General features: G+C 36.4%; 1 protein-coding gene across 1 annotated transcript; it reads right to left on the bottom strand.

The window, feature by feature from the left end:
- Positions 1–53,312: 53,312 nt before the first annotated feature.
- SLC7A11 (solute carrier family 7 member 11) lies at positions 53,313–117,814 on the bottom strand. Its single transcript, XM_077140018.1, has 12 exons — positions 117,056–117,814; positions 112,871–112,997; positions 109,177–109,292; positions 103,886–104,011; positions 99,822–99,921; positions 94,410–94,454; positions 71,971–72,094; positions 70,032–70,135; positions 69,153–69,249; positions 67,504–67,653; positions 66,083–66,260; positions 53,313–59,916 (listed from the first exon to the last, which is right to left on the bottom strand). Exons 1-12 carry the CDS (start codon positions 117,330–117,332, stop codon positions 59,849–59,851), a joined length of 1,512 nt encoding a protein of 503 aa, XP_076996133.1. The 5' UTR covers positions 117,333–117,814; the 3' UTR covers positions 53,313–59,848.
- Positions 117,815–144,179: the final 26,365 nt, after the last annotated feature.

Genomic DNA, 144,179 nt, shown 5'->3' with positions numbered 1-144,179 from the left:
GAAAGGACCTTCTTTTACTTGTACTTGTAAATATAGTCCATCATCTACAATAAGGTTCTCTGTACAGTCCTATGTTTTATCTGTAAATTTTTATTCTGATATATATATATATATATATATATATATATATATATATATACAACCTAAAGTTTCCCCTTTTAACCACATTCACCTGTATATTTCAGTGCTGTTAATCACACTTACAATAATGTACTGCCACCACCACCATCCATTTTCAAACCTTTACCATTAGCCTAAGTACAAATGCTGTACTAGTAATCCAAGAGTTCCCCATTCTGTAACCCAAATCTATCACCTAGTAACGTATAGTCTAGATTCTAACTCTTTGAGTTTGCTTATTATAATTAGCTCATAACAGTAGGATAATACAATATTTGTCCTTTTTTGTTTCTAACTTATTTCACATAACGTCCTCAAGGTTATTCCATGTTGTCATATCCATCAAGACAATATTCCATTTTTATGGTAGAATAATATTCATTGTAAGAATATACCACATTTTGTTAATTAGTTGATAGATGTGTGGGTTGCTTCCATTTTTGGCAATTGTGAATAATGGCACTATGAACATTGGTGTGCAAATATCTGTTCAAGTCTCTGCGTTCAGTTATTCTGTGTATATACCTGGTGGTGAGATTTTCAGATCATACGGCCATTCTATACTTAGTTTCCTTAAGAAGAGCCAGTCTTCCACAGCAGCTGCAAAGTTTACATTCCCACCAGCAGTGAGTGTTCCTATCTCTCCACAGCCTCGCCAATATTTGTAGTGTTCCAGTTTTTTTTAGTACTAGCCATTCTCATAGGTGTGAAATGATATCTCATTGTGGTTTTGATTTTCATTTCCCTAATAGCTATGTTTCCAGCATATTTTCATTTATATTTTAGCCATTTGTATTTCTTGTTTGAAGAAATGTCTATTGAAGTCTTTTGCCCATTTTTTAAATTGGGTTGTTTGTCTTTTTTTATTGCTGAGTTGTAAGATTTCTTTTTATATTCTGGATATTTAACCCTTATCAGATATGTGGTTTCCAAATATTTTCTCCCATTGAATGTGTTGTCTTGTTATTTTCATGACAAAGTCCTGTGATGTACAAAAGTTTTTAATTTTTAGGATGTCCCATTTATCTATGCTTTCATTTGTTATTTGTGCTTTGGGAATAGAGTCTAAGAACACATGGCCTACCACAAGATCTTGATGATGCTTCCCTACATTTTCTTCTAAGAGTTTTATGATCCTGGTACTTATATTTACGTCCTTGATCCATTTCTGAGTCATTTTTTGTGTATGGTGTGCAATAGGGGTCCTCTTCACATATGAATATCCCATTTGCTGAAGATACTGTTCTTTCCCAATTGAGTGAACTTGGCAGCTTTGTCAAAAATCAATTGGCCATAGGAGTGAGGGTCTAGCTCTGAACTCTCAATTCAATTCCATTGATCAATATACCTCTCCTTCTGCCAGTACCATGCTGTTTTGACTACTGTAGCTTTGTTATGGGCTTACAGGTGGGAGGTGTGAATCCTCCAAATATGTTCTTCTTTTTCAAGGGTTTTGTGAGTGTTAAGGGGCTCTGAATAGGCCCCTTCCAAATATATTTGATAATGGTATATTCTATTTCTGCAAAGAAGGCTATTGGAATCTGGATTTGGATTTCATTGAATCTGTAAATCATTTTGGGAGGAATTGCCATCCTAATGAAATTCTGTCTTTGATTTCTTTTAGCAGTGTTTTGCAGTTTTCTGTGTAGAAGTCCTTTTCATCCTATTCATTCCTAGATATTAGACTTTTTTAGTTGCTATTGTAAATGGTTTTTTCCACTTGATTTCCTCCTCAGATTGCTCATTACTAGGCATAGAAACACTACTAATTTTTGTGTTTAATCTTGTATCTCACTACTTTGTTGAATCTGTTTATAGACTCTAGAAGCTTTGTTGTAGATTCTTCAGGACATTCTATATATAGGATCATGTCATCTGCAAATAGTGAAAGGTTTACTTATTCTTTTGCAATTCAAATGCCTTTTCTTTCCTTTTCTTCCCTAACTGTTCTAGCTATAACTTCCAGCACAAAGCTGAATAGCGGTGAGGACAGTGGGCAGACTTGTCTTTCAGCATGGACTACAATATTAGCTGTGGGGTTTTCATATATGCCCTTTATCATATTGATGACGTTTCCTTCTATTCCTATCTTTTGACGTGTTTTTATAAAAAGAAAAGATGCTAGATTTGGTCAAATGCTTTTTCTGTGTCAATGGTAAAACTCTTAGCTAGAATGACAAAGTATTTTGCTGAGGATTTTTGCACCTATATTCATTAAAGGAATTTGTCTGTAATTTTCTTTTCTTGTAGTGTCTTGATCTGGATTTGTTATTAGCATGATACTGGCTTTATAAACTGAGTTAGAAAGTTCTTTCCTCTTCAATTTTTTGAGAAGTTTGGGCACGATTGCTGTTAATTATTCTTGGAATGATTGGTACAATTTACCTGTAAAGCCATCTGGTCATGGGCTTTTCTTGTGAGGTTTTTTAATAGCAGATAAAATCTTTTTAATTGTAATTGGTCTGTTGAGGTCTTCTATTTCTTCTGCAGTCAGTGTAGATTGTGTTTTTAGAAATTTGCCTGGTTCATCCAGGTTGTCTAATTTGTTGGCAAACAGTTGTTCATAGTATGTTTTCATGATCATTTCTATTTTTCTGAGGTGAGTGGTAATGCCCCCCCCAATTCTGATTTTATTTATTTGCATCTTCTCCCTTTTTTCTTTGTCATTCTAGCTAAGGGTTTGCCATTTTTATTGATCTTCTCAAAGAATCAACTTTTGGTTTATTAATTCTATTGTTTTTTTATTCTCAATTTAATTTATTTCTGCTCTAATCCTTGTTATTTCTTTTCTTTTGCTTGCTTTGGGGTTATTTTGTTCCTCTTCTAGTCATACCAGGTATTCAGTTTGTTTTTTATTTTAGCACTTTCTCTTTTAATGAAAGCTTTTAGGGCAATAAATTTCCCTCTCAGCACTGTCTTCACTCCATCCTACAAGTTTTGATATGTTATGTTTTCTTTTCCATTCATCTCAAGATATTTAAAGATTACCCTTGCAATTTCTTCCTTGACCACTGATTATTTGAGAGTATGTTGTTTTATTTCCATATATTTGTGAATTTTCCAGTTCTCTGCCTGTTGTTGATTTCAAACTTCATTTCCTTATGGTCAGAGAAAATGTTTCGTCTAGTTTCAATCTGTTTAAATTTATTGAGTTTTGTTTCCTTTGGTTTTTATATGTCCCATCTTTTTTTTTTTGGGGGGGGGGGGGTTGTTGTCTATCTTTTTACCCATTTAGTTACCCTTACTGATAATCTTCCTTTCTTCACACTACTCCTAGCCACACCCTCCTGCCTTATCCTTTCTGCCTGCAGAACTCCCTGTAGTATTTCTTGTAGGGCACATCTCTTGTTGATGAACTCTCCCAGATTCTATTCATCTGTGAATATTTTAAATTTTCCTTATTTTCTAAGGACAATTTTGCTAAACAAGGAATTTTTAGCTGGTAGTTTTTTCTCTTTCAGTATTTTAAATATACCATAGCACTGCCTTTTCACTTTCATGGTTTCTGATGCAGGGCCCTTCTTATGTGATGTTTTACTTTTCTCTTGCTGTTTTCAGAATTCTCGTTTTATCTTTGGCATTTGATGTTCTGATCAGTATGTGGCTCAGAGTTGGGCTATTACGATTTATCTGCGTTGAGTGCATTTTGCTTTTAGTTGTGCATATTTATGTCCTTCATAAGATTTGTGAATTCTTTCATAAGACTTGGGAAAATATTCCTCAAATATTTTTTGGCCTCTTTTCCTGTTCTTTCCCATTCTGGGACACCCATCCCATGATGCATATATATATATATTTGTACTTCATGCTTGTCATTCAAATCCCTGAGAACCTGCTCAATTTTTTCCATTCTTTTCTCTATCTGTTCTTCTGTATGTAAGATTTTGATCATCTTATCATCTTAGTTTCATGATTGTTTCTTCTGCCTCTTTACATCTGCTGTTTTATGCCTCTAGCGTATTTTAATCTCTTCTATTTTGTTTCTCTTCCCCATAATTTCTTTTGCTCCTTTTTATACTTTCAAATCCTTTATGTTCACAAATTGTTTTCCTAGTATCCTTTATCTCTTTAGCCATATTTTCCTTAATCTCTGTGAATTGAATCAAGGGATTAGTTTCAATATCTTTGATTAGTTATTTCAAATTCTGTATGAAGTTTTAATTTCTTCCCTTGTCTGGGCCATATCTTCCTATTCCATAGTATGGCTTGTAATTTTTACTGATGTCTGGGCATCTGATTACCTTCATGGTTTCATGGGTTTACTTTGATGCTTAGTTCAACTTATTCTAGACCTTTAGAACAACCCATGTTTAACTGATTAGTTTTTTTAGCTCTTCTTCATCTGCTTTTTACCCTAGTATGTGGTACAATTTTTAAGACTGCACATTTGTGCAATTGTTTCACCTCCACAAGAAAGCTTCCTCTCCTCTGTTTCTTCTCCAGGAATCATGATCTCTTCTGTTTGTTTTTCTTTTGCCTTAAGAAGGTTTTTTACATTCCTTGTGTTGCCTCTAGCAACAAGGCCAGGGACTCATGAAGCTGCTTTTGCCTGGAGGGTAAATCCTGGAAGGCAGGTGCTTTAGTTTGCTAAAGCTGTCAGAATGCAATATACCAGAAATGGAATGGCTTTTTAAAAAGGAATTTATTAAGTTGCAAGTTTACAGCTCTAAGCCCATAGAAATGTCCAAACTAAGGCATCCAGACAAAGACACCTTAATTTCAAAGAAAGGGCCAATGAAGTTCTCTCTCAGCTGGGAAGGCACAGGGCAAACTCTGTTAGCTTTCTGTCCTCATTTCATAAAACTTCCCTAGGGACATTTTCCTTCTGCATCTCTAAATGTCTCTGGTTGTGTGGACTCTGTTGGCTCTGAAGCTTTTTCCAAAATGACCCCCTCTTAAAGGGCTCCAGTAAGCAACTCCACCTAGAATGGGTTGAGTCACATCTCCACGTAACCCTATAATCAAAAGTTACCACCCACAATTAGGTGGGTCACATCTCCATGGAGACAATCAAAGAGATCCCATCCTGCAATATTGAATAAGGATTAATGAACATGACTTTTCTGGAGTACACAACAGTTTCAAACTGGCATAGAGGGTAACCCCAGAGATGACTTTCCCGAGTTAGTATTTCCCAGCCATAACAAGGCCAGGGACTCATGAAGGGTTGTAGCCTGCCTCCAAGGTGCCTTGGGGATGGGATCAGGAAGGACACCAAGACCTCTTTGATGGCTTCCCACAGCTGTGATTTCCTGGACTGCCCAGCCAATGCAGCCCTTCAGCTAACTGTTCCCAGCATCCCTGAGGGAAGTACTTTCTCTTTAAATCTCCACTGCTTCTTACCCTGCAGGTATAGGGTTGAAGCAATGGCTGCCACTGGCTTTGTCTGAGGTGGGTTGAAACAGTAGCTCAGAGCCTGGACCAACTCTCCATTTTCACTAATCTGCACTTTTTAAATGGAGAAGTGATCAGAAACTAATAGAATATTGTTGTAAAGAGACGAGGTAGGGTAAAATTAATTTTTCCACAGGACATACGGTAGTATTAAAAGAAGTAAGAATTCAGGGCAGTGCAATGGTGCCTCAGCAGGCAGAGTTCTTGCCTGCCATGCTGGAGACCCAGGTTCGATTCCCGGTGCCTGCCCATGCAAAAATAAAAAAGAAGAAGTGAGAATTCTGGTCAGACAATGAAGAAAATACACCAACAAGTTAATACCATTTTCAAAAAGAACAAGATCATGACTGGTCTGTGTATGACTGTTGATTATAATCATCTCTTTGAGGAATATTACATAAACTGTGGGCCATTGGCATGATTAGAAATTTGGTAAATCATCAAGGATATCCAGACATTCACAGAAGTTAGATAAGAGATCAGATTCAGGTGTGGGCTACTTTTTTTTTCATGAAGGAACACAGTTCATTGAGGCCAGTGAATAGTCTATCATGTAATAATATTTAGCATGACAAAAGCTGGATATAGTGACTCTGTGGTATAATTTCTAAGAACTCACAATTTTGGAGATTGAGAATGTTGTATAAGAGACTCATATTAGATTTAAGGAGATACACACAGAACTTCAGATACCAGCCTTTTTTCTGAGACTTTATAAACACATCTGTTTTCAAACACATCTGTTGCAAATAGTTTAATGCTGTCTTTCTTATAAGCCCATCCATCCTGATCAGTCCTATGATCATTCCCTAAACTATTTCTAAACTATGATATAGTTTAGAAAATAATGCATATGCTTAGTAAATGACTGAGTAGTAAACCAATGCCTTTAATCCAGATTTAGACACCCTGATTGCGCCTATGTTTAACTATTCAACTTTAGGGAAGCCTGCCATTTTTTTCCTTGAAAGATGTGAAATGCTTGCTTTTAGAGACTAAAACAATCCAGACATTTACTCTGTTATTTTCCCATGACCATTTGCTAATGTTTGAGAATGACTAGGAAGTCATAGTCATTAGTACTGATAACAAGTATTTCCTTTGATATGGATTTTAAAAGTCTTTATTGCTATATTTCAGATTTTTTTTCTAATGAAATGGTACAAGAGAAATGGACAACACAGGGCTAGTAAGCAGGAGGAAAACTAAGTTCTCAGATAAAAACAACATGGCATATGATCATCAAGGAACAAAAATTTTTAGGCATTGAAACTACCTATCATTCAAACGGGTGTTTTTTTTCAAAGTAACCTCCACGAGAGGCTATTATACCAATGAGAATTGTGTCCCAAATGTTTTGAAAGTACTGCTTTCGAAATTGCCTTTTTTACCCTCATTTTTCAGCCATATGAGATCAGGCACTCTGTAGTCCTATCTGTAGCTGGAAATTCTGCTGTCTACCCCAATGTATCAAAATTAGTATTCTTTTTGCTCACAATATTTGCTATCTCCTTATTTTATTGACAGGTATTTGATTAAATTGCAGAAATAAAAAAGGAGAAATTCATAATTAGTACTATTAATTTAAATCCAGATTAATGGTCCTTGAAATTTTGCAGCATGTATTAAATAAACTTTTTAGTGGTCATGAATTGACCCACTAATCCACTCCTATTTTGACTATTGATTGGGTTATAGGAGGATACACTGTATCATCAGGTAAACATTTAGGAACAAAAGTCGCTTATATGGGGCAGTGCGACCATGGCTCAGTGGCAGAATTCTCACCTGCCATGTCGGAGACCTGGTCTTGATTCCCAGCGCCTGCCCATGCAAAAAAAAAATTGCTTACACAGCTCATCGGAAATGCCACAAGCTCGTTAATATATTTTAGTCCTCAATTGCCACTTTAAACGAGTTCTATACTAGTTTCAAATTCTGCAGCCAGCTTTGAGATGATTGCCCCTAGTCTGGTTCTTTGCACTCCAAATGGTCCTGTTCCTCCTTGTGGAAGGCAAAACCTTGAGTATCAAATTCCTTAAATGATAATCTCTAAACTAAACAAAGTCTCCTATTTCCTATCATAACAAATAAAGTTGTTGCTGTATTAATATGTTTCAAATATTGGCTAGTGGACTACAGCAGTATGGCAGAAGTTTTTAAAGGGCAAATAGCAAGTACACACAATATGCAATGAACTGAAGAACACAATTACCGTCTTGTAAACACTTACAAAATAAAATGACAATGTTTAGGACACTAACCTTCCTCTAAAGGCATCATTGCATTATTATCATTATTGTTTTCAAGGAAACCTTTTACTTTATGACTAAAACCATATTTTACTTTATGACTAAAAATATGACTAAAACCAACTCAATAAATTCATTTTATATTATATTTCTTCAGTGTGTTTTCTAATAAAATTTTTTAAAACATCTATTTTTCATTGATAGAGAATTTATTGTGACTAGACACTGTGTTTAAGATATTATAGAATCTTCATTGCAGACCTGTGAAGCCCATTTTAGACATAAGTAGATTAAAGTTCAAAGAGATTGAATTGCTTGTGGTTTCAGCTCTGAGAAGTCATGGAACCAAAATTTAAACCCACCTGTAACTCCAAATTTTACATTTTTATCAACTACTTCTGAGTATTTTTATTTGAATCATTCCAACTGTTTAGGTTTTGATAGGGAAAATCTCAATCTTTATGAGACAAAAATGCCTAAACTGTTGTATACGACAGTATCTGCCAGTTAAACAGAATTTAAACAATGTTTAAACCTGAGATTAAAACCTATGTCCTGCTATTTCTCATTTTGAAAAAAATGGTTAAATAAATTTCTTTCTGTATTACCACCAGAATGGCATGGAACATGCTCCGAATCTATCGTCCAGCCCCAAAAGACCAAGAAGACAAAAGCTACTTTCATGTCATTTCTAAGCAGAAGCTGAAAGGCTGCAAATTGCTGGAGAAATGTGCTCTTGTGAGATTTTTTCGGTTCAATTTTATTTCTCCTTGAGTTTCAAACAAAGTCCAGATAATCATCTTGAACTTGGTATTGAACCAAACTCAGATTCAGACTATGGCTTCTCAGAGGGTCAGCCCTTCCGTTTAGAACAAGGCACAGCTTAAAGTGACGAGCCAAATGGGGTCAAATGTCCAATACTTGGCAAAAGCCTCAGCTGTCGTATTGAAACAATGTTGACAAGGTGGCAGACTTGAAAATAAATCCCGGGTGGAGACTATTGATATCATTCTGTCCCTGTCTGCTCTTCAGTCCTGCTGTACCCTGGAGGACACGCCCATCAGGCACAGTCCTTACAAGGAACTGCACAGACTGCACACCATGCAGCTATTTCTTCCAGCCAGTCCTGCCTGTAAGGCGACTTCCTTCTCTCCCCAGCACCAATCAGTGACGTGGTAACACATCAGCCCAAGCAGAGAGAAAACAACCCAACCCACCACCGCAGACCACACTTACTAGCAGTTAACTCTTCCCAGTCAATTTTATTGAATGGAGTACAATGCACCGGGAATTCTTCCCTAAAACAATTCCTTTTGACAAATTGTCTGAGAATGTCGAATAATTTCAGTTAGGTAACATAGTATGTGTTTTTCCTAAATGAGAAGTCAGCCCACCAAGGTGAATTAAACGTCTTATATAGGTTACAAATATGGGTCAATTAACTATGAGCATGGGTCTTTCCCATGTACTAACTTGGACTTCTTCAACTACACCTACAAGGTTAGCCGAACTCATGACTTCCCTTAAGCTTTGGATTTCATGACTTTTTAAAGTGCACATGACTCAATCAATTTTATCATTTCATAGGTTATTTGATAGAGAGCTATTTACGCTGTGAGGAAAATTAACTTTTTAATACATAACTCTTCCTAAAGGAATAATAAATATAAATTAATAATCCTGTAGATATAAAATATGTATCTATAGCGGAATAATATAATGCCAATAAATATAATTTGATAGTAAAGGGAGATTGTTTTTAACAGCTTCCATCCTCTTTGCCATTGGATCTTCATAATATTAATGGCAAGTTCATATATCTTTTGAGTATGAGGTTTTGAGGTTGGCTTATAGGTATCTCAAAAATGTCATATGGGTTGGCATAGGTCACCAAGAAACCCCGGTGAATGGTTTTATTGCAATAAAAAATTGCAGCACCACTGCAATGATCAAGAAGGAAACACTGAGAATGTTTTCTTATAATAACCCTATCCTTAAGCTGATCTCTTTTTCATTTTTCTCAGAATATTAAATCTATGAACAATTAACAGAACTTGAAGGGGCCTTAAAGATGATCTTATCTGGTCATTTCTAAATGGTTTACAAGGGGCCCATTCAGAGGCTGGCTTAAAGTGGTAGGAAAGACAACAGGTGGCTGCCTATGCCTGCTTTAGCCAGAGTAGCTCCGATTTCGACTTATGGGTCTTTTAAGTAGAGGTTTTTTCCTTGAGGAAAAATATTGCGCTGCTGAAAAAAAAAAATTAATACATCATGATCTTGTGCAAACCCCTCATTTTAAGGTAAGCACACTGAAATGAAACGACCAGGTCAATGTCACCCAGCTACTTAGCTGCAGCTGGCTTTCCTACACCCTGTCACTGGAACACATCACTATTGTTATATTTGTATTGATCTTTGTGTCTAGAGCACCCAGTTCCCTTCTTTTCCCTGAATAAAATGTCCTACTCATTTTCTCAGCATAAATCCCAGAATTCTTTTGTGAATCCCAGCCTATTTCATCCATTTAACCACTCAGACAAGCACTTCAGGAAAGCCTAAAGGAAAATATGGAGAGAGGAATGGGCTGAAGCTTGAGTCAAAACCCAGAGCAAGGTAGAAATATTGACTTAATTGCGGAATCATCATCATTATCGTCATTAGTTTTGTTATTATTATTACTAATGACACTGTGACTATGTCATCATCATTGCCATCAAAACCATTGCTTATATTTATATTGCACTCAATAGTTTAACATAGTTCCACATAGGTTGCCTCATTTGATATCAGTCACCAAGAACTGTAAAGTATCTTAAAGAAGCTAAGTGCTGTTAGAATTAAGAATTTGTTTGCACCACCTTGCACTTCAGATATGCTGCTTTGTAGCCGTCCACAAGTTGCATGACATATGCAATTTCTCTCACAAAATAGATTTTAAAACGGTTGTGGTTATGCCTATGTCTCCTACTACTTTTCGTTACTTAAGTGTCTACCAAGGAGACCTGTTTAAAAGCAAACAATCTGCAAATTACTGGTTACCAATACTAGAAATAAACCAGCACCCTTAACCACAATTTCCAGGGGCAGAACTGTTAAGAGCTGAAAATGGAAATCAACCGCCTATGAACTGCAGGAGTGCGGCAGCCTTGCGTGACCTCCCTGCAGCTTTTGATGCTAATTCTCATGGCCTCCTTTTTGAAAACTTCTATTGCCTTTGTTTTATACGCCCCTGCTCTCTTTTTAACTCCTGGAAGCTTCCTTCTAAGTGCCGTTCTTGTGGCCTTACTGACCCCCAGATATTTGCTCATGGCATTCCTTTCTTTCTTCCTCCCTGTCTGAACTTCTCATCTTCCAAGACTCACCTGAAATATAACTTCCTTTCTAAAGGCTTTCTTGACCAACCATGTTGGAATTACTTGTTCTCTCCTCTTTGTCTTTTTGAAAATATATTCAGTTTTGTCAAAAAGGTAATGCATTCAATGTGGTTCAAAATCCAAAAAACACAAACCAGCCGACAGGGAAATGGTTCCTGTGCACCGTTGTTTTCTGTCCCCAGTTTTCCTTTTCATAGTTGTTTCTTGCATTTCCAAAATATGTGTGCATAATTAAGCCAAGACAAGCATATTTTTCTCCTTTTACACAAGTAATAGCATACTATTCAGTATGTTATGTGCACTGTATTTTTTTTTCACTTGTGTGTCTTCATAGGATGCATAGAGTGGGGCCTCATTCTCTAATAGCCGCACAGTGTTTTACTGCAAAGTTGTATCATAATGTATTTAATCAATCTCATATTAATGGAAATTTAAGTTGTTTCAACTATTCCTGTTATGACCAATGATGTAATTAATAACCTGGCACATGTCATTTTGCAAATATGTACTAGTATACCTACAGAATAAATTAAAATTTTTCTATCAGAGGGTGTAACATTTTCTTAGATATTTTAATTATGTTCCATAGATGATGTATCAATTCACATTTTCTCAAGCAATATGTGACGTGCTTATTTCCTTCACAGTCTTGATAACACAGTGCCATCGAACTTTGTCAATCTAAATAGGCAGAAATATTATTTCAGTGTGATATTAAGTTGAATTTCTTTTATTATGATGAAAACAATGAACAGTTACATATTTCAAGGATTATATGTATCTTTTTTTCAGTTATCTGTTTATATAAGTATCCCACATTTTAATTGGACAATTAACCTCATTCATTTATTGAAGCTCTTCACATGTTAGGGAAATTAGGTCTTTTTTGATTATATGAGTTGGAAACATCTTTCTAGTATGTACAATTTACCTTTTGTCCTGTTTATGATAGCCCTCCTCATTTTTTAGCTGCCTGTTAACTATCTGTTTATTATGACTCTCATTATTTGTGCCATAACTGTTTCTGTATTTGTATCAAATTTTGAGGACCTCAAGAGCAGATATCATTTCTTAATCAACTTTTTAAATGCCTCTTGTATATAGAACATTCCAGGCACTTAAGCATCAGCAATATATTTCCTTCGAATGAATCATTAGTGTTTGATTGCTTTTTTTCTTATTTTGAGGTTAAACTCACATTAACTTGGAATGGTGGAATTAAAGTTAGCTGTATTCAACAGTATTTACAGTACTGTTTTGTGTGGACCTACTTTTCCTTTTCTTATCCCACTGATAGCTAACTCAACAACAACAAATAGAAATCCTTAAGCTGAATGGTGTTTATTTGGGGTGCAATCCAAAACATGGAATTCATAACCAAGAAAAAACTGTGCAGTGAGTGTGCATATATGAATGTGTGTGTGTGTGTGTGTGTGTGTGTGTGTGTGTGTGTGTGTGTATGAACAAGGATGCATGCTATGGGGTAGGGCAGGGGGGGTAAACTCACATAACCACCTAAAGGCCAAGTTTCTTTTTTAATCTATAAAAAAAAGAAGTGCCAGAGTAAAACCTCCTAGCTTATACTGAAGGTTTTGTGCCAAGATTTCCAGTCTCAGAAAGCTATTTAGAAATGATAGCTTTGAAGCAAATCAATAGAAAAATGAAAGGAAATAAAAGACCTACCATTCAATGAACCAACATCAATCAACACTATTGTTGTGTGTCCTTTAATTTCCTTCTTATATATCCTAGATATGAATTCTAACAGATCATCCCATAAGAAAAAAGGAAGTAAATAAAGTGAAATTTTGATTTTCTAGCACATCAGCCACTTATTCTCGCGCGATCGCTCTGCGAGTATTTCTGTAGCTGAATGAAAACACAATGACTCCTCTACTTGTCTTTAAAGCAAATGGTGTTACAGCTGGTCAGCAAGAATAGAAAGGGGGGTGAAATTCCACACACACGCTCGTCTGTAATTTTCTGTTTGTCTCAGACCTTGAGGATGAGCAAGGATAGCCGCTGATTTGTTCGGTTTTGAGGTCTCCGTCCTGGTATGCAATTGCATAACAGCAATTGACCCTGATCCACTCCCCTGCTTACTTTCTTTTTTTTTTGCCACTGATGATTACACAGAAAATAAACAGTTTTCCTATAGTGCTCAAAAGCACTCAAATGTGCCAAGGCAAAGACCCCTTTTCTAGAAAATGAAATAAAACATATGGAAGGAAACTAAGAACTCTTGTCAAAATGATTCCACTGTGAAATTAGTTACATTCCACAAGAAAATATAATCACGCCAAGGATTTCTTTCTTCAGTGACTCTCACATAAACTGCAATAGAAAAAAAAAATCTGATGCTCAGCTTTATAAGCTGTCAGTGCCATTGGCTACCTAAAGCCATTCATATTTGATTATTTTCAGTCCACTGCAATTTCTATACAGCCCTGGTGGATATTTCTTTGGTTCACTGAATAAAACATTCACATCAATCTATGATTGTGTTTCCACTGTCCCTGCTATAATTAACACAGGAACAGATTAAAAAATACTACTTAAAATAACTGGTGTAGAAGTCACTTCCAAACAGAATACACATAAAAAAGATTATCCAACAGAGAGCTGCCAAATGTACTGTAAACTGGAAGGATTTCAACATCCCTTAAACACTCAACTAGGAGCTAACTGAACCACATCTCTGCTCTCAGCAGAGCATGAAACTCTGAGATTTGTTTCAGTTTCCATCAGGTCTTTGCCAGTTAAAACTAAAGACTTCCACACAGTAAGTACATATTTCCATTTTTACTGGCATTGTGTACTTCCTCTATTATAAGCCATACATACCCTTCTAAGGGATACTTGAACTCTTTATGATCGTGACATTGTAAAAGGTCCAACACATTTTCCCAATCTCCATCATAATCCTCATCCCAAAAAAGCCACTCTCATGTGGACACAATTGTGAATTGTATGATGCAAAGAATCTAGCAGACTTCATGCTTTTACCTTCAAAAACTCATCAAAATGCTTTTCCCTATAGTTAAATATATACTCACACCCAAACATGGTACCTAGAGAAAGAGAGATGAATGAAAACATGAAACCCTGCTCAAAATCTCTCATTGCAATCTCATTTCTTACAAAAATCACATGCAATTGTCTTATCCTATCATTTAAAGACTTCTACAATATGAGCCTGGTCTACCTTTCCAGTCTAAATCCTATCTCCACTCTCTTTTTCCTAGAAAACCAGATTACTCCCAGCTCCCTTGTCATATGGTGCTTCCCTATTGTTTGATCCTGTCTCCTAGATTTGCAAGGAAGCAGGGCCCTAGAGTCAATCAGTCTGGAGTTTGGGGTGTTAGACACATGGCTCAAGAGGGGAAGGGAGAGAGAGGTGTCCTTTGTGATCTTATTATCACGCAACTGGTGTGGAACTAAGGGAGTAATCCGAGGCTCAGCATCTCTGAGTTCCTGATGAGGAAAGTCATATAGACCATTCCACATAAGTTGGCAATTTGAATTGACCTAAACGAGAATTTTGTAATGAAGCCAGGAAAGCAGAGGAAGGTCAGGAGATATTTTTCAAAGTGGAGGGTGTGTGATGCAATCTAAAGCTGTATGAGTGAGAGAGGAAATGACATCTCCTATAGCGGCTGCTTCTCCAAGGTGGCTGGGAACAGAGAGGTAAGGAAGTCAATAGAATGGGACACCCACCTCTGTGCTTTTAGCATTCTGTCTGCATGGTAAACTCACTGTCATTGATTCAAATCGTGCCCATTCTTCTAGAGCCATTCCAAATACCACCTCTTCCATGAACTTTTTTCCTGTCCCTTCAAAAGAGAATACCCTTTTCTCTTCTGTACTCCATCAGACTTTGCTGGTCCTTCTTTCATGGCCCCTTTCCTTACTAGATTGTACATTGTCATCTTCAGTTTATTTGAAACTGTTTATTCAAATAAACTTCAGTTTATTTGAAATTCAGTTATTTCATATCCTTTACTAAATGATGTGAACCTTAAGACATGGATTTACTCTTCTTTTAATACCAATCATAACAACTGCAAATCACTGATATATAATTGTTGCTCAATAAATAACTAGCATTTGGCTGGAGAGTAAACATTTGTATAATCAATTGAACAAGAAAAAAGTTATCAAGGTTCAAATATATCCCTGAAAGCTCTCCCAGATGACCTGATTCATTGGCATTTCTTCAAGCTATTTCATAAAAATAACTAGTTATGTTCAGTGTGTATTAAATATTTACTTGCAATTCTTCATGGGCCTACTCAAATAATCTGGGAGTTTGTCAGAATAAAATCACTCACTAATATTTCAAGGTATATGGTAGATAAACCTTGGAAATACACCTTGGAAATATTGATGAATAAATATATCCAAAGAAATATTAAAACGTTGGTTTTAATATCCTCTTCAGTTGTTCTTGGCAGGAGACTATCTAATCACATCTGCAAGTCTTGATAACAAGACTAATTTAGGTTATGTTTTGATTAAAGTTTAGTCCGCATTCTTACTTAATTTAAAAATTATATTGCTGTTTGTTCCTTTGTTATGTGTATATCATTTTAGAAATATATATTTGAAATATACATTTCATTTGAACTCAGGGTAGGATGCAGAGGATAAATTTGACAGTATGGGGAATAAAATACTCTGTGAATGTTCTCTGTGCAAGCTGCTAAAAATAGTGAGATTAAATTTTCAACTGAGCTATAGCAACGTCTGTTGGACATGATAAAATGTGTTTTATGATCAAATATTACCTCTTAGGTTTATCTTATTTCTCCTACTTTATTTTTCTTTTCTCCAATTTTCTCATTTTTAAAAGCTTGGTATCTTATAAGAGTCTCTAAAGATTTTTTATTTTAACAATGGCATCAAAATAGTGGAAACATAAAATAAAAGTGACCCACTCATTTGCACTTTAATATCCTCAAGTCAAACACGTTGTGTAGAAACATAATATTGTTGGATGAAAAAGAAATGACCACTTTTGGTACATTGTTTTAAAAGTAGAATGATTTAGAAACTAGCTGGAGGGTTCAGGAAGAATATACTCAATCCCTTAATTTGCCCCTCATGTAGAGGCAAACAATTTACACCTTTTTATTTCTCACTTTTTCCTATAAAGGATAAAGAGGATAAAACTCCCACCTACCCACCACTTCACTCTTGTCATTCTATCATAAAGCGTAATGGTGAGGTACTTCGGCTTTCACAAGCTCTTCTCATATTTGCAGTACTGGAAGAAGATAAGAAATGCAGAGCGGCCATAGTCATTAAGTGCTTTCAAGGTTACAAGAATGCATCAAGAAAATAAGCCTGGAATATGATACATTGTTGACTATGCAGCACTTAAAATTCCCTCCTTGAGGACTGTATTTTAAAAATGTATATTTCTTCCACTAAAATAAAAAAAAATGTTAACATAGCTTTTGTAGCTGATGAACAGCAAAACCATTGCAAGTGTAATGAAATTTTTGTCCTAACTTTTTTTTCTATTGCTTTCATATTGTTAGCAATGTTATGACATTTGTATTTGCTGCTTTTAGCAGTATATTTTCATTTCCAATAAAACATTCCAAAATTTAATGTATTCAACTAAAAGCAGACCTTGAAAGGCCATTGCCAATTGCGAAAATGCACAAACACAATGTCCACCCTCTTTTTAATATTTGTGAACAAACTCCATACGAGGCTCCTTATGAACTGGCTATTTAACTCTGTGGAAGAGAGCAAATGTTGTATTACTGCTGACTCAAAAGAAGGCATTTGCTGTGTGGGCAGAGAATGTCTAAGCTATTTGTGAAGGGAAGAGCATGTCACCCAAATTAATGTGATAGAATCGCCTCATAAGTCATCTCTACCACTCCGCTCTACCACACTGCTGGAAAGAGGAGAGGTCAATATTCTACTCATTTAGAACATACCGGGTCTATTTATCTCCTATGAGGCTCATATCCTTTCCAGTAGTCAAGATACAGTAAGACTCAGATAACAAATTTCTTAAAGAAACCAACTATCCAAAGCAAAGAATTAGCCATAGACTTGAACAAATATTTCAAAATCCTGCGTACTTTCCTCTGTTCCTAAGTGTCTTGATAAGCGTACTTCTACTCAACTACTGGTCACCGACAAATTCAGATTTAAACGCTTTTGACTAAGCTCCTTAACCCAGTACAATAAATTATTTTCTTCAGCATCTGTTCTTCAAAGCCCTAGTTTCCTTATTTTTTTCAAAATCTTAAAAAAAAAAAAAAAAGGTGACATTTCTTTGCATAATTAGAACTACGAATGAAACTTCTTTATGCCAAGTAAGTGCTGTAGTAATGAGCATGGTGACCGCACTTCACCAAAAGAAACAGACAGAGGGTAGCAGATGGAGAGTATCAGAGAGAGAAAGAAATACTGAAAGTGTCGAAAACAAACTTTAGGTGGTTGACATTTTGTTCTTGGTTGGCTTTTTGCTGTGATAGTGACATATAAAATGTACGCAGGATAAGGATCAAAGGGCTATTTTTTAATATCTAGATTAGTTATTGCTATTTATAGGAAAGAATTGTGACTGGTCATAAAAATAAACAACTATTGAACAAATGGGCCCCTCCTGGCTCTGTGAGCCAATTTCCAACAGTAAACATGTTCTTGTTATGATTCTGTTCTCGGAGATGCACAGAGGGCTGCTGTTTCAGTTTACCTGTCCAGGGAATCAAGTAATTCAGGGCCCTAAATTCTTTTGAAAAGTCAATGAATCACGTGTGGTGAATGACAGTGGACCACTTCAATATCCTCATTTTCATGTTCATTATTTGGGGCTTTAAAACTCTGGTTTGAGTTAACTTTGATTGTTAAATATTAAGTATCTGTTGCTTGCTGAAATTGTAGAGAAAAAGCTGAGAAGACAGTAGAAAAAAAAGCAAGAAGCCAGGGTAAGACGCATGGTTGATGAGGTGGGATGTGATGAGCTGGGTTGTTCATTTCCTAATGGCTCCAGAGAGGTCTGTATGCATTCAACCTTTTCTGCTGAATCTTTTGTTTCAAGATTAAACCACTCACTTCTCTAACAACCCTCTTTCCAATGATACTTAAAAAAAAAATAGTCATTGGCCACTGATTATGCACAAAGCACTGTGCAAGATTTTTTATTGTACAAGTACAAAAATAATATGATTTTGTTTTCTAGGATCCTGTCCTTTGAAAGTCACCATGGAAGCAATAAACCTGAATAAAAGCTACTATAGTAGAGTGATACCTGGTAGTCAATTAAAGTGCAACAAAATAGATGAATGTGTCTGTGAAGGTATGGGACTGAGGGGGAGAAACAAGAAGGATGTTGGTGAAAGAGGTGGCATTGGAGAAGAGTCTTAAAAATGCTGATTGCAAAATATAATGTGAATTTACATGTGCAGAAATATCGGCTCTGGGGCACATCAAAATGTTTCCCCTCTCCCCTGTGAGGGATGGTTGAAATGAAATTGTCTCAAGAAAATCTATGAGGTAAATAAACAGGGAGAAGACCTTACAAACTAAGCCTACTCAAGTGACCTGGAGACTCAGTCCAGTTCCTTCAGCAAGTTTAAGGAACGCTATCATAGAAGAAAGACTGGAGAACTCTGGTCACTGGGTCACTCTCTCATTTTTCATCCAGTGGGGCTGTCATGGTATGTAACACCTGAAACCCTCGCCACCACCTCAAGTCTGGTCTCAAGCACAGCCATATATTCTACTACCATGTCAAAGTCCTCCCTGGAGATAAAATAGAGGGGGCTAACCTAAGTGCCACAAGTAGATAAGAAAGAAAGTGGAAACAAAGTGAGGAAGAAGTGGAGCTGCCACAGAGACAAGAACAGGTGGGCAGCATGGACAGTTTTCAACAAGAAGAAGTAGAGGAAATCAGAGGAGCAAAACTGTGGTAAGCTGGAGCAGAAATGCCTCTGAGTCTTCAGTATGCATTCCTCATCCTCTAACTCTCAGCTCACTTGTTCTGCAATAACTGTACCCTAGGAATTGATGCTGTATCACTTCCATTAGTTATGTGTTCATTTGCCCAAAGGTACTTGTGCTCTCAACCCTCTCTTGGCATAAGAAACAGGATGTTAGAATACCCACTGTCCTCCCCTTGAATTGGATTCATCTTCAAAAAGCTAATTGGAAGGCTGAAAATAATCATTCCTATCAACCATTTCCAGAAAGTCAGAGAAGGAACAGCTCACCTCCCTGAAGGAAAAGAGAAAGGTAATTTTCTCTCTGATTTTCAATGTATGAAAAGAAAAATATCTATTGCAGCATTGGCTGTAAACTGTACAAACAGTAAATTGTTTCAAAGATTGATTGATTGAGCTCCTGAATGTCACTATTAAGCAATTGCATCAACCACTTACTATTTACATGTCATAAATGGTGCAATAGTGAAAGATAACCAATAAACACAATTAAATCTGGTTGTAATTTACTCAGGTAATCTTAGAAATCTTATGAAAATAGAAGACAAAGTAGGTATTCAATGGTAATAACACGCCAGCCATTTTTTGAACCAGCAGAGTTGATTTTGAATCGTAACATTGTAGGGTAAACTTTGGTCATAGGGTGTTCCAGTTCTCAAAGAATTAGGATTTTCTTATGCAAAAACATAGCCTGCAATTACTGAAAGTTTTTTTTCTATATTTATGCATGTTTTAAAATAAACTGTATTTCACCCCTTTCTACCCCCTTTATTTTTCTGCTCACTGGAATAGTTTGATCTACACACTTTAGAAAGCTCTTTCAATCACTAAAAGCTGTCTTTGTGAAAGTGCTGAATATGATGCAAGAAAACATAATGGATCATTAGAATTACCTGAAACATATGCGATCCTAAGGTAAAGGGGTCATCTCTGATAATTCTTTTGCACATCTTTATATTTCCTAATACAAATATACAGCATTTAACAGGTCATCAGGATTTCTGGGTGAAATTAAATAAAGATGAATATTCTTATGTTGTAAGGAGGTAAATAATATTTGTCCCCTACTTCTTTCAATACAATATCTAGAGAAGCAAGATGCCAGTCTGCCTCCCAAGTCTGAGCCTTAGAAAGTAGATTCGTAAGGTGAGTGTCAATAAAGTCAGTAACAGGCTCAGGATTTTTTAACATCTGAGACCTGATCAGCAGTTTAAGTAAAATGTCTCTTCAAGGAGGGACGAACACCGAGCAGGGAATTGCCTAATTGTGTCACATTGAACAAGTCACTTAAACATAATAGGTCTTAATTTCCATCTTTAAAATGAGGCAGGTTGGAACAAAAATCTTCTATACGTGTCAGGGTGAAAGTTTTTTACCAACGCATTGCTTTTCAGTCAGCAAACCACCAAATAAGAGAAATGTCATAATGGAAGTCTTTAAAAATAAATCTGAGCATAATTTAAAAATAATAACTGAAATAAAAACAAGATGAAAATGGGGCATCTTATTTGACTCCTCGTCTGGGTATTGGCTTGCTCAGTCTTCTTGTCTCTCCTCTTTCATGTGCTGTTAGACCTGTGTATGTATGCATGCACAGAAGTGCTCATGCATTCACGCATAATTCTCTCTCCTTTTCTTTCTCTTTACGCCTTCAATGGTTCCTAACTGTGAAGAACTTTGTAATGTCAACCTGGCTAAGTTGACAACTAGACTTCCCAGAATCCCCTTCTCTTCATGGTCTTAGGTTAGAGCTATCAAAGGAATAACTTGCAGGAAATTCGACAGGCAGAAGTGAAGCAGAAGCAATTACTCTTCAAAGAGCATCATGGTTAGACCAGGTAATGGACAGAAGCAGATGTACTAGGTTAGGTCCTGGCTTATTCTCTCTCACCAGTGCACTCACCCAGTTTGTCTTCCAGACTTCTGGCCTTTCTGATCAACGGTTCCTCACACACACCTACCAGCACTTGACTACAGACTCACAGAAGTAGCCACTACGCAGAGACAACCACTTGCCCACAGTGATAGTTTCCATCGGCTTTTCCATGGTAGCCTCTGTTCTGGGTCCTACTTCTGCTACCAGGCGGAAGTGGATTGGCTTCTTGGATTTCCCTGTATGATCCAATTTGCCTGCTTGCACCAGTGGTTAGGAGACTTCTTAGTGACTATTTATCTTATCCACCAAAATCCACCATCCAGACTTTACTTCCACAGCAACCCCTCACATCTGGCTATAGCAAACTTTCTTTCACACATTCTAATACATCCCTTATTTCTCTGCATCTTACATTGGCTCTCTTCTCCTGACTGAAACCCAATGGAAACAGTGGCAGTGTGCATCAATGGCAGTATGGGACCACCAGTCACAGTCTCTGACTTTTTTGAATCATGCTTAACATCCATCCTTCAATCACCTCTATGTTCTCGTGTTATTTGAACTTCGCTAAGATCCTGAAGAAAGGCAGAGTTGCTGCCTGCATCCATACCTATTCTTTACCTAGCGGAATACAGGATCTTGAAGAGCTGCATCTTGCTAAAAGAAGGTTCTCATAAATTCTTTGAGCAAGAGAAATGGAATTAAAGGTGAAAGGGGAATATTCCTGGCAGCTCTCATTCTCGGACTACTTCTAAAACTGTCCCTGAGGGGAAGAAGGAAGAAAACATGGTTGTTATGTGGAACTCCAGTAATTGTCCTTGAGTTCTCCATGCATTGTTAAATCCATTCTTTTTCTGCCATGTAAAGTTAGGGTGAGATATAGAAAATAACTGGATCCTGAAAAACAGATATGAAGGAAACACATTGCTAATGAAAATCAGTATAAATAAATGTAAAACATTTAAAACTAAAACTTTATTTTGAGTGAAAAACAGATTTTGAATTGTTAAATGACCCCAGAAACATAATCAAAGTAGAAGTAAGGGAAGGTATGACTATTAAGTACTTTGAAAGGCATTCCGACTCTTTTGTCCTATTGTTTTTCTTGTCCATTTCTAAACAGCAATGCCCTATCAAATGTTCAAATGCAAGAACCTGAGTTCAAATACTTGTCAACACTCATCTGGGCTCTTTTTTATTCCATCTTACATTTCTAAATCACATTTATTTTATAACGTTGAACTCAAGCCAGATGAAATCCCTTGACAAAAGAATCAAACAAGTCCAAATTGATCTCTTAAGTGGATCGATAGAAACTTAACTGAAATGGATTGGGGATTTTATCAAACTTGATGTAGTAGAACACTAATAAGATCACTTCCAAATCACACACATAGAACTAAATTTTCAGCACAAATTGATCTGATTACCAAGGATGAATGGTCACCTTTAATAATGGATTAAGGCAGTATTCTTTTTTTCATATCAAAATGCTATTTCTTTTCCTTTTAAATTCTTGGTGTTCCAGCTTCAATTTTTCTTTCTTTTTTTTTATTATACTGAATTTCACTCACTTCTTTCATGGTCATGTTTGACTTTAGAGTTGTTTAATTTTCATAATTTGAATTTACTTCTACTTTATTATAAAATTATCTTCTGAAATTGCTTTCAAAATGGAATTTTATAGTAGCCAAAGAAGCTGAGATTATACAAATGTATTGCTCCAGTAAACCATAACACCTTAAAATTTGTTTGTAAAATAACACAATAATAGTTAGTAAAGATATTAATGTGCCAGATTATTATCTGTTTGAAGTGATAACTTTGTCCATGTTGTAGCTATTAATTAGATAACTCATGTACCTGTTTCCTAGAACATCTGTTGCATGTTAGAACTTATTATTATTACTTATAAAATTGATGCATGAAAAACTTGCTGATGAAACTTCCACCTGATTGATGGGAAGACTTAATGTAGTGTTGGAAAAGGGTCTCAGATGGTATCTCTAAGAAACAAAAATCCAAATCTATCCTCTAATCCATTTGAAATATTAGGAAACATGTCCATCCTGTCTTCCATCTCTTTATTTCAATATGCCATTGTGTCAAAAACAAGTCTCATTTTTTCCTGATAAAGATGAGGAACATTGCTATGAAATGTCAGATCCTAGGATATTTTATTGGACACTTTACTAGTGAGTGCGTGTGGATATCTTTCCTTCCTAGGGTTATAGAATAATGTCCCAAGATCTCTCAGAGATATGTTGACATTATATCTTCCCTCCCACTCTTAGGTAACTAGACCCAGAAGCAGTAAATATCCTTATGCCCAAGAAAACTTCCAAAGAAGGAGCCAGGGCTTGGATTGTTCCTGCACTGTCTTCTGCTTACTGGCAGATGTTCTGAATTAGAAATCCTTAGATATAGTTGTTCTTCAGTAAATAAATAAGACAGGCCATGTGTACTGCTTTGCTTCTAGATTCTTAGGTATACTTTATCCAAATATGTTTTCTAATCTTTTCATCCACAATGATTTGCAAGAGTTCTATATTGGAGTATGAGTCCAAAGCCCTAGAAACAAATGCAGTGTCCTTTTCCATATGTTATGTTCTCTGTTAATCTTTCCCCAATGAATTTCCAAAAATAGAAATGTAAAAGGGCTAATTTGTCTAAGGTAATGTGATGCTTTGGCACCATACACTACAGAAAACATGTTCTTGAACTTGATTCATTCTTGTATGGTCCAAATGAATCAAGTTAGGCTTTAACCCAAATAGAAAGTGAAACAGGAAAGAGAGCAAAACAGAAGGAGCAGCTGGGATCTGAAAGTCAACTGAATTTGAAAGAGAAAGGAGATGTCAGGCAAGGCTGTCATGTGAATTCCCGTGTGACTGAGGAACCCAGGATGAAGGATCACCAGCAGCCAGTGCCAGGATGCTGGTCTTCTGGGAGAAAGCATCACATTGATGTTGCCTTATTTTCACTTCTCCTAACCTCAAACCATGCGTCAATAGATACCCATTGTTTAAGCCATGGTATTTGCTTTAGTGAGGAGGAAAATAAAACAGGTAGATTTGGATATTTGTAGGTCCCTAAGATTAATAGTACCATAAGGTCACACTAACATCTTTCAACACTGGGAACTATGAGAAATACAAAAATAAATAAAATATTATACATACTCCCAAAAGACATGGAATTATCCCTTACTTCCTTGGTTCCACCTCCCCTAGTAGTACTCTACTTTTCTTATATTGTTTCGAAGTTAATTTTATTGTGTGTTTTTTCTAACTGGAAAAATAATGATATTCTCATTATAAAATAAAAATTTCGAAAGTTACCAAAACTAAAAGAAATGGAAACTCATGTATAGTCCCACAGGCAAGAGACAACCACCTTTTATGTTTCTGAGAGAACCTTCTGTGTGCTTAAATCCAAAAGATCTGGAACTAGTGTTAAATTGGAAGTATCCATTTACTTCTAGACTAAAGCCCAAATCATTGTCTGTTCAATGCAAGCAAAGGTCATCTTGCCAAAAAGCAGCAGCTAGGAAAATCTTGAAAAACTTGAGGTGAAAAACTTACCTCAATTCTTGTTAAGATTACCTGGTCTGATTCCCACTCCACCCACCCATCCTACCTGTTATGTAGGAGAGGATCCAAAAGACAGAGAAATGGAAAATTTAAATGGTTCAACCACCTATAAGAAAGAAGGTACTCAGGCTCTCCACAGTATCTGTGCTTTACTACTCTAGCTCAGCACAGAGAAATCCCTATTATTTGCAAGTGGATGATAATGCATGCTTTGGCTTTGAGCAACACATATTCTAGAGGCTATCTAAATGAAGTGTTTCTATCCTTTCTTAAGGAAGAAGTCAAGAATGCATGAGGGGGAACAGGACTTGAGCTCCCCTGAGAGGCCAAAACCATAGTCTAGGATGTGCCATGGGTGGGAAAGCTAAAGCGGTGGTAGAAAATATTTTATGTGAGACAGTGAACAAAATGAAAGATGAGGGTCCACTGTAGAATCAAATATTACTATTTTTCTTCATTTAATGCTCTTCCAAGAGGAAAGTGCCTATATCCCAACCCTGTTGACCTTGGGAGAAGGTGTGTGATTTACTTTGGTCAACGAAATGTGGATGAAGTGAGGTGAGCTGATGATCTAAAGAAGCTATAAGAGCCTGTGCATAGTTTGCCATGTCCCTTTCCTCTCTGCCAAAACAAAGTTCCAGATGAGGCTGCTCCATCACCCTGGTTTCTAGAGGGATGATAATGAGTAGAACCAGAGCTAAACAGGGAAGCACATTAACATGAGCAAGAAATAAACATTTATCATTTTAACACAATGAGATTTTAGTGTCATTTATTACTTTAGTATAGTATCACCTACTCTGATGATATGAACCAGACACCCAAACTATCACAAACTAATGGCAGATATAGTAGAAGACACCATCAAGGAGTAGAAAATAATACATTTGTAAGAACGGAAAATATATGGGTTTTCATACATGAACTTGAAAGGTAAATTTCTGGAAGCTGCATAGACTTCAGCTACATGAATATATATGTATATTATTTTATTCATACATTATTTTTTTTTACTCAATACTCTGAACATTTTTCAAATTTTAAACATTTTTGAAGGGCATCATTTTTAATGATTATGGTCTATCCCATTTATTTGCTTATTGTCGCACTGACATTTATGTTGCCTGCAAGTATTCACCATTGTCAATTATAATATGAAGAATATCTTCATCATAATCTCACATTTTGAGTATTTTTCAGCCTTAGTAGACTAAGAATTTTGCTTTTTTAAATCTGTTTTTGTATTGCTCCTTTCATCAGACTGTAGCTCCTTATAAGCACATTTCATTCTGTTATTTTCTTTTAATATCCCATTCCACTTTTTGCAGTAAATTACATGGTGTTGATACATAATATATTTTATAATTTTTTTTATTTGTTATAATTAGCCAACTAACCAAATAATGCTATGAGCATACTTTTCTTTGACTCTTGTATAGATTACTGAGAAGATGCTCAAATGTTCTCTGAACAACAGCTACTGGTCTAAAACAATTATATTGTGTTTGTAGGAAGGCTGGTCCAGCACGTAGACTGAGATTTATTTCACATTTGATATAGATGGCAAAGTTCTCATCAATGTTCTCTAGAAGACCGTATTTTAATATATCCAAAGCCATATTTCTCTTTTATCCAATAACAAAGCTATTAAACACAGTCATATTTTAGAAGATCAAGATCATAATTGATTGAATAGTGAAATAGAAAAGTATTGCAAACAAAAGTAAAACTAAAGGTTCACGTAATCATCACAAATGATGCACATCCTTGCAGACAACCTAGATAATTCTAAAAGGATATTGAGGGAGAGCACTTCACTTCACTCAAATTATCCTGAGTGGCATACAATTAAGCTCTAAATTCGCCACATGTAATATATACGTGAGACAGATTGGGGGATAGTTTAGAATGATACCCAGTTTTCTGGCTTGAGCAATGAGATGAGTAGTAATGTAATTCTCTAAGGGGGGAACTCATGCTTACTGCTTGATTTGAAGGGGAAAATGTCTCCGTGTATATAGACGTGTGGGAAATGTGAGACCGGGGTGATTGATGTACATGTGTTTATTCATTTCTCAGTATAATAGTAATTTCCTACCAGTATCAGTATCAACTTGACTAGCACAGTTACTAATTCTGTGCATTGGCTAGTTATACTCTTAGATTTAAAGTTACCAGAGAATAGAAAAGCAGTGGAGAAATAAAAACATGTTTTACCAAGGCAATAAAATAATGAAAATAAATGCTTATACAATAATATGCTTTAAATCATTTGGAGTAAGTACTGGTTATTAAATATCATCAAAAGAGATACCATACTGTGAATTACAGGGTCTTAAACATCTCTTTAACTGATATTTGATGTGTTAGAGTGTAATGTGGGTGGAGACAGGAGTAGCACAGTAAATAATAGAAGACAAATCCTAGACCTATCAGCAACGATTTCTTCTGTGTTATTTTCATTTAAACACTGAAAGAAATGACAAAGGCATGAATAGAACGAAAGTCAACTTAATGAAGTCTTGTTTAATACAGTTCAGCAATGCGGGTCTAAACCAGTTTCCAGACAGGACAATTTTGGCACTTATGTAGGACCTCAGGATTGGTTTGCTGTAATCAAAACTGAGATACACCTTCAGAATTGTCTTCATTAGAGTGAGTTAAAAGGGTCAATGTCCTCGTGAAATCTCCTTTTTGAATGTTTTTAACTTGATAGTGTCGGCAAATTCCTTTTAGACTTACAAAGCTTACTCTGAAGTGGAAAAAGATGTGCCTCCAATTAGAGCCCACTTAATTTCATCAAATATTTAAAGTAGTAATAAATCTAATGTAAAGAAACATTACGGGCTTTCAAAGCTCCAGTACAAGCTAGTCTACCTTTCAGCTTCTAAGGGTACTTTACATCTACACTGCCATTGATCTAAATTTACATTGTATTGACAAAGTCAAAGTAAGTCAAAGATTGTGCTGTATTAAACTTCCATACACCAATAGTTGTCTATGAACAAAAAATTGCTTCAAGAAAGTCAAGAGATATTGGATTAATCCACCCACCCAGCAACTTTGTTGAAAATGTATTTTATGTCAGATACCCATGTTACATACTAATATAATCCAAATATTAAATGCTTCCTCCTTTTCCCTTTAGAGACCTGGATATGTGACTTGAACCTCAAATTCTCCAATGGTAGAAAATCCAAAGTCTTAATAATTGTGATTTATTTCAAGGCCCTACTTATCCTGGTGCCATCTGTTTCCAGACCTCCCAGATTTGAAATGTAGAGCCTTAGTTCTTTTAACAATACAGACACATAAATACACACACACATTATTGACAATCCTCAAGTAATACTATTAAAAATTTAATATTCATGGGTGTGCTGGCTTGAAAAGATGTATGTTCACTAGAAAAGCCATGTTTTAATCTAAATCCCATTTCGTAAAGGTTGAATAATCCCTATTCAATACTGTATGTTTGAATCTGTAATTAGATCATCTCCCTGGAGATGTGACTCAGTCAAGAGTGGTTGTTAAACTGGATTAGGTAGAGGCATGTCTCTGCCCATTTGGGTGGATCTTGATTAGTTTCTGAAGTCCTATAAAAGAGGAAATATTTTGGAGAATGAAGGAGATTCAGAGAGAGCAGAGCAGAATGACATAGCCACAAGAAGCAGAGTCCGCCAGCCAGTGACCTTTGGAGATGAAGAAGGAAAATGCCTCCCAAGGAGCTTCATGAAACAGGGAGCCAGGAGAAGAAGCTAGCAGATGACGCCATGTTCACCACATGCTTTCCAGATGAGAGAGAAACTCTAAACTTCTTGAACCAAGGTATATTTCCCGGGATGCCTTTGACTGGACATTTCTATAGACTTGTTTTAATTGGGACATTTTCTTGGTCTTAGAATTGTACACTAGCAACTTATTAAATTCCCCTTTTTAAAAGCCATTCATTTCTGGTATATTGCATTCTGGAAGCTAGCAAATTAGAACAATGGATATTGAATTACCTGAAAGCATGGCAGCCTTCTTCTCTCTCTCTCTCTCTCTCTCTCTCTCTCTCTCTCTCTCTCTCTCTCTCTCTCTAATTCCCTTCCTCTCTCCCATTATACCACTTCCTTTTTCTCCACTCACTCCCCTCTCACAGAACAGAACATACTATTTTCATCATCATCTCTGCAATATTTTATTAGTATATTCTACCTCAAAATAAAGTCCTCTCTATAGTCCATGACAATGTATTTCCCCATAATAATTCTAATCACTAGAGTAGTGTCATTCAGTAGAACTTTCTGCAATGATGAAAATGTTCTATATTTGTATTGTTCAAGAGAGTAGTCACTAGCCACATGTGGCAAGAAAGCATTAGCAATGTGGCTAATACAACAAAGGAATTGGATTTTGACTTTATTTAGTTTCAATTAATTTGAAATAACTGCATGTAGCTAGGGGCTAGCATTTAGGAAAAACAACCTTGAGCAAATAACCTCTACTAGGTGTTCAAGTAATTGCTTAGTAATATGAGCTATATTCACAACCAGGCCAGCAAGCATGACTTCATAGACCTCTTTAATTTCCTTTTTATTAAACATACCAATTTTTTAATGAAAAACACAAAGGACAGAATTTCCAAATCAGATACATGTGAATCAGAGATTTCATCTAGTGACAGACCTTACTAACAATTTCAAGATTAAAAATAATCCATGGCACAAGGAGGTTTGACTGGATCACCTTCTTTCTTTGGTGGCATTTTCTAGCTTAAAGGAGGGAGAAGATTGATTTTTAAATGCATAGTCATTTTCATCCTACTCAAGAAACTGATTCATTGATGCTGAGCTGAGTCCTGAACTTCCCTGCATCCAGCATTAGGCAGTCATGGTGAGAATATATTACTGGCTAAGTAGCATTCAAGATGTAGCTGGGTATTTGGTCCAAGTTCAAAAATCCTAGAGAAACACTAAAATGAATCCTTCATCTTGGCTAAAGGTTACCCATAATTTGGAGATCTACAATTTTGATGTCCATTACGGTAGCCAATAGCCACATGTGGCTATTGAACATTTGAAATGAGACTCATACAAATTAAGATTGGCCTTAAGTATAAAACATACAGTAAACTTGAAGACAGTACAAAAAAAAGAAATATAAAATATTCTATTAATAATCTTTATACTGATTACATGATTGAATAAAAATATTTTTATTTAAATAAAATATGTGTTTGAAATTAATTTCACTTGCTTTATTACTAACTTTTTAACTGTGGCTTCTAGAAAATTTTAAATTACATATGGGGCTTGTATTTTGTGACATGTTATATTTCTATTAGGCAGCGCTGGTTTAGAAAATTCTCTTTCAAATATTATTGATCTATGAAACCTCAAAGTCTCTTCATGATCTATTCCAATTCTCAGATATTATATCTACATGGTACTTTCTTCAAATACCTCTTCTATATATGCTGTATCTATTTACTCTTTATTAGCTCAAACTTCATCTGTATTCAATTTAAAGAAAAGCTTTGTTGTTGTTGTTTCAAACTCTTTTAGGTCCTTGATCTACTGTGAGTTAATTTTTGTGTATGGTGTAATTATGAAGTTGAACTTCATTCTCTTGCATGTGGATATCCAATTCTCCCAACACTGTTTGTTGAAGAGATAGTTCTTTCCCCATTAAGTACACCTGGCACCCTTATTGAAAATCAATTGGCTGTGGAAATGTGAGTCTATTTTGGATGTTCAATTTTGTTCCATTGGTCTATTTATCCTTATGCAATACTACACTGTTTGCATTACTGTAACTCTGTAGTATATGTTGAAATCAGGAAGTGTGAGTCACCCAACTTTGTTCTTCATTTTCAAAATTGTTCTTGGTATTCAGACCCTTTTTCAGTTCTATGTGAATTTGAGGATTGGCTTTTTCATTTCTGCAAAAATAACTGTTGAAATTTTGACAGATTTTGCAATGAATCTGTAGACTGTGTTGCATAAAATTGACATATTAACAATATTGTCCTCCAATCTATGAATGGGAATATCTTGCCAATTATTTAGATATTCTTTAATTTTCAGCAGTGTTTTGTAGTTTACAATGTATAAGTCTTTCAGATCTTTAGTTAAATTTATTACTAGATGTTTTATTTGTTTAGATTATATTGTAAATGGAATTATTTTTTAATTCTCTCTTTGGATTGCTCTTTGTGTATAGAGACACAATTCATTTTTGTGTGTTGATCTTGTACCCTCCACTTTGATAAATTATTAACTCGAGCACTTTGTTTGTAAATTCCTTTGGATTATCTCTTTATAGAGTCATGTTTCTGCAAATAAAGGTTATTTTACTTCTTTTCCAAATAGGGTATCTTTTATTTCTTTTTTCTAACCTAATTTGTCTGGGTACATCTTCTAGTATAATAGTGAATAGAAACAGTGAAAGTGGGTACCCTTCTCTTGTTCCTGATCTCAGGGAGAAAGGTTTTCAGTCTTTCACTATTGAATATTTTCTTAACAGTGTGTTTTTCATAAATGGACTTTATCATGTTGATAGTGTTCCTTTCTTTTCCTGTTTTTATAAGTGTTTTTATCAAAAAATGATACTGGATTTTGTAATACTTGTTTTGCATCTATTGAGAAGGTTTTTCTTTGCCCTATTCATGTGGTATATCACATTGACTGATTTTCATATGTTGAACTACCTTTGCATTTCTGGAATAAATCTCATTTGATCATGGTTATGTCTTTTAAATATGCATTAAAATAGGTCCCCTAGTGTTTTTAAGGATTTCACACCTATATTCATGAGGAAAATTAGTCTGTAATTTCTTTTTTCATAATGTCTTTACCAAGCTTTGGAAAAAGAGTAATGCTGGTCTCATAGAATAAATTAGGAACTGCTCCATCCTGAGTTCATTAGGAGAGTTTGAGAAGGTGTGGTGTTAAATTTTTAGTGTGTGTTTGCTAGAATTTACCAGTGAAGTCATCTGGTCCTAGACTTTTCTTTGATGGACTCTTTTTTACTATTCTGTCTCTTTACTGGATATCATTCTGGTGAGCATTTTTAAACTTTTTATTCTGAAATATATATACGAAAAGCAATAAATTTCAAAGTACATCTTAACAAGTAGTTATAGAACAAATTTCAAAGTATGGTATGGATTACAGTTCCACGATTTCAGGTGTTTCCTTCTAGCTGCTCTAAGACAATGGAGACTAAAAAGAATTATCAAGATTATGATCCAGTAGTCATACTCATTTGTTAAATCCTATCTTCTCAGTTACAACTCCTCCTTCGCCTTTGAGCCTTCTCCCAACCCTTACAGATATTTGGGCAATCACCATTCTAACTTCTTCATGTTAGAATGAGGTATTGACATTATGGTGTAGGGGAATGCAACTGGTTGATTTTCCTGGAAAGACTGGTCTCTCTGGGTTTGTAGGCTTATCAAGCCCAGGAACTATCTGGAGGCTCTAGGTTTCTGAAAAACAAACTTAGTAAGTGAAACTTCTATAGAATCTCAGATAGAGCCCTTATTCTGTAGGGATTATATGAATGCTTTTGGTTGGAGCTTGGCATACTATGGCAATTAGCAATATCTAACTGAAGCATGCATAAGAGCTATCTCCAGAATAGTCTCTTGATGACATTTGATGTCTCTTAGACGCTGATAGCTTATTTTGTTACATTTCTTTTCCCCCTTTGGTCAGGAAGGCACTGCTGATCCCACAGTGCCAAGGCCAGGCTCATCCCTGGGACTCATGTCCTATGTTGCCAGGGCGGCTCTCACCCTTGAATGTCATGTCCCACGTAGGGGGGATGTTCATGTATTTATTTGCAGAGTTAGGCTTACAGAGAGAAAGAAGCCACTTCTAAGCAAGAAAATAGGCTCTATGGAAGTAACTCTTAGGCATAGGTAGGCTTATCTCTTCCATTACAGAAATAAGTTTCATAAGAGTAATGCTGATGATCAAGGGCTTGGCTTATTAAGTTGGGACTCCTTAATGTTTAACAGAATATCAGGGATTTCCCAAGTGGGAAAGTTTAATAGTTCCATATATTTTCTCCAGTCCCTCAAGGGACTTTACCAATACTTTTTTTCTTTTTACATGGACAGGCACCGGGAATTGAACCCTGGTCTCTGGCATGGTAGGCAAGAATTCTGCCACTGTGCCACCATTGCCTGCCCAAAACCTTTTAATTATCTGCCCAGCATACTCTGGAATGCATCAGGTACTGCATTAAACTACAGTGAATTACAAGACCTTGTTCCCAATTCTTAGCTACGTGTGTTTAGGTTGTTTATAATGGTTTTGGACAAAATAGACCTCTTCCTTTTAGGTGAAGTTCTAAAATATAAACAATATCATCCTATACTTGGTATTCTGATTTACCTTAGCCCCAATCAGATCAATTTTGTTCTTATCTCTAATTGAAGTTTGATCTCTCTTTCAACTTTTTTAGCAGTTGCTGTATTTGGCAATGCTGCCTCTCAGAGCTGCAGAACTCCAGCTCTGGGTCTTAGGTGTCACACACATACCCAAAATTCCAAGGAAGTACCCAGTTATACACACATAGAGGGCATCTCAGAATTTAGAAATAACACTTAAAGCTCAGGAATAAATGTGACTTCTATAAGAGATCACATTCTAAACCCTAATTTTCTTATAAATATTTTCTAAAAGAGTCCATACAGTATTTGTTCTTTTGTTTCTGGCTTATTTTGCTCAACATTATGTCCTCAAGGTTCATTCACCTCATTGCATGCCTCACAACTTTGTTCCTTTCTGTATTTGCACAATATTGCATCATATATACACATCACAGTTCACCTTTCTGCTTCTCAGTCAATGTACCCTTTAACCACCTCCGTCTATTCAGAACATTGAATAATGTCACCATAAACATCAGCGTGCAAATGTTAATCAAATCCCTGCTTTCAGTTCTTCTGAATATATTCCCAGTAATGGAATTGCCTAATCATATGGTGACCCTATCCTTAGCCTTCTGTATATTTGCTACCTTATCTTTCAGAGAGGCTGCCCCATTATGCTACCCTACCAACACTGAATAGGTGTACCTCTCTCCACCTATTTTCAAGCATTTGAATCTTTTTGTTTGTTTGTTTGTTTGTTTGTGTATGCTGTATGGCAGGGTCACATTTCATTATTTTTCTATGTGAATATCCCATTATCACAGCACTATTTGTTGAATTTGTGTTTGGTTGGTTGGTTTTCTGTTTGTTTTTGCTTGTTTGTTTGTTTTTTGGGAAGTGCATGGACCGGGAATCAAACCTGGGTCCCCTGCATGGCAGATGCAAATTCTACCACTGAACTACCCTTGCACCCCTTACTTATTTATTTTGAATCTGCAGATTTGGTTGAGATATATTCATATAGCATAAATTCTATCCAAAATAAGCAATCAATGTCTCACAGTATCTTCCCTTAGCTGTACAATCATTGTTACTCTCAATTTTAGACAATTTTCTTTACCTCAAAGAGAAAAATAACAGACACACCCACACCAAAGAGAAAATTCAAAATACCCCTTAAATCTTACCCCTCTCCAATTATATATCCCTAGTATTGTGGCACTGGTGATATATTTCAGTTAAATCTACACAATAGCATGTAGTAAGTAGTTTTCCCCATATACCCCTCTACTATTAATTTTTTGTACAAGTGTCAGACCTATGACGTTGTGCATGCAAAAACTTGTTTATATTTGTAGTGCTAATCAGTGAAATACATGGCTCTAAACACCCCCTTCCAATCATATTCAACTTCAGTATGGCACCATTAATTATGAACTCACTAATGAACTGCATCACCTCTATCCATTCCCATGCATTTAAGTTCAAACTCGTTAACAAGTCGGTACATATTAGGTAACCATTCCCTCTTCTCTAGTTTCTGTCTATCTCTCGGTCCAAAATATTTTACATTTTAAGACTCTGAGTTTTCACTTTGTAGGGAGTTCATATTAGTGAATCATACAGTATCTAACCTTTTGTGTCTGGCTTATTTCATTCAGCATTATGTAATCAAGGTTCATCCATATTGTTAAGTTTCAGGACCTCATTTCTTCTTACTGCTGCATAACATTCCATCATACTTATATACCACATTCATTTATTCACTCATTTTTGATGGACACCTGGATTGATTCCATCCTTTTAGGAATTGATGTGCAAATGCTTTTTCATGACACTGCTTTCAGCTTTCTGGGTTTATACCAGATAGTGGGGTTGCCAGATCATATGGACACTTGATAAATAATTTTCAGAGGAATCATCAAAATGTCTTCCACAGTGGTTGTACCATCATACACTCTCACCAGCAGTGAATAAGTGTTTCAATTTCTCTGCATCCTCTCTAACATTCGTACTTTCCTGTTTATTTAATGGGAGCCATTCTCTTAGGTGTGAGATGATATCTCATTGTGGTTTTGATTTGCATCTCCCTTATAGCTAATGAAGATGAACATATTTTCACATGTTTTTTAGCCATTTGTATTTTCTCTTTGGAAAAGTCTATTTATATCTTTGTCCCATTTTATAATTGGGATGTTTGTTCTTTTGTTGTTGAGTTGTTAACAGCCGGATATCCAACCCTTATCAGAATATGGTTTCCAAATATTTTCTCCCTTTGAGTTGACTGCCTCTTCACATTTTTTAAAAAGTCCCTTGAGGTGCAGAAACATTTGACTTTGAGGAGTTCCTATTTATTTATTTTTTCTTTCATGGCTTGTGCTTTGGCTGTAAGATCTAAAAAGCTACCTCCTATTACTAAGTCTTGAAGATATTTCCCTATTTTTTCTTTTAGAAGGTTTACAGTACTGGTTCTTATACTTAGGTCTTTGATATACTTTGAGTTAGTTTTTCTATAGGGTGTAAGGTAGGGGCCCTCTTTCATTCATTTGGCTATTGATATCCAGTTCTCTCGGGCCTATTTATTGAAAAGACAATTCTGTTCAATTCAGTGCATTTAGGAGCCATGTTGAAAATCAATTGACCATAGATCTGGTGGTCTATTTCTGAACTCTCAATTCAATTCCATTGATCAATGTGTCTATCTTTGTGCCAATACCATCAGTTTGACCCTTGTGGCTTTATAATAAGCTTTAAAATCAAGAAGTATAAGTCCCCCACTTTATTCTTCTTTTTAGTGTGTTTTTGGTTATTCAAGGCCATTTTGCCTTCCAAATAAATTTGATAACTAGCTTTTCCAAGTCTTCAAAGTAGGTTGTTGGAATTATTATTGGTATTGCATTAAATCTGTAGGTCAATTTGGGTAGACTTGACATTTTCATGACATTTAACCTTCCTACTCATGAACACAGAACGTCTTTCCACCTATTTAGGTCCTCTGGAATTTTTTAGCAAAGTTTTGTAGTTTCTTTGAATATGTCCTTTACATTCCTGGTTAAGTTGATTCCTGGATACTTGATTCTTTTAACTGCTATTGTGAATGGAATTTTTCAATAATTGTCTACTTAGTTAGGTAATTACTAGTGTATAGGAACATTATTCTTGTATCCTGCCACTTTGCTGAATTTATTAGCTCAAGTAAGTTTATCATAGATTTCTAAGGATTTTTCAAGTCTAGGATCATGTCATCTACAAATAATGAAAGTTTTACTACTTCCTTTTGGATTTGGATGAACTTTTTTTTTCTTGCCTGATTGCTCTAGCTAGAACTTCTACCACAATGCTGAAAAATAATGGTGACAGTGGGCATCGTTGTCTTGTTTCTGATCTCAAGGCTTTCAGTCTCTCACAACTGAGTATGATGTTGGCTATGGGTATTTCATATATGCCCTTTATCATACTGAGGAAGTTTCCTTCGAATCCTACCTTTTGAATTATTTTAACCGAAAAGGATGCTGAATTTTTTCAAATACTTTTCAGTGTCAATCAAGGTGATCATGTGATTTTTTTTTCCTTTTGATTTGTTACTGTGTCCCATTGTATTGATTAATTTTTCTTATGTTGCATGCCTGGAATAAACCTCACTTGATCATGGTTTATAGTTCTTTTAATGTGTCATTGGATTTGATTTGCAAATATTTTGTGGAGAATTTTTGCATCAACATTCACTGGGAAGATTGGTCTGTAGTTTTTCTTCTTAAAGTATCCTTGTCCAGTTTGGGTATTAGAGGGGTGTTAGTTTTATAAAATGAGTTAGGCAGGTTCCTTTTTACTCAATTTTTTGGAACAGTTTGAGCAGAAATGGTGTCAGTTCTTTTTTGAATGTTTAGTAAAATTCCCCTGTGAAGCCATCTGGGCTTTTCTTTGAAAAAAGATTTTTGATGACTGTTTGAATCTCTGTATTGGTGATTGGTTTGTTCAGATCTTCTATTTCTCCTCAAGTCAGTGTAGGTTCTTCATGTGTTTCTAGGAATTTGTCCATTCCATCTAAGTTGTCTAGTTTGTTGGCGTGTAGTTGTTCATAGTATTCTCTTATGAAATTTTTGTATCATAAGATACAAAGAGGGGTGTAATGACCACCCCTCTCATGTCTCATTTTATTTATTTGCATCCTCTCTCTCTTTTTTCTTTGTCAGTCTAGCTAAGGGCTTATCGATTTTATTGATTTTTTTCAAAGTACCAACTTTTAGTTTTATTGAGTTTTTCATTGATTTTTGTTCTCCAATTCATTTATTTCTGCTTTACTCTTTGCTGTTTCTCTTCTTCTATTTGCTTTGAGGTTAGTTTGCTGTTATTTCTTTTGAACTCCAGATGAGCAGTTCAGTCCTCGATTTTTGTTCTTTCATCTTTGTTAATGTGGGCATTTAGGGCAATAAATTTCCCTCTCAGCACTGTCTTTGCCACTCATAAGTTTGGATATATTGCATTCTCATTTTCATTCATCTCCAGATATGTACCAATTTCTCTTGCAATTTCTTCTTTGATCCACTGGTTGTTTAAAACTATGTTATTTAATCTCTATATATTTGTAAAAAATCCGGTTCTTTGGTAATTATTGATTTCCAGCTTCATTCCATTGTGGTTAGAGAAACTGCTTTGAATAGTTTCAATCTTTTTAAACTTTTTGAGATTGGTTTTGTGCCCAGCATGTAATCTATCCTGGAGAATATTCCAGGAGCACTAGAGAAGAATGTATATCCTGATGTTTGGGGGTGTAATGATCTATATATATGTTATTAGGCCTAATTCATTAATCACATTGTTGAGGTTCTCTATTTCCTTATTGATCCTCTGTCTTTTTATCTTTAGAACAGAGTAGCGTATTGAAGTCTCCCACTATTATCATTGAAACATCTATTGCTCCCTTCAGTTTTGCCAATGCTTGCCTCATGTACTTTGGAGCTCCTTGTTTGGGCGCACAGACATTTATGATAGTTATTTTTTCTTGGTGAACTGTTCCTTTTTTTATTATGTAGTGTCCTTGTCTCTTATGACATCTTTTCATTTTAAGTCTATTTTGACTGGCATTAGTATAGATACTCCTGCTTTCTTTTGGTTACACCTTGCATGGAATATCTTTTTCCATCCTTTCCCTTTCAATCTATTTGTATACTTGGGTCTAAGATGAGTGTCTTATAAGTAGCATATAGATGGATCCTATTTTTTAATCCATTCTGCCAATAGGTATCCTTTAATTTTGGAGTTTAGTCTGTTAACATTCACAGTTATAACTATAAAGGCAGTTCTTGAATCTACCACTTTATCCTTTGATTTTTATTTGTCAAAGCTATGTATTTTTTCCCTCTCTCTCTTTTTATCTTTTGTTACCCTTACTAATACTCTCCAATTCTACGCCCCCTCCAAACCTCTCTCTCGTTATTTTTTTTTTTTTTCAGCTGACTGAATTCCTTTTAGTATTTCTTACAGGGCAACTCTCTTGTTAGCAAATTCCCTCAGCACTTGTTTTTCTGTGAACATTTTAATCGTCTCCCTCACTTTTGAAGGATATCTTTGCAGGATAAAGAATTCTTGGTTGGAAATTTTTCTCTTTCAGAATCTTGAGTACATCATATCACTGCCTTGTTGTCTTCATGGTGTTGTTGAGTAGAGTGAACTTAATTTTATGCGGCTTTCCTTGTATGTGGTGAATCGCTTTTCTCTTGCTGCTTTCAAGGCTTTCTGCCTCTCTTCAGCATTTGACAGTCTGATTAGTATGTGTCTTAGAGTGGGTCTATTTGGATTTATTCTTGGAGTCATTGGGATTCTTTGATTTGGGTATTTATGTCTTAAGTTTACCTCGATTATCTCCTCAAATAATCTTCCTCACCCTTTACTCTTTTCTTCTCCTTCTGAGACAACAATGATTCTCATATTTGTGTGCTTCATGTTGTCTTTCATTTCCCTGAGACCCATTTTAAATTTTTCCATCTTTTTCACCCTTTGTTCTTTTGTGCATTTGAAGTCATTTGTTCTGTCCTCTAGTTCACTTCGTCTTTCTTCTGCCTCTTCAAATCTACTGTTGTGTGTCTCTAATATATTTTAAATTTGATTTACAGTATCATTTCCATAAGATCTGCTACTTTTCTATTTATTCTTTCAAATTTTTCTTTATGCTCTGCTAGTATCTAATATCCTCTATGTCTTTAGTCAATCCATTGAAGTTGTTTAAGAAATCTGTATGGACATGTTTGATCAGTTGCTTCAAATTCTGTGTCTCCTCCAGTGTTTTAATTTGGTCATTGGACTGAGCCACATCTTCCTGCATTTATATGTGCTTTTTCATTTTCTGCTGATTTTGAAGCAGTTGGTTATCTTGATAAGGTTATTTTAAAAGTTGATTTCCCTCACTCAATTATCTAAGAATTAGTAGTTGCTTGGGCTTGTGTAAAGATCTCCTTTTGCTCTTGGCTTGTCAGTAATTCCTGCTAAAGCAAGGTCCAACGTCACGCAGGAGTCACAGCTCTAATTGAAGATCTAGGCAGAAAGGCAGTTTGCTAGACTTTTTTTTTTTTTTTTTTTTTTTTTTTGGCATGTGCAGGCATCAGGAATCGAACCCGGGCCTGTGGCATGGCGAGCGCTCTGCCTGCTATAAGCCACCGTGGCCCGCCCCAGACTGCATTTTCCATGTTCTCCCAGCAGGTGGCGCTGTCCGGCCAATCTCTTCCCCTCAGGCCCACTTCTCAACTGTGGCAGCCAGCTGAGCAGGATTGAGACGAGTACCAGTCCAGTCAAGGCCACAGCTTGCGGTTCACACTGGAAGACATGCCACCAGCCCCGAGGCTGGGGCGTGGGCACTGGGCACCTTGGCAGCGAATCCACTTGTGGGCATGATGGGTCTGGTGGTCCCCAGGCGCCCGGGTGGAATGATCTTGGGCTATGGGCCTGAATGTTTCCACTAGCCCTGCCCACAGCCAGCCTGCGACAGTCCGGCGGTACAGCATGGCTTGTTCCCTCGTCGCCTCCTCCCCACCCATGCATGACCTGAGCACAGGGGTCCCGGGGAGGAAGGATAGATAGAGCGGGGTCCAGAGACTCTCCTTCACCAACCGATTGTCAGATCTGCTCTGCATCACCCCTCCTCCAAGGGGAGCACCCACCACGTCGGGCGCCCACGGTGGCCTGCCTCGGGGCGCAGCGCAGGCGCAGTCACCGCAAGGTCTGGAGGGGGTGGGACCCAAGACGGCTGGCTTCTGGGTTCCCCACGCGAGCTCCCGGCTGCAGAGCTGAGAGGGGAGGACGCCCAAGCTGATACGGAGGTGGAAGAGCCGGCCAGCATGTTATTTAATACGTTCTGTTAATCTGTGTCTTTTAATTAGCGAGTTTAGCCTATTAGCATTCGAAATTATTACTGTAAAAGCAGTTTTTTTGGCCTAGCATGTGTATCTATACTTATACATACAGATATCAGAGTTTCTTAAATTCTAAATAATAAATAACTTAAATATCACTTAATTAGCTTTCAAACCTGTGAGCATTCTCAAAATATCAAGCAGAATGTTATTGTAAGTATATCAACCTTGCTATAGTAATGACTTATGTTATTGAACATTTTCAAGTTTTGGATTTCAGGAAAATATAAAGATAAAAATGTTTTTGCACTTCATACATGACAGACTTAACCACCAACAGTGGATATCTTGGCTAGTTTATCCATAGGCATATTAAATAAAATGTGGTCATTGTAAAGCCTGTGTTTGTACAGTAAGTTTCACAAACCAATTTTAAAATGAAGGCAAACCCAGAAAAAATCTTGAGATACAGATATCAGAGTTTCTGGAATTCTGAATATTAAACGCTAACTTAAATACCACTTCATTAGCTATCAAAACTGTGTACATTCTCAAAATATCAAGTAGAAAGTTATAAGAAACATCAACACTGTTATAGTGATGACCTATATTACTGAACATTTTCAAGTTTCTGGGAGCAGCCTAAAGATAGATCATATTATTTAATTCATTCTGTCAATCTGTGTCTTTTATTAGTGAGTTTAGTCCATTTACATTCAAAATTACTACTGTGAAAGCAGTTCTTGGGTCTAGCATCTCATCCTATAGATTTAAAGTAAGATCTATATATTCATTCTTAATGTGAGCACTCCTAACTATAAATTCTCTTTAAGCTCTGCCTTCACTGTGTCCCACTAGTTGTTTTTTGGGTTTTTTTTTCTTTTGGTGTGCTATATGGCCGAGTCACATTTCATTCTTTTTTTTCCCCATGTGAGTATCCCATTATTGCAGCACCATTTGTTCATTTGTTGAACTTTTTGTTTTGTTTTGTTTTGTTTGTTTGTTTTGCTTGTTTGTTTTGGGGGAAGTACATGGACTGGGGATCCAACCCGGGTCTCCTGCATAGCAGGCAAGAATTTTACTACTGAACCATCCATACCACCCTCCCCCCATTAGTTTCTGTATGCTGTAGTTTTGTTTTTAAGTATTAAGTATTTTTAAATTTTCCTTACTCAGGATTTCTTCCGTACTCAGTTCATTGTTTAAGAATGTACTGCTTAATTTTTACAGATTTGTAAATTTCCTGGTTTTCCTTTCGTTATTGATCTGATTTCTTTCCATTGTGGTCAGGGAAGTCGATATGATTTCAGTATTTTAAAAATGTATTGACGCATGGCTTATGCCCTAACATACCATCTGTCTTGGAGAGTGATCCGTGCGCCCTTGAAAGGAATGTGTATTCTTCTGCTCTTGTGTAATATGTTCTCTGTCAGTACATTGGTCAAGGTGGTTTGCATTGTTGTTTGTGTCCTTGATACTCTATCCAGTATTGAAGGTGGTGCATTGAAATCTCCAACTATTAATATAGGCCTGTCAACCTCTCACTTCATTCTATCAGTGTTTGTTTCATATATTTTGGAGACTTGTTGTAGGTTCATATATGTTTATAATTGTTATACCTTCTTGTTGAATTCTTCCTTTTATCAATATATTATGTCTTTTGTAACAAATTTTTTAAATTTAAAGCCTGTTTTGACTGATATAAGCATAACCACTTGAGGTCATTTTGGTTACTATTTGGATGGTATATATGTATATTTTTCCCATCCTTCCACTTTTAGCCTCTTTGTGTCTTTTGATCTAAGATGAATTTCTTGCAGACAGAATGTAGTGTGACCATATTTCTTTATCCATTCTGCTCATCTCCACGATAATTACTAATAAGGTAAACTTTACCTCTTCCAATTTGCTAATTGTTTTTGTATATCTTTTCACTCTCTATCTTTCCCCCTTTCCTCCATTAGTGTCTTCATTTTGTTTGGATTATCTTTTGTAATGAACAATTTTGAGTTTCTTCTCATTTCCTTTTTTGACATTTTTTTTCTTTGTGATTACATGGAAATTACAGTTAACATCCAAATCTATTACAATTTGGTTTGTTTCGAAACCAGTTTTACTTCAGTAGCATACACATCCTCTATTCCGATGTCTCTCCGTACATCCCTCTATAAAGTTCTTGTCACAGATTATGTCTTTATACATTGTATACTCAATAGCAAAGTTTTATGATTTTTTTATGCATTTGAGTTTTCACCTGCTTTTTATTTTCTACCTTTTCTTTCTTCCTTTATTTGTTCATTTTTCTTTTCTTCCCCTTTCCCCACAGGAATAAAGCAGTTTATTTTTTTTATCCTTCAAAGTAGTTTAGTAAGCATCTTAATTTGTTTGAGCATGCTTTTGAAGTCTATCTCTATTCAAAAGGACCTAGAAAATTCCTTGAAAAAATGTATTTTCTCTGTAAAATGAGATCTGGTGAATAAAATGTTTCCATATTTTTACTCTTGCTGTAAAGAAAGGAAAGTCATTAGAAGATTCTGTAACTAACTGTATTGACTGTAGAGTGTGGCCAAGTTAAGACAAAATTAAAGTGTCAGGACAGAGTTTTACACAGGATGCTCTGGGAACACAGAGAACCAATAACACATTCATTATTAATCATATGTTTTGATAAGAAATCATCTGCAGGTGCGTTCTTTTAGTTTTATTCACACTGTGCTATAGTCAAGTGATCATGTGACATTTATCACTCACTACATTTCACATTCTTTACTCTAGCACTTGTCAAAATTTAAATACAATTTTCTCGTAACCCCCTTTGAAGATATCCATGTCCTAATCCCCGAAACCTGGGACTATGTTATCTTACGTGGCAAAAGTGGCTTTGCAGATGTGATTAAGTTAAGTTTCCTTATGAGAAGGAAGCCAAAGGGTCAGAGTCAAAGAGGAGATGCAGCAATTGAAGCAGAGTTTGGAGTGATGTGAAGAAGGGCCCATGAGCCAAGAAATAGAGATGGCCTTTACGAGGCGGAAAAGGCATGGAGAGAGATTCTCTCCTGAAGCAACCAAAGGGAGCACCTTGATTTTAGTCTTACTAGACCTATTTTCAATTCTGACCCCTCAAATTGTAAGATAATAAAGTTTGCATTGCTTTACATCACTAAGTACGTGGTAACTCATTATAGTGGCAATAGAAACTAATCCATCACTTTATCTCTATCTCTGTGTCTACAGCCTTGATCTGGTTCTTATCATTTCTTGTCTAGAACACTGCCACAATCTCATTAGTGATAACCCTTCCTCCACGTTGATCTTCTAAAATCCATTCTCTCCTCAATAGTTTGTGTTTCCTGAGAGATTCCCCTTGCTTACCACCCACATATGGTCAAATTTTGATTCCTCACCAGAACCTGTGAGTTCCCATATGGCCTGGGCTTCACCTACTTCTCCAGGGTTCTGTGTTTCCTTCCTGCCCTGTGTATCTGTGCAACTTCCTCTTCCTTGACTTTACACATATTTTAGCCCCTAACTGGAATGCTTTTCACAGTCCTAACCCACTGCCGCCTTGCTTCCCACAGTGTCCCTTACATACCTCAATCATGCCCCTTAAAATCCTGTTCTATTAGTCTTCGAGTCTTTTATGAAATCAAATTGTTATTTGAGAAAAACAATGCTTTATCTTTGAGCGCCCAGAACTGAATCTGGCCATTAGCAATTGCTTAATATTTGCTGAATGAATTAAATTATTGAATTATAGTAAAGAATGCATTAATAGTGTACATCTACAAAAATAGATTTCTAGTCAAGTGAAGGGATTTATTTAAAAGCAAATTGTACTGGTTTTGAGGAAGAATGATAGAAACATATGTCACCAATGAAAGAATTTTAATGCATTTATAAAACATCACAATGGTTTTAGTTATTTATAGCCTAGAAAATATCATATAAAACAAATCAGGGTTACTATCCTTAACTTACAGTTTTGAAGTGCAAATTATCATTGTACTTATATAGTGCAGATAGAACTTGTGTTTGGTGAATGGAAAACAAAAGGATTTTATAGGTAAAAGCAGTAAGTTAAAACGTGTACTCCTTTCAGAACTCCTAATGAAAGTCTATGGAATGGTCTGCCAGTGTCACATTCATCTTATTATATGGCTGAAAGGTTAATAGACCCACCTCAAGGCTTCTTTTTGTTCCTTCATTTACTATAGAGTTAAAGGCAAATTGTGGAGAATATCTTATGATTCATGTGATATTAGAATTTGGAAAATATACTACCTGGGCATTGCAGATCATTAGGTCATAGATTCTGATAGGGAAGTGAGCCATGAGGAAGTCTGCTCTCTGAAACCTGGAAAATAGTAGTGAATTCCCTGGATAGTGTAACAGGACTGCAGTAAGCTATGAGTGAGATGGATTTTACTTACTAACATTGGAAACTAATCATAATTATTATTATCAGTCTTCATTCTTTTTCTCTCTTTTTGGACTTCAGATATATAAGTTTAAAAGTTGTAATATGTAACAAAAGAATGCATTGAATTTTTTTTATTGCTACATGCATTTCTGCCGCAGCTCCTCAGTGTCATTCTAATTTGTTGTTACGTAACCTTTGGTAAAAACTGACTTCAATGGAATTGCAGTATTATTACATTACCGTGCAGTGAATTAATTTGAAACTATTTTCTTTTGAAAAACTAATAAGAAGTTCCTCAGCTTATGGCCCTTCCTCCTGATCATCAGAAGCAAGGCTTTGTTATTGCTATTTTTTATTTTCCTTCCGATATCCATGGGCCCACCCTAATTGTCTTCTAAACTTCCCCTTAGAACTGCTTCAGCTGTGACCCACAAATACACTATTGTAGTGTTTCTCGTGCTCCTCTAGTGCTAAGTATTTTTAAATGTTGCATATTACTTCCTCTTTTACACACGAATTTCTTCGTAGTCTATTTTAAGATTGCATATGTACAGAATTGTTAAGCTATCCTTTTGTTATTGATTTCTGATTTTGCTGGCTTGCTGTCACATTTCCTGTGATGTTGATTTTTTGGAATTTGTTTTCATGGAGTCCTAAAAAAAGTCAATTTTTGTGAATGGTCTGTTTGTGATAAAAAAAATAAGTTATCCCTTGTTTATTGGGTACTAAATACATAGATTCTACTATATAATATAGACATCTTGATATTACAGACACATGAAATTAGGCTCAGTAATTGCAATTTTCAAATAATCTATATTTTTCGTCTTTGTTTGATCTAAACATTTTCTGAGAAAGCGTTAAAATCTCCCACTAAAATTGGTTATTCATCTAAATCTCTGTTCCATTCACTGCTCACCCCTGCTCTGTCCCCCACCAAAAGAAAAGGTTCTAAAAGCAAGGGGAATGTGGAATAGTTAATGAGGAGTAAAATCCCTTTGGCTAGCTGTGGCCTTATGGCAAGATGTAGAAATGAGACCTACAATTTGACTTGAATTGCCTTCCTTTCTGCAGTAGTTCCCAGTGGTGAGAGAGCTTTCCATATTGTATTTCCACCACTAGCAATGTTTATGCACAGACAGAGACTAAAACATTTAGTGCTTGAAGAATAGAGATAATAAAAATGATTTTATTTTAAGATATCTAAAATGTGCCAGGCACTTACTGGGTGGCTTGGGCAAACAACTTAACTCCAACCTGCCTCAGTTTCCTTATCATATTGCCATCCTCATAAATTTGTCATGAGATTTAAATAGGTTCGTTTACCTCTTGTACTTAGAAGAGTGCTAGAGGCATTTTTACGCGTTTGATAAATGTTAGCTATTATTATCTTATCTCTGGCTGCATTTCATTTTCCCTATTCTTTCCCATTTCTTGATTTATTCATGCTTTGTGTGTGTGTGCATATATGTGTGTGTCTGTGTGGGTAGAGGAAATCTTTTAGAGTGACTAAATGTATTCCATTTCCTCTAAACCATCCATTCAATTGTGCAGGGACCGGGGACCATTCTTGGGCTTAGAATTTATTACGTATAATTATGACTAGAAGTTTTGAGTGTTTGTTTGAGTTGTTGTCTTGATTGGAGAAGATGTATTGCTCTAGATAAGGTATAGAGAAAGCCAGTACTTGGTAGAATAGAAGTATAAACATTTGCACAGAGACATCAAGATAAGAAATGGAGAAGGAATATTGCCTGGTTTTCTAAACTTTCCAGCTCCAGATTTGGGCCCATTCTTAGACTAGACTGTATTTCTGACAAATGGCTCCTCACAATAAAACCATTTTCTTATCATATCCCCTCTTTTGTTTCAGTCACTTGAATTGGTTTCTGTTAGTTGCACTCAAAAGAATCTTAAATAATACAATATAATAAATCACAACAAGCTTGTTGAGGATGAAAACTGTCTTTCACTGGACTGGAATAAAGAAGAGACTATAGTATACTGATTTGAAGCTATTACATACCCAAGAAAAGTCATGTCCTTTTAGTTGTAATAAAATCTTATGGGGGGCAGACCTAATGTTCAGGGTGGGACCTTTGGATTAGATTGTTTCCATGGAGATAGGACCTACCCAATTGTGGGTAGGACCTTAGGATTAGATTAGATGGAGATGTGGCCCCACCCATTCAGGGCGAGTCTTAAACCTTTTACTGGAGCCTTGTTTGAAGAGAATAAAAGGCAGAAAACATAAAGAAAGCTCAGAGCCAACACAGAAAGCAGAGAGATGAAACCAAGACATAGACATTTGGAGATAGACATTTGGAGATGCAGAAGGAGCTGAGAGAGCTATTTGAACCCAGAAGCTGGAGGGAGAAGAATAGCAGGTGTCACCATGTGCCTTTCCATGTGGCAAAGAAACCCCAAACTCGATTGGCCTTTCTTGAGTGAAGGTTTCCTCTTTTTTTTTTTTTTTTTTTAACATGGGCAGGCACCGGGAATCAAACCTGGGTCCTCGGGCTTGGCAGGCAAGCACAGTTGCCTGCTGAGCCACCATGGCCCGCCCTGAAGGTTTCCTTTTGTTAGTGTCTTGATTGGGACATTTTCATGGCCTTACAATTGTAAACCTATAACTTAATAAATCCCCTTTATAAAAGCCAATCCGTTTCTGGTATATTGCATTCTGGCAGTTTTAGCAAACCAGAACAAAGAGCAATCATTGTATGGCATCTCACTTATCACCTAACTGGCACCAAAAGTCCAGGATGGCTGTTACTGAAAGTCCAGGACGGCTGTTGCCCATCCAAACTTGAATGAAATGTGAGCAATAAAGAATGGCATTAATGGAAGTATCCAGAAACTACAATAAAGAATATAAATCATCATCATCATGTAAAATAGACTTCTTTCTTGGATCTGGTGACTTTTAGAAGCCCACAGCACTGTTCCCTCTTTGTTCCTCTTTCCCATTCCACGTCCTAATCAGCTCATGACACGCTTACTCCATGGGGCTGTGCTGTTCTCTTTTTACACTCAACGTGGGTGGAAAGTCACCAATTGACACATTTTTTTACTGCCCATTTTGATTCCTCATCTAATCAAAAAAGTATTTGTTCAGTATGTAGACTTTACCAGTTATCATGCCTGAGTTAGGTTGTGTATACAAAAAGAAAAAGAAAGAAAAAAAGACTGTTTTTTTTTTTTATTTTTTTACATGGGCAGGCACCGGGAATCGAACCTGGGTCCTCTGGCATGGCAGGCAAAAAGCATTCTTGCCTACTGAGCCACCGTGCCCCCCCTAAAAAGACTATTTCTGATCCCAAGATGCCAACTCTATGCAAAGTATTCTTAACTGTGATAGGGTGAGGAGATGAGGAGATGGTCCTTCCCCAGGTTTGATGTTTTCTTCAAAGTGGAAGGAGAAACATTAAGGAAATACTCTTGACCTCTTTCTGGAGAAGTAGTATCTTAATGTTACTGATGAATCTGGGAGAAAAAAAATTGCGATCTTTTCTCTCTTGGGGGCCAACCTGACTACCAAGGACATGAAATCTGCTGTGCTGCTCCACGCCTTAAGTCTACAGGGTCATGCAAAGAGTCTTGAAATGGTAAAGGGACGAATATGACAAATGGACAAATCTTAGAGAGTTCAAATCAGAAAGCCCTCTTGCAAAGAGCTATGAGTCACATTCGCCAATACGTTACAGTATTGTATTGGCAATAAAGGTGATATTTTGTTCTCCCGTGTGCCTTACAATTTTGACCATTTCTCAATTGATTTATAATTCGAATGGGGAAGGGAGGTGCTATTTATACACTTGCCCAAGAAAATTAGCATTGTGTGTGTCTAATTCTGTAATTGTGTAGCTCATGTCCTGTAATCTAATGATCAGTGGATGTATCCAGATGGAATTTTTACTGCTATGAACTCAGCACTCAACAGATAACATCAACAAATCTCCAAGTTCCTGTCATCCCATAAAGGAGAATCAAAAGTTCACCACCAAATATACCTGTTTTGGTCACATGCACCCTTTTTAATCAACTCATCCAGGCTTGACACTTTGGGGTTACCTGTAACTCATCTTCCTCTTCATCCTTCATAGTAAGTCACATGCAAAGTCCTGTTGATTTTTTAATTCTAATACCAATATACAATTTTTCATCTTAGTCCTCAAATCAAACTCCTTTTCTTAGTTTACAGGCTTTGCTATAATTAAACATGGTACAGCCAAACTATATTGATTATCCTTTATTCTACTGAGACTGAATTATTTCATGAATCAGACATAAAGCACACTTTCACTACATGCAGTTATTCAAGTCGTAAACCCAGACACATATCTAAAATCAACTTCTACCCCCCTGACCTTCTCCTCCAAATGTCTAGGGACTGAAGCAAAGCTCAACATCTCTTATCTTTATGATATATTCACAGTTGTGACCCAGTTACACAGTTAATCACATGCTGTATTAAATTGTGTTTTCACTGTGGTTTATTATAGATTCTTCTTTATTCAATCTGAATTACTATGAATATCCAGGACTTAGGAATCATGGAGTATTTCCCATATCATGAAACTCACTGCTAATCATACAGTAGATCCAAAATAAACATTTAATGATTGGTTGACTCACCAATAAAACAAAGTTATGGTCTTAACCTAAGAGATGGTTTGACACAATAGTCAAAAGTCTAACAGTGATTTGAGAATCAGAACTTGTACTCAGCTCTTTGACTTTCTTAGTTTCTCCAGACAAGCCATTTTAGCTATTTTGTACTCATTTTCTTAACCCCAAAACGGAAATAAGGTTTGTCATCGATTTTCTTCATAGAGAGTGGAAAGGAGTATCCCAGTCAATGCAATGCACATGACTAATAGTTTAATAAAAATGATAAATGGCATCTATTGCCAAATTGAACTATTGTTCAATTTCTTCTGCCCTTTCAGCCCTTTGATTCAATAGTCTTTCAGTGAAATCTGAGAAACTTTAATTTGAGAAAGTGTTTTACTAACAATCATAAACTTTCTATATTAACCTTTTCTTATCATTAGGCACACCTGGATGATTCCAAATTATTCTTTTAAGAAAATCAATATACCACTATAAATGCATAGAAAAACATCTGGTCGTGGGAATTCAGGTGAGAGAAGTCAGATTATGAAAAAACAGTATCAGAGATTCCCTAGTTTGCCATAAAAATATAATCTCAAATAATGTTTCTTCCTTTAGTTCCCTTATTCCTTAAGTGAAATTCTTGTTCCCTTGTTTGAGAGCCACTTTTCTTCTACTGTGAATTATGAAGAGTTGAAAACACTGATTCATTCTCTGGATTTCTGCAAACTCAAAAAAATCTTCAAATCACTTTATTGCTTTGAGATGGTCATACTAAACCATTAGAGTCAAAGGGATCATGCCTTTACTTGTGAGACCATAACTGTTAAGGCTATGTCATGCAAAGTATTTTTAGTTTATTTTCATGTGGGCAAATTTTATACATTAACACTTAAGATTATATTTAAAAATTAAAGAACCAGAAAAATATTTCTCAAAAAGAAATCACAAACCGCACTAGGGTTGATACTTGGTGAGAATACCATGCAGGATCTAACATGGAAAGGAGGGGGAAAGTCAGGCTAAAAAATGAGGGACAATGCTAAAGTACATAGAAACAGGATTTCACACTTTTGTTGACTATATAATCCCTTTATTTTCCCTCCATATATGTGCTGTAAACCTTTTGCACAGTTTACAAACAGTTTTGCTCATGTGGAAATAATTAGGTGAATTGCAAGCATAAGAAAAAAGAAGTAAAATTCAAATTATTATTTATTGTTATTTATGCCATTAAAGAGGGAAAAGACCAAGACCTTGAACATGGACTAATCCACCCACCACCATCAGTCCTCTCTGGAGGTGTATTATAAAATTTGTTCCAGTGCTCTGGTCACGCTGGTCTTTATCCTTTTAAAAAGCCTGTTTTTTTTCCAGCCCTGGGACTTTGTCACATTTTTCACTTTCCCCACTGTACTTCCTGCCCTACCTCCTCTGTGACTGGTTAATGTGCAGCCATCCTTTGTTATCAGCCCATATTACGTCCCCAGGTGAGCCTTCTTTCGCCTGCCAGTCCAAAGCAGGTGTTCCTGCTTATACTGTCTCACAGCACTGGAGAAGTATCCCAGTTTGGATCTATACATTTGAGGAATTAATAAAATATATCTCCCAACACTCTGGTAAGCCCATGAAACAGTAGCAATGTCTTAACTGTTAGCCATTGCCTCTCCAGCACTTACCATTTTGTCTGGCATAGGAGAGGTACTTAAGTGAATTTTGGTCCAACCAAATAAATAATTCAAATCTGACTTTAGATCACTGACAAATAAATTATGAAAGGAGCATGGCTATGTGGGAGCAAAAAAGTAAGAGCAATATGAAAGAAATTCTTATGGTCTTTGGATTTCAAGAAATGGAATATATGATAATAATGACATGCTATAAAATTATAATGCTAATTACTATGATAAAGGTAAGATGAGTGTCTCTTATTTAAAAGAGAAATGAAAACAAGGGGAAATAATTGGCTCGTCCACACATTTCTTAGGGTTATATTCGTTTATACTTACTAAGTTATTTTATTGTAGCTGGAAGGTATTTCAATGTTTGTAATGTTAGCCTGTACTAACACCTCCAACATTTTGTTTCATGCCTTTCAGAGATTAATAAATCTTTGTAACTGGAATTTTAAAGGGCACAGAATCCCAATTATATTTTTTATTTCTGAATTCTTTGAAACATCAAACATTTTTAGATCATAGTTTTGGCCAGTGCCCTTTGGTGACCACATTTTCTCAAGCTTAAGCCCATAAAAACAGTAAGGTGGCTATGGAGACCTGACCTTCAGTCATATCTCTAGGGAGTTTGCAAATAGAATTTTTAGGACATGTGGAGGCAAAAGCCACATTACACATACCTACTCCCCGCCAACCCACCTCCAGCATGCAATCATCTCAAAGCTTTATAATTAAGCTAAAAATTCCAATAGAAAATTATTAGATAAATTCCATCGGCAAAAGTCTTTGTGAACCTAAAGCAGCATGTTTAAGAGCCTAATAATAATTTTAAAACTATTTATTAGACAGTATGTATCACCTAATTTTCCCACATACTTTCATTAACCACATGTCCAGTCGCATTCATTCATTTAAAAATAACTATATCCACATATCACATGGTTTCGATTTCTTTACAACGTTGTGTAAATTTAACACATGCCAAAGTTATTAATTTCCTTTCTCGTTTTCTCCCCCAAACAGTTTACCAGGGAACACTGTTATGCAAGCTTCTATTTCTATTTCAAAGTTAAGTTTGGGCATTCAAAAGTTGGGCTTCCTTCTGCTCTCATTTCAGGCAGCCCTTAAATTTTTCAAAATATTATTACAAAAAAATATATGTTAAGTTATGCAAGAACAGAAATGTATTTTCACTGGCAGAATTCATCCTAGTTTCTTTGACTACACATGTCTTCCATCAAGACCTACCTTCAGTATGAACTGGAGGGAGGGAGGGAAGGAGAGAAAGATTGTCAATATGCTATTCTGAAGTGGTTTCAGAGATGTTCTATTTGCATGGAATCTTTGGGTTGCCTAAATTTAGAGGTAACAAAAGGGTCTGTTAGAAAAGCTTATCATGAAACCTACTGAACAAAAATCATTCTCTCATGCATCATTTATTGAATTTATGTGTAGAAACCACATTAAGTGCCTACAGTGCTTAAAAGTCAATGAAAGACAAAATGTGCAAACCCAGTAGAGAAAAGAGTCAAGGAAATCAATTACATTGATGTATATTGAGTTCTACAAAACATATGTGCCCTAGATATTGGAGGAGTTCAGATATCAGGTCCAGAACAGATTGGGAAAGTTTCTGAAAGAAGAGATTTTTTAATACAATGTTGAATGTAAGGTATACATTTTCTACATGGGGAGTAGGAAGACGACAGTGGGAGAGGAAAATATAATTCCTGGTAAGACCTGCAGTCTGGCAAATGAAATAGCGGCATCCTCTATTTTTTAACTACTAAAAATATGTAATATGACTGCAGAGAATCTGGAAGTGGTCATTTGTTGCTGGAGAAAGAAAAGAGAATCAGTTGTGAAAAGCTCTACCTGTTATATTGAGGAGTTTGAATTTTATACAGATAGAAGTGAAACCATCGAAGATTCTGACCTTATTTGTGTTTCAGAAAGAACATTCTAGGGAAACATGTGGAGGCTGAATTGGAGAGAGATGAGGCAAGACTCTTGTTTATAGATGAGAGATGAGAGGGCAATGAATCAGGACAGGTGAAAATAGAGAAGGAGGAAGGTATTTTGGACAAGGAGCACATGGATATGGGCCCTGAGGAAGAAGATAATTTATAGGAGACCAAGTCTGCCACGACTTTCATTTTTTAGTATGGGGAACTTATTTTAAATGGGATGCTCCATCACATTTGCAGTATCAGTGATAGGTAAATGCAGTCACTAAAGCCAAGGCCTTCAATTTAATGGAGCGCATGCTATTAAAAAAGAAAACTTCACTTTTAATATGTAAACTACCCAAATGTTTATTTGCAATGCTCATTTAAAATATTTTCAAGTAAAAATATGTACAAAAATAGTTACACAAAGGTTGAAGTAACTAGAAGAATGACAGGTATATATATTCATGTACAAAAATACAGTCTATTAAATTCAAGACAAAGTTAAGTGACATCATATTGCACCAAAATGTTATTCCATACAAAAGCACATGCATAAAAAGTTTCCATCACATGAAAGCACACTTATTTCATAATATCTTACCACTTACACAAATAGCCCATAAACACCATCTGGCAGTGTGATTGCTGCACCAGAACTCTCCCCAGAGGGAAATCATTTAGCTGTAGAAGAATCCATTTTATTTCACATGTTACATGCTGGTGCAGGCATCAGTGCCAGAGAACCCTATGAAACACAGTGTAATCCACAAATGAAGGTCCCTTTGCACCATTTATATTTTCATGGTTAAATATCTCAGTACTTATAACATGGTTGAAATGCAGATGCAGGGAAACAATTTTATTTTTTAAGTATCAATCAATATAAAACATTACATAATTTTAAAAATTAAAGCTATACAATCACCTTTACTTAGATTCATTATTGCAATGATAGAATGATATTAGGATATTGAGGATGCCCTTTCTCAGATTTCTCTGTTCCTGTATTTAGATCACCAGACTGAGTCTACCGTGCCCCCCCATTGTGGGACCATCAAGGTCATGACAAATGCATTCCAGATCCAAGATAATAGATATATCTTGTCTAAGTTATGCAGATCAAAATATGGCAGTGGGCAAAACCCTTGAGAATAACCTGATCCACACTTCCCCACGGGGCTAAATAGTTTCCACTGCTGCAAATTATTGATGCTTGCCATAGAATATAAAAAGTACTCAAATAAATTCATATAGTAGACATGCATATGTTAATATGAACATATGCACACACGCAAAACATTTTCTACCCCTTGATAAGTGAAAAAGAAATTACTGTTATTAAGTCCCTCTACCCCTTGATAAATGAAAAAGAAGTTAGTTATTAAATCCCATTTTAACACAAAGTTCTCTATACCTATTTTTATAAAATAAATATAGATTTACACACAATAAAGTATTCATCATGACATGGATTCTAAGTCAATAACTACAAACCATTTCTACCAGTGCACACTACCAACTAATAATCCACTCTATAAGGAAGATACAATAAGCTTTATGAAATTTAGAACCAAATCCTTGTCAGAAAAGTAAGACAAATTAAGTTCATCAGGAATTGAGCATAATAGGCAATTTGTCTCACCTTATTTTAACTTGCACTTATTCTATAACCACAGGTAGTCAACATTTTGCAAACAAAACTACATGCCTTGTTCACCTGTGTGGACATAATATATTTTGTGGTACTAAGAGATGCACTCAGCACATCTGATGCTTACATTTACAAAGTTCTCAACATGTGGAGAGGTATTGCTGAAAACTCATTCCTATTGTGCCACAATCCATCTACAAAATGACACAACTTCTTAGTCATTGCCTGTGTTCAAAATAACCAAGTTTTAAGTGCAAATGTATCCTAATATTTCTGTGGATTTTAGGAACATCCTAAAAGAGTAAAGTGATATGACACTCTCTGAACGTGGAAAACATCAAAACCAGTACCAGTTGTTTTTTTAGAATAAAAGCATCAGAGGTTTAGTTCCAGATTTATAGCAGTAGTTGTAATATTCACAAAGGAAAACTATTGGTTAATATATTTACCCAACCAAATTAAAAGGATAAAAATTACCCCAGACTATTACAATTTGCGGGAGTGATGGTTTGTGTGATAACAGCAGCCATATATGATGTGGTTCTCTGCCTTCAGAGCAATAAAAAGTGCCATTTGTAGTGTTTGAAATTATTACTATACCCAGCATTTCAGTGTATAAGCAAATATTCATTTAAAACAATCTTTTTCTCCAAAGTCTTTTTCTACCAGACTATACCATTCTTCATACAGTCTGCAAATGGAAATTTGGAACAAAGGAAAGATGTTAGGAAAAAAAGATTAGAAATCATTTGAAATAAGACAGTACAAGGCTAGGACCAGGGAGCCACATTGCATTGTCTCCCTATATGATATGACTGTGTATTTTATAGTGTTAATTAGTAGGAAAATGTGAGTCTAACTTCACAATTAATATTTAAGTCAGAACCACTCACGATCCAACCAATTAAATTGTTGTAACATCCAAAGACCCCATAGGCTTTCTCACAAGATGTTCAAAATACTGTGCTGCACAGGGGTGCTCAAAGTACAGCCACTGCTACAAGAGAGAACTACATTCTTCCCTCCCCTCCCCCACTTTTAGCACGGCCTTTAGAGGTTTCAACAAGAGGTAATAAGGAATCAGCAAGCAGGACTTCTATGCATAACTTAATTCACGTGAAAGTCATACTTTTTTTTTTAAATCAGTAGTATATGTGTTAGGGAAAAAGTATGTTTACTTTCAAACCAGTGCAGCCATCTGTATGGCTCTCAAATGCCTAATGCTCCAGTTTCGTGAGAGAACTGCTATCTATAAAACTGCAAAAGAAGTTATTGACATTATAAATGTACCCTTGATCAAAGTATGCGAAAATACACAAGTGTAACAGACAGCTACTTGGAGACCGGAACACCCTCCCTTCTATCTTAAAGCCAGGGGTAACAGAGGGAGGGGGAAAAGCCAACTCCCAAAAAGTTTAACTAAACGATAAGTTCACACTAAAAAAATCCACGTATATGTATAAATTCAAATTAAGGCTCCCTTCCTATCTTGAGGACATCACATCAAAAAATATAAACTAAAACAAAGGAAGTCATTGATGCATTCAAACAATATAAGGCAATCGTTCAAAAAGACAAAGTTAATAGTTTTACGAGACTGAAAGGAAAGACACTATCTCACGATATTTGGGTAATTCGTGAATTTTCCATGAGACCATGATTTCTGCCTTTGTAAATCTGCACAAAATCTAAAACAGACCAAGTGTCAATTTTTAGAAACTAATTAATTTGAAAATGTAACAAAATGAAGGAAATATTACCTCTAGAAATCCGGACTACTAAAGTGTCTTGTGAGTACAGTACAAATAAATGACAGCCTGCATCGAGGCCACATTTTTAGCTATTGCATATATTGAGAAAGATGAAAGATACTGTTGATGGGAAAATTAAATTAAAAACACATATATAGGTAATAATTATTTACCTATATATAAATAATGTAAACAGAAGCTGTCAAGATTAATCATCATCTACTCTAAATTATATCCACCATTAGTTTTTTGCCAGTTCCATGATGTGCCATGCTTTATTTCCAGACTTTGGGTGGGAAAGTGAAATTTAACTCTGTGTAAACACTATCAGTACCAACAATCTGCATTTCATATAAGGTAAAAAGAAGCAAGATGATGAGTTATTGGCCTTCACATTCCAAATCTTTCTATTTCTTTCAAAAATAAGGGGAAAAAGCTACAATTAATATATCACTCATTGTTTTTCCTATTATGTAGAACTGACAAATATGACTAAAATGAAACTACTTCCTTATATAACATATAAAATACAACATTAGAAAATGACTTATTATCATATATAGATACTTCAACTAACTTGCAACTTAATTATTTTAAAATATATCCTGCAAATACCACATGCTTTTTTCTAATTAAAAAATTAGCAACAGTTATTTTATCTTACTTGAGGTGGTGGATGAAGGTTTTGAAGGGGCAGGAGCAAATTTAATTTGCTTGTGCTCGGCAAGGAAATGAATACAAAATTCCTAATGTAAGGCCTTGGAAGGTACATGTCTAAGTGAGAAATACTGAAACTTAAGTTTCATTAGCTTCTCTGCACATTATCCACCTCAGTGCCCTCCTCTGCACAACAGACAATTAATTTTAATGTATCTCTATGTTTCACAAGTTACAACAAAATAGTGTTACCTCCAAAAATGCTCTACCTTTCATTTCCTGTTACTCTGAATTTTAGTTTCTTTTTCTAACCTATATCTCAATTATAAAAGATCAACTTTAACAAAAGTCAAAAATGCTCCCTGTATCTGTAAATACAGATACACGAGTTTCTTGAAGACTGATTACATACAGCTCATGAAGAATTCTGCTGAGTTATTTAATTATATCCACATTAACCATTAAGTAACAATTGGAGAAATCATTTTAGCAGGTATATAAGACAATCCGAAAATTTGTTTCAATGTATATATTTTAGTGCTAGAGAAATCGCCAGGTGATGCTAATATAACCTAATAAGCTGTCCTAATATAGTGCCAGCAGGTGCGGAATTAACCTGTGCACGAGGACATATGGAAGTGTATGCATGCAATCACCTACCATTTGTGATTGCTATGGGACTCAGCCATCCTTTATTCGAGGACAAATCTTTAGCCACCTGAATACAGATATGAGTAGCATCTACTTCCAACTGAGCAAATCATCATTTGCAATAGTCCAGTTTTCTTCATTTGATCAAAGGAAAATAATGAAATACTTTAAAAATAAGATCAAAATAGCACTTTGAGAAAAATATGTATCATAAACATTTATAATTGTGTAAAGAAGAATTATTCTATTTTGTTAATCAAATTGTATTTTAGCTTTGGGAGTCTTTACTAGACCTGTGTAAACCATAATTAAATACTTAAGACTCTGTGCGCCAAAAAGCACAACATATGAAAATTGTATATCAGTTGCCAAATTGTACTGACTTTTTGCTTTTTGGGTTATAATAAACTCATATCATATGTATAACATTTTAATATGCACACTGGTACATATAAAATACATGTAATAGTTTTGCTACATATATATATATCTTTGTAGATATCTGAGAAAATTGACTTGGTATAAAAATTTACATTTAAAAGTGAGCAGGAAACTTTGTGAACTAGAATCTGCTCTATGTGCAATTATTCTGTACCAAATTTATGAATATAGAGTCCCTGATTAGAAAAACTCTATGTGTTGTCATGGAAAATCCTAAAAATAAGCTGAAGCACAACGTAATCTCATCATATTTTGTTGTTTGCTTTGTTTTTTAAAATGACGTACAGAATTTCTGCCTGGTTAAAATGACATTAGAAATTTGACAATCCAAAAATCATTTTTGAAAATGCTAGAAAGTAAAAGTAATATGTATTCTAATTAACTTGTACAATGATGCATTTAAAGAGATATTAGAAGCCAAAAATAAACAAATTTTAAAATGAGACCAGTCTGCCACTATCAATATATTGCATTAACCTCAGTAACTACACAAATCTGTCCATGAGATTTTACTGTTCTTTTCATTAAGCAGGAAAAAGCTTAAAAAGAGTTTGCTTGTTTATATTTTATGGTTCATATTTTTGTTTATGGTTTATAAACAATAGTATATAAAGGCAATCCATTTTTACTTCTAATAACATATAGTGGTGAGCAGTGTAAACAAAGGAGCAGTGCATATAGGAAATAGGGACTGCAGATGAAATTTTGAAACATCCATCAGAATGACCAACATTGCATATAGATAGCATTATAGTGATGGACATAATATTCTGAGAGTTTCTTTCTTGGTGATTTCTCCCTTATGTTGACATCGCAATTTGAAGATATTAAAACACATGTACTTAGATATATTTATCAAGGGGTAAATTAGTGGTGAAACAGTTGATTATTCTTTAAGAGGATTTAATGCCAAAGAGACTATTGCTCTAGGAAAGGACATAGAGATTCAACCTTTCCTAATCATAGCGGCCTGATGTGAAAACAAATGGCACGTAACCATGAGACTTCCTGATAATGAATGAAAAGATACTGGCATGATAAATTCTCAAGGATTTCTATTTAGACACATTTCCTGGGTTTGTCTCATAAAAAATAGCCCTAGAAGCTTTTCTTTAATCTACCCAAGAGAATTAGGCACATCTATTTGAGGCCCTTTGTTCAAAACGATCTAGGTATAATCCATTAAAAAGATGAGGGATAGCTAAATTGGTGTGTCTGTATTAGGGAAAGCAATACAATGCCAGTGTAAACTTCCTTTCCTGTTTTCAGTAATGATGACTTACGATTTTCTTCCAGAAAAGTAGAAAGCACTTTCCACAATACAGTTGTCTACAGAATCTAAAAACATTGTTACAAAACCCATATATACAGAAAATATCTCCATCTTCGATTTGAAGGTTCTTAGTCATGATAAGTTGTAGAGAACAACCACTAAAGTGATTGTTCATTCCCTTGGCCTTCTGCAGTAACCCCAGCAAGTAGGAATCAGAGACTCAAGAAGCATGTGCACTGGCAGTACAGTTGCATATCAGCTTTCCATAATTACATAGATTTATACCAAATTTCTTAGAAACTGGTTTTAATACACTAAAATATACAGTTAGGAATAACTGACTCCTTTAGTCCATTACCAAAGTTTATAATCTTCTGGATTTCCAGAAAATCAAGTAAAGATCCATATTGTGTTTCTGCCCTTGAGTCGAAACAAGGCCAAGGTAGCTTGCCAAACTGCGGAATGCATACATTCAAGACTTACGACAGTCTTCTTCTGGTACAACCTCTAGTATTATTTGTAATGTTCTGGTTATTCTGTCTGCAAAGAAATAACATAGAAAAATTAGAAATGCACAGAAATCAGGAATGTATAAAACAGCAAAATAAGTAATGAATTGGGTTGAATACTGAAGGGAAACAACTCTTTATTTCATAGACTACTTTCAAGAATTATTTCCGTCACTAGAATCCTATCATGCTCAATTAATTTATTTGTCACTTCTGTAACTTCCCATGATGGTTTCTCAGCAAGAATACATCAATATTTCGTATTCAGAGAAGGATTTTTTCCAGGAGACTGAAAACATTTTGAGACAACAAGGGCCAAGATAAATACATTTGCAAAAATACAATTCATATCCATTTAAAGCCAGTTTGTTGTTTTTGCACATTATAAGATCAAAACAAATTCCTCAGAAGAATTAGGAGGAGAATCAGAGTACAGTTTTCAGTTCCTGACATGTGGGATATGATGGAGCCAAGATCTTATCCCCCTGGGCCTCACCTGCTAAGTGAGGGACTTGGACTATACAGTGGTTCTGAGAGTGTGGTCCTCAGATCAACAATGCTAGCATCACCTGAGATATTAGAAATGCAGCTTCTTGGACCCCATCCTAGACACAGTTAATTAGAAACTGAAGGTGGGGCCAGCAATCTGTAATTCTCATATACACTGAAGCGTGAGGACCACTGGCCTACATGGGTTTTAAGGTCATGTATCCTGCAGCACCCTGGCTTCCAAGGATGCTAGTTCTTGTTCATCCCTTCCCTTTGTAGTCAACCCCTACGGAATCTCATCAAATCTCCTCTGGCCCTGGAGTATTCAACAACTTATCCTCATGAGTTCCAGACTCAGGTCATCTCTCACCTGGATGTAAAGTCCTTCTCCTCATTAATGACTTGTCACCAATACTAGTTCCTTCCAAACAGTATTTAATGCCACAAAAAGGGAGTATTTCTCCATTCTCAGGTTTGTAACAGTGTCCTCCAAAGTGGCTTTATGCAGCACAATAATTTACAGGACACATTGACTGTAAAGGGTGCAGGACAATTCTGGCAAATGATAAGCTCTATGTAAATGTTTCTTAAATAAATTATACTTTATCACAGCCCATTTTTACTTTGAGATGGACATGGAACCTAAGGGAGCACTCAAGAATGATTAAAACCCATGTTCACAAAAAAATAAAGAGAGAAGAGGTAAAATTATGTCATAGACTTTTGTGGGAAAAGTAGAAATTAATCAATTGTAAGGGAACTGTGGCTTTGATAGACAATGGGATTAGGGCTACTTGAAAGAATGTTGGAAAAACAGTGGTCATAGATGTCTGCAATGGTTGAAAGAAGAGCAGTGGGGTCAAAGAGACATACTCGCCAGTTCTTCCTGCCTGGGGCAATCCTGTCACAGCCTCCTGAATTAATCTCCACAATGACTACCTTTCTTAGGAAGCATTTGCTCATCCACATTCAACTTTAAGTCATTTCCAAAAGGATATATATATATATATATTTAATTCTGGAATCTCTCACCCTTTGCTTTCTGTGCTGGTTTGAAAGGAAGTGTGCCCCCTAAGAAAAGCCATATTTTAATATAAGTCCCATTTCATAAAGTAGAATAATCTCTATTCAACACTGTATGTTTGAAACTGTGATTGGATCATCTCCCTGGTTGATGTGATTTAGTCAAGAATGATTGTTAAACTGGATTAGGGGATGACATGTCTCCTCCCATTTGAGTGGGTCTTGATTCGTTTCTGAAGTTCTATAAAAGAGGAAATATTTTGGAGAAGGAGAGATTCAGAGAGAGCAGAAAATGCTGCAGCACTACGAAGCAGAGTCCACAAGCCAGCGACCTTTGGAGATGAAGAAGGAAAATGTCTCCCGGGGAGCTTCATGAAACAGGAAGCCAGGACAGAAAGTAGCAGATGACGCTGTTTGCCATGTGCCCTTCCAGCCAAGACAGAAACTGTGACTGTGTTCACCATGTGCCTTTCCAGATGAGAGAGAAACCCTGAACTTCATCGGCCTTCTTGAAACAAGGTATCTTTCCCTGGATGCCTTAGATTGGACATTACTATAGACTTGTTTTAATTGGGACATTTTCTCGGCCTTAGAACTGTAAACCAGCAACTCATTAAATTCTCCCTTTTAAAAGCCATTCTGTTTCTGGTATATTGCATTCCGGCAGCTAGCAAACTAGAACACTTTCTTAGACATTTTGCTTTCCCATGTCACAACACTGCATAAATTCCAAATAGAGAGCAGCTTAGATCCTGCTGCTTTCCTAGAGTCGTTCTCCTTGAAAGCTCACTTGAACCTTTATTCAGCAGAAATATAGGGCCAAAGCCTCTCTCTTCTGGTTCTGCAAACCCAACTCTTTGTCCATGTTCAGTCAGCCTGCAGGCAATCTCCCCTATACCTTTATTATGCTGTCTTGGGATCTCAAGATTTGAATACTTTGCATCACAATGGAGATTTCTTCAGAGTGACTAATTTTGGCTGCATCTCTTAGTGCCACACTGACTTTTCCTTCCAGGGTATCTATAGCAGTGGGTTTAGATAGGAGGGGGTTGCCCAATAGAACCAAATAAGTCTCTGCAGTGACAACCTCCTAGCCTGGAAAAGCTGCACAGCATGTGGCCGGCATTTGACGGCCATGTCTATATTCGTGTTCACATAAGGCTTTTGGCTTTTGGGATAATCAATCCCATGAAACTGTTATTTGAGTAAAGTTGAGCCGATGAGTCTGGTTTTGGGGATTTCAGTGGCTGCAAACTACAAGACCAAATAGCAATTTTGGTATTTTCCGTTTTATCTTTCATGTTCAGTGATTGTTCTTGAAATAATTTGAAACAACAACCAACCTTGTAAAACCCATACTTGGGACAAGTGTGGGAACTGTAGCAAAAATTGAATATATTTGTGAGAGAGTGCAAAGCCAAGCTTTCCCAGGAGATGTAATAAAAATAATCATAATGTATATATTTTTTAAGGCCTCAAAACTTTTTCATAAGCATGATCTCATGTTATCCTTACAATGAAGTCAGTCTTGGCCCCTAAGAAATGCAGACAAGCTTAATTAATTTAAAATACTGCACTGCAGTCTTCATGAAAAGTCTGTCATATGCAATAGTCAGCTTGACACAGTATATGGAAAAGATGCTTTTAGGACTTTAGTTTAAAGTCAAGGTCTACAAAGATGGATTCTAGTCATGCTGCTGATGTTATCCATTGTTGTTTTTGCAATCCAAGATTCTGTTTAAATAACACTGTCCCCCACATCCTTCCCTGAGCAAGAGGGACAAGTTCCTGCCGCCCCACTTGCTCTCTACAAGCCCTGGTTGGGGGCTGCCAGGTCTCGCTACTTCCGGTCTTTGAATGTGTCACTGGGGTATCTGCCCCTTTTTCCTTGTGTGAGAAGCTCATGTTTCTAAAAATAACTAAATAAATAAATAACCAGAAGAATTAACCACTCTGTCACAGATGGCAGGAAAAAGCTTTCAGTGTTTCTGACTATTCCCCTAAGAGCACATTTTCTTTTGCCCTAGGAATGCTATCAGACAAAATGTGGTTCAATACTGGCATCCTGTGGCCAGAGAAATTCATCAAATCTCTGAAAATCTCAGATGCTCGGTTTCTGAACATTCCTTGGTTATCGGTACTAAACAGCCTTTCTCCATTCCCTGAGTGCTCTCTGGTAAACGCTCCTTCCTCAAGTACCCCAGGTAAGATGTATTTTGATAGACTATCATTTTCAAAGGGCTAATCTGCTCAAGTATCTTAAGGGAAAAATAAATGACAATATAAAGGCTGAAGAATTTTACCAAACAAAACAATATGGTATGAAATCCCAAAGTAATCCAAGCAAAGGCTCTCTCACTCTCCAAGTGTACACTGCATTTTTCTCTTAAAAAAAGAAGTCACGGTTGTGGCAGAGAGGAAAGTAGGGGGCTCTATGGGGGCTGTTGCTTTGTGTGTGAGCGCTTTGTTTTGGCCAAAGGCGAGGGAAATACTAGCTATTGCAGCGATAAATATTATGAATTTTCTTTGTTTTACTACAAGAATGCTGCCTAAGAGGAAAATCAAACAAAATTATGGAGGATTGTAGTTTTCTCTACCCACTTGTAAGGCAGCTATAAAGATAAAGAGTTACAATGATCGCAATTTAAAGACAGAATTGCCATGCTCCCTGGTAAGACTTAATGGCATTTTTGAGAACCAAATAACCATTATGGGACTACTACTTTGCTGCTAGTTTCACAAATGGTTATCACTAAATTTGGAGGCCTTGTGGATGCTCAAAACATCATTAGAGACAGAAAAAGTAGCTAAAAAAAGAAAAAATAAAAATACATGTTAGCCAAAGGAGAGAACCCAATGCCTACAGAGTGTGAGACAACAATGAATTTGCTCTTTCTTCATGCTCCCTTCTTACTCTGGCCCAAATCTAAAGCTCTCAGCTCTGTCTTCCTAAATTAACTTGGTTTAACTGCCCCTAAACTAGGATGAGAGGCAGATACAGATCTCAAAGTGAGTGTTAAAATGTCCTATGTCTTGGTAATAAGTAAATCCATCTTAATGGTAAATACAGTTTAATAAGACTACGAAAAACATAGATTAACTAACTTGAAATAATCAGTTTGCCTGTTTTAGCCCTAAAGAGCCTACGCTTATATGCAAACTCCTCTTTGGGAAATAATGTTGCCTGCTTAGAAAATAAAATCCAGGTATAAATAGCTCTAAAAAATACCCAATGCCAATTAAAAGCTAATAAAGAGTAGTAGCAAAACTCTACTTTAAATGACTGGCTTCTAAATGAGCTTTTGCAGCATGCTAGAGATTCAATAAGTATATCAAGTTGTTTTGTTTTGTTTTAGTAGCACTAATATTATTTATTAATCATTTTACCAGAAACCTCCTGAACTTTTTACTAGGCTTTTTTAAGTTAATTATGGTAAATTCAGGAAATTTTAGAAAGAAGAAGACTGAAAGATAAAATCTAACCTCATCAGCAAGAACCTACTTGCTCCTTTGGCTATAATTTTCATGTCTCTCTCTCCTCACCAGGTAACCTATCTCGAAAGACCTTAGACTTTGAAGTCCAGCACACATGGCCCTTATATCCTAGATCCATGGTTTATAATCTCTGCACTCAAAAATATATTCTCCATCTCCTGAGCTCTGGTTTCCTCATCTTGTATATGTGAACAACAACACCTCATACAACGATTTTGTTGAGAGCTGAATGAGATAACCATGCAGGGGAAAGGACTCAGCAGAGCCCCTGACAGAGTCAGAATTTCAACAGAAGCAGGTCATAAATACCCCTTCCTTCCTACTGATCTACTATATATTTTTTTCCTTCTCCACCTGACCTAGACACTAAGTCTTTTGGTTTTTCCTCTTCAGTCTATTTCACTTCTCTTGGACCTTGCTGACCCTGCTTGTATTCAGAGCCTCTTTCATTTTCATCAAGAGTACTATGGTAACCACCAAACTCAATTCTTTGTCCTTCAACCATGACCCTCTCTAATCTACCTTCTAGATCCCTAGGTGAGCTTTCTAGAATACAAAAACTGCCTGAGTTTGATTACATCTATATGCACTGGAGCAAGGTACATGAATGCTGCCATGCTGCAACTCAAAATCTACAGAATGGGTATGATATTTCTTCCTAACTCAGAAGGTTTTTATGAAGATTATAAGTTCTTACATGTGCTCGCACATAGAAAAGTGAGCTCTTATTCTCATCTTTTTGCTTTTATGAACCTTCTGTGATTCATCTCAATCAGGGTGTTATAACCATGATATTTTAGATCTCAGCAGACCTCTGCCTACCTACCCACCCAATCTCATGTCACTCACAAGTTATATACTGTATACTATTACATAGAAATGCTAAACCACATTGAACCAGGAATTTTTAAAATTAGGTGATGAAGGAATTCAAAAGTTCTACTAGACCATTGTATAACTACTGATAAAATCATACCCTTTAAAGGTGTTCTTCTAAGAAGTTTGAAAGCCAAAATTAAATATTCTAAAAAGGCTTCAGAAGCTGTCATCTAAACTCCTTTTGCTTCTCGCAGTTCCATCAATACAGTAAAATGCAGTTTTACCAACTGTATATTTTAAATTTAAGATGTGCATGTGATACATGACTTTTTAATAAAACAGTTTCTTAAAAATTGCTTCAAGAGTCTCACCTGACATTCTTCTAAACCACTTGGGTTTCTTGTCCCATATGATAAAGAGATAGTATGCAGGGACCCCAGTCAGAGTGATAACGAAACCGATTCCTGTGCTAAAGGGATCCGAATAAAGGGAAAGAGCAACCATGAAGATACACGTGAAGGAAAACAACGCTGGAATGAACAGTGGCACCTGAAAAAACAGCACAGAACAAAAAAAATCAGTTCCATGTGGTTCAAAAGACAGAAGGTGGGTTTGAGATGAGCACTTCAGTCATGTGATCACGTGACATGCTTTAGCCATGTGACCACACGGCAGGCACCATTCCACCCGACCTTAGCCACCAATTTACCGCAAATCAGGCACAGACACTGGATTAAAATTGCCACCTTAGATTATTTCTAAATCTTAGAATGCCACAAAATCTAAGAATAAAAAAGGTAGTTTCATTAGAGATGTTCTGTTTGAATTCTTTTACTAGTTAAGTATCATTATGGTTTATGTTGTGTGATTTTAAAAGGCTGGCTCTTGGATAATTACGATTAGAATCCGCTTTAACGTGGATTCAAGAGCATGGGCTTCTTGTTACATGTTAAAGCCTTTCAGTACGTATTGATTTGCTGTTAGAGATTCACAATAAGAACTGACAGGAACAAAATAGACCAACTCCTATTCAACCGCTAATGAAGATGTTGCCAGCATTAGGCAAAGAATATAATTAGAAACAAATTCTGACAACATGACTGACAACATTATCTATGTTATTTCTTAAAAGCAAATAAAGATTGAGGTCAAATCAATCACATGAACGTTCAAAGGTGAAAGGGATAAAAGGCACAACTTCTGCCTTCCCCAAATGGAAGCAGGACATCCTCTTAAGTGGAAAATTCATAGATTTTTCCATTTTCCAGTACACTTTACATTTTATTCCATTTAGAGTGTTTCAGGTAGAAAAGGGGACCTTGAGCAATATAATGTCATAACATTTAAGAATACTAAAATGCCTATTTTGTAAACAGCATCCTTTTTAGTGTTCCTTTAGACTTCTAACAAGTGCAAACTGTTTCTGTCTCTCTCTTTTTCACTATGGCTGTCCACAGCTATTCAGTATAAAGATAGATAGAAGAATCCCATACATTGAACACGTCAGGTCACTGGACACATGAATGAAAAATCACTAGCAGAAACACCCATTAATTCCATCTCTTTTCAAAGATGTGACATGCAAAGTTGAGTACATCACAGCAAAAAATATGATGAGCTGTTTTTCACAAGCTAAAATAAATCCACTATGAAGGCACTACCTGCAAGAGTTAAAGAATCCATTCCAGAGGATGCTGTCCCTTGCCCAACTGTGCCATCATTAGGTATGACAAACGGGGGGCTAGATTCTAGGAGAAAGATTTATGTGAACCCATCAAGAGGCTGAAGTTACCTTGAAAGGACGATGCATATCTGGGCATTTGTATCGAAGATAAATCAGCCCGGCAACTGCCAGCCCAATAAAAAGCCACCTGGCAAAACTGAGGAAATTCAGAAGACTGTAGAGGTCCCCAGAGAAGAGCATTATCATCGTCAAAGGGTGCTGGAGGGGAAGGAGAAAAACCAAGCTTGGTGAATTCAGCGAAAACCCCCAAACACAGGTGATAAACAATAACATCTCTACACATCTTTATCATCTTTTTCAAATAATAACTCATGCTGATGGACTACCATCACGATTAAATTCCAGATTCCACTAACCTCTTTGCAACATTCTGCTCTTACAATCCCTTAACACACCAGAATCAGGGTGAGAGTGTCATCGTTACCCACTATTCAAATGGAATTGCAAATGGATTTTTTTAGATCCTTTTGCATTTGATAGAAGAGAGTGTGTTTTCAAAGATTAAAAGAAATGGTAATCAATGGTCCTTAAAAATTAAGGACCCAGAGGCTGGGATGATTACTAAGTAACTAATAATAAAGATCAAAAGTACACCCAATTGGAGAATTTGCAGAAAGCTCTATGGATGCTTTTTTATGAGTTTTTAGCTATACACATACATGAAACACAAATGCTTATAGGTGACCCTGTTTGCTCTTGAATGCAAGACATCAACCTTTTCTACTCCACACTAACACTCTTTGTGTGCCTGCTATGACTGACCCTCATGGAAAGAATGAAACACAGACATCAACATAGCAAGTCTCTGCAGCTGCACATCCTAAGGACAACACAACTGATAGCAGAGGCTTAAAAGGAAAGCCTTCTCCAAATAATACATTCTGTTCCCACAAGTGACGTGAACTTCCAGATTCCGCACAGAGAGCACACGTACTTTAAAAATAAATTTCAAGGAAGCATTTTGAAGCAAATTAAATGCATGGGGAAAAAAAAATGTTCGATGCATTCTATGGTGCTCCGGACAGCAGATTCTAGTTGAGAAAAACATTACAAAATAGTAGGGAGAAATGAATGTAACATTACCAATGGGGATTTGAGGACTTTAACACTTTTTGTATCCCACATTTCGCAGATACTTTCTCTGCATAAAGAATTCTACAGCTCAACTTTAAGTTTTGATGCTTTCATTTCTTCTCTTTAGGGTTGCTGTCAAATGTCTCACTTTTAATCCCAGAATCACTGCACTGTCTCGGATTTCATCAATTCTTTGATTAATTCTTTCATGCATTTTGTAATGAAGGGCCAATGATGAAACATCTGGGTGGATGAGACATTTTAGAGTGGAGTTTTCAGCTCCACTTTCAATAAGCAGAATTGGGACTTATTACCCTACATCCTTTTCTGTGGCAATACCCAAGTTAATCATTTCTTTTAGACCTTACAAATTCCTACAGAAAGGGGAAGAGAAGTGATATAGTTATTGCCCCAAAGCATCAAATGTGCATCAGAAACACTGAATGAAAGGAGGGGATTGGGGATGGGAAACATCCCGCGTCCATGGACTCCAGCACAACATATGTAAGGCTTATTTAGCAATAAATGAGAAATTAGAGCACAATCTAAAGGCTGGTTTGAATTACTCTGTGCTACCCTGTTATTGGAGGTTATATCAAGATATACTTGTTAATATGCATTACCAAAACAATAACAGCTGGCAGAGGAGTATGCTTGCGGACATGAATCATGGAGAGGATTTCTGGAAGGTGACCCTCTCGAGACGCAACATAGAATAACCTGATGGGAGAGAAATGTGGGTGGAGTTGACTGCACGATCCATCATTTCAAAATCCAGAAATCCTAGAGAAAGCCCCCACAAATGGTCTGACGTTTCCTGAATAGATTATTTACGTTTCACTTTCCAGATAAAGTAAGAGAGCTTCTCGAGAACTATGATGTGAAATTTGACAACATCTGCAAACACATCATATTATTCTTCAGGGAGAAACAATAGAAATATGTGACTCAATATACCTCTCCCTGCTTATAAATAGCTAACAGTAAATTAAGTTCTTGATTCTTAGTATTGTACCTGTATGTTGTCAATCCAAACCTAACATATATGCAGCACACACATACGTGTGTACATAACATTCCTATTTATTTGATTGAGTTTTAATCTTGTCGTATTAAGACAAAAGGAACTGTCGCAACAAACAAAACAAAAGGGATACAGAAGGCGGAGTGGTAGTTTCTGGTGTCTCTTACTTTACTTTTTTCTTGCCACCTTTAGAAAAACAAACGATTTTATCACCAGAAATAAAATGCCGTTGTGAGACTCTAGACATTCTATAAAAAATGCCGCATGTCTGGCTTCAGCACAGGTGATGAGCAGGCAAGCAGTGCCCTCTGATGGGTGCACTGAGACATACTGTTGAGACTTGGACGAAGCCTTCTGTCTTGCATATCCCTTTAAAAACAATAGTGGAGGCACTATTTCTTTTCTTTTAAAAGTTATCCTCATCACAACCAATCTCAAAAACTGAAATGCTTTTCTGGAAATACTTGAGCTCACTCACCTGGACACAGCAAACACACCACCGTTCATGGAGCCAAAGCAGGAGAGGGCGACAAAGATGGGAACCGCTAAGGAGAAATTTCCCAGTAACCGCTCAGAAAAAGTCTAGTGAAAGAACGAAGCAAATTAATGCTTTGCCAGAAAGTGGAATAAAATGAATCAATTTCGGCCAACCTTGCTCTATGACTTTCTATTAGCCTGGAGATACGTGCATGTTTTGTAATCCCACTCTCTAGTTAGGGTCAGGCTGCCTCCTGTAGGCAATAATCAAAAGCAGATACCATGTTATTGCTTGTTGCAAAACTATAGGCAAAGGTCTACGGAGGCACTTCTTCTCTTTACTTTCAAAAGGCAATGACCCATTTACTGAATCTTTATCAACTATGTATCTTCTCTGCACCTGATAGGTAGAAACACTCAATCCAGATGTTCTCCTTTTAGAAACAGAAATGCAGCACAATACCTCCTATTTCACCTGAAAGACCACATTTTATTGTGAAATACACATGTACACTGAGAACTATTACAGAACCTAACAAATATAACCAAGCCCACTGTTATGATAAAAACATGGGGCAAAATAATTGATGACTATCATTTATGTCATATATATGAGCAGCTCTGAATTCTTTTCCCAGAAAAATCACACTAGCTGAATCTTTCTTTATTGAGGATTTTCTCCTTTTTGGAAATCTGTCAATCCCTTCTGCATTTTCCTATAAGAAGGGGAGAATACAGACATAAATCCAGGGGAATCAAGCCACAGAAAATGTAAAAGAGAAACAAAGCATCGTTATGCCATAGTATGTGCAGTATTGCAAATTTCCATGAACGATGTATATTTCCCAAAAACGTAGGGTCCTGAAGTTGTCCTGCTCCCATTGATGCTATGTAGTAAATGGACCACATTTGCCCCAAAGGGAGAAATGCTGCCCTTTGTCTAGTAAGATGAGATGACTGAGCCGACATCAGTGAGTTTTGTAGGTTTGTCTGGTAGGACTCACAGGAGTTCACAGTCTTTTCTAATACAGTGAACTGCATATAAATTCACACAGAATGAGATCATTTGTTCCCTGTGGATGCTGTTAATATGACGTAATATTATTTTCAAAGGAACTGACACCCAGTGGTGGAAAGTTAATTATTTACCCTTCATTGTTATGAGGTCACAAATGTAGTCTCTCTTACTAGCTAAGTTTTCATTCAAAATAAAAATATACTTCTCTGAAAAATGTTCCCATAAAATGATCTTTAGGAGGAAAGAGGATCCTTGAGTTAAATAAATGCTGAAAAATGCTGTAAAGTCCTGTTATACACCTCTTAGATAGTTAAAATGCACAATTGCATCTTCAAGATACTGAAAAGTGCTGCAGCAGTGGCATCGGTTTAACTTTGAATAAACCAATATTTCCCAAACTTCCTAATATCCCAGGACTAATGTTCAAAAGAATATACTAGTTAAAAACAAATATCTACGGTCAACCTGGAAATTCTTAAGTGGCACTTTAGAAATAGGATTTTAATTAGCATTTGAAATGTTTACTAACAGGACAGAGCACAGAATAAATTGCAATTTGCATACCTCTATGAAATTTCATTCATTCAGATGCAGTAATGGGCACACCTGCCCTTAAAAACATTTTGGAAGAGTCATACCTTGTAGTCAATAGGCCTTGACATGTTTCCGAGCATGTATATGTGGAAATGTTTTACGTGAAATAAATCATACAAAGAAACCTTATAAACCTTATAACTGATTTTCGCTGAATCAGTTGAATGAGATATGCCAATGTGAGTTCTAATTTCTAAAATACTCATTATCATTCAGGTCAAGAAAAGATTACTGAACTCAAAACACTTTCTGCTGGAATGAACTACTGTACTATTGCACCAACTCATTAACCTAAATTCAAGCTGGCGTTTTCCCAACTTGGACTTACCACAGCCACCGCATTTGAAAGCAGCAGCTCCTCGGCGCTAATGGTTGTGAAGTAGGCCACATTTGTGAGCACATAGCCAACGGTGACAACGGCCATTGATATACAGATTGCAAGAGGGACAGTCCTGAAATGCACAAAGGAATCACCTATTAGTCATCTTTTGTTAGTCATTCTCTGAAACCAAACAAGATAACAAACAAATTCAAATGAAGAATACAAGGCAATCTATGAACATTATAGACTCCACTGGGTATGCATAAACATTTCATCAGGGTGGCATCTGAAATAATCCTTTGAATTTAATAAGGCCAATGGAGGCAAATTCATCGGCCTACTGCCATATCCCCCAAATCTACAAATCTATTCCATCCTTGTGCCCCCAAAATTGTCCTAGTGTACATCTAATCCCCTGGAAAGCTTGTTAAAACAGATTGCTGAGCTCCACCTCGGAGGTTTTAACTCAGTAGGATTTGCATTTCTAACAAGTTCCCTGGTGAACCTGATGCCGGGGTCAGGGGACCACATTTGAGAAACTGTCCTATAAGATACCTCCACGCCTTGATTCCCTTCTAACGCTAGTCCTCAAAAATATCATTCCCATTCAGTATTTTCCCCTTCAGAAGCTTCCTTTGCCAGCAAAAAAGTGCAGATCTCTGGAAGTATGACAGTAGGCTGTACCTACCTTTCTAAATGAAGGTAATACAATTTTTGTATATAATGCAAAAAAGCACAGAAGTGCCCCTGATAATGACTTTGTACTGCCCTGCAGTGAGTTCAAAAGAGACTCAAGATCACCAGCACCTAAAAAAGCACCAGCACAGATAGTCCCATGAAATTAGAGGTGACGTGCTGCGAAGTACAGATGACCAGACCATGCTGACACCGCCTGGCACCACAAAGTACTCAGCACAAATGCAATGTTACGTCTTCCTTTAAGGCACTGGGGAAGCTGGGGAGCTACTGACCCTAATCATTTGATTCTGTGTTACTGATACACATTACTTGCGTAACATAATCACCTTTTCATACTCTTTCCAGTTCAGGCAACTTAAACCTTCAGCTCCCTGCAAAAAGGCTGATAGATTTTTGGTTTTTTGTTTTGTTTTGCTTTTGTTTTTTGTTTTTAGCTATAGTGCTCATCAGCCCTCGCGGAGCCTCAAACTTACTCGGCGCTGATAATGAAGCCCTCAATATTGTTTCTTCCAAGAAGAAAATGCAGTTCAGAAAAGGAGGGGAGTGGGAGGCACAGCCTATCTCACTACCCAAGCTTGGGGTGTTAGTACACTAAGTCTCAATTCATTATGCTGAACTGAACAGCAATATCCCTGCTGAGAACAGGCAAATCTAGCCAGTCAGCAAATGCCATTCATTATGCTGCTTGGAGCCTGGCACTTTCCCTGGTCCCCAAAGCCTTAAACTTCGATGGGGAAACACACTGACCTCTAAATCCTGGCATCCTAATATGAAAGTAGCAGATGTTCCCCTTCCCCAATGCAAAGGGGTCCTGTGGAATTTTCTGTTAATACCAAAACACATTGCTAGATGAGAGACTGATAAATGCTACATTTGAGCAAAGGAAATCACTGGGCCAATTAAATACAAAGGGTGAATGGCACAGAGCAAATTAAAGATGATTCTGTTTCATCGAAATAAAGACTGGGATAAGGGATAAGAAAGAGAATATGAAGATGTGTATGCAGCTTCCCTAGTACTCACTGTTTTATTTTAAATTTGCATCCTTTCAGCTTTTATAATATTCCCAAATGGGGTGTTCAATTATTTCTAGAGAAGCGAGAAAGAGAGCAAGAGAGAAAGGCTGACTCTGTAATCCTAGCCTGCACAGGATTAGGACACGATCTGTAGACTCCGTGACGAAAAGCGAGATGACATTGTGGAATGAAGTAACCTGCCCAGGACAAGTGTCAGCGCCACATCACTTGATGGCGCAGAGAAATCATTGTGAAGCCAGGGACCATGGTGCTCCCAGATAAAAGCCAGTTTCTCAGTCCAGCTCTTCCAAGTCAGCCCTCCTTAGCTGTTCCTGCCTGGAGTTTAAGGTCTTTCCAAGTGCGGTTTCTAAAACGATCTCGGCAGACAGGGTCCTGGAAAATCAAGCTTTCCAGGTTGGTTCCCCTTCTTTCTTGGCTTTTTGATAACTAAACAGCAGCAGGTGCTGCCACCACTTATTTGGTGACTACTATGTGTTCAACATTTTATTAGGCACTTTACATATTTGCCTCATTCTATCCTTGGAAAATCCTGTGAGCCCAGCATCATCATCACCATTTTATAAATGAGAAAATGGAGTCTCAGAGAGTTTAATGGTCAAGGAGACACAGATGATAAGTGGAAGCCCCAGAATTCAGCTCCATATATGCCTGTGCTGGTTTGAAACTGTGATGTACTCCAGAAAAGCCATTTTCTTCTAATCCAATCTTGTGGACACGGGCCTACTGTGGGTGGGAACTTTTGATTAGGTTGTTCCCTTGGAGATGTAACCCATACAATTTAGTGTGAGTCCTAATACTTTTACCAGAGTCCTCTATGAAAAGAATAAAAGGCAGAAAGCATAAAAAAAGTTCAGAGCTGATACATACAACAGAGAGATGACAGATGCTTAGAGACAGAAAATGCCTTGGGAGAGGTCAAGTTAAGAGGTAAAATCCAGATTTGCCCGGGAGAAGCTAAGAGAGGATCCACAGATGCTTAGAAAAAGATTGTGCCCCAGCAGAAACCAGAAGGACCCACGGGAGCTGAGAGAGCCATTCTGAAACCAAACCAGAAGAGCCAGCAGATGTCACCATGTGCTTTCCCATGTGACAGAGGAACCCCAGACGTGATCAGCCTCTCTTGAGTAAAGGTATACTACTGTTGATGCCTTAATTTGGACATTTTCATGGCCAAATATGTAAATGTTCATGTACATTTGTGACCAAATACATCCCCTTTGTAAAAACCAGTCCATTTCTGGTATATTACATTCCAGCAGCATTATAAACCAAAACAATGACCTACTTTGAAGTCAGAACATTTAACCACTAACATGCAGTCTCTCTTATGTGTGGGAATCTAACTCCACCTACTGTTTTAGGGAAATCATATTTGTTGAAAATATTTATTGGAATGCTCTTATCAAGAATGCATGCTTGTGTAATCACTGATAATGCCGTTTCATCTACGATAAAGGAGTGAGGGAAATATTTCATTTTTCTGTGTAACATGAACTATAATGTCAAGTAAAAGTTTTCATATAGTTTCATTGTTAAGAAAATAGTTGGATTTTTATTATTTAAAAGGAAACAGAAGGTCACTTAATAAATTTCCTTGGACAATTTACTGTAGAAAAGGCAAAAAATTAGCAGGCTTGTCAAGTAAGTAGAAATAAGTTATTGATCGTTTCAATTATAAGTCAAATATACTGTGTAGAAACTAGGGAGAATAATCAAATAATAATACGTGATATATTTGGAATATAACAATATAGATGAAAGAGAGAGAGAGGCTAACCTTTCTGCAATTCACAACATACCCAGTCATTTCTGCCTAGTTAGGGAAAACTAAGGTATGAGTATGGAAGGGGTGAGGCAGGATGGCCACTGGCTTCTGTCCATAGGTGCCATTTCACTTTGACAAAAGGGAAGAGAGGAGGGAGATTGCAGCCACTTTGGCACAGTCATCATTTAAGAAGAGCATTTGACTTGCTCAGAAGGGCTTGACAATGTATGGTTAATCCTTGGGTTTCAAGCATCAAAGCTGTAAGAGTCACTGGGTGAACTGATAAAAAGCTATTAGGTCATGCCAGAGCAATCTTTCTGGCATGCACAGTGCAGATAAGCAGTTAATAACCCAAGATTAGGACAAATGGCACATGATAATAGAAGGAATGGATGGTGGACCACTGATATTTCAAAGCCTCTGTGTTACTGTGAGGTATCCAGCAATCGTAAGAGCAATGAGCACTGTCTTTAAACAGAAAATAAAATGGCTCTTCCTCAAATGCTTCAACATGTTTGCTATGATTAGCAAAACCCAAATTTACTGAAAAGAATTACTTAATTCTTCTTTTAAGAGGTTTTGTCATTAAAAATATATTCAATTAATGTGCAAATATTAGTTTGTGAGTCTGATATTTTTATTACTTGGAAAACAGTATTCAATCTAAAAGATCTAGGTTAGTCTATTTCTTGTAGGCTTTTCTTAAATTATCAACTATAACCTACCTATGTCACACATGGATACATATTTGTTATATTTGAAACTATTAAATGGGAATCTCTAGAACATCTTCCTAGTAGTATTTTCATTCAAAGGGATAGATCTCCCCAGGGATCCAAATGGGACCTACAGTGGTGGCTAATGCCTTATATTGATATAATTTACAAAGCACTGGCAAATACATTTTATTTTATCTTCAAAAATACGTATGTTGTTTAGAATCCTTTGTGCAATGAGATGGTGTATGAACAATAAAACTTATTACAACCCTTTAAATAGGAAGCAATACCTCCAGTTTTCAAACAAGGAAACCGAGTCTCAGAGATATTGAGTGATGTGCCCAAGGTCACAAGCATACTATGTAGTAGAGCTGGGACTGGAACCCAGAACTTCAGCTCTAAGTCCTGTATGCAGGAGGCAGTTCTATCATGATAACCCAGCTGCCTCGTGCCTACCTTCCACTCCTGGTACAAGGTCCCTAGGGTCCTTATATGCTAGCAAGCAGGTATCATACTTTATGTAAATGATACAAGTATCAGAAGGCTGATTGTTATATAGTCCCAGCAAACAAGGGCCACATATAAATCTGCAAATAATACAGCACCAGTTGAATTTACTGTATATACTTTGCAACTGCATGATAGAGCATCTGCTATGAACATTGCTTTTAGTGTTGCATTTGGCTAAAAGTGACCCTTGCTATGAACACTGAATGAGTAAAGCTAGCTTGATTCTCTGGGGAGCCAGGGAAACTTGAAGGAGGAGGGGTTTCAAATGTTCAGACCACAGGAGTAATTCTGTAATCTACTGTATTTAGAGTATTCCAAGAATGTTTTATTACTTGAACACAATCTTCTGAGATTTTGTGTGAACCAAAACAGGTCCCCTATCATACTCTGAGCTGGATGAACACAGTAGGGATTTCAGAACTCACTGGTTCTGAGACATCTAAAATTTTCTTTGTGCCATGGAGCTGGACACGATAACAGTTCTCTTAAAGCCTACTCTACCGTGTTCTGGGATCTTCTAATGGAAGTGCTTGATGCTTCACATTTTCTATTTAAAAACAATATTTTAACACTTATATTTGGTATTCAGAAAAAAAGGAAGGAAAAATTAAGGGATTAAGAAGGGCAACAAAATGGCAAACCTTTAAAACATGTGAGATGCAAAATGATAGATAAAAGGATAATCACATGTTTTCCAAGGTATTTTTTTTGCTTTTGATTCACTGGGACTTAGTTTTTCATATATAATTGAAAGACAATAGTGATTCATCTCAAAAGACAATATTTATAATTATATTAAATATCTTTTAATACCAAGTATTTATTTTAGAAACATACTTATTCCACATTTGCTTTGTAGTGCTCCTAAAAGGCTTTTTGTAGATCTGACCCAGAAATAACTCAAGCACCTCCTTTTCCCTCTTTTTGATCCACGAATTTGTTTTGTTTTGTTTGTCTTATCACAGAATTCCCCTGCTTATTTCTTTTTTACCACTGTTAGTTTTATTTCAGTGACAATGTCACAGTCAAATTTCAGTGACCTGTCACAGATAAGAACATGAATAAAATTGTATCTCTACTTCTAAATCCATCTATATTTTTTATTCATATGGTATTTCCTCATACTTTCCCTGGCTCTTGCTCACAGCAAACACTCTAGAGATCCCTCAATATGTAACTGTGCTATCTGGCCATCGAGCTTCTAAAATTCCTAGTAGGGATTGATTTACAAGTAAGTTTTCTAGATAAGAAGTCTAATCAATTAGATCACAAATGACTGATATTATATGGATTTATTTTGTATTTTCAGTGATTTTGCCTTATTGTCATTCAGTGCTATAAGACTATCCCTAGTTATGCAACTGTGAGTAAGCATTGGGCTACTGATAACATTATAAAAGAAACATACTTGAGGAGACAACCAAATAGTTGGCAGGGAAGGAGAGTAGGTTGTCATTGAAAGAAAACTATAATCAGAAGAATAAATTCAATCAAGCCATTTATGAACATTTAAAGCCCTGTGGTTCATATTCCAAGTTAATAACAATTTCTGGGCCAAAACTGAAAACACAGTGACATGATAAGAATACTGTCACCTAAATGTTCACAGGGGTCCATCTGAACTCAAATAAACACCTGCCCTCTGCTTCTTTCATACAGTGGCAAGGCGATGGGCGCTCTCACTGAGACATTTTAAATGTCCATATCACTGGTGTCTAATCTAAATCTCACCATTCTCAATTGCCCACAGATGATGAACTCCATAAACTAAAACAGACGACAGAGACAGGTAGGAATATGTAAGAGAGGAACAGATACAGATTAAAAGACTTTATGGCTGAAGGAGGTTCATGGAAAAAATGACCTCGAATGCATAAAAGAGAGGGGAAAGTTTGGCAAAACCACACAGAAAAAGGAACCCAAATGGAAACTTCCAACTCAGAAACTTGGAGCAATAAGCAATCAGCAACATAAGCATAAACATTTTTCTCTGAGAAAACTTTAATTTTAACCTTGCTTTTAGAATAAATTCATGACTAAATAAAATCATTCAGCACAAGGTAGTTTTAGAGTAAGTTTTCATTTGTTTGCATTTCAAACAAACTCAAAGAATTCACATTGTCTGCATCTCATTTTTTCTCATTTTCTAAAGATTTAGAGTGTGTCCTCTAAATATATTACAGTTTTCCATATTTTTCATGGATAAGCACAAACATATTAGTAGGCAAGATCTCCTGCCCAAAAACCAAAATTGGTTTCAAATAAAATTTTAGCAATTCAAAACCAAAGAAGAAAAAGGATTTTTAATAAATCAAATTTCACACTAATTCTCAGTTCTTGTATTTGTGTTATTGTTTCTATAATATAGTTTAACACATGCATTATTTTCCTCAGGATTTGTACTAAAGCACGCTAATTTACTGCAACATCTCAGAGAATCATTTTTTATAACAGAGTTCCTGAGATTTAGATTTATGGCTGCTCCGAATAAGTTAAGTTACCCATCAAAATTATATATTGTTCCTAAAAACAGAGAACATGTTTTCAGACTCTCTAGTACACAGGTGGGATGATGCCACTCGTACTTGCCAACCGACTATGAGCCGTGTGCCATTTGAAGTGGACTGCCTGCTCGGCTCACTTTCTCTGGCCCTCAGGTACATGCAGACAACCTGCTGAGTGGCAAAGTCACGCTATGGAAGGAGCCTGGTCCACAGAATCAACAGGTGGAAGAAAGATCAACAGCCAGACAGGGACACCCACAGTGGACTGTTACATGATTTAAAAAGTCTAAAGCCTTTCAAATTTTGTGGTTGGTTTGCTGTAGCCTCTGGCATTATTCTAATTAATAAAAGAACGAAGGACCATTTTATACTGAAACTTTTTTTGTAGCTTTCAGCTAATTCACTTATTTGAGACGTAAAAATGGGTCCTCATTAAAAATTATATTATACAATATTACTTGTTCGATAAGAGCTATGCTCTATGCTACAAGGCAATGCAAGGTGAAACAATTATACCCGCCTGGGCATGGTAAATGGGAATTAGAGTTGAAATTCCCTTAGGCCATAAATACATGTCTTAGAGGGAAGTTGTAACACTTGTCCTCCAACATCACATAAGGCAGGTTTGGTCACATTTCTGACCAGCCATACAATAAGAAATGGAATAGGTAAAAAGGCAGACATTCGACCATGACAAACGAATTTCTACTTCCACCACCAAAAAACACCTGTAACTTTTCTGACCAACACGAGCAAATCTAATTACAAGTCAGGAAACTACTTTGATATCTGGTGGTGGAGTAGATACGTGACTCGCGCATTGTGCATGCTGGTAATCGGAATGGAAAGTGGACAACTGATAGGATGGCTTTGCTCTAACTACTTCAGCCCGATGGGTCCCCTTTTACTTGTTTTAGGCATTGATATCCTTCTAGACAACCGAGGTGTTCCAGGGCTTACACACCATTTTAAAATCACTGAACTAGAGGCTACAAATCAAATGATGTCTTTGGGTGCTTCTTTTGAATCTAATGCTGGCTTCTTATGCTGCAGTTTTAAAAGTATCTGTGTTGGTTTTATAAAGCACATATATATTAATGAATACATTTGAACTATCATTACCACCTCAAAACTTGGCCAAAATAATTGATCATTTCAGAAGGTCATTCTGAAGTTCATTTTTAGAATTCAGAAGAGGTTTGTTCCTTCTTCTGAATTCCAAAAAGGCTGCCCATAGATCAGACCAGATCTCTGAGAGGCCACACACATGACTCATACAAGGGCTTCATAAGTCACTTCACTTTAGGTTTTATAAAAAGTTTATTTAAAAAATGTCTAAAAGTCATCTGAATTCAGAAGAGTATTTGTAGTAAGAATGTTATTAAGGATATGTCAATTGTATCTGCTGAAATCCGTTATATAGAGTTGATTCAATTAACCAATGTTTATCAAATGTCTCCTACATGGTAGACACTGTTATGAATAAAGGGGGGCGCGGTGGCTCAGCAGGCAGGAATGCTTGCCTGCGATGCCAGAGGACCCGGGTTCGTTTCCTGGTGCCTGCCCATGTAAAAAAATATAAATAAATAAAAAATAAAGGGATAAAGATTTCCACCACAATAATTCATCCTCACTTGGAACCTACACTTCAAATAGGAGAAGCTATGAAGCTCCCTCTCCCTGGAAGGAGAGCTTCATAAAGCTCTCTCATTCTTATCAGTTAGTTTCAGATCAAATCTCTCTCTCTCAAAGAACGCTTCTTCCCTTTTTAAAGTAGGCCCCGCCTCACCATCTATCATTCCTTTACTGTTTTTAACATGAAGGAAAACAAAACATCTTCTAACACCTAGCTGTCTTTCAGGTATCCTTACTTGTATATTTATATGCACCAGATTCTACAAAGAAATTAAGGTCATATACCAGGCATTATAAAGCAAACTACGTTTTCTAAATCTCGAAGCATACATTTTTGAAAGGGCGCTGTCAGGACTACCCATCGCCCTCAGGATAGCTCTGCTTTTTATGTCACTGCTTCTGAAAAGAATTTCTGGCCTCAATGACCCATCTCTGTTATTTTTTCATTTTTACTTTTTATCAATCTATTATTTCCCAGATATTCCCTAAAAGAAATGAATGGGTGATTCACAAAACTTACCAAATTTAAATGACTTCAACCAGACTTATCACGTTGACTCTTCCTTTCACATTATTGTCACACATATGAGATAAATCTGTACAAACCTCCCAAAAGAACACTTCAAATAAATAAGTAAATAAATAGAATCAATAAAAAGGAAAGAAAAAGAAGAAGAAGAGAAGTTAACGGGTAGATTAGGCAAAGAAATGTTTGTTCCACCAAATCCTCATATGAATTCTCAATTATTAACTCTCTGAGCACACCTGATTTATGAACAGGATAACACTTCCCCTAGCCCACATCATTATTAATAAAAAGCAGGAACCCTCCTGAAGTTCATCTTAGATTTAATATCAAACACAGCAGCCACATATGAACATTTCCCCATAAAACACAAAAACAGCATGGCACAATCAGCTGGCAGCTAGCGGTAGGGAACACAGAGGTACAAGCGAACAGGGTATCAGAGTCATGTAAGGGATAGGGTATTGCAAATCTAGGGAAACCAGCCAGAGGAGATGGACCACAGACTGAAATTATGTCAACACCACCAAAGGGGAAGGGGTGAAAGGAAGAACCATTTATAAATACACTACTGCAGCCAGCTCAGTAAGCCCAAAGAAAATACTGAGTTTCCGTAATGACTACTTGAAAGAGCAACCCAATCCTGTTTCATCTTGAATGTTTTGCATAAATTAAGGATGCATCAAGTGATGTGGAAACGGGAACACCATGGGAAAGCAAAGACTAGTGATCAAATAAGCTAACACTGCCATTCTTATTTTGCAAGAAAATTAGGTACATTTAACAGATTCATAAAAATATTATTCACATATTTTCCCACAAGTATTTGGCTCAGAAGAAAGAGAGACATCAAAGGGAGTAATATACTGTGTATTGCATAGAAATGGCGTTTATCATTTTAGAACTTCTATAATAACAGGATTATTCCTCAAGATATAAATCCAACTTGTTGGATACATCTATAGCGATTAAATTCATTCACGAATAATCCCTTAGTAGGTAGAGCCCACAATTACAAGGCTCATAGGGAAATATTTTTTGCTTATTTTCATTGATAGTCTGTTAATGTTTTGGCATTCAATATTTTGTTTTAAATACTCTGGAAATTAGAAACTCATTTATCAACAAAAGGTGCTCTATTAATAGGATTCAGGGGGTAGAGAGAAAGAACAAAAGCACAAAAGAAGAAGATAAATGTCCTTGGAAGATGTCTTAGAGGTTACTTTTAATTAGTAAAAATTTTAAAATTAGATAGAAGAAAAGAAAGAAACCAAGTCAATAATTAACAATATCAAATAGACAAAAATAAAACTTTCTGGGCTGTAAAGGGCTGTGCTGCACATATAGACTATATCTTTATTTAGTGCAGTTTATATTATAATAGATAATACCATAAAAGCTGATTTAGTCAATTAATAATTGAGACCACCTTGCCCTCCAGACAAGAAAGTTATTATAAGCTTTCTGTAATTAAAATTGTATAGTATTTGACTAATGTATCAATAAAAAGATAAACTGCACAGAATAGATTAATGTGAAATACAATTTAATATCTAACATAAAAAATTAAACAATATCATGGTAAGTTGGGGGATTTAGGGAAAGGCTTATCAAAAGCCTTTATTATGTCACACTAGGAAATCCATTCCAGATAAGTTCAGGAGCAGAATGTAAAAAAGAAACCAGTAAAAACAACAGAAAATAAAGATGCATTTAAATGATCTCAACATGCAGAAATTCGTTTCCTGATGCCTGCTCATGAAAGAAAAAAAGATGCAGAGAGACTTTTGATCATAGTTGATATAATTAATAAATGATTACTGCTCTTAACTATAAATTAAAAGTACTCCAAGCTGAAATCATAAACAAAATCGACTGATAGGAAAAACTAACAAAACATTTGTAAACAATTTAATAAAGAAGTATCCTTAACATACAAATAGTTCTGTTAAAACGCCAATATGAAAAATATAAGAAGTTAAATCCCTGAGAAACCACAGGTAGCTACTAAAAGTCAGGGAAAATGTAAAGCCTCACTGGTGCTAAAATAAAGCAGCAATGGGATGTAATTTTTGCCATTCAGTTAGAAAGATTTTTGTCAATGATGCCACTAAAGGCTGGTAAATATTTTTTATTGTTACTGGGAAAGGGAGTTGATAAACCCATTTTGGAAAGCAACTTAGTAATACAAGTCAAGAAACTTTTTAAAAGTCCATTGCCATGACACGGGATTTCTAGGAATCCATCCTAAGAAAATAACTGCATGCATTCAAAGATGTATTTCCAAAATGTTTATGTCATTATTATATTACTTCAAAAATCAAAACACTTTAAATGCCTACCAGGAAAATATGTAAATATCAGTAGGTCCATCCAAGAAAATATACCATCACTAGAAATGGTGCTTGATAAAATTTTAGTGATACAGGAAAGTCTAATGAAATGATATTAAATGAAGAAAACAAGATAGATCCTTTGATATATCGGTAGAAAGAGCTAAAGCCGTGCTCGAGAGGCAAGTCTGGACGGCAGGGCACACTTTGCTGTGTCTTCCAGGTGCTGGGGATATAACAGTGAACAGACGGCCAAGGCTCTGGCCGTCATGGAGAAAACAGACCACAATTACGCTACCAAGTGAGTACACACTCTAAGGACAAGGTTGCTAAGTGCTATGAACAAAAACGTGTCTGCACATTTATCTCAAGGCATGTCATGCAATCCATACAATCATACACAATACGGAAGTTAAAGGAGCAGGTATCAAAATAACAGCACTTTCATTTGATGTTATTAAGGGATTATACATGATTTTAATTTTTTCTACGTAATATTTTTGATATTTTGAAATCTGACTTTCTAATATACATAAAAGAAGGGGGATGTTTGTATATCATTACTGAAATACTAGGAAAATCGTCACGTTTTTATTTTGGCTTTTTCTAGTATAGTACAGATTACATAGAAATTTTCCTTTCTATCATTGAACTAAATGAATCATTTGACTACAATGACAAGGTGGAGCTTTGTGGTTCAGCCATTTAAAGATGAAATAAACTAAATTCTCTATTAGAGGAAATACCAGACAAGGTAGTCAAGAGCTCTCATGCTTGTGTGTAGGGTGTGGGAGGCAGGTGAAAAGGGAGGGATTTCTCCCCTGCATCGCTACAGGAAAGCTACTGACCATTATCTTTTGGAGAACAGGAAATTCCTGTCCTGCCTAGCCACAGACTCCCATTATAAACGTGATGGCTTACAAAGCACCTTCTTATCCAAACAGAAGCTTTCTCCCTTGCTCCAGATCAAAGTTCAGGTTATGGCTTGGCATAAAAATCAACAGCTCTGTGGCCCAGAGAGAAGCATCACTGCCTTCAATTTGTAGTTGTTTTTTCCCAGGATGTGCCTCTTGATCACCTTTCCTTGGCAAGAGTACAGCGCATCATGAGAATCGAATAGCTGTACACTTACATACATTTAAAACACATTTAACCTCTCTTCCACGAGACCTTGAGCAGCTATGAAACAGTATTTTAGAATTATGACCTCCACTTGCTATCAATCTCACTCATTTCTTTTGTCATTTTTGAGCTCAAAACAAAGTTAATCATGTCTTCTATATCAATTTCTCTTTTGGTTGCCTCAGGCCAGAATGCAGGAAGTGAGATTTTGATTGTTTGACAATATCAATAGCAGGAAAATTAAATACTGTCCCCCAAAGAGAAATAAAACCTACTTTAAGAGTCAGTGTATCTGTAAAAATAATGGAGAAAATGTAAAGCAGCTACTTCCTTATGATATTTTAGCATTTCAGTGTTTACTAATCATAAAGTTCCTGTTTTAATCTTATAACCAAATGACCTTCAGTAAATGACCTGAAATAGATTACTCACTTCAGCTAGCCTAGGACCCTCTTTCATTATGTGTTTGAATAACAGCTTTAGAAAGTCAAATGCAGACAAATGTTAATGCTTTTACACATTTTTAAAAGCAGGTTTTTTCTATTCTCAAATGACACATGGGTCAAACCTAATGATTACATTCTTTCCCCAACTAATTTCAAGGCTAAATTCTTAGCATATCCCTCTCTCTCAGATTTGTACTCAACAACACTAAGTATTTGGAAAGAGCACCAGAAAGGAAATTAACCCATCTCTATGTCTTCAATTTTTTTTCATCTTTACAATAAAAGGATTGGAAGATTTGATGACTATTTCTCTTCCAACTCTAATACCCCACACCTGTTATTTATTCTCTCAAGGACAAGTTTATTGTGCTTTTAATGGTGATGTGATATACTTAGCCATGCCACTGTGTGAAAGGAAGAAGGTAAATGGATAGTGAACAATTGTAAACACAAATAACATGAAAATGGAAACTATTTAGAAATGTAGAGATACCTTTGCTATCTGCCCCTGAGAGAATGACCATGACTGTAGAATGTCCGGGAATGAGAAATGACACAATGAAAGACCAAGAGAGGAGAAGCTCTGAAAGAAAAGGGACTAGGGCTACCTATAGAAAGCATGTGGAATAACAGGCTCCTGGCCGTACAGACTTTGCTCATAAAACCATGCATTGTAGGCTTTAGTCTCTCTCTCATTTTGTGTTATATGCCTATGTATTATGACATATTTGAAAGTTATGCCATAGACAATTTCATAAATTATCTCTCATATGGTATCATACATCTTACTATATAAAACAGTGGGTTTTGTTTGTGATACCTGCTTTCTTGGCTGATATATAACAGTATCGAATGGTGTTAAGAGTCACAGATAGCTTGCTCTGGGTTCCACTTATGTAATTTCGACAGAGAGATGAAGGAATGAATGAATAAAAATATGGTGTGGTAGTAAGTAGTTGGCTAGAAAACCACCTGATTTTAAAACCATGGCTTGTCTCCTCAGAATACCAATTGTAGAAATCCGGTATGTTTTTTAAACACAACTTCCAATGTCAAGACTAGTAATGCCTAAAGCTGAGACTGAGATAATTTGGCTTCCTATGGCAAGGTACTTCAGATAAGGGTATCCGCTTGTGATAAATGTATTCCAAACCCAACATTCAAGCAGTACAGAAGAAAAGAGAAAACTTGCCTTGCTCATAAGCTCTGATCTGGTAACTCCTAAAGGGTTAGAAATAAGCTGATGACAAGCTATATGTCCTACTATTAAATAAACATCTACTATGAACTAGTATTGCATCAGAAAAATCAAGATATTGTTTCAAGTTCTCAAACAAACTCTGCAAGGTAAGCATTAGATATCCACTTAACAGATGAGTTAATGAATGAAGATGAACGTTTGAAAGTTATTAGTAAGCACTAGTCTTCCTCTCGTTTTATAGACAGGCTAAAATTAAAAATAAGCAAATACAATTGTAAAATGGATTATTAGAAATGTCTAATACTTAAATGTAGCAGATCTGTCAGAGAAAATACCTCTCTACCTAGGCAATTCCCTCACAATACATCTAGACTCTTGAGAAAAATGAAGAAACATATAGTAAAAGATGAATATAAGCATATTGGACCACAGAGAGTTGGAGACCATTTTATACCTTCTGTAAGTATGTACGGTAAAAACAGTAGGTAGAATCAGCCACTCAGATTAAAAGTTCATCAAATTTCATAAAGGAGTTTCTGGGTAAGGTAGCAAGGCAAAAACTCAGTAGCTGCAGTGGCAGTAGAAACAGTCCAGCTATTATCTCAGCATGATCAGCCAATAGTGTGATGGGTGTGGGCATGCAAATATTTGGTTCAGTTGGAAAAAAAAAAAAATACCAGTCAAGAAATTCATTGTGATTATGATGCGTGAGCGCACTGCCACCTGAGAGAGGTGAGAAGCTATTAAATAAAAGGAAGTTCTCATCATCTTCTGAATCTTTTAGCTACTAATAATTGAGTACTTTGCTGATGATGCAGAACAACTTTCAAGCTGATTAATAGGTCATGTGTGTAGAAAAGACATTCCTATTCATAAAACAATTATGCTAATCCTCTAATTTTTCCAAAGATTATGAAATATTCTAATCTTTGAATATAAGTTTCAGTTGCAGATGGTGTTTGCATATTACTTGTGAAGCTCATTAACGTTTTTGAATTTCACATATTTTTTCCCCTCATAATCCCATGAGATCTGTAATATAGGGATTATTGCCCTTCATTTAATAGTGGTAAACAAAGATTTAGAAGCATTTTAGAGGTCTGTCCAAGGTCAAACAGATAGTTAAAAGGAACAGGAACAGAATTTTGATTTCCTGACCCAGTACTATTTTCAAAGACTCAGTAAGTAAATATTTTTACAGTTCATAAAAGTGAAGGAAATCTCTTCCCCCCAGGAAGTCTCAACTTCATTTGGTTGATTTCTGATGTTTACATTGGTAATACACTTTTAGCTTGTGCTTATAGAAATTCAGAAATTGCTCATTTTAACTGAGCAGATCAATAACCTCAGTCAACATTTGAATGTGACTAGAACAAAATGATCCAAATTATTTCCAGGCATGGCATGTGAAAATTTAACGGCCTGAATGAATCTCGTCTCTACACATAGCGCACAACATTGGGCATTTCTCTACTCTACTGAAAATCTTAATCAATGTGGGATCTGAATGAAAGCCCAAACAGCAGGTCATGAACTAGAATTTAGTGGTCTAAGAAGTTTTCACAATGAATGCCCTGGAATGTCATATATGTTCATGAGCCACCTTCTTGGCACAATTATCCAACGTTCTAATCTAGACATAGAGATGGGTAGACAGTGGCCAAATTCAATTAATGAGAGTACAGATGAGGGAAGTCACAAAAGGGGGAAGTCTAAAGCAGGCGACAAGCTAATGACTGATATTGCTTCCAACTATGGAAGGTATTTTCTTTCAGGTAAGAGGTTTCTAAGTTTGGAACCCCTTATGTGTGCCCTTTAGTTCCCATTTGGGTGGTACTTATTAATAGTGAAAACATTTGGCCTTCACTACTTATGCCACCAAACCAAGAATTTATCAAAATTTGCAATGATCAGGTTGCCAATCAGCATAAGCAAAAGAAAAATGTTGGCAGCCCAGTTCAAGGAAGTTAGTCTCTTATTATAAATGAATTATAAAATAATTCTGGTTATTACAGAGGAGACTGTGCATCTGTGGAAAGCTCAAGTAAGTGGTCTCCTAGGTTCCTCTAATTCTGAAGATCTATAATTTTGTACAATTCTATTCACTATAACACCTGGGGTCTCTTATTTGATGACTAATTTAAGGGAATGGACACATTGCATAAAATTAAATCAGCCACTATCAATGCCCCTAAAACATGAATCTATGATTCTAGACTCAAAATATAAACATTAATAAGATTAAAGTTAGAACTTAAAACAACTAATATGAAAGGAAGTGGAACATTCAAAAGCACTGCCCTTCAAATTTTAAATCATAATGGGGTTGGAATACTTAAAATTAAAATAATAATAACAATAATAATAAGCTAAACGGCTTCCCCAAAGCACTTGAAGGATTTATATCTGTCTTTTTTGATTACCCACGATAAAATATTATAATATAATCCCAGAATTTCTGCATCACTTCTTTGACACTTCAGTCTTACATGAACAAACTGTCTTCGAGCCAAATGTATTTTTTATGAATATGTGAAGCTGAGAAATGCAAGAATTTTGATCCCAAGGTACATCAACCACATGTTCCATTAGTGAGCAATTTTTAGACTGAGCAAAAGCAAGAGTAACTTGGTAACCTTGCTCACTGAACAAAGAATTATCTCTTCTTTGTGAATCTGGCCAAATACTGGCCTTTTACCTGCCTTGGTAGGTATAACCAGTATAATTATTCTCCTACTCTGAAACATATTTTAAATAGGCCTACCAAACATGATGTATATTTTCAGAAAAGCACAAAATAGAATGATTTAAATTTAGACATCAAATATTTCAACAATTGAAGGGAAGCAGTGTCACATTTTAAAGTAATCCCAATGGTACATTGTTGTTATTAAAGAGAGGCCTCATTTTACCAAAGAGATATTTGTAAACTTGTGCATAAATTCAATTTCACAATTTAACCTTATTAGGAGATCTCAATTTTTGAAGAGATTCACTTGGCAACTAACTTTAGAAATTAAACATATTTAATAAATCCAGATTTGTTTACATACATTTATTCATGATAAGGTAACTTTCTATAAAAATAAGTTAAATCATCTTACAATAATATATCACTTGAGTATTTGAAAATGAAATTTGGAAATATTCTAAGAATGTAGTAACATTAACTTGTGATAAAAAAGATCACAAAATTATAACATTACTGTAGTCCATGCACATATAATCGAAACCTAGGCTCTCTTCTAGCAACTGCTAAGTTAGAAAACTAGAAAGCATAAAAGCAGATTTGCGTCTCATAGAAAACTATACCTTTAAAAGGCCAAAGTATAAGATAAAATACCTCAAACCAACCCCTAGTGTTTTGTCATGTAACTTTGCTTCAGCCCATTGGGGCAAAATGTTCTACCCCCACCTCACCTCTGCTTTGCTCCTAATCAAGTCAACAGTTCTATACATCCTATAAGCAATAGGCCTTTTAAAACAATAAGGTGCTATTAGTAAATGTCATCACTCTGGTTTAATACAAGTCAATAAGGAATTAAGACACATATACTAAGAATTTAAAGTGGCAGCATCAGAACAGAATGCAAATAGTATGGTTGTTTGGATCATTTGTGAGCCAGCCTCATCCATCACACTGCCTTACAGGTCTTTGGGCATTTTTCCCAAACCAAGTTCCTCTTCTAGGTTATGACTGGTAAAAGGTGGGATGACTCTCATGCATCGATTAACATAAATTGGAATTAAGCAAAGTATTATTTAAACATGACACTCTGATTATTTAAATGTTCTATTAACGTTTATTATTCAGAGCATGTTGATAACCTGCTCTTCAAAACTGACTGATGATATCAAGCTTTACCGACTTCCTCTAAATCTACTGCTTCACAACTTTTCAGAACAGAAGGAATAAATGAAGTGAGAAGAACACTGGAAAAAGTCTAATAAGCAAACTGACAAATCTCAGATCCCCAAAGTCAAAGCAAAGCAATCCATTTCTTGGTTTTCATCAACACAAGACATGATTTATCAACCTAAAAGCAGAATTTACCAAATATTATACATCTCAATGATATGTTCTTTGTGTAGCATAACGTTTTGAACATTGACAAATTGCATAGTCCCCACAAAAGCAAAGCTCATTATATCTGCAAATAAAAACACTTTGATTTTTAAACAAATGTCTACATTAGCAATCATTACTACTACACATTCCATTTCTGGGGAAAATAACATTTTAAAATTCAGACATTCATTAGGATGCTATCAAGTTTATGGTCCAAACTTTGGGCATTCATCTCCCTCAAAATACTATCCTTATTGTAATATATTAATTTGTAGAGCAAGCCACCATGCCACAAATTAATTTAAAGTGTAATTGTTTATATTACTATAAAAGTTCAATGATCATTATTGTATATAGATATATGAAAATATGAAGTCCACTACTTCCATAGATCCAAAGCTACTCTTGGAAAGGAACATGTCATAAAATAGACCATGGGAGACTTCCCCAACATGATAAAGGTAATCATGTAAACAGGAATTTTGACCAAAATGTTAGAATTAATGCTTTCCAGGTTTTAAAGAGTAGGTGATATTTAACAGAAGAAAGAAGACATAAGCTAGTTATTTTGATTCCATTAAGCTCCTAGCTTCTCTCCCACTTATTAACATACTTAAAAAATTGTTCTATACTTCATGCTTGTAATAGATGTTCAGAAATTGTCCCATAGATTAATTTTAGGTAATATGAAAGACTTCCATGAAATTAAATTGCACACAGGAGATAGTCAATGGCGATCATGAAAACCTGCTCTGCATTCTACATATTTCTAACCACTTTGCAGTTTTTACTGGTCTAAATTAATTATCACCTGTTCCATTAGGTCACAATTTCAGGAAAATTTTATTGCCTAGGTGGAGGAGGATAGTAAAAGTTGTTGTATCTTTGGCTGGTGATTCATTTCACCAGCTGCCAGAAAGCTGCATGTTGCAGCACACCTGGAAGCATGCAGCCGTGACTGATTGGGAAACACATTTATCTTGGCAAGTCACAAAGGAGATGGAATCATAATTATTCTTCCTTGTAACTAAAGGTATTTTGGAGCTGTGTCTACCTACAAAATAATAGAAATTACACATCTGGACTACGTCCAAATAATTTTGCCATCTGTTCAAGATATTCAGCCATAAATATTTCCAAAAGCATCCTCTATGTTTAAAAACTAGATTTAGTTTTAAAGACCTGGACTGATTGCCCACATTGCAAGATTTTAATTTTAAATTGATGATACTGATTAAATTCTTCACAACTCTGAATTCTTTGGTTGATAAATACTTAAATAAATTCTTAAACTGAACTTTATCTTGTGGAATTTAATGGATTTCTCACATTCTGATTTAGAAAAAACAACTGCATTTGGATAAATTTTACACAGAATCTTACATGTGAAAACTGAATACTTGAGGACTAATATGAATGAACGAAAAAGTATGAGGTTTCTTCTTTTAACATAATCCCGATCAGCTGCTCATTAGCTTACCTTCAAAAATGCAAAGATTTTTAAGTAATCGCTCCCAAACAGTTCCTTAGTTTAAGACCTTAAAATAATATATCAAATTAAAAGTATTTGAAGATTATTTAACGAAGTATGCAGAATCATGATCTCCAGAAATTTAAAATAATTTATCCAATGTAACCAATGACAAAGTCTAAATATCTTACATCTTACATTTCCTCCTTTTAAGTGGCAAATTTATTTTCTCTAAATATAAAGACTTAATGAAATATGTGCAGAAGAGTATATCATAAAATGCATATTCAATTTCAGGACTGAAAGTTTAGAAAATGGACTTCAATACAGTAACAAATAATTTTTATATTTGTTTCAAAAGCAGAGAGAAAACATGAAATCACTTTGAATATAGAAACCTAGGAAAGCTTTACTTGTTTCTAAAATAAGTATAATAATACTAGCAGTAACAACAACCAATTATGTAGAGATTAAAAAGTGACAGTCACTAATCTAAACACTTAATTTACATTAGTGCATTAGCACAACCCAAAGAGGTAGGTGTTATTAACATTAGCCTTTTTTTCAGATGAGGACATTTATTTACAACAAAAACTCTGAATCAGTACATCACTTATTCTTTGGGATTTGTATACATTGAATTGCGGGTATAAATAACATGCAAAACCAGTGATTTAAGATAGAGAGAGAGTAGGAGAGAGACAACCCTTGATGGGCTTGCCACTGGTGGAATACATCAGAAATTCAAGTTCAGGTAATGTTGGCATAAATAGGTTTAAAATATATTTAACATACACAAGAGTATTATTGAATACATATCACTCAAAACATTATTTTTAAAAAGATTTGAACTATGTCACTGATGTGCCATGTAAAACATGCTACATTACAGGTCATCTCCACTCACCTACGACATTCCATTTTTTTCCATGAAAAATATTCTCTGATATCAGATCTAACAATTGTTCTCTTTAAAGTGGTTTTAGACTTAAAAGAGACAGTCACAAACCACAGTAATCTCGTGTGCACAATGGGAATTCAATAAATATGTTAGTAACAGCTGTCTTTTCTCTATTGCCACTGACACACTAATTGTTCTCAAAAACTAAAAGACAGGACAAAACTATCTCTGTAATCCTCAGCATGAGTTTAGAGTCTTGAGGTAGCTGATCATTTCCAAGTAATACTAAAAAGATCCAGCTCCTGGAAAATGTATGTTCTCTGTCACAAGTCTGGTTATAAATATGGCAATACTGTCATAAGTGGGTCATGTTTCTTAACCAAATACCTTCTCACAGATTTAAAGTACATATTGATCTGCGTAGGAGCTGAAGCCGACACTCTGAAGCATTTTAACCTCTGTTGCTGGTTTGTGTATTTGAAAGCTCTGACAACTCTGGTACTTGGCCAGATATAATCTGCTTACCTGTCTCCCAACGTATCTGGTACCAGAATTCCTTATTCTCTCTTGAATTGTTAACTCTTAGGCATATTCTCTAATGTCCAGGCTGCTTCCTACTGACTCACTTCTGTATTTGTTCCCTGTCCTGAAAATGTTTTCTCTTCTCTCCTCTCTTTCTCTAGCACTTACATTTAAAACTCCAAATAAGTATACATCCTAGGTAAACTATTTCCTCTTTTTCCCTCTATCCTACTCGGTATATAACCTATTATGATATCAGTCATGCTATATCACATTTATCTATTTACACATTTGACACATTAACTAGACTATAAAATACTTGAACACAAGTCTTATTCACTATGCACCTGGTTAACACATTGCAGATTGTCAAGAAAAGTCAGATGTACAGAAAATAATTCATTCTTGTGTGTTAGTCCAGTTTAGAAGCACTCTAAGTCATCATCATACCATCTAATCATTAAAAATGTTAACTCAGGAAAAAAAGTAAAAATGATCACCTAGCTTCCAATTTCCTATAACATTCTGTACATATTTCTAGGCTTTCATAACTAATTATTCATTAATTATATTGCATTTTGCAATTAGGTAGTTATAAAAATCCATACAAATTGTTAGAAATAATCCACTTTTTTAGTTTATGTCTAATGGAACACTTGTGGGTAGTTGAGAGTCCATGTTAACTTACTATGTTTGTGAGAGGTAGGGTACTAAAATATGACTTTATTCTTTTCTGCTTTCAAGTTATAAAGTAATTTAGTGTTGAATGTAGACTATACAATGTAGACTTTTACCTACAATTTATGACAAATTCAAATAAACTTTATAAGCCTAAGAGAATAATAATGGTAATGAGAATAATTACTATAATTATAAAGTTGAACACCCTTGCTGAATTCCTTTTCCAGGGCTCCTTTTTTTTTTAAATTATATAACCTTAAATTTTATCCATCATAAAAATTGCAGAGTAAATATGGCTACTTACTTTTCAGGGTTTTCTACTTCTTCAGTAACAAAATTGAGGTAAAACCTAAGAAAATATATATATAACAAACCATTAGTACATTTTACAATTACAGTCCAAAGCTTCAAACTTTTGCACATTTTAAAATTGAAATCACAATTACAAAAACCTCATAAACAAAACTTAAAACACATTTTTACTACAACAACCAAAACTCTCACAAATAATTTTTCTGTTTAGCTGTATTTATGGAGTGCCTAACATGACTTTGACATAGGATATAAAGATGGAAGTTCGGAGTCCTTCTCCTCAAGGAGCTCATGGACTGTAGAAAGTTCTATACAAAAGTATGAACACAATGCTGGAGGCAAGCATAGGGCACCATGGGAGCCCGAGCAGAGGCAGCTGCCCAGCCTCGGAGGACCAGTGAAGCTTTCTTAGGGGAGACAACACCCCCTGTTAAGCCTTCAAGAATACTTAACGCTCTGTGCTGGTGAACTTAAGGAAGGACATTCCTCATTGAGAATAGGGGATGAGAATGGTTAGGTACAGAGGTCTGAGGAATCACTGAACACTCTGCAGCACAAAATGTGGCAAAGGAAAGAGAATGCGAAGTTGTCTTTGCCTTCTGGGAGTTCCAGTTTTAATGGTCGAGATAGGTCAACCAAAACTTAAGAGACCAATATAAACGCATCAGTGAATTTCTCCATTTTAGGGGACCACCACTGGCTTTCCAGATACAAATGCTGAGGGTAAGAAGGAACTGAAAATGGGATAATGGTTTCTAACTTCTCTATTTATGCTTTTTCCTTGCAGCTCACTGTTTTCTAGTATGTATGCCAGAAATGAAGGTGCTGTTTCTCTCTCTATTTTTTTTTTTATATTTGGGCAGTTAATTTTAGGTACAGTGTTAATCATTATACCATGATTTGACAACTACAGAGCAGGACATTCTGAACATCTTAAAAGTACTGAAAGCTTTTGTAGGACTCAAGTGACAAGAATCCTTCACTTTCGAATTCTACAGGCTTGCAAATATTACCCTAAACTCATGCTCCTAGAGACATTCAGGTTCCTTTCTTTCACTCTGTCTCCAGCATCCCTTTGCCTCCCTGACCTCTTTTTCCAACCTAAGGGGACTACTGGAGACCCTTTCAAGTTGTCATACTCCTCTCTCAATACTCCACAATGTAAGTTTGAGGTAGATACCACCTTCAAACAATTATATAAGTGCCTGGATCTTGAAAATGGGGAAACTAAGGGATCATAATGAAAAGAGCTAAACACAAAAAGACCAAGGCTGTTCCGCTTCTTCATTTCACAGATAATGAATTTTCACAAAATATGAAGTCATGTTCTTAACATATATACTGTTTTGTGTCCTTACAATTCCTTAAAGGTAAAATAACCTTCCATGAAGACACACAGGAGCATAGCTTGTAGGTACAAATTCTTTGCAATCTAGAGCCAAATGGCTGGAATGTTAGCCCATCAGTCCACAATATACTTAAAATGTCTCATAACTTAAAAAAAAAAAAAAAGATGAAAAAGCCTGGCTAATCCACCATTATAAAAACTCCATTACAATCATGAATAGGCAGTCTGATATTCAATTTTAAGGTGTCTAACATTTCAGGACTGTTTTAAGTAGAAACAAATATCTTAGAGAACAATTGCAATAAAGGTGATCTAAAAAGTTAACAGCTAACGATATTTTTTAATGACTAGAAAGTAAGTTTCTGAAAATAGAGGTTTTACTTACACCAGGAAAGCAAGCAGCAATCAATACTTTTATCTAGAATATGCCCTCTGAGGGATTTGATATGTTTGTTATAAGCCTGAGGCAATGGGATATAAAGGGAGAAAATGCAAAACCAAAAAAACAAAAACAAGACCAAAAAAAAGCAGTATTTCTTGTGTCAAAAATAGTCAATACCTTCTTAACAGTTGTTATAGAAACTGGTCTTTTCCAACAATGTTAAAGCAAGAAAGGAAATATTTATGAAAAAAGAGCACAATTTCAAATATTTGCTGTAGCTCCAGAGAATAGCAAAAAGGAAAGGACTTAGGGCAGGGCGGGGACAGGAGCAAGGAAGCCTCTCATTTTGCTCCAAACATTCACATCCTGTGGGAAATACACCTTTATGCTTTCCTAGTCTCCAGCAATGAGTCCAAAGTATCCTTTTTGGTTTAATCTCCTGAAGGCCTCTAGAGAATATTCACAAGAATTATTGTTTCAGCTTTTCCAAGAGCGTACATAGAAGGCACTGCAAAGCTGGCAGTGCATCCCAATATCCAACTATGTGAATTATTTTTAAAAGAAGCTTATGCTTTAAATTAGATTCGACACAATGGTACAAAATAATCCCAGCAGGTGCTTTAGAAAGACTAAATCCATTGAGGATAGGATTTAAAAGGAGAAAAAAATGACACAGAAAAACTATTTTCTATCACACAGTTCAGAAAAAAAATCCCACCAAGCAATATTTAGCTTTGAATCAGGTTATGGGACTGAAATTGGTTGAGTTTCTTGGGGCCAGAAGGGGAACTGGCAGATGTATTTCTCTGAAAGCAGACATTGGCAATCATATTAAAGTTGTTCTGAACCAACTTTGTGACCTTATTGGTTGAATGATTTCTTTTCCCTTAATCACATTTCCATGAAGGAATTTTTATCCTTCTAAAAAGCCTCTGTGTTCCTCATAGCCAAAAACCTACTCTTTTCAGATGCCCCAAGGTTTGGCGGTATCTCTTCCCTATCCAAACATGTAGGTAAAAGAAACTGCCATCAGCGAGGCCAGGAGATGACAGCAGTCTTTCTGCTTTTACTTCCACTCTAGGTAGTAAATTCCGATGACAACAGATATTTCTGTTTCACTCCATTTGCAGTGTCTACCCCAATCCTTTTTTCCATCAAACCTAGACACAGCAGCAATACTGGAATGGGGAAGATCATTTGCAACGTCCCATTTCTAATTCTACAACCTAATCTTACAACTAAATAACATGAAAGACAGACCAAGGTCAGAGAGATTGGGTCAAATTTGGAAAATGACTAAATGTCCCTCCCTCTAGAATTCTTTAGCCTCCATCTTATTCCATTTATGTCCAAATATCAACTTTTCCTCTAGATCTCCAAACCAACAGACTATTTCCCCCAACCACAGCTTTTTTTTTCTAAGACTGATAGATGTAGATTAAGAAACAGATTATTTCTAACTATTTACAAGACAGTATTCAGGTAGCACAATAATCTATGAAAGAAACACATGACTTATCTGCCTCCTATGTAAACCAATCATATCAGTTAACATTCCACTTTAATTCCTGACCATATTTTCCTACATGGTGATTGAACCTCAGGAGTATGAGGAAACAACAGCTTCCTGGTTTTTAAAATAGGGAGTGGACAAGAGAATAAAATGGGCAAAATTATAAATGAAGGTTCCTATACATCTCACTTAACCTGTTAAAAGAGTGAGATTTCAGGTTCAGCATCAATAAAATTGAATATTAAGATAGTAAGAAAATTCAAAGTGAAAGACATTTTCATGCATGCTGTATATTCTATCAGCCCTTAAAAGCCTACAGCAGTGGAGAAAATGTTCTCAAAATAAAGAAGGTGACCTGAATATTCAGCGCTGGGGCCAGGGGAGGGCCAGGAGTGGCAGGATAGGGGAATATTTTAAGATTCTGTGGGAACAGATGCATTATACCCACAGGCAAAAGAAACTCCATTCAACAGAATCAATCAAAAATCGCTTGTGACTATCTCCACATTTCACATTCCTCATTGAGTACTGCCTGGCTCCCAATGTTTGGCGCCAGCTAAAAACTTTTCCCACCTCCCCACTGGGCTCTGCCTTCCTTCTATGACTCTCCCGGGCAGACCGGCAGCTGCCCCAGCTCCCCAGAGCTGTGAGCAGCAGGGTGAATAGCCAGGGGGCAGCTGATTCTGTGATCACAAAGCAGTTATTTTCTCTGCCCAGTACCACATTGTGCTTTGGACAAAAACAAAAAGACTTCAAAAATACTGAGGGATTCACGACTAATACTTACACACAATGGCTATAAAAATAAAAAATGTTCTGGGAGTATACAAATATTTTGCACTAGTCTCCTTAGAGTGAAAATCTTCTAACAGCCTTCAAGCATATTTTGTCTCAAAAGACATGTTAAATGTAAAAAGAAAAAAAAAGACGTTAAATATTAAGTTCCTGTGCTTTCCTTATTCTCCTAATAATAAGGAAAATAATGCTAGATTTTCATGCTTCAATGAGAATGATAGGTTAAACCCCCCATTTATTTTTTACCTATGTTTATGTTTTACTCATTAGTTGAAGGCATGAACCCAAAAAAGCAAAGAAACAAAAGGAAATTCTATCTGTGTTTGAAATTCATTTGTACAATTTGTGAGCTAATGGAATTTCCTGATACTATTTTTAAATTCATATAATGTTCTCCCAGGTACAACCATTAGATCTATAATTAATAGAAAAAGAAAGATTGCCATTAATTCCACTAAGAAAATGAAACGTAATCTCACTATAATGATTTTGATGTTTAAATACCTTCCTTCCTGGTGGGCTTTTTTGCAGGAGTCACTTCAACTAAATCATCCTGGGTTACTAAAATTTACATAGGAAAAGAAATCCTACTCTATCCATGATTATTGCTTTTCAAGTACCTGAACAAAGCAAGGAATAAATACACAGTTCTAAGGCTTTAACCAGAATGTTATCACAGTTGGACATGCATAAAAAGATACGTAGCTCTGGCATGGTGATCTTAATCATTTTTGCTGCATATTAATATTTTCAGACGTTGGAGAAAATTTAAGGAACTTGTAAGGTTCTTGAATATGCTATCAAGTATGCTTCATTTTCTCTTATTTATTTATTCATCCATTCATCTATTTATTCATTCATTCATTTATGTTTTTCTTTCCCTGCCTTTAGAGTAGCATTTAGCCTTTGGAGAATGTCTTCCTTATTTCTCTGAGTAATTTCCCTTTCTCATTGGAAGATGGAGAAAATCATTTGATCACTATTTGTAAATCCCCTTGCAGTTTCAGATGAAAGGTATTTTGACAAGCAAAGTGTTAATTTTTAATACCTCATGGCACTATTATGTCCTTACTGATAGATACTCATAAGTGGGGTACTGGCTCATACCTAGTATCTGTTTGCTTTTTATATCAGGGTAAATCTAGGGGTCATATTGACTGGAAACTTTAGTCAATGTGTTTGCTAAGTCACGTGCACAGTCATTGGCCTGGTGGATGGGGCTCCCTACCATGCCTCTTATTTTAAGTACAGCACATAGTACCGGAGGGTGGCTACTCACATTTTCCTAGCACCATGCTTAGCACTTAAAGCAGTTGAAGAAATGAATAAACCATATGACCCACAAGATTTATACATGCCAACTTACCAGCCAGCATATGCATACATTCCATAATAAAAAGCCAGTGGCAGCCCCATAAGACTTGCATCTCTTCCTGAAAAGGCATCTTGAAAGTGCTGTGTTTGCCCTACAAAGAGAATAGAAAACTTTTAGGCCTTTCAAACAATTGGTTATTATTCATTCTTCAGCCATAAGATTTTCAGTTTTTCAATAATATGGGAGGGTGGGTGAGGTTGAACCACTTAGGACCACCTTGTTTCAGGTGATTGGATTACTTGCTCCCCGTTCAGTGCCTACTTTATCTGTTAATCTTGCAAAGAGGCAGGAGTGCTCAAAGCACACTGATCTCCACTGCCATGACTCCACATTTCTCTTTTGAATACAGTGACAGCAAAGAGGAAAATGCCATTGAAAAAAACAGTCCATCATTTGAGTATGCCTACACCTTTGCAGAGTTTGACCACGAAAGAAGATTAAAGGTTCTTGTGTAAATAATAGTTTTGGGGAAGGTATTTTTTAATGTAAAGATAATGCAATGCTTGGGAAGAAATTCAAAGGGATACCCAAGGGTCTACCGTCAACAAAGAGATGACAAGAAACCCCAGAACCTCCTTCCCACACCATGTAACTTCCTTTCTGCTCTCTACGTGTCCCCTGCCGTTCATTATTCACCTACCTCCTAAAATAAGGGTTGACAAAATACCAACTCAGGGTCAAGTCTATACCCCCACCACCACCACCCACATGCATACTTCTTTGTAAATAATGTTTATCTAAGCATATCTATGGTCCAGAGATCACAGGGGCCAATAAAGCTGAAATTATTACTCTATTGTCCTTTACAGAAAACGTATTCTGACCCTGTCCTAGAGAATCATAGTATTTCCTTCTGGAAACATTGAAAAGAAATTACACTGAACTCTAAATAAATAGGCCTTAACAAATTTGGCATTGGTATGTAGATTAAACACTTTTACTCATCACATTTTTTCTGTCTCTATTTTGTGAGTCATGATGGGCTTTTTCTTGTATTTCTTTTGGATAGCTAAAAAAAAAAAAAATAGAAAGTCCAGTTCACTTTAATCAGCTAATATTCACAGTTAAGCAGAAAATTGTCTCTATTTCTCCCCCCAAAAATAGCAAGTAAGATTACCCAAATGGGAAAGGTGACTTTGTTTCAAAAAAAAAGTATTAAGATAAGTAAATAGAGGAGTTTGGGAGGTGGATGATGTGTATGAGACACTCTTTCCTCAAAGTCAAATCTCAGTTTTGGCCTGCATTGCCCAAACGCAGCATATCTATCGATACAAAATGTGTGGATATTGAAACGAAAACTGGGGAATTTTGAGTAATGCACTAAATGCTTTTTCCCTCAAGGTATTCAATTCCCACATATAGCTCATTAAAAAAAAAAAAAAGATATGGTAAACTCAGAAATGGCCACATTTTAACAAAAACCTCTCTGTTTCCTTATGGGAAGGAAATAAAATCCTAGAATTCAGATAAAGAAATCTGTTGAATATTCTTTTATCATGATCTCTGGTCTCCTTGGCCAGAGGGGCAATATTCTTAACAGTACAGCATTGAACAATGAATAAGAGAAATCAAGTCTCTATATAGGTTGGTTCTCAAATACAAATCCTGAAAAGTGTCATTTTTGTCATATTACAAAAGAGCAGCATTTCTAAGCATCGGGATTGTTTTGAGTGCATCACGAGTCTCAGGAGGATGAAAGCCATGATATTCAAAGGAAAGTTTAACAAGTCCTAGATAGTAAATACAGAACATATAACAATTTTCAGAATCTGATTAGAGCAGAAATAATACAAATTTGTATTTGTAAAGTTTTTCTCTTTTTGAGTTTTAGATTAATGTGAGAATTGTGTGATCAAGTTAGAGATGAAAAATCACCATTTTTTTTAGTAACGGAGAAAACATACCTACGAAGAATGCTCTCTAAATCTGGTAAACTTAAATTTCTCTGTTGAGTAAGGTACATGAGGAGACCTGCTAACATTAAGCATTGACATCCTAGGTATTAATTAGAGCATTACTCAATAGTAAGTGCTGAAAAAATCTAAAAGCTATATATACATTCTCAAGGAATTTGAAGTATAATAACATTTGGACAACCTAACTCCACTTCACATACACATAAGTAAATGGGAAAAACTGAGTATAGTCTTGTGGTAGTTGGAAGCTGTTATGCACCTGAGAAAAGGGCTGTTCTTATAACCCATTTCTGAGCACAGAGACCTACTGTAGGTGGGATCTTTTGATTAGGCTATTTCAGTTGAAATGTGACCCATCCAATTTAAGATGGGTCTTAATCCTCTTACTAGAGTCCTTCATAAGAGGATAAAAACAAGGAAAAAAAAGCTCTCAGAGAAGCCCCTGAGAAACTAAGAGAGGACCCACAGAAAGCAGAGAGGAAGTTACTGAAACCAGAAGCTCAACAATGAAACCTGGGAGAGAAAGCCTAGTGGATGCTAGCCACATGCCTTGCCAGGTGACAGGGGAGCCCCCAGGTTGCCAGCAGCCTTTCTTCAGGGTGAAGGCATCATCCTGTTGAGGCCCTAATGTGGACATTTTCATGACCTTAGAACTATCAACTTGTAAGCTAATAAATGCCCATTGTGAAAAGCCTATCCATTTCTGGTATATTGCATATTGTCAACTTTAGCAAACCAAAACAAGTCTATACTACTATCTATAAAGTCTTACACCAAAAAGAAAATGAAAGAAAAAAATCTTAGGTTAAGGGAATAGATATCACCTTTTAGAGTCTAAATCAGGACCAATAATATGGAGTTTCTGTACTTTCCAAAAACTAAAGAAACCCCACACATACTACTACATGTTTAAGAAAAAGAAAGAACTAATGAAACAGATTATTTTGCCTGCATTTCTGATGGACCAGATACACTATGAGCAGGCCAGCTCTTTGGGGGGCCAAGGTGAACTGGGAGAGCGAGCTCACATCTTCTCTTCACTGTAGACTATAGTGTTAACAATCTTCATGGTGTTTATTCTGAGTTGGCTAAGGCTGCTGATATGATGCAGACATTTAGCCGCGGGGCTCTAAGGTCTCCCACTAGGCTTATTAAACGGACAGCAGCAGCTCCCCTTCCCCAGCTACCGGGACTGATGTCCCAGTGTTGTGGCTGCTTAAGACCTCTACCAAGGCAGTGATTTTATTGACCTTTGGCATTTCCTTTTGCCTTCTGTAATTCTTCTCCTGCAACTCCATTAAATTGCACTATAAATTCCCTTCCTTGGAACAGACAGCATCAAAATAAACATTAAATACTTAACATGCCCAAGTTGTATGTCACTCCTTTACAATTTCATCTCAATTTCTGATTTATTTCCTACTATAATAACTCACTCTGACTTTCTTATTTCCTAACAATTTCCACTGGATCCAGACAATTGTATGTTCCTCCCTCCCTAAAACAACTGAAATTCCAAATAACATTATCCCCTCAACCATCTCATCTTTTCTTATTAAATGATAAACTCTATAACACAAATAATCTCAGGAAATAGTGAAACATTTCCCGTAGAAATGCAAATTTTACATGGAAAATGATGTAGTGATAAAGATTAAGTTTTTACAACTATTTGTATGGTCAGATATTTGCATTTCAGGAAAGCTATTTCTATTTCCGCCTTTCCTCCTGTCAGCATACTGCTCTTAAGGTAAAAGGAATAATAACCAGAAGGTAAAAGGATTATTGATCATCTTTCATTATTTTCTAGGTGGTTGTTCTTTACTCTTTATGATGAGCATTGAACTATTGCAAAGTAAAAATAGGAAGTCATATTCAACTGTAGTAAAAATAATTAGCACATTGAATCTTTACTCCAAGCAGTCTATACTGAGAGTATTCACTGATGCCATTGTGTTGCCTGGTCCAGTCTTAACCCCCAGTGTAGCAGCCTTTCAAATCAATTAGATGACAGTACAAAGTTTATGGTCCACAAGCAGAGACTCATTAAGAGATTCTGCTAGTACAAGCGAAAGTTAGTGTTAGAAGAGACCAAAAGCAGACACGTATTTTAAAAAGCATTTACTTTTCAGTCCATACCTTTAATTAGCTGCATAACTCCAGGGACTATAATTATCAGAATTGCTGTGAGCTTGCAAAAGGTTAGGAAAATCTGTATCCGGGCGCTCCAGCTGACACTCATGCTATTTAGGACCATCACTATAGCTGAAAACAAAGAGACGCAGGTACAGAAGGTTAATCCTCATCTGAATGAAGGCAGCTTAGATCCTTGCCACTATATATGTTTGAACCAGGAAGGCTGGTATTAACTAGAAGCACATTAAAAATGCAGAATTCCAAGTCCTGCCCCAGACCTCCTGAATTCAAATCTGCCATTTTAGCAAGACCACCAGGTGATTTTGGGGGGGGGGGGGTGCATGGTCCGGGAATCAAACTCGAGTCTCTTGCATTGAGGGTGAACATTCCACCACACGAACCACCTGTGCACCCCCACCAGGTGATTGTTATGCATATTAAAGCTTGAGAAGCTTGGATGGAACCTCTGGACAGTAAGAATACTTGTTCTTGGTATAAGTCAGTAAGAAGAGACACTGTAAGGCTCTATCAATTATTTGAAAATCCTGAAGTCATCACAGCATGCAATCTGATTGGTGCATCTGACCCTTTAGCTAGATACAGTAACTATTTCCCACTTCAATGATGGCATGCATACCCTGCCATGGAAAGTCATACTCAAGAATGTCAAGAAGGGACAAAAAAGAGTTGCCTGAGATGTCATCCTCAAGACTAACCTTTGCCAGCACTTCTCTTCTTGGTTCTCATCTCCATGTTCCTTAGCACACTCAGGAGTAATTTTGTACCTACCCTAAGCGTATAGGCTTCAAAGTTATGCTTTGTGACTTGAAGAAATGTCATAAATGACCAGACCAAAAGAGTTCCCACATAGGATGCACATTGGGCCTGAAGCCAATAAGCTTTCTTAATCATACTGTCTATAGTTTCTTAAGCAGTCCTCGCTATCCATCCTCCTGTTTTGTGGACCATAAGAACTGTGAAGATACAACAAGTATTGTTCATTTCAGCAATGCTAGTATCTAGCTCCTTTCCTCGCTCAAGTAGATAGTCAGCACATTTTTTGTTGAATGCATGAATGAATGAAAAAGCTGGAATCTCTTACAAAAACGATTTTCAGCTAAGGAGGCAGGTGAGACCTTGGCTCCTCTGCAGGCAAGACTGAGGTTATGCTGGATAATGGATTTCAACTTCCCATTCTTTCCAAAACTTTAAACTTAGCGTTAACAAAACAAACCACTTCATGCTTGGAAGTTTGCACATAATGTATATAAGCACTAATTTTCAAAAGGTATAAACAAATAAAAACGTATGAAGAAATTACTCAGGGGATAAAACAAAACACAGAATTCTTATAATTCAAGCTGTAAGTGGGAGTAGTTTTCCTTATGTTCAGTAATGAGTTCTTTTCAAACTTTCCATTGCCTGATATATTCACTAATTCACTTCAGAACTTAAGAATCGATGTGAGTATTTTCAATGCATAATATGTAATAGAAAAAAATATGGAATCACTGTAAACCATTAAAGGAGGTGCAATTAAGATGTATCCATTTAATGGATTACTATATAGCCCTTGAAAAATCATGAGGCAGTTAAACATTTATTAACTGAAAGGGTATTCATGATATATAACTGGTACAGCAAGTTTCAGAGGGATGGAGTGATAGACGAACATACAGACAGATGACTAAGAGATGATAGGCAGATTAGGTAGACAGAAAAATTACACAGAGAGAAAACAAATAAAAAGTCTGAAAGAACATTTACCAAAGCACTAATAGCATCAATATCATCTATTGATGATAGAACACTGAATGATTTTCAATTCATCTCGTTTACTTTTGTGCATTATTTAATTAGAAAATGCATGAATCATTCTTAATGTAAAATTATCAATAAAGCTATTTTCACTTTTTTTTAATGAAAAGCACAGATCAGAAAAATACAGAGTCAATGATCCCATACAAAGTTAAATAGGGATTAACCATTGAAAAAGCATTGGTCAGAACTATGAGAAAGGCAGACGCCCTGAATAAGCTACTGATAAGAGAGGCTAACTGTGATGTTTTATTTGTGCTGAAGCAGAAAACACGAAGGAATAGACAGGTCCATTGTTTATGGCAAAGTGCATCATTTTATCACATGAAGGACAAAATAATAAGATTATCTCTTTCCAAAATGGAGCACTTATATATTGAAAATAATTTAATGCAACTTTGCTCCCCTCTTCATCATTTGATGATTCCTTTCCTTTCCCATTGCAAATATCTCTGTGAGAAAGGAGTCATCAAATTGGAATGAATATTTTTTAGTTAAGGAAAAAGGAGAAAAGATTGGTCTAAGGTCCCATCAGCACAAAAGAGGATTATCTTTTTTTTTTTTTTAATGGTGCTCCTAAAACATTAAGCACTCTATTTCTGAGATCACTCTACAATGAAAAAGAGTTGTACAAAGAGGAAGGGGGTGGGGGAAGGGGAGAGGAAAGGAGAGAGAGAGAAAGAGAAAGAAATAAAGAACAAAGTAAGGACATGTTCTTCCTTTTGGATGACATAGCCATCTATATATCTGAGACGAGGAAAGAGGGTTTGTTATTTTCTTAAAGAGTGTACATGTTAGAAAAAAAAAGAGTGTACATGTCCAATACCACTTATAACAGAAAAAAATATTGTAGGGGATTTTCTTTTTATTTATGTAAAGTTTTCTTAGACAACCAGAAGAAAAATCAAACAAATATTATGACTTGGGTGTCTCCCATTGCTTTCCTCTCAGATGGTGGAAATGAAAATTCTGGCTAAGACTGGTTTATTTCTGAGGTTTCTCAAAACTCTGATTTATCTGATCTGAACACCCAGATACTGTGCTCATTATTTGGTAAGCCAAATTTCAGCTGAGATGTAGCTCCAAGACCCTGAAGGCTGCAGCTTAACAAGTAACAAGGGCACCAGTACAGAGGCATAGTCTCAAGTGACCAGAACTGCTGTTTCATCACCAATCTTTACAGCAAAATTTAAGTCTATGTATGTTGTTTATCCAACAATATTGAAAGGGGATTTGGGATTCACTAAATACAAGAGCTTTCTCAGTTTCTGAAACAATACTTATTTTGTTTTTGTATGTACTATCTCCCCACATTGTAATAGTCAAAGAAATCTGAGCAAGCTCTCTGGTCTTAGTTTTACTTCCTTTGAGTAATAATAGCTAATTTTACACATGAGGCACTATTTATATCAATTTAGGTTATTTTGGGCTTGCCCAAAACTTCACCAAAATGAAATATATTTGCTTATATATGACACAGTTTCCAAAGAACTGAAATGCAGCAATAATCACTATATTCATAAATCCTGGAGATAAGAAAAACATATTTGAAGGAAGCTGTATTTGAAGAGGATGTTTAGGGGAATGTTAACAACTGATGCTGTGATTTAAGGACTGGCCAGTATTCCTTTCTGCACTGATGGTAATTGAAATCTGCCTTTGGTTTTGCAAAGGGAGATTACTGAGCCCAGATATATTTGGTTTTCGTACAAGCTCAGGTTCTTCCTGACTTCTGACTGCTTTGTGCTAAACTGATAAAATATAAGAATGCTGTATGTATGCAACAGGACGAGTTGAAAATGGATCTTTTCACTGCTTTTTTGGAACAGCTTCCTGAGTTGCCTTTTTTTCTTTGTTAGCACTCATTTCCTAGATGCATTAATTCCAGAGAGACTGTATAGCAATAAATACCTTTAGAAATCAGGAAGACCATCTCTAACTTACTATTGGAAATTAAAGCATTAAGCATTAAATAAACTATTATCATATGGCAGATGCTGTGCAAAGACTTTACACAGATAATGTTATTTAATTCTCATATCTCTATGAAATGGTTACCACTATTGGCCTTATTTTTCAGATGAGCAGCTGGAGCCTGGGATATCACTTAATCTGCCTGTATGCACACAGGTAGAAGTGTGGAGATAATAATGGAGCCCAGGTAGTCTGATTCTAGAGCCTATACTTTTACCTCTAGCTCAGTGGTAACAACTGAGGGAATGGTTCACTAAAAGACATCTCTGATCTCATGAGCATATCTAGTTCTTTCAAACTTACAATGGCTCTTGTTTATCTTGGCTGGGATTTGAGGACACTTAGATTCCACATTTTATTTGCCATCCTTCTAAATGATATGGTGGTTGCCCTGCAGTATCTGTGTATTCTGTTGCTATGCATATCTACCAAAGAATTCATAATTTTGGTAATTTAGTTTTGGTAGAAATGGAGCAGGTACTGCCAGACTTCAGAAGATTTAAAGAACCACTCTGGGTGCTGTATTTGAATTGTTAGGAGAGAACCTGTCATACATTTTCAGTTCTTTCATATAACTTGATGCTAAGAAGAAACAATTTTGAGAAAGAAATAATACACTTGTAAAACTGTTTTGTTTTGTTTTTTTTTTACAATGCAATCACAAACATTATTTGTTTGCACCTCCCAGTTACTCCTATGAGGTATGAGAAGTTGGTCAGGCTCTTTACTCATAGGAAATTGAGACTCCAGTTGTCAGGGATGGGTCTTATCTTCTCCATGCGATAGTCAAGGGTTTGGATCTATACTCATAGGAACTTAGTCATATTTGGGTTCATATAACTCAAGAAATTTTGTGCATGCTTCTCTTTTTTTATTTCCTTTTTTAAAAAGTTCTACTATTGTGAAGTTTCTATTGCATCCATTGATAAAAAAGGAACAATCTCCTAGTGGGAGAACATGAGGTAAAACTGAAAAATACCACTGTTAATCAAATCTTGAAAAAAGACTTTTAACATGAGCATCAATAGGTAGCTAAAAGTGTAACACTGAGATTGAAAGCTGTTAACATTATAACAGGTATGAATACAGCACATATACCTAACATATAAACATAACTCTGTGAGGACAAGCAGGTTATAACTGCCATGGTATTGCTGAGGCAGAAAAATTTTAGTTCAAAAATCCATAAGAAAATTAGGTTTTTGTCTTTAAAAGGTTCTTTTTATGTACAATCTCTTTACTATTTTATTAACATAGTGATTTTTGTGTATTTTAAAAGATTAGCCATGCGATCTATGGACCAATGTAAAAACTGGTATGCAATGTAATATCAAGGAGCACTCTAAATTCCCATTTTTTCTTTATTCTCCAATACAAATCTGGTAAGGAACTGTAAGCAACAGAACACAATGTAGAAAGCAGTCCTACCATGCAAAAAGACTGAATAAACTTTGTTTCTGATCATTGTTTTTTCTTTTCATATTTATACCTATAATACTCACTTATGCCCAGAGCTGTAATGAACTTAATTGCAAGTTCAGGAATTTCACATTGAATGAAAAATGGTTCCAGAATATAGCGTCCAAATGCCAGGGATATCACAGCAGTGGCTGCAGGGCTAGAAAAAATAAATTGAGAATATTAACTACAGGAAAAAAATATATAAGCATTGCTACTAAACATTTTCTACCACAAAGTACTATTTCTCAGCATATGGAACATGTTAAATAAGAAAAGTCCATTATTTTCAGAACTCTCTATTTGGTTAGGTTGTCATGGAGGATAGAGATGAAACCTTGTCGATAGCACTACCGGCCAAGTTCTTAACTTTCCGTATCCTGGGGAACAGGGCTGAGGACACTCTACTTTGCTGTGTCCTTCTATATTTGACGTTTTTTTCCCTTCTGAATCTAGTTTATTGCTTGAGATCCTGACAGAGCTCAGTCTCACGAGAAGCAGATTTCCTTGTTGGTAAGTCCAACCACAGCTTGAATTTGTTAACTGATAGAGATCTAATGGGTTGGGTCATGGTCAGGAGAATGAACACCAAGCTTGGTCTTTTTTAGTGTTCATAAATATTCTTTGCAAATATAATCTTGTATCATTCTTACATTCCATTGTGTAAATGGAAACTTGTAGAACCAAGCGATTATTCTTAATTCTACAGAAATATTCAGATTCAAAGTGTAACTTGAATCTGAAGTTGAATCTACAAGAACACTTGTAGCTTTATACAAGTGAGAAAACATGCACGAGACCAGAGAGTGAAATAAGTTTAGGTACATAGTAAAGCTGATAATAAGTCATTCTAATTTAATTCTTCAAATATTTCTATGAAAAATGTATGCCTTTTAATTTAAATGTATTCTTTGGATATACAAATAAGGCATGGGATTATCCAATTTCTCATGCTAACTTCCCCTTTCAGCTTCTCTTCTTTCTTGTGGTTACCCAAAACCCTTCCCTTATCTGAGATTATAGAAAACCTACCACCATTATGTGTTCCCAGCCTTGATGTGCTGATACAAAAGAGCACCATAGATTTCTCGATTCTCAGTTTTCCCAGATTGTCCTGTTCTCCCCCAAAACAAAACTATTTTTTCATCTTATTCATCCTTTCTGAAAATTTTTGATGTGTAAATCAAACTCTGATCACATTAGTACAGTACTTTCAAAATATACTCAGGATACACAAAAACCTTTAACACTGCACTCAAGGCTCCACCAGATCTAAACTTTGTCTATCTTCATTCTACTTCCTCCCCCTCAAGAGATCCGAATGTCTTCTGCCTGGAGCCTCTTCAATCCATTGACAGTTCTACTTCAAATCTTAATTCAATCTTCCTTTGCCCAAAGAAGCTTCACTGGCCTCTGGCTGGTTCAGATCCTCCTTAAAAAGCCCCTGGCGTCCCTTTCACAGTGCTTATCACAGTAGAAGTTTTATATTCACTTAAGTGATTTCTTGGGTGATGAAATTATTTCCCTCACTGACCCTGAGCAACATGAGTACAAGTGTGTCCATCTTAATCACTAGTTTATCCCTGGTGTTTAGTACAATGTCTGTCATATAGTAGGAACTCATTAAATATTGAATGTATATTGAATGAGTGATTCAATTTAATGACCCCTGTTAGGTACTGCTGGGTGGTATTTCTTTTCTTGAAACCTTTCTTTCACAGATTATTTCTGTAAAGATTGGCATAATGTGGAGGTATACTCTTAATGGGGAGAATTTTAGCATCATGGTTTTGGTAATAGAGGAGAAATGTGAAAGCACTTAGGTGTCTTGTCACCCCTCAAGTCATCCATTTTTCTACCCGCAGAAAAGACCAACCCAGAAATATGAGTCCATAATTTCAAAGGAATACATGAAGTCATAGAAGAATCATCTAGAACATATCTAGGTAATTTTCTTTCAAAACAACAATATACACATACCAAACATCAAGAGGGAGTTTCTTGCAATTGAAACAAAATTTGGCTGTGTGCTGTTTGGGAGCAGGTACTGTGGCTCATTCCACCTTAGATTTCTTCACCTTTTCTAGCACCATTCAGCAGCAGTTTGTAAAATGGACACTTGAATGAATGAGCAATGCGTCAGGGCTAGACAGATGGCACGATCATGCTCATTTTATAGAGGAGGCTAGAAAGTCCAAACAATGAACCAAAAGCCACACGGCCGATCGATGGCCAAAGAGGGATTCAAGTTTATCATATACCAAAGCCCCACCCTGACAGGCCAGCCCTCTCTGTAAGCAAGCACTCTTCTGGATGCTGACTATGTTGTATTCAAAATATTAAAACGCTAAATTTTCAGTAATATCAAAAGAATTTAATAACTACAATATGCAGGCACTACAAGCAAGCAGTGTAAGTCTTGTGTAAAAGTATGGGACCTGATCTTATGTTCTTTAAATGCTTGCAGGTTTGACGGGGAAACAGAACACAGATGCCTAAAATATTAAGTCAGCATTCAAGGTATCAGGTTATATGTCAAATGAGAAGCAGAGGTTGCATTTTTCAGAATTAGGAGAGGAAAGAAACACTGTAAACGAGGGTGAACAGGAAATGAACTGTAGAAAAGATTTGATTTAAGTTGACCTTTGAAGAGTATATGAGATTCAAATAATCAGAAAGGAGAAGGCACATTCTAGGCAAAGGGATTTTAGAGAAGGAAGAAAATACTTCCTTATTATCATTTTGTTATAACAAGTTTTAAATAATTCAGAATTGTTCAAAACAAGAACAGACAACAAAGCATTGAGTACTGGTCTGAAACTCTTTGTTTTAAAACTGTTTTAGGAACATAGAATTGCTAGAGTCTGCTAAGACCCCTAGGATCATAAAATTCATGATTAGTGTTGAGTCAGTACTTATCAACTCTGCATTTGTGGCTTACTGCAAAAAAAAAAGAATAAACGTTCATATGAGATCTCATCTGTGTATGTTTGATAAGCTTACAGTAAGAACAGGCTTCTCTAGTTATTTCTTGTTCGGTTCTGTAATCAGATTGTTCACATTTTCTGAAACTACATTTTACTGAAGCAGTTAACCTTAAGGAACTGTGGTGCTCTAAAACACTCACATGACGTCATAAGTTTCCCACAAAGTTTAAGGAACATTGCTACTCAGAGTGATGGAGCACTTTTTGGTTTGATTTTAAACCAAGACAATGAAGAAGCGAAACACATTCTTACACAACAAAATCAAAAGAGATTTTCACAATCGTAGTTCACTGATTTGCCTAAAGTGAGGAAGTGAGTCATCTACGTCAAATAAACTTTCAGTTTTTGGAAAGCATAAGACTTAGTGACACACTAAGCTTTAGGCACGGAAGCTCCTTTGTCACAAAAATTGAGGAAATTTAAATGACTTAATGCTGTGATCAACAATAAGAGAAAACTCCAGTTTCTCGTATGACATTTTATTATGTCTGGTCAGCCAAAAAGTATGATTTATCAAGGTGGATTTTCATGCTTCATAGCATTTTAAAACAAAATCTTTCCTGGAAATGTCCCAGAGAGTAACTGAAGATTGAAGAAAAGCAGATCCTTTATCAAACATTTTATGTCCTAAAGTAGGCATGTTTATGACACAGTCACATCTATTAGTTAAAAATAATCAGGCCAATTTAGACCAGCATAATGAAGAAGTTTATTTTTCCCTTTTTTTGTTTTCTTCCATGTATGTTCTTACCGTATTATGAGCAGTTCCACCCAAACTCGTACAAAAGCTGGTAATGGGCCAAAGACTTCCAGAATATATGTGTAATGACCACCAGATTTCTTTATAGTGGTTCCCAATTCAGCATAGGATAAGGCACCTGTGAAATATTTATGATTAAAATAATTGTAAATCTGATATATTATCAAGTCACCCAGCAGTAGAATTGATGCAAAAAATGTTTGTGTTGGGAGTGCAAGGGTAGTTCAGTGGTAGAATTCTCACATGCCATGCAGGAGACCTGGGTTTGATTCCTGATCCATGCACTTTCCCCAAAACAAACAAACAAACAAAAATTCAACAAATGGTGCTGCAATAATGGGATACTCACATGGAAAAATAACGAAAGGTGACCCCTGCCACACAGCATACAAAACAAAAAAAAATGTTGGTGTTGCCTGCAACGTACTGCCAACTCTGGTGTGAGTGATGGCCTTATTTCAAGACAAAAATAGTCATTAACTGCCAAGGGCCACCAAGTACCTCTTGTGACATCCTCTAATTTGAGACCTAGTTCATGCTATTAGAACAACGTAATTTTACTTGAGATAGTAAAGGCAAATTTCTAAAACAATATCATATGTTTCAGAATTTAGAATCTCAAACCTTGGAAAAAGGGAAAAGAAGCCAATAATACTGACCAATTTTTAGAAGAAAATAACCTCACTCCAAAACAAGGAATTATTCCAGACTGGCCTCCTTATACTGAAGATCTTTTAAATAAATGATATTTACATGGAAAATCAAAATAAACAAGTTTTGTCTATTCTTCAGAACATATGGACTCGAGGCCTTACAATACTTCGTTTAATTTATAGGACATATTTTCTTCACCAACAAAATTAATATTGACTCAGATATTATCTAGGAACAGGATAAAGGTTTTCTTGGGTATTTTTGAAATGTATACTTCTGGGTGGTTGAAAGAGCATGCTTTTTAAAAAGAGATGATTGAATTTATATTTATGTACATTAGGTAAAACAGATTATAAGACTTTCACATTTATTAATGAACTTCACACGGACTTTAGGCAAGTCACTCTCCCCAAATCTCAGTTTCATCTCCTTTCAAGTAGAGCTCTCCATCTCTATTCATAAAGGAACCATGTGGGTAAATATGGCATTGCATGCCAAGGGCAAAACTGAACCTGATACATGGCAAGCCATGAAGAAAATACAGATAAACTTAGGCAATTTGAGCAATTTAATCATGAAGAAAATGAAAAATATGCTTTAAGATTATGTGAAAAGTTCTATCCCTGCTACTAAGTGCTCAAATGTAATACACTATTTTTGTCTAACCTACCTCAGAGACAGAAAGTGTGGAAAATGAATACTAATCAGTAAAACTTCAGATAGAACTGTCCGAAATGAATATAATTCGGATACTTGGTGAAATTCAAGTATCACTTATTTGGTTTCTGAAACTCGTGCTGCATCAGAATCACTTGGGAATAATATTTAATTTTAAAGCAATCAAGAAAAAAAAGACTCTGGGGCCTTACCTCAGACCCACGAAATCACAAATAAGGGTCCAAGAATCTCAATTTGTTTAAAACTCCCTCAGTTGATTCTAAAGTAACTAGTTTTCCAACTTATATTTGGGAACCACTGATACGTTATAGCTAATTAACTAGTTGCAACTCACCCTGTTGGAACCCAGCTGCCATACTAGCATGCTGGCCAGAAAAGCATCTAATATAAAATGTTATTGGGAAGACGCTTAAGTACTTCAGACGTCATTGCCAGAGAATCAATAGCCAGGCCTGTGTATGCTTTGCTGAAACTCTAAGATGGTTGTCCCTAGGTTTAAATTGAGTTCTAGAGGAATGAGTTTTTCATTTAAAAGTCTTAAGCTCCATAACCATTTTGCCCAGATGAGAAAAGTTCAAACAGGATGTAAAAATCCACCTATTGACTCTAGCTTTTAAAAAAGTTGTAAATCAAATATACAGATTCCTTATACTTAGCACCAGAATTCCATAGAGATTTTTGTTTGTTTTTGGGTGCATGGTCCGGGAATCAAACCTGGGTCTCCCGCATGAAAGGTGAGCTTTCTCCCATCAAACCACCCGCGCAACCGAACCATGGTGGTTATTAGAACAACGCAATTTTACTTGAGATAGTAAAGGAAAATTTCCACGCACCCCTGAGTTGTAAAATAAATATTTCTGTTCTCACATTTCTGTTTTGTTTCCTGTTAGGGAGGCACTTCTGTTAAAAAAAAAAAAAAAAGTGACTCCTAGTAACTAAAGTGACATATGTAATGCAAATAAAGATAAGTAGATGAATATGAGAGCATACTCCCTATAATAAGTCATCAGAGAAAACCAACTCAGGCCCAACCTTAGCCAGCCCTCTCAGCTGGTGTGTTCCTGGTGAAGTACTTTGGCTTTATATGAGATACTTATGCATAAGCATATTTTCATAGTACAAATCAACATCACTGATAAGAGCATTCCATATAACTTTTTTTGTTTGTTTGCTTAAAAAAATCTAATCACATAGTGAGAGCTGCATGCATATAAGTATGCAAGGACCAGGAAGCTGGTTGTCGTTTTCCCTTTTAGGCACTGATTTACTATGAATATAGGAAGTGCTGTAATAGCATTAAAGTCTGAGTGTGCACAAATCATTTAAGAAGACCAACAATTAGATTTCTCTTTATATCTATAAATATATATGCCAGAAGCATTTCAATATTAATAGTGTCTAATGGTTCTATCAGAGCTTTCATAACCAAATTAATTCAAGTCTTCTACAAGGATGAAGGATAGAACAGGGAAAATAAGCATAAACAATCGTTGCTAAATATTTTATAAGGCACATCCTATTCATATTAAGTGATACCACAACTCTTTTTAAATACCTAATAATTCCTTTATAGATCTTTGTATACTAACCAAGACTTTGATTTAACAAGTTTTATCTAAAATGCCTTCTTCCTAGTAATGGAAGTTTGATGTCTCCAGAGGAAGGACAAAACCAATGAATGAAAACATTTCAGGGCCTGAGTAGAAAGAATGAATGGCTTGGTTTGTGGCTGACCAAGAGTTAGCCCCTGGTCATAGAATTAGGACAGAGTTAGGACTTTTAATGAAATAGTGTCTTTAAAATTAGAGCACACTATTTTCTAGAGAACAACTGTATTTTACACATTTACCTCATATCAGAAATCAAATTTAGTTTAGTTTTTCTTTTTTTTTTTGCCCATTCACCAGATTTTGTCAACTTAAAACTAACTCAGGTAATTTTACAGCAATTTGCCCACCTCATGAGAAGGCATCTGTCACCCATTTACCTTTAATTCTCAGATCAATAGAATAAACCTAAATTTGGAAGAAAAATTACTACTCATACTTTTACCAGTTCTGTTCAGATTAACTCAGTAAACAGATGGACAAATTATGTAGCTTCCATGAGACACAGGGAGATATATATATCTCAGGAAAAAAACGGCAAACTAACACCCAATCAAAGTTTCACAACTCATGTTACACAAGTTTACAGGTACCTGGAAGAGATGAAAGGTTGAAAAAAATTTGAAATATGCTCAGACCATTGCAATATTCCCACTCATCATAGGGATTGGGCTAGATGCCCTGTCATATCTTTCCATGTCACAGACTTTTGAAAAAAAATTAGGAACTGGCAAACATCTGAAGTTAAAAATTTTAAAAGGAAAATACTGCCACCCTTTTGTTTCGGCCGTAAAAAATCAGTAAAAACTTCTGTGGAGCACTCACTTCTATGTCTAAAAGGGCCATGCTGGGTTTCACTTCGCAGGTGTTTCATTCAATGTGCCAGCTGCCAGGATGCCCAAACATACCTAACGAGGCACACCTGCCCGGGACAGCACGCTCCCCTGTCTTTCCCCGGGTCATCAAAGTTAGCCTTTGCTCTCGTTGCCACAGGGAAAAGTCAGAAACCACTATCTTAGGAAAAGAGAGCACAGCTGCAGGCGGCAATGTGAAGGAATTCAGGACTGGGCTAGCAGTAGACTCTGTCTGGGCAGTTCCCACGCCTAAGAAAAAAGCAGCAGGTTCTATGTAGCCTTTACCATTCACTCCTAAAAAAAAAACCACCACCACTTGCTTTCCCAGAGAGTAAACCGCCCGGCCCCACAGCCACACCCCCGGGAGAAGAAGTGGCACTCACCAAATAGTGAAAGGATCCCACAGGCCGTCCAGATAACCAGAGACATGCCCACGCTGCCGGTGTTCTGGAGCACGCCCTTGGGAGAGATGAAGATTCCCGCTCCAATGATGGTGCCAATGATGATGGAGATCCCCCTCAGCAAAGTTATTTTCTTCTTCAGCACCACTTTCTCCTGCCCGGAGGGCTCCTTGCCGCCCACGGCAGGCAGCCTCCCGTGAACACCTCCCGGCAGGTAACCTCCATTGGAAATGGTGGACACCACCGGCTTTCTAACCATGGCAGTGACACACGGGGCGGGGGGGAAAATCAAACAGAGGGGAAAAACAAAACAAAACCAACCAACCAACTTTCAACTTTGGTATCTCTTATTGTGTCTGGCCGAGCTCTTCCTCTCTGCTTTTCAGATTGTCCCTCTCAGGGCTATTGTGTTCACAGGTTAAAAACTCAAAGGGGTGTTTTATTCTTCGCGGCTATCTAATTACTACTGAGAACCACCTGTGTGTTCATAGCGCTCTCCTGCCCTCCACCTCCTCCTGCTACCACTGCCGGCGCGGCCGCTGCTGCCGCCCTATCATTAGAAACCAGCTCAGCTTCCTCGTGGGCTTGTATTTAAGCTCCTGCCTGTCACATCAACTTACTCCAGCTAAATGATGATGCAAATTCTCCAGGTTTGCATCAGCCACATGAGAAGCCTCCAGCATTACTCAGCGCTTTTTTTCTTCCCCAAACTGTAGCAGCGCGTTACCCAACTGGCCCAGGCTTCTCAGAGAACAAAGCACACGCTTAAAAGGGATCTTTACCAATCCAGAAGTAGTAAATTCGGAACAGACTTTCTCAGGAATTTACAGCAACTCCAAGTGAGGGGCAAGACTCTTCCAGCGACAAGAACATGAAAAATGAAACAGGAAGTGATTACTTCATTTTAAGGAGTTTTTTTTTTTCCTTTAACTTGCACATAAAAACCTTTTACACTACCGTTTTAATAATAGAACATAATCCGAGGCTGCGGTGTTTATAACAGCGAAATTTAGCTTTCACAGTGTTTCCTACTTCTTTATTTTTGTGTTTCCTAGCAACGCAGCTAAATCTAATATTTACAAAGATAAAATGATTGTATACTGCAGATTTGTTGTCACAAACATAACAATTGTGAGCTTTATTCAACATTAAAAGATTAAATTATTTCTTACTACCCACTATAAATTAGAATTTAAAATCACCATCTCACTATGACAAATTTTTAAATGATAGCTACTTTGGAAAATTGTGATTTTTCTGATTCCAAAACTAAGTAAAAGGTACATCTTTTTCGTTTGCATTATGTTCCCTCAAATTACCAAAATTCTAATCTCAAAATAACTCAATAATATTACATAAAAACATGCATATAGCAAAAGCCTGAAAAGATATGCACACAAGAATACTTGGGGAAGGTAGTGGTGCTATGTGTGATTTATTTTCTAAATTATATGAACGAAACTGTCTTGATTATAACTTTTAAATGCATTAAAAATGTAAGCTAAGATTAAAATTTTACTTTGAAAAAGTAAGAAAGGCACATTAATTTTGAAGTCTACTTTCTCAAACAAGTGTCCATAAAACACATGCTGAAAGAAGAGAAATCCTAGATACCAGTTACCACTTTTGGCTATGGTTTTATATTTATTTATTTATTTATTTATTTATTTATTTATTTATTTATTTATATAGCTTGGGGTCCAGTGAGAAGAATTGACTTTCTGATTGCCCTGAAACTACATTTACAAACACCATTAAATATGTTTATGAACTTCTGAATGAAAACAAAAGAAACTGTACGAGACATCCATGAGGAAAGGAGTTGGTCAGGATAAAGCAAGAAAGAACAGCCATTAGGAAAGTAGCGTAGAAAAGGTCAGAACCAATTTATGTTATGTTGACACCTGAGAAAATTGCATATCACATCAATATTCTACCAGTCAATTAATGAAACTACATTATTTCCTGTTTTATATTATCTTAAATCCCACATAGTTGACTTTAGGTGTACCAAGACAGGTTTTTATAAAGGTAAAATTAATACATTGCTTAAACTATGTCTCAAAAAAATTAAAATGAGTTGGTCACGCAATCTCACAGAAACTCATAGGAAAGGAAGTTAAGGAAATATTCCCCTATTTCTCCTTCTCTGTTTCTTATGTGTCCTTCCACCCAGACAATTCCCTGATTAATGCACATAATGGGAGAGAAGAGAGGCTTCTGTTTGCCCAAAAGGAGAACTCACTAGCTCTGAAGAAAATTGAGTTAAAAGTAGAAGTAGAACACTAGGAATCTCTCAGAATGACTTTCCACCTCTTACTAACACAAATCCAAACTCCAATTTTAAGTTTTGTGCTAATTGAACTAACTAGTAAATCAAACCTAAACCCCACTAAGCAGGAAGTTAGAAAAATTTCAAAGAAGAAGAACATTTTCTTTCAACATCACATGACTTTCTCTTCCTTTACAGTATTAAAAAATATTTTTTTTATGAAGAAAGTTGCTGAGGTTAGGGTTAATAGCCAAAAGGGTTGTGCTATCTTGTAAAAGAGTCATACTCAAAAATTTCAGAAAGCTGTATGTAGCTTTCAAGACATCAGCATACCTCCTCCAGCCATGCAGAAAATTGCAGAAAATGTGGATTACAAAGAAAATGTTGAATTACCTTCTAGGTTAATATACCCTTATAATCAACAGTTCTAAACTTGTAAACTGGTAAGAATTTGGATGGTCTTCAAATATGTATCATAAAAATAAGTTCAAAGCAAATGGATTTATATTCTTCCTCTTGCTTTAGGCCTTATTTTAAACATTCCTGAAAAATTAAGAGACCATCCTATTCATATAACAAGTATTTATTTAGTGCTTACTGTACACAAGCCATGGTCCCAGCTCCCTAAAAGTATTTCAGAAGAAATAGACTTGATAAATTGTGGTAGCTATCCATTTTATGGTAAAATTTCTGTCCCATATGAATTTGATCATATAGTCCAGGACTGGCTAAAAAAAAAAATTTTTTTTTTAATCATACCCCTTAATGCAGAGTAGAGGCATTTGATTCCGGTTGAGATATTTCTAAACAGAATTAGAGTTAGCTTTCATCGTGAGTTGGAAGGCATAAGGATGTGATATGCTGGCAGCCAGGTACTCTGCCATGTTGCAAAAGTCCTCATAGAATAAAAGAGAATATTCCTAAAGATCTTCTTTTGATTCTAAGAGCTACCTAATATCCTTGCCAGGTATGCTGCCTCATGACACATGCAAAAATCAATTGCACATGGGTCTTAAAGCTAAAAGTGAAGGCAAATTGTCAAAACTTTTAAACATGAGCTTCCCAATATGATACCACTAACCACAGACGGTTGTGAGGACTTACATTATGGCTAGTCCAAATTGAAATGTGTTCTAGGTGTAAAATATCCACTGGAAGTGAAAATTTTAGTTTTAATAAAAAAAAGAACATAAAATTGTGTTAATAATTTTTTTTCAAGTGAATTACACCTGTTTCATCTTACTTTTTAAATGTGGCTACTAAAATTTTAAATTATGACTGAATTGCATATGTGGCCCAAATTGTGTCCATATTACAAATTTTTTGGACAGTGCTGATCCAGAATAAAACATAGAAGAATATGTTCATGAACACGGTATAAACAAGGATTTCTTAAAAGGGACACATAAAGTGCAAACTGGTAAAAGAAAGTTACGTTGGGATACCTTCAAGTTAAGAATCTCAGTTTATGAAAGATTAAAAGATTGCAGCAGTAAACTATAAAATGAGAGAATTTCTGTGCAGTTGGCAAAGGTCTTATATCCAGAATAAATACAACCCGTTAGATAATGGCAAGGGACTTGAACAGACATTAAGTTTATGAAAAACTGCTCAACAATATTTGTCATTAGGGCAATGGAAATTAAAAGCATGAGATAAGCAAGTCCCACTCCTCAGAGTATCTCACGTGAGAAAGACTGACAATACCAGGAGTAGTGAGAGTGTGAAACATTAGAACACTTATTGTGGGAGTGTGAATTGGTGCAATGACTATAGACAACCATTTCATTATTTTGTCCAGTAAAAATGTAGGATATCCACATGCCAAAAAACATGGTTGAGAATATTCATAGCAATTTTATTCATAATTGACAATGACTAATTTGATTATTACAATTTGTTAAATATATTATCGAACATAATTTGCTAAAATTTTTAGGATTTATGTTAAAATAATAAAGGCGAATAATGAGTATATGCCAAATAGTATGAAAATGTAGAGTAAATCGATACACACAGAAAAAAATTAGAATCTGAAATGACACTAGAAGAAATAGAAAAAATGAATACGGGGCAACCCTTTAAGATTGGTAATCAAGGATATATTGTTTTGTGTGTCTAGAGCAAGAGTTGGCAACATTTCTGATAAAGAGCCAAGTAGTAAATATTTCAGACTTTGTGGACACATAAGGACTTTGTCACTTATTCTCTGTGTCTGTATGTTTGTGTCTGTGTTTGATAAGACCCTTTAAAAATGTAAAAATCATTCTTAGCTCCTGTGTAGTTTGCCAAACTTTGATTATAATATCTTGATAGTAAGTAGAATAAGGCAATGCAAAATGATTGCAATGGCTTAGACAGGGGTCTTTGTAAAATAAAGTTTTATTGGAGCACAGCCATGTTTAATCATTTACAACAGCTCTGTGGCTCTTTTCACCCTAAACAGCAGTGTTGAGTATTTTAAATAGGACCAAAAGGTCTTTAAAGCCTAAAATATTTACTATCTGGCTATACAGAAAATGTTTGTCAAATCTGTCTTAGGAAGAAAATACTGAAGCTGACACCCCATTTCTGCTCTGATTTTTTTAAAGCAGTTTTATTGAGATATACTCACATACCATGAAATCATCTATAATTTACAATTCTGTCTCACAGTATATTCACAGTGTTGTACACTTATCACCGCAATCAATTTTAGAGCATTTTCGTTACTCTAAAAAGATAAAAAACCATATTCCTTATACACTGTATTACTGACAATGAACATTAGTTTGGTACCTTCATTACAACCAATGAAAGAATATTAAAATATTACTGTTAATTATTGCCATAGTTTACATTGATGTATTTTTTCCTATATACCGCACTATGGTTAACAACGAATAATAATGATGTATGTTTGTTGTAGTTCATGGAAAAACACCTCAGTCATTGCCCACAACAAGCTTCACTGTGTTATACAGTCCCATGTTTCATCTTCTAGCTTTGTTTCTAGTGGCCTACAGGACCCTAAGCTCTTCCTTTCGACAAGAATCACACGCATAATTCAGAGCTAAGTACACTAAACCTAATGTGCTACCATCTCCTCTACCCACCTCCAAACATTTACAATCAACCTAATAAAAAATTCTGCACAAATTAAGCATCATTTCGACATTCTCTACCCTAATTCTACCCTCTGGTAACCTGTATTCTAGATTTTAACTCTTTGAGTGTGCTTATTATAATTAGACCATATTAGTGAGATTATAAGACATTTGTCCTTTTGAGTCCAGTTTACTTCACTCAACATAATGTCCTCAGTATTTATATACCACGTTTTGTTTATCCATACATTGGTTGACGGACATTTGGATTTGTTTCCATCTTTGGGCAATTGTGAACAATACCACTATGAACATCGGTGGCTAAATATCTGTTCGAGTCCCTGCTTTCAGTTCTTCTGGATATATACCTAGTAGTGGAATTGCCAGGTCACATGGCAATGCTATGCTTAGCTACCTGAGGACCAGCCAGACTGCCCACCACAGCAGTGATACCATGTTAAGTTCCCACTAGCAGTGAATGAGTGTTCCTGTTTCTCCATGTCCTCTCCAACACTTCTAGTCTTCTGTGGGTTTTTTTTTTTTTTTCATTAATACTGGCCATTCTAGTAGGTGTGAAATGATACCTCATTGTGGTTTTAATTTGCATTTCCCTAATATCTACTGCTGCTGAGCATCTTTTCATGAGCATCTTTTCATGAGACAATTGTATTTTCTCTTTGGAAAAATGTCTATTCAAGTCTCTTTTATTTTGGAATGGGCAGGCTCCAGGAATCAAACCTGGGTCTCTAACACAGCAGGCAAGAACTCTGCCACTGAGCCACTATTGCTTGCCTGCATCTTTGCATTTAAAGTCTATTAAATCTAATATTAATATAGCTACCCCAGCTCTTGCTTACTGTTTGAGTGGAATAAGTTTCTCCAATCTTTCACTTTCAACATATTTGTGTCTTTGGTTCTAAAGTGAGTCTCTTGCAGACAGCCTATCACTGTATCATGCTTTCTTATCCACTCTGCCAATCTATATCTTTTGATAGGGGAGTTTAATCCATTAACATTTAATGACATTACCATATAGACAGTACTTACATCAACCATTTCATCCATTGTTTTTTATATAGTCTATCATATTTTAATCTCTTTTTTTACTTTTTTAGTTACACTTACTGACAATCTTCATTATACACTCCCCTCTGAGCTTCTCTTTCCTGTCTGTTCCGTTCAGCCTGCAGAACTCCTTTTAGGGCGTATGGTAGGTTTCTTGTTGATAAATTCTCACAGTTTCTGTTTATCTGTGAATATTTTAAACTAACCCTCATTTTTGAAGGACAGTTTGCCGGATAAAGAATATTTGACTGGCAATTTTTCCCTTGAACTATCTTAAATATATCATATCACTGCCTTCTCACCATCATGGTTTTGGGTGAGAAATCCACAATTAACCTTATTGCATTTCCATTGTATATGATGAAATGCCTTCCTCTTGCTGCTTTCAAGTATGTCTTTTAGCATGTCTCCTCTTTCATGTTTGACATACTGATAAGTATGTGTCTATTAGGATTTATTCTGTTTGCAATATGTTGCACTTCTTGAACATGTATATTTATGCCCTTCTTAAGAGTTGGGAAATGTTTGGTATTATTTCCTTGAATATTCTTCCTGCCCCTTTCCCTCCTCCTCCCATCCTGGGCCACCCATGATACATAGCTTTGTGTGCCTGCTTCAGTCATTGAACTTCTTGATATCCTGCTCCATCTTTTCCATTTTGTTTCCTCTGACTTTCTGTTTGTAATATTTCAACTATCCTGGATTCTAGCTGACTGATTCCTATTCAAATTTGCTGTTGTATGCCCCTCATGTATTTTATTTTCTGTAGGCTGCATGGCTGGAGTCACATTTCATTCTTTTTCCATGTGAGTATTCCCTTACTGCAACACCATTTGTTGAATTTTTCTTTGTTTTGGCTTTCCATTTGTTTGTCTTGCTTGTTTGTTTGTTTGGGAAGTGCATGGGCTGGGAATCGAACCCTGGTCCCCTGCATGGAAGGCGAGAATTCTACCACTGAACCACCCTTGCACCCCCACCTCACGTTTTTGTATCCTCTTCTACAGTGTCTTATTCCCATCGTTTCTGTATATTTCTTTTTATGTTTTCAAATTCTCCTCTGTGTCTAAACCATGTCTTCTTAGAACTGAATTAAAATGAAAATATTATATCTAAACTTGTGGGAAATGGGCAAGGTTATGCTGAGAGAGGAATCTACAGCCCTAATTGTTCACATTAAGAAAGACGAAAACCTAAAAATTAAACAGATAATTATCCACATAAAGATGTAAAGAAATTAGAAACAAATAAGCTGAAAGAAAGTAGACAAAGGGAGATATTAAGAAAATAAAATAAGGAGATGAAGCTAAAGCAGGTAAAATCAACAAACTAAGGCTAGTTCTGTAAGGAGAGTGTCAAAATGAAAGCAAGTCACTGGTAACAGCAGAGAATGCACAAATAAGATTATGAATGATTTCTAAATGTTGTGTTAATTTCTTTTTTTCTTTAATTAATAAAAAAAGATTATGAATAATAAAGGAGACATAGCACTGTTAATGCAACTGAAATTTTTAAAAAATGACAGTAAATGACTATTATCAACAACTTTATTTAGATAAAATTGGAAACCAGGGTGAAATGAACACATCCCCATGGACAGTTAAGTTAACAAAACTAAGCTGTGAAGCCACAGAACACCTGAAAGCCACCTTACAAAAACTTTCAAGATCAGTCCATTTGGGTATGTGGGTACCCGACAACACACCAGTTCCATACATAGGAATTTCATGAACCGAAATTCTTACTCATGTGCACTAAGAGATATCCCCAAGAATGATCAAAATAGCACTGATAATAAAAGCCTGGAGAATGTTAAGCAATTGTGTATTATTCACACAACAAAGCAACAAAGAAACTAGAGGTGCATGTAACCACAAAGAAGCCTCTTACATAATGTTAAGTAAAATAAAGTTGAAAGAGCCACCCAATGTGATGCTCTCTTCATGAAGTTGGAAAGTAAACAAACTACCCACACATACACACACCTGCACAACAAAGATAACACATCCCTAAAAGTCAAGGACATGATAACACTTTCAAATCTAGTGTTACGGATAAGGAGGGAGGCGGTTTAGAGGATGAGCATATGGGTGGCCATGACATGATTTTTAGACAAGTGAACAAATGGGTAAATGAAAAGATGGCCATGCATGGACTAATAATGAGTTTATGCCATGAACCCAGGAATATAATGAATGTAATTCCCTGTGCCCAAGGTCCTAAAGGAAATAAAAAGTAATAGTTGTGTTTCCTAGCAAAAAAAAATTTTAACTGGCTATTTCACACAAAGAAATGAAGAAAAAATTAATATTTCACCCCTGTCAGATTGACAAATACTTAAGATGGATAACATCTGAGTGTTGATGAAGATGGGAGGAAAAGGAAATCTCAACATTGATCAGGAGCATAAATTGATACAATGACTTTAGGGAGAAATTTAGAAATACCAAGCAAAATTGAAGATACATCTACCCTATGAGCTAGGAATTTCAATACCAAAATCAGCCTTAAAGAAATCCCCAACAAGTGCATGAGGAGACATGTACAAAGATCTTTCATTGCAGTAATGTTTATGACAGTGTAGGGGAATGGATAAATTGTGCTTTATTCCTATAAAGTGTGGTGCAGCTCTTAAAACAAATGAACTAGATTTGCACATATTAACATCTCAAAAACATAAGGTTAAGTGAAAGAAGCAAGTCACAGTAGGATACACACAGTATGAGACCATTTATTTGAAGTTTAAAAGAACACAAAGCAATTTTGCACATTGCTTATGAATCTATAACATATGTAGTAAGAGAAGGAAAAAAAAAAACATATGGGAGGGATAATACCAATTCCAGAAGAGTGCTTAACTTTAAGGGAGGAGGAGAAGAAAGAGAAACAGGGATGAGGCCTTACTGTCACCCCAATGTTTAATTTCTTTAAAATAAAATAAGGTGTGAGTGCAAGAAAACCTGGTGAAATGGTATCTGTTAATTCTGAATTGTGCGTGCTATGTCTGTCACATTATTTTCTAAATTTTTCTGTAGGTTTGACTAGCATCCACTCAATTTAATTGCATTATATGCTAAAATAATCTGACATCTCCAATTCTACTTTAAATCCCCATGAACTCCATCATCTCCAACAAGGATTCATACCATATATCAATACAGGAATCAGTGAGATCCTTGGAATGGTTGGGCGTGTCAAGTCTTGACTGTAATTATTATAACCAGCTAAGCCTAAATTCTCACATGAAAGAGAAGAAAAGATTTTGGGAAGAGTATTTATCCTGTAATGTGAATGTTTATCAATCATCAGGAAATGTCTGGGAGAGCTCTGTTGTAACAGATCTCTGGGTTTATACTAAACTTAAAAAACTAAAATCATTCTCAAATAATCAATTCCAAAACACCTAGAGTAAATAGAGTAATTAAAATCTTCACTTTTGGCACCATATTTTGAAAAATGTGTAAGCTCAGAAAAACCTACACAGCAGCAATGTAAGAAACATAAATGCAAGGATAAATGTGGGGCATATGTACAACTGAAATAACATAATTCTTACGGTGTTTCCACTTCAAAAATCCAATTAGTAAAAGAACCTTGTGCCTTGTTTTCAGTCATGAAATTGAGTCATCATAATATAACCACAAGCAAGTCTCAGCTCAGACTTCCACTCCTTATTCTTTTAAGAAGCAGGAAATCTTATAATCTCTGAAGAGGATACACCCTTCATCGCTACTGACAGCATATCTACAGCATGATTTATGACAACATTAGCTAGGAGAATTTGTTAGAAGCCCTTTATACTTTGTACTGTAAAAGTAGCTATTAAAGAACTTTACCAGAGGAAATAGTTACAAATGGAAGTGTAACTGAAAAGAGGGGGTTAATTTTAGTCTCTAAAATAAACAAATCTGCACTTGGTATCTACCAAACAAAACACATAATAAACTGAGATTGAACCTAGTTAAAGTCAATCATGAATTCTATGAAAATCTCAATGTGAAATTCAGGGCCAGACTTCACTAAAATGCTGTCCATTAAAATATCTTACTCACTATTGCAGGTGTCACAAAGAGCCATAACTCAATTCTAAAATCAAAATATTATAAAAACCATTTTGTCAAAATGGGATTCTTTTTCAAATCTATAAAGTTATAAATATTTAAGAAATTTTGCTAAGCAAATTATCTTTCCACCAGAAAATCCTTAGAAGACGTTTAAATGGTATACCAAGTCACACATAGTTCACTGATGCCTACTCCTAAGATGAGAACATCCATCCACTTGGGAAGAACCAGCTTAGTTCATTGGCCCCTTTTGTGTCTGTTTCTCCCCTGCCCATCTGTCCATTTATTTGCCATGTGCCAGGTATTATACTAGGTCCAAATATATAAAGGTTAGTAATAATAAGACGAGCATATGTGCCTGGCACTGCGTAAGCATGCTACAATCCCTAACTTCGTGAAGTTTACAATGACGTGGGAAAGAAGCAAGTCATCAGTTGATTGTGATTGTACTAAGTGCTATAAAATTAACCCCTAGGGATCTAAATAACACATAATGGAGCTGATCTGAAAGTCAGGGATGGTGTCTCAGTAAAAGTACAAGGACACTTCCAGTTTCTACTAATCACCTCCTTACTTTGCCCCAGTTGTCCAATACTGCTTTTTTTCTGAAAACTAATGCTGTGCTCCTACCTACCATACTCTCAGCTCTTTCCACCATTTCACCACACTCCTTCCCCATATCCTGACCTCTCTTTATGAATGAACCCACATTCAGTCCCCATTTTAAGTAAATGGAAGCACTCCATTCATTGAGTGTGCAAAACTCACATTAGTCCTCATGCACAATTATTTCCTATCATGTTATAAGCAAAATCAAAGAGAATTTAGGAATTGTTGATTAAAAGCTACACTTCCTTAAAATTCTTACATCCCACCCTTACCTTAATCTTTCTTTATTTACAGTGAAAAAAATGAGAGCAGGAGAGCAGGAAAGAGACAGAAAATGAAAGAAGAAAAAAAGAAAGAATAAAAGAGGCTACAAAGGGAGGAGGAGAGAGGGGCATCAGAAGAACTAATATTAGCCATAGAAGAACCTGGGCACATCTTTTTTCTTCTCCCCCACCTCCTTGTTTTCTTATTAACTTTTCTATCCTTTACCTCCCTCTTTGCATTCTTTCTTCCCTCCTTTGGCTATCAATACACATAATGTACAATTTAAAGCTTACATCACTGTCTTAGATGTACTCAAAGTTTCTTCTTCATGAAGATGATATTGTCGTGCAAGGAACCCCTCGGTGTACCAGGGGAGTATGAGGTCATCTTGTCCCTCCATCTACAGTGAAGCAGGACCAAACCTCACGTCTCATGTATGCTGCAGATTTGGAGAGGGGAGAGGATGGCACTTACATTTCTGACAGCTTTGGTAAGCACTGAGTTTTTACTTCACCTGAGTATTAGATCCTTTCTTTTTGCTTATTCTTTTGATTTTCCTCACCTCTTCTCCCCACTGTACACTGCCCCAAACTTTTCACAAGCATCCAATTAGAAACCACTCAAAGTTTTGCATTTGAGGTTGTCTGGCAGACTAGTGTGTTATTTTAGTACTATGGGAGCTGGGTAGGAGAAGTTCACATATCAGAGCAACACAGCAAACAAACTAAAATTAAGGATCGGATATATCTGCTTTTTTAAAACTCTCTCACCCATTTCTGACCCTGGAGACATTTCCTCGATCATCCTCCTTCCATACAGAATCCCAGCCATTGCCTAAATGGCTAGTTATCTGTCTTTCTTCATCTTTTCTCAACTTCTCTCTTCTTTCCAGAAGAAAGAGAAATTCCACATGAATTTCTGCTTACAGAAATTCAAAATTCTTCTCACTTTATGTTCAACACAATAAAGGTGTCTTTGCCTCACTCTTAGACCATTCTACTCCTAAACTAAGACATCATTCTACAAAGCAGATGGCCCATATGGTGTTGACCTCAAGAAGGGCATTTGTTTCACCTAAGAGGAATTATTTCCCCAGTTCTTAAGCGAACAAGCTCCTTTTGATCTCCTTATTACAAACATGAAAGCATAATTCTGAAAATAAAAATGTATATTATGAAAGCAAAAGCAGATGGAAAAATCCATCTATAAGGAATAATATTGAAAAGCAAAATATGCTATAATAAATATGTTTGTAAGGTCTGGTTGGTACCTTATAGTAGCCATCATTTATAGATACAATTATAATGGAATTCTCTCCAACAAATAACACAGAACAAACTTTTGATTTTCTTGCATGTGTGTGTGCATGTCTGTGTGCCTATGTGTGTATAGACATCAGTTTCTGAGATAGTAGTAAAAATCTAATATATGGCATAGCCCAACATGAGGGCAAAGGAAAAAGAATGTTAAGACTTTAGCTAACAGGCAAACAGAGGCAGAAAATTCAGAAATATGGTTATATGACCCCTGGAAGTCTAGCAATTTGCACAAGTTTGTGTATTTGGGGGGTTAGGGGTGGGGGGTGGGGAGGGAGGGTAAAAAACAGTGAAGGTAATAAAAATTATTGAAAAACATGAGAACTTCCAAATTATCCACCCACATGGAAAGCATGCAAACAACATCAATGTGGTACATTTGTTCTCCCTTCCATTAAAACTCAGAATTATTTAACCTTCCACATTAATGAGAAAACTGAAACCTAGCAGTATGTCCTATTTAACCCTACAATGACCAAATGCTCAATAGCTTGTGAAAGTTAAAAAAAAGAAAGCCCAGCTGGAGCTAATCAAAAACATTTATTATGTCCTGGGAAAGTGTCAGTGAATATGGAACAAACAATTCCTGGAAAAAAGTTAAAGGAAAATAGTATCAAGACTTCACAGGTGCTCATGTGAAGTCTGAGAAGGAGGAGGACAATAATAAGTAAAGCTGACTTAGAATGTGTTTAAAATTTTGAAGTAAAGCAGGTAGTTACGCTATGCTTGGGGATTACATTCTCAAACACAGCATGATTGTCAATAAGTTAAAACTTGCAAAGCTCTCAGAAGTCCATTTTTAATTTGGTAAAAAGATCTTCCGATTCTACTCACATCAATGAGGGGACAGCCATTTTGGTTAACTACTCAACTGTAACATTCTGTGTTTGTGTCATAGCTGGCTACTTGACCACATTTGTGTGGCTTGCATTTCTTGACAAGAATGGTAGTAAATTGGACAAATTATAGCTTTGAAGTCTTGGTATTCAATGCCAATTAAACAATGGTTGAAAGTGTACCTATTAGTGCCACATATATTGTCTTAGTAAACTGAATCACTGGTGGGTTACATTTAAAAGAAGGAAAGAAAAGGAAAGGGGGAGGAAGAGAAGACATTCTTTAGAAATACGTTTGTGGCTGGGTGTATTTATAGCCATTTTAATTGACAGTGTTATATGAGAAAGGCATCTGTGACAGGCTCGGGTGTCAACTTGGCCAGGTGATGATGCCCTGTTGTGCGTTGCTGTGGACTTAAGTCATCAGTAAGTGAAATTCATACATTTGCAGTTGGCCAAGGGAAGTGCCTTCCACAATTAGTGAGGTTTAATTTAATTAGCAGGAGCTTAACAGAGAGAGGTCAGAAGAGAGCTCAGCAGCTCAGCATACCTCATCTCAGCACTCAGAGCTCAGCCCCAGATGTTTGGAGATGCAGAAAGGGATTGCCCAGGGGAAAGCCATTGAAACCCAAAGCCAGGAGAAAAGGACATCAGTCATTGCTATCTGCCTTCCCATGTGAAAGAAACTCAGATGAAAGTTAGCTGCCTTTCCTATAAAGAATTAAAAATTTGTAACTAAATAAATCCCATTATTAGAAGCTGATTCATCTCTGATGTGTTGCATTCTGGCAGCTTTAGCAAACTAAAGCAGATTTTGGTACTGAAGAAGTGGGGTGCTGCTGCAGTTTGCAAATACCAAACAAGTTGAAACAGTTACTTAAATAGATAAGGGGAAGATTTTGGAAGAGTTGTGAGGATTTTGATAGAGAGGACTTGAATTGCTTTGAAGAGACTGTTAGTAGAAATGTGGACTCTAGGTGTACTTCTGATGGGGCTTTAGACAGAAATGATGAACGTGGCATTGGGAACTGGAAGGAAGACATTCTTTGTGAGTGGAAGGCAGAATATGAAAGTAGTGAGCTTGGTTATTTAGCACAGAAAATTTCCAAACTAAGTGTGGAGGATGCTGTCTGGTTCTCCTTGAAACTTACAGTGAAATGTGACAGGAAAGAGATAAATGGAGGACTGAACTCTTGGGTACAAAGAAACCAGGAGTTGATGGTCTAGAAAATTCTGGGCTTCCAAAAAGAGAGACTTCCAAAGAATAGTGTCGCGTGTGAGGATTCAACCAAACATGGAAGCAGTCAGCCACTACATGACAAGTGAAGATTTGATATGGAGTTATCCAGAAAGGACTGTGGAAAGTTCTTTTGTCTGATGGGCATAATTCCAGGGTACTGCTTAGAAAACTAACAAGAGTATTGTAAGCTCCATATAAATGGAACTATTGCCAGGCTGGAATAAAGAGGAGAGAAAAGGGACAAACTGAAGGAAAAATAACTTTGGAGGCAGAAGCATGGAAACCAAGGTCTGAAGCCAAGAAACCTCAAGCCAGGAGAGCGGACCCACCCATGTGTGTGGAGAGGGTGAGTTTGCTCTAGAAGCAGAGGTCAGGCTTTCTGCTTCATTATTCAGGAAGAGTTGTGTCACCACAGGCACTGGAGAGGTTGGAGTGCATAAACTAGGGATTAAGGGGAGTCTGTCTGCCACCCCATTGTCCTGGAAGGGTTGAGCATATGCCCCAGAGATGGCAGAGATCCCAGCTGCTGCCCTGAAACTTGGAGAGAGTAGAACCAAGAAAAGTTTGTCTCCCCAATGTCCCCCCAAGATTGCAGTCACCTCATGTTTGGAGAGAGCAAAGCAAACTGCATAGGCCCTTGGAAAGTATGAGACCACTCCTTTCTAAAGCCCTAAGGATAAATGATTCTCAGATTTGAAGCCTAATGGAGTTTGCCCTGAAGATTTTCAAAATTGCTTAGAACCAATGACCTCTGTTTTCCTTCCAATTTCTCTCTATGGCAATGAAATTGTTTATCCTATGACTGTTCCTTCTTTGCATTTGGAAGCAGATAATTTGCTTCAAGTTCACAGGTCCACAGCCAGAGGGGAATTTTGCTTTAGTACAGACCTGTAAATGATTTTGATGATATTTTTGTACTGTTTTTGAGTTGGTACTGTATTTGTATTGTTATTGAAATGATTTTAGGTTTTGGGGATATTATGATACAAAGAATGCATTTTGTATATGAAAATATTTAGTGCATTGTATGCAGGGCAGATTATCATTGTTAGGTGAAAAAAATATGTCTGTCATTGTTTTCTATTTAGAGATTAAGTGTGGTTTAAGGTAACGTGTATAGCTGCCAAGTTGATAAGGGGTGGACATGTGATAGATTCAGGTGTCAACTTGACCAGTGATGATACCCCATTGTTCTGTTTCTGTGGACTGAAATCATCAGTATGCAAAATTCACCTATGGCTGATTACATTTGTGGTCAGCTAAGGAAAGTGCCTTCCACAGAGAATGAGATATAATTTAATTAATTGGAGGCTTATAAAAGAGAGGTCAGAAGAGAGCTCAGCAGTTCAGCATACCTCATCTCAGCACTCAGAGCTCAGACCCAGGTGTTTGGAGATGCAAAAAAGGAATTGGCCCTTGAGAAAGTAGTTGGAATCCAGAATCCAGGAAAGAAGATCAGCAGTCACTGCCATATGCCTTCCCATGTGACAGAGAAACTCAGATGAAAATTAGCTGCCTTTCCTATGAAGAACTACAAATTTATAACTAAATAAATCCCCTTCTTAAAAGCTGATCCACCGCTGGTATGTTGCATTCTGGCAGCTTTAGCAAACTAAAACTGTATCCAATTACAAAACCTCATAATTCTATGACCTATTTTAAATATGAGAAAATAAATTGGAGTTAACCGTTTTTATCGGTTTCATAGAACCAAACCATTTTTCTGCTTTAAATGGTAAAACACTCCCATAGGTCTTCCAAAGGGAACGTTTCTTATGGCACTCTTAGGAAAGTGAAAAGTTAGGAATATAACTACTGCTGGTATCCTTCAGCCACCCTTTTCAAAGGAATGTTTTTGAGATATTTTCTGCGTCTTCAAATCTCCCAAATGGATCCAATCTTCACTAAAATGTCCCATTATAAAAATTAACCTTATTGTCAATGAAAATATCCTATTCTTACTTAGTACAATAAAAAGCAATTTTATTTGAGAAATTCATATTAAGTGTGAAGGGCTAATACAGGACCAAATCTCGAAGGCCTAGTTATAATCAGTTGATAGACTGTGTAAGGAAATTTGGAGGAGAGGGAATAGAAGCATTAAAGATTCTCTTTGCTTATTGTGAAGTCCCTGGATCCTTGCTTCCCCTCTATACTGAGAGTAGTTACTGCATGTAGCTGCCTACATGTTCAGGAGAGAAGTCAAAGGTCAACCACGAGGGAAATCCCAAATTGGCCCATATTGTCTATATGGGGAGGCATGGCTGCCCTCCTGGATGAATGGGACCTACCACGAGAATATAGGGACACCCTGAAAACTCCGGCAGGGTTGCCAACTGTTTTGTAACAGATAGAAGGACAACTGAATTTGGGAAGAAGAAAGGAGACAACCTAATGGCAGCAGCCATTGCATGGCCCCAGTTAGGAGCCCTGTGAATGGCTACCAATGCAGAACAAGCAGCAAAAGCCACTCTCTGACATTTAGATGAGGAATTAAAACTAGAAAGAGATATATGCCTTGCCTAGGCAAACATGAAGAATTCTCTGACTGCTTGCCTGCACCAAGTGGATGATCAGTTAGACTCTAGCATGCAGAGGCCATAAATTGCCTTGGGCTCAAAATCCAGAGAATAGTAACTAATCTGGAGTGGTACCCAAAAGTTTAGGATCACATGGATTCTTCATTTGATGGTAAAGAGGAGGAAAAAGAAAAGATTTTGGAAACAGAGGAGAAAGTAGAGCCACCTTTGTATGCAGTGGTTCTGAAGGTTGCCTTTTTACTACACAGAATTAACACTCAGTGATGTCATTATTGCTTTGTTTTAAATTTAGCTAACACTTTCTTTAGAATTCCCTTAAATAAGGCCAGTCAACCTGCTTTCACTTTCACCTGGGAAGGTGTTCTAGTTTGCTCACCACCAGAATGCGATATATCAGAAATGGAATGGCTTTTTAAAAAGGAGAATTTAATAAGTTACAAGTTATAGTTCTAAGGCCGTGAAAATGTCCCAGTTAAAGAAAGCCTATAGAAATGTCCAATTTAAGGCATCCAGGGAAAGTTACCTCAATTCAAGAAGGCCAGTGAAGTTCGGGGTTTCTCTCTCATCTGGAAGGGCATGTGGCGAACATGGCGACATCTGCTAGCTTCCTCTCCAGGCCTCTTGCTTTATGAAGCTCCCTGGCGCATTCTCCTTCTTCATCTCCAAAGATCACTGGCTGGTGGACTCTGTGGTTCTCTTGTCCTTCTATCATGGCTCTGCGGCTCTCTCCTCGTTCTCCAAAGGGTACTCTCTCCAAAACGTCTCTTCTTTTTATAGGATTCCAGTAAACTAATCAAGACCCACATAGAATGGGTGGAGACATGTCTCCAGCTAATCAAGTTTAATACTCACAATTGATTGGGTGACATCTCCATGGAAATAATCTCATTAAGTTTCTAACCTATAGTACTGAATAGGGATTAGAAGAAATCATTGCTCCCACAAGATCGATTAGGATTAAAACATGGCTTTCCTAGGGTACATAAATCCTTTCAAACCAACACAGAAGGAGGACAAAGGATTTCACTGTGCTCCCACCCAATACTGGGTTTGCAGGGACTTGCCATCTTCAGGCACTCCTGGCTTCCTTGGACTGTGACCCCTGCAAATTGGAGCATAGAATGTCCTAATGGCCTGGAAGAATTCCACACATAAGAAAGTCTGGAAAAGAATCTTCTCATTTAAGAGTTAAATCGAACTACCACTCTATAATGAGAACAAGGCTTCCATATTCTCCCTCATATGGGAACAAGTGAACAGGCTCTGACCTCTACTGAGGTATGCTGCATATGCTGTCTTAGGGTAGGTGATGGCAGAAGCTGTAAGGGTAGGCTACTTTGCTCCTGTCTATATAGAATGGCTTGATGGAATTCATTACGTGGGCTGGCTACTCCCAAATTGTGTAATTTTACTATTAAGCTACAAAACAATAGCTTTTTCCACTGGCAAAATATCTCCCACCAACAGGGGGCATATCTTTTCACTAAGAGAAGACTATGGACTTGTGGGAAATATGGTTGGCCCTATTTGCCCTATAATTGGACAGAACATTATATATGGGGCCAGTTCTATGTCCCTATTACCTTATATGACGCTTTACCCCATAATTGGAAAATGGTTAAAGCTAGATATAGAATAAAATGCCCTCTGTGGTGATACTATCCTTTAGCCATTTTTACACCAAGTGGAGCTGCAATAATTATTGAAGAACATCTGGCAGTTTTAGCCAATCACATTGTTCAAGCATTTAATGATTCCAACATAGCTATATCCTTACTAAATGAAGAAATTACACTGCTTAGCAATTTTACAAAATAGAATGGCCTTAGATATGCTCACTGCAGCACAAGGTGGGACCTATACCTTAATTAATGTGCTGTGCTGTGTATATATTCTGGGTCATTCACGCAATGCTTCACAAGTTTTAAATCATATGCAAGAGCACATACATAGTTTGATCAATTATCAATAGACTCCTTGTCTAAATAGTTTAAATCCCTTTCTTCGACATGGTGGTATTTCTTTGAAGGGTTGTTAACTCTGTGGTGGGGGGGGAGCAAGAATTCTAGTGCTCTGTTGTCTCTTATGATTGTTGTTGTAGAATATGGATGCAGTATCTGTCCTATGGTAAACCTAGTCTGCTACGGGAGTGGGGGTGAAGAGGAGGGTGGATTGTGGAGACCCAAGACTCAAGCTCCTCTTCCATATTGAAGTAAGTTACTGCAAGGAGCCACCTACATGGCCAGGACAGAAGTTAAAAGTCAACTGACTTCCTCAAGAAAGAAAGAACCTGCAGAGGGTATCACAAACCATTTATCTTGTAAAGCATTGTGGCTCCTCTTCTTTGACATGTTAATAATAAATCTCTAACCCCCTCTGTCATGAGACCCTGAGGAAACTCTTATACACTATGGACTATCCTCATCCTTAACCCTTATACATTCTCCCTTGCATCCACCCACCCCTTGCAGGATACTAATTTCCATTTCATGAACAGTCACCACTGGAAGAATATTATTCTGTTCATAAATCCGAATAAAATTTCAAGTCTAACTCCAAGCCTGACATGTTCTTTGGTCTTGGGGCTGCACCAATCCATGCTCTTCAAGAGCTGAGTGGAAACACTTACACTGATAAAATACCCTTTTATTTCATGTCTTTTAGAATAAGCACACAATAATTCAATAGATTTTTCCAATAGGTTGCAGAACACTGGAAACTTAATCTGTTTGCAGCACAGTGTCATCTTCTTGACTCCGTACATTCCTTTCTGTATTTCTGGATTCACTATCATCTGAGGTTACATTCTTCCAAGTGTTCCGTGATGGTATCATTGAGGGCAGGTAGCAAATCACCAGCCTCACTCAATCAGGAGCTAGGGTTAGAAAGTCTTGCCATCATCTGACTATGATCAGGGTATGAGATAACCCTTGGCCACCCATATTCCCGGTCTTTACTACTGTTCCAAATCCATAACATACTAGCCTGGTCCACGTAAATACATTTCTGCCTCAGTTTTTCCACATAGGATTTCTCTTCTGCTAGAACTAGAGCCTACCCTGTCTCCATCTCTCTTTTGAGATCTTGACTTTCCATTGCTCTCAAGAGGCAGAGTTGTATGAACATCCCACCCCACCACCTTGAGCAAACCACACACATTAACTCCATATATATATATTAGTGCCCTTAATTAATCTATCCTCATAAGTCTATGAGGAACACCTGATATATTGTACATATATTACTCAGCATAGTAAGTAAAATGTCTTCAATTTCCCTCTTAAATAAGAGAAGCCAGTCAACTTCCCTTCTATATAAAAGAAGTCTGTCATAGGGAAAAATTAGATGTAAAGTTTGTCTAGGTCAATAGTCTAAAGTCAATTAACAATTTTGATTTTCAAATTCATAGATCTTTTTGTTTTACTTTTCTGAGGTTTATGAAAACCTATTTTACTTTTGTAAATAAGCACTATTCCCATATTTGAAAATATTTTTTTAATATATTAAGAGAATCTGGGAAGATAAGACAGTACAGAAATAATTTTGGAATATCCCTAAATCCCCCATATAAACAGGAAATAAAAACCCAAAACCCACAGACAATATCCATAACAAATTAAGTGACAGACTATCCTCAGAAATACTAAACTATGAGTCAGTGACCCCATTCAACCGAAGCAGTAAGACCCACACAGGATCAGCAGTTGTGAAGGAAAAAGTAGTGGGAAGGTACAAGGGCAAAGACCCTGAGAGCTGGAGAACTCAAATATCACCAAGCAGTCCTCACTGGAAAGTTTATTAGGCCAAACTGAAAGCAGCCATCAAAACTGTAAGTAGACTTTGCAGGCTCAAGTACATGGGCGAGGGGAAGAGGACCTCAGGGGCATTGCTAAGGTGGGACCATTCTGATGCAATCTGGAACCTAAGCCAGATGAGTGCTTTTATCCAAGACAAAGCCCCACTCTTAATATACGTCTCTAAGGAGAACTCTTGGGAACAGAATGCAAAATGGGGAGAAAAGGAGTAATCAAGGTGAAAGAGCACAGCCATTTCTATAGGGAGTTCTAAGAAAGCTTCACCAGTAAAATGCTACTGGATCAGAATCTCAGAGAATTCAGGAAGTATAATAGTTTTCTATTATGCTGTAACAAATTACCACAAATTCAGTGGCTTAAAACAACACAAATGTATTGTCTTACAGTTCTGGAGGTCAGAAGTTTAAAACCAAAGCCTAAAATCAGGACTGTGTTCCTTCTGGAGGTTTAGAGGGAGAATCCATTTTCTTTAGTTTTACTGCTTCTAGAGCTGCTACCTTGTATTCTTTGGCTCATGGTCCCATCCTTGCATCATCCAACTTCTTGCTTCCATGGTCATATCTCCTACTCCTCTCTCTAATCTCCTGCCCCCTCTTATAAGGACTATCATAATTAGACTGGACCTATCCAGAAAACCCAGGATAATCTCCCCATCTCAAGATCCCTTTTTCCATTTAATGTTTGGATTTAATGTAAATGTCTATTGACTTGAATCCATTCCAAAATCAAACTCTCTACCTTGACAGACTTAAATAGGATGCCAATCTATGGGTCAAAATGTAAAGAACATACTGTCCATCAAAAAAACCCAGCATGTTTACCTTCTAACTGCTACTAGCTAAAAATTGTCATGACATAAAAAGCATCCACTTATGAATCAATATTTTAAATATCTGCCTTTTGCTGAGCATTCATTTGTCAAGTCATATCTGATGATGATTTACAGGAAACTGCTGACCTTTGTCTACAAAATATAATAGGTAAAAATGTAAGCATATTTTCATTGATTTATGGCCATTAATGCCAGAGAAAATTCATTTTATCAAAAGCTAGTAAATTAGGTTTCATAGTGGAAATAACAGAATTCAAAGAAAAAAATTTTAAACACACCCACATGTAAAAATATTCACACAAGACACACCTAAATCCATAATTTAAGAAACTCATCAAATGTTCTGGGAGGAGGGTAGAAACATTAGAGTCTGGACCCTCGTGTCCCTTTCTTGGTGTGACTCACAAGCTCTGTCATTTTAGACAAGTTATTACAGTTCTGTGCTGTGGATCAAACTGTGACTCGGCCACCACCCACCCTGAAAATATGCTCAAGTCCTAACTTGTGGTCCTGTGAATGAGAACCCATTTGTAAATAGGAGCTTTTGAAATGCTATTAGTTAAGGTGGTCCCAAATCCAATGTGACTGGAGTCTTTGTAAGAAGAGAAATTTGGGCAGAGACACAAATCAGGCTAAGACAGAGAAACAAATGGCCATGTGATCGAGGGAGAAATTGAGTTAAAGAAGGCTGCCAAGCCAACAGGAGCCTATAGTCCGCAGAGGAAGCATGACCTTGCCAACAACTTGATTTCAGAACTGTCAGACAATTAATTGCTATTGTTTTAAGCCACCCAGTTGGCTTTAATAGAGCAGTCCCAGAAAATTAAAGATCCTCTGCAATCTCACATTCTTGTCTGTAAAACAAGGATAACCATATGGGAATAATACCTCCACATCAGTTGTGAAGATTAAACTAAGGTATGCAATGTCAAATCTGCGTAGGACTTAGGTATACAGTAAAGCAATGCTGTTACATTTACCATTCTCTCTTTTTTCATATTTTTTATTTTAATATTTTGACAGAAGTATTATACATGTTATGTATTATATACAGAACTTAAGAATTATAATGAGATGAGTTTTGACAAATGCCATTATGCCATCAAAATACAGAATATTTCCCCCAGAATATGTGCACTTGCCTTTTCCTAGTCAACCCCCTTTCCCATTCTCCACTGAGGGAAACGTAGTCCTGATTTCTTTCACCATCAGTTTAGTTTTCCCTGATCTAGAACTTCATGTAAATGAAATCATACAGCCCAGTCAAAGGAAAAAACTAGCATTTTAAGTGAGTGATGGAGTTGAAACAACTAATTAAGGATGTTTGAACAGTCATGCAAAATCACAACAAAAATCAAATCAAGGAGTCGAAAGATATGGCAAAAGAGATGAAGGATATAAAGAAGATATTGAGCAAACGTGAAGCAGAACTCAAAAGTTTGAAAAAACAAATGGAAGAGCTTATGAAAATGAAAGGCACAATAGAATAGATGAAAACCACAATGGAGATCTACTGCAGATTTGATGAAGCAGAAGATAGGATTAGTGAACTAGAGGACAAGATGTGAAATCCTACACACAAAAGAATACATAGGGAAATGAATGCTAAAATATGAGCAAGGTCTCATGGAACTGAATGACAGTATGAAGCATACAAATATATGTGCTATGGGAGCCCCAGAAGGTGAAGAGAAGGAAAGGGGGGCAGAAAATATAATGGAGGAAATAATCACTGAAAATTTCCCATCTCTTATGAAAGACATAAAATTACAGATCTAAAAAGGCCAACATACTTCGAGTAGAATAGATTCAAATAGACATACCTCAAGATACTTACTAATCAGATTGTCAAATGCCAAAGATAAGGAAAGAGAAAAGGGTGATTCATTACATACAAGAGAAGCTGAAGAAGACTGTGTGTGGATTTCTCAGCTGAAACCATGAGGGCAAGAAGGCAGTGGCATGATACATTTAAGATACCAAAAGAAAAAACTTCCAACGAAGATGTGCTGGTTTGAAAGGAAGTATGCCCCCTAAGAAAAGTCATGTTTTAATATAAATCCCATTTCTTAAAGGTAGAATAGTCTCTATTCAATGCTGTGTATTTGGGACTGTGATGGGATCATCTCCCTGGTTGATGAGATTTAGTTAAGAACAGTTGTTAAACTGGATTAGGGGATTACATGTCTCCACCCATCTGAGTGGGTCTTGATTAGTTTCTGAAGTCCTATAAAAGAGGAAACATTTTGGAGAATGAGAAACTGAGAGAGAGCAGAACGATGAAGCCATGAGATGCAGAGAGTCCACAAGCCAGCAACCTTTGGAGATGAAGAAGGAAGACACCTCCCGGGGAGCTTCATGAAATAGGAAGCCAGGAGAGTAAGCTAGCAGATGACGCCGTGTCTGCCATGTGCCCTTCTAGCCAAGAGAGAAGCCCTGACTGCGTTCGCCATGTGCCTTTCCAGATGAGAGAGAAACCCTGAACTTCATCGGCCTTCTTGAACCAAGGTATCTTTCCCCAGATGCCTTTGATTGGACATTTCTATAGACTTGTTTCAATTGGGACATTTCCTCGGCCTTAGATCTGTAAACTAGCAACTCATTAAATTCTCCCTTTTAAAAGCCATTCCGTTTCTGGTATATTGCATTCCAGCAGCTAGCAAACTAGAACAGAAGAATTCTATTTCCTTCCTTAAAAAATGAGGTAGAGTTTAAAATATTTGCAGATGAACAGATATTGAGAGAGTTTGTGAACAAGAGACCTGCTCTACAAGAAATACTCAAGGAAACACTACAGGCAGAGAGGAAAAGACAGGAGAGGAGAGAGAGAGATCTAGAGAAGAGTGTAGAAATAAAGTTTCAGGAAGGTAAGTCAGAATAAAGTCATGAAGCATGCAACAATGTGGATGAAGCTTGAGGACATTATGTTGACTGAAGTTAACCATAAACAAAAGGACAAATGCTGCATGGTATAACTAATATGAACTAATATTAATGAGTGAACTTTACGAGTTTAAATTGACTATCCAGGTTTTCAGGAGGTAGAAAGAAGGTAGAAATTGGGCATTTGATGCTGAAGGAGTATGGAATATCCAACAAGACTGTTTGTATAGATCCAAAAATGGATAGCACAATACTATCTGAAGGTAGCACAATATTATAAGTACACTGAAAAAAACAAATGTGAATGTGGTTGAAAGAGGAAGGCTAGGGGAATGTGTGCCACCAGAAGGAAATTTAGAAGGTTAAGACTGGGACTGTGTAATTTAGCAAAGCCTGGAGTGGACAATGATGGTGATTAAATGTACAAATATAAGAATGCTTTTACATGAGGGAGAACAAATGAAGGTTAACATTACAAGTCATTGAAAATGGATTGGTCTATGGAAAATATACAAGCAGTGCAAACTAAATCTATAGTTACCAGTAACATTGTAATATACTTTTAGTAAATATAACAAAAGCAATATATGAATGCTAAATGTCAATAAGAGGAGGATATAAGGGAAAGGTATGGGATTATTGGTGTTGGTGTTTCTCCTTCTTATTTTATTTCATTATTTTATTCTTAATTTTTCTTTTTCTTCCTTTCCTTCTTTTTTGCAGAATAAATGGAAGTATCCTAATGTAGATTAGGTAAATGCATAACTAAGTAATTATACCAGGAATCAGATTGTTTGCTTACGATGTATTATATAGTGTGTGAATAAAACTGTTTAAAACATAAACAGAAATATACAAGTGCTGGAGAAAATGTGGAGAAAGGGATATGCAGTTCCTTACTCACTGTTGGTAGAGCAGTAGGATGGTCAGCCTATCTGTAGGGCAATGTGGTAGTTCTACTGGAAGTTAGGTATAGGGTCACTATATGATCCTTCAACCCCATTATTAGGTATATTCTTGGAAGAATTGAAATCAGCAACATGAATGACATTTGCACATGGATGTTTATAGCACCAGTATTCACGATTTGCAATAGATGGAGTGGCCTAGGATTCATCAACAGAAGAATGGAAGGGTGAATTGTGGTCTATACATACAATGGAATATTGAGTGGCTGCAAGAAGGAATGAAGTTGTGAGTTATGCAACTAGGTGAATGTATCTTGAGGACAGTATATTGAGTGAATTGAACCAGAAACAAAACAACAAACATTACAACACCTCTAATATGGAGTAATGATAATGTGCAAACTCTGAGAATTCTTTCAGAGAGCATGTGTTATTAGGAGGAGGCTTATTTTAAAGGGTTCTAGATTTTAAACTCCTACAGCAGTCATATCTATTCCTGAGTTGTAATGGTTATTTCTAAATTCTGTGATGCTGAGTTCTTTCTGTATAACCTGGTTGGCCCCTGGAACTTTGGGTATCTCTGTGACACTTGAGACTCCATGCTAGAGTTCTGCAGCAGTGAAAGCCAGCCTTATCCCATACAGCAACTATTAAAAACCTGAAAACAAGATCAGACTTCAATTAAAAATATGAATGAAGCAGATCTGGTTAGGACTGGTAAATCAGGCTAAAGGGTAGAGAATGAAATTGACTGTATTTTAAAACTCCAACAAAAGAAAAGATGTTTCTGTGGTGCAAAATTTATATTTTCTGTAGCACATTGTCTAATTTAACCTGTGTGATTCGTTTCTTCAAACACCATAAATACATGGAACCTTGAATAGGGACTGAGATCTTGTTGGTTTGTAAGGTTAGAATTGTGTTGCCCTGATACATCCTAGAGTAATTTGGGCAGATAATGAAAAAGTATTTGCAAAGTCTTCTTGTGGGACTTAGGGAAAATGTGGAAATATTAAACTTTGCCACCTGGGGACTTCCAGATATTCTCATGAGCATTGGGGGCTACCAATTTTATAGGGCAGGCCCTTGATTTTGGGTTTGCTGTAATGAAACTTATTCCTGCTAAGAAGAAGTTTAAACTACTTATAATTAGGCATAGCATCACCCCCAGAGAACCTCTTTTGTTGCTGAGATGTGGCCTGTCTCTTGAAGCCAACTCAGCAGGTTAACTCACTGCCTTCCGCCATATGTGGGACATGACTCCCAGGGTATAAATCTCCCTAGCAATGTGGGTCATGACTCCCAAGGATGAGCATGGACCAAGCATCATGGAATTGAGAAAGCCTTCTTGACCAAAAGAGGGAAGGAAAGAGAGGCAA

The sequence above is a fragment of the Tamandua tetradactyla genome, chromosome 22 (assembly GCF_023851605.1).
Source record: "Tamandua tetradactyla isolate mTamTet1 chromosome 22, mTamTet1.pri, whole genome shotgun sequence".
Lineage (NCBI taxonomy): Eukaryota > Metazoa > Chordata > Mammalia > Pilosa > Myrmecophagidae > Tamandua > Tamandua tetradactyla.
This window is presented reverse-complemented; position numbering and strand designations above follow the sequence as displayed.

Excerpts from the sequence above, each read along its gene's own strand:
- SLC7A11 (XM_077140018.1), bottom strand. The coding sequence starts at position 117,332 with ATGGTTAGAAAGCCGGTGGTGTCCACCATTTCCAATGGAGGTTACCTG. Across the intron at positions 94,455-99,821 it reads ATGTATGCATATGCTGGCTG|GTTTTACCTCAATTTTGTTA; the intron begins GTAAGTTGGCAT and ends ATATTTTCTTAG. Across the intron at positions 59,917-66,082 it reads GTGGTTTAGAAGAATGTCAG|ACAGAATAACCAGAACATTA; the intron begins GTGAGACTCTTG and ends ATTTCTTTGCAG.